The sequence below is a fragment of the Crinia signifera genome, chromosome 4 (genome assembly GCF_055691185.1).
Source record: "Crinia signifera chromosome 4, ASM5569118v1, whole genome shotgun sequence".
In the NCBI taxonomy this organism is placed as follows: Eukaryota; Metazoa; Chordata; class Amphibia; order Anura; family Myobatrachidae; genus Crinia; species Crinia signifera.
Window position 1 is genome coordinate 41,772,659 of NC_139220.1, and position 144,179 is coordinate 41,916,837.

Consider the following 144,179-nt stretch of genomic DNA (forward strand, 5'->3'; position numbering starts at 1 on the left):
AAAACAATCCCAGTTTTTCATTAAGACCTTTCGGTGCTAACATATCAAGTTTCATAATCCATCTGCTCTCCATTCGCAACAGTAACCTGCCTCTATCACCTCCCTGTTTGAGTGGGGGAAGGTGGTCAATTAGTTTAACCCGTAAACTGGCAACAGTGTGGCCAGCTAGTGCCCAAAGTCGGGCTACCGGCTGGTCACTCTTCCCTGTGGCAATAGCCGCATGGATGGCAGTTCTATGATTTGCCATCCATTCACGTCCGTTCACGAATTGTGCTTTCAGTTTTGCCCACATATTGAAATCCACATGGACAATAGATCACATATATTATAAATTTGGTGGTACAAGTTATGACGTGTCCAATATAGAACTTTTTTCCACTGTATAAGTGCACAAAGTGGTCACCTACAAGAAGGGAGCTACATGTCGTGCAACCCACACAGCAGTAGCACCCCTTAGCTTTGGTTAAAAAATGTGTGGGTGCTGAACTTTTCACTAGTTCAGACACATCAAGTTTAACAAGTTGATCATGCAGATTAGATCCACGTGAGTATGCGGGCATCAATTGTGTGTTCTTCAACGCCGTCAACTCACCATCTGTGTTAACAAACGGCCAGATTTTTTTTATACGTTTACCAATAGTGCCATTATTAGAACTGAAGCGGTTAATCCACGGGATAATATTATTTTCAGTTTTTTTAAACAAAGTAACCATTATCTGTTACTGTTTATATATCGCTCAGTTTCATTGCTTTATGATACTTTGTTATACTTTGTCTCTCTGAGTATGACAGCTTAATCTAGCACAATTGAAAAATATCTCGCAGTGTGTTGCTTAAAGATATCCATCCAATTTTGTGCCACTTTCCCTTGTCAGAAGAATTGATTGTGCATATTGAATTTTTATGCACACCACACTAGTGACTTATCCGGAAAAAAAAATTCTGAAAGGTAAACCTGTAAGTACAAACACTCTTGTAGTGTTGTGTACTCTGAATATATTTTTTTATGAAATGTTAAATAAATTAATAAGTAAATTTTGATGATAATAAAAGTCAAGTTTTAGAAAAACTTTTTTTCAAAAGCAGATTACAAAGAATGCCAGAGCAATAACAATGACTATGCAGGCCTCCTATGTCTTAGCATGCTGTAGCCAATGTCATTGTTCGTAGATATACCATCAGGCAACCACTGAACAAGAATATTTGCTTAGGCCAGGCATGTCCAAAATGTGGCCCTCCAGCTGTTGTGAAACTACAATTCCCATCATGCCTTGCCACAGTTTTGCTATTAGGGAATGCTAAAACGATGGCATGGCATGCGGGGATGTGTAGTTTCACAACAGCTGGAGGGCCACAGTTTGGACATGCCTGGCTTAGGAGAATAACAAAGAAAAAACTACGGCTCTACAAGAAGAACATTGCTGTCCTTCTAAAGTTTTGTAAAGGGAACTTGGATGTAGAAATATAATTTTTTTGGTCTTACATGCCAACATAAGAAATTTACACCAACAGCATTATTATAGTTTGGGGCTGTTTTGCTGCGGAATGACTGGATGGCTTCCCGTCATTGAACTGACTTACATTTCTGGATTGTTCTAGAAAACTCTAGCATGGCATGTTATCCCATCTGTAAATGGAAGGTGAGTCTTCCAGCAAGACGAGGATCCTAAACAATGCAGGAATTCTGAATTTTGGAATTACCAAGTTAAAATCCATATTCATTAAGAATGTTGGGGCAGTATAAGAATAGGGTTCATACAAGAAACCCAACCAGGGTTTGCTTCGACCAATGGATGTTGGTGGTCTTTATTGCATGGACCATCTTCCTGAATGCCTACTTATTGGAGCATATTTCATATCAGCAAATACATTTTATGCTGGATTTTCAAATGAGTGTATAGTTATATCCTTTCCTTTCAAGTGTTATTTAATTTATTGGGTTCTCTTTATCTTTTTTCCTGGCTAAAGCTGGCCATACCTCTACAGATTAATTGTCAGATCTGGTTGGTTGGAACAAAATCCTGGTAATGAATGAGAGCAAATGACAGTTGACCATTTGCTTTGAAATGCTGGAAATCTACCAAAAACTGTCATTTAGATTTTACCAGGGTTTTGTTCCAACCAGCCAGATGTGACAATCGATCTGTAGATGTATGGCCAGCTTTAAATGAACACATTGTAAGTGTAATTTATGCAGTAGTTCAGAGAATTCTAAAGCTTCTAAACATGAAACATTGCTGTCCAAAGCAACCAGTGAGATTCTGTCTTTCATTTCCCTCATACCGAAAAATGATAGACAGAATCTGATTGCAATGGTCAACATCACCTCTTTTCCTTGTTTAGAAGATTTAGTAAATTTACTCCTAATGGTTCACAAACTTTCTCGCATGATTATATATATTTTTATCCATGGAGGCAAATTGATAGTTCTCCCAGCAGGTGGCAGTAAGCAACTGACATCTTGGCTAAACGCTCAATAAAAAGTTGAAAATGGCTCAAGGAAAGTTGGATTAACCACCTCCTCCATTCTCTGAAACTATCATCATAATACCACAGGATCTGCAGCAGTCAGCCAAATGAGACATGCTCGTTAAAAGCTGCTGTCTCATGCTCAATAAAGCACTCTTGGAAAAAAAAAATACAACAACATTGATTATACTCAGCTTAGCTCAGTTTCCACAGAGGATACATAAAATTCTCGTGTTCAACAGTAAACACAACCGGACGGTAAGTGAAAACAACAATATAAAAGACACAATTATGATACAATTTTAAATATAATATATATATAGAATACTTTTTGATTGTAGTTGTTTTATTTATTTGAACTATACAGTTGTGTTTTTATATCAGTTAGTTTTTATATCAGTTAGTTTTTATATCAGTTAGTTAGTGATCATTTTTACATCAAATAATGTAAATAACTGGATGAGGTCAGTCGTTTGTAGAAACATTTTCGTTAATGCCAGAATATAGAAGCTGCATAACTGAAGTATATTAATTAATAATGTCCTAAAAGCAATTACGAGATATATTTGAAAGTTCTCTTTCTCGGTTTGTCCTGTCGTAGTTTGCATTAGCAATACATCGTGTATCTTTCTTAAAATGCAACTTGATCATTGTTTGCAGTCTGGATTTCTGTAACCTTGACGCGTGTACTTCTTTATTGCTACAAAATTCACCGGTTAGAATACATTGTGATATTATATGTACATTATAATTATTAAGGATTCATATGCACTGGCTTTGAAGGATGACCTTGTAGTTTGTCCTTTAATAGAGATTTGGGAGCCTGTTAAAGCTTCTCTGCAGCACAGTGTACTGTGGATAGTCCTCAATAATGAGCTTATACTGTAGAACCATAAATAAAAATCAAAACAAAAAAATAATAATTTGGGCTTTTTCATGTGTCCACCATTGTTGACAATTAACCATGTTGACCTTTGACCATATGATGTCGACCTACAAACTATCGACCTACTATATTATCCAGATACCCTCTGTACATTTGTGTTTGTGTGTGAGAACCTAGTTTAAAACATTCATTTTTTTGTTTATTATATTTATCTGTTGTAGATATTTAGGCATTAGTGTATTAGAGTATTTATTCTATAAAGGGTGCAGGGTGTGCAGTGAACACGGCCCCATAGGTCCAGGGGGCCAGTGCTTAACACACTGCACCCATGTTTAATTGCCTTTTCAGAGTCTTGAATCGGTCCTGCAGCATAGGGCCTAATTCAGCATTAGTTGTAGTTTTGCAAAGATTCTGCCCCGGCGGTGGGCGGGGCTACAGTGACGTGATTCATGTCATTTGGTCCCACGGAAAACTGGTGTGGGGTCCCAGGAGACTGCCAGCTTTCAGGGAGGCTTGCCCCCTTTTATAAGGGGCTGGGAGGGGGACCCAAATTCCGGAACCCTCCCAGCCATTGCGGGAGGGTAAGACCCGGGGTTTAGCCCATTTTGAGAACAATATTGTCTTGCCATCAGGTATAAATTAGGCCAATTGCCCTATTATATCTGTTTTCTGCACTTTTAAAACATAAATCCCTATAAAGTTCATTTGGTACTCTTTACCTAGAACGGCGCCAGCGATTGAAATCGCGGTCGTCGGGGGTAAAAATCGCGGTCATCGCGGGCATCGCGGGCATCGCGGGTAAATCGGGATGGCCGCGATGCCCGCGATGACCGCGATCACCGCGATTTTCCCATAGGGAACAATGTTAAAACGGCAGATTGACCGCGATTTTACTGTTAAATGCCTCAATGGACCCGATTTGGGGCCAAATAGGCCAAATTAACCCTTTAATGTCCCCCCAAATTTTTAACGCCACCCCACGATCCACGCCAACCCGAAGCGTGGCGAGCGCAGCGAGCCCGCGAGGGGCGGCGGTACGCGTCCTCCGACCTTTTCATGCCCTACTATCCACTAGGGCGTGGTGTGAGAATATAATAGTGTGGCGAGCGCAGCGAGCCACCGAGCCCGAAGCGTGGCGAGCGCAGCGAGCCCCGCGAGGGGACGCGGATACCTTCACAGGTAGACGCGTCCCCTCGCGGGCTTCACAGGTGTCCGCCTCGCCACGGACACCTGTGAAGCCCGCGAGGGGACGCGCATAACTGTGAAGGTATCCGCGTCCCCTCGCGGGGCTCGCTGCGCTCGCCACGCTTCGGGCTCGGTGGCTCGCTGCGCTCGCCACACTATTATATTCTCACACCACGCCCTAGTGGATAGTAGGGCATGAAAAGGTCGGAGGACGCGTACCGCCGCCCCTCGCGGGCTCGCTGCGCTCGCCACGCTTCGGGTTGGAGTGGATCGTGGGGTGGCGTTAAAAATTTGGGGGGACATTTAAGGGTTAATGGGCTCTGTGGCCCATTTAACATTGATTCCTATGGCCAAATCGGGTGGATTGAGCCATTTAACAGTAAAATCGGGTCCATCGCGCCTTTTAACATTGATTCCTATGGGAAATCGGGAGCATCGCGTCGCGGGCATCGCGGGTACATTTATGGCCGGCCGCGACGCGACCGACACGATTTCCATGTTTAACATTGGTTTCAATGGGAAATCGCGGGCATCGCGTCGGTCGCGTCGCGGCCATACATAAATGTACCCGCGATGCCCGCGACGGGCGCCCTTCTAGGTAAAGAGTACCGTTCATTTTGACAATGCCATTGCACCCTTGAAAAAGGATTTTTTGTTCATTAAATGTGGCAAATGCAAAGGAAAAAAACTTCTAGTCCTTTTCCAGTTGATAAATTGGAAATACTTTAACACATAATGAAGTTGACAACGAGTCTGCTTACTTTGCTAGGAAGTATTTCACCAGGCAGAGAACATTTATTGAGTTCATGACTTATTAAAATTGCAATTTACCAAAAGGTGAATTGGAATCTCTCACAGATGAGGTAATTTAAGTAAAAAAGAACCCAGAATTAAATGTTATTTTCTTTCCATGTGTTAAAGCTCCCTTTCGTTGGGTAAGAATAGTTAATTTAGCTGCGGAAGACCTTGCAGATTCAGGTTAGCTAAGGCTTTGTTCCCTCCAATGTGCATTGGAAATAAAGATAATCACAAGAAACAAAGATTCTGTAGAGAAAAGACAGAGATTAGAAAAGATAAAACAGGCTGGTCTGTCCCTTTTTATTTCATTTAGAGCTGTGTTTGACCCCTGTATCTTCCTGTAATTCCCAGTATGACAGGAGCCTGCCACACTTAAGGGGCCTACACACGTAGAGATTTGCTGAGCATTCTGAGCGATGCTAGATCGCTCAGGAAACAGCGATGTGTCAGCTATGTGTGCTGATTGATCTGTTAGGGCCAGGGCCCTGACTGCTTAACCCCTTCAGTGGTGGGTTTTTTAGGTAGCGCTCCCCACAGGGTGAGTTTTTTAGGGGGAGCGCTCCCTAAAAAAAAAAAAAACACTCTGTCTCCTGGGGCCGGGCAGCGTCGCTGAGCACTATGTCAGCAGCTGCCTGGCCCTGCCCCCGGCAACCCGGCGTGATGTTACAGTGACATCGCAGATAGTCACTCGCACACAGTCGGGGGGGGGGAGGAGGAGGAGTCGCGGCTGAGCAGCCGGAGCTGGGCAGTGCTGAAGTTGAGTTCATCGATCAGCTCAGCGGCGCTATCAGTGTCAAACCTGAGAATTTTCCAGATTTGCCAGTCTGAGCACTGAAACATAGCCCGGAATATTCTCGGATATTACCACTGAAGGGGTTAGTATCCAGCATGCTGGATATTAATCGCCGGCGATAGCAACGCATGGGGCCACACATCGCTATGGCCCCTACACATGGAGAAATGTAGGGACATTTCCTAAGCGACCTAGTGAGATCGCTTTGAAAATGCCCTTAAAACGCTACGTGTGTAGGCACCGTTATATTTTTCTTTTTTATCCTACTTACCCTCCATAATCATAACACCATACTAAATAGTTTATTCATATTTTTTGAGGGATTGTCTCAATTTTCAGACATTTAATGAGAAGGCATGAATGTTGTTGTCCTAGTGGGCCTGTAGACTCCCAAATTCCAGGAGAGTAGGCTTGCATCCTGGGTGCCTGTAACTGCCACATGGCTGGGCAGGGCTGTAACTACAGGTGGGCAAGTGATGACACAACCCATGGTTCAGTGTCTAAGAATAGTACCATCGCTACACAAACCATAACAAAGCTGTCAGGAACATCCTAATCTAGTCCCGGTGGCCCCTCCACCATGGCATAGTTGCGTAATCATGACACTGAGTTGCACTGGATGAGTTCATTTGTGGGTCCCTCTTGTATTAGTGTCAAGCAGCCCAAGGTCCGCACATAGTTGTATCAGTGTCTTTTCTTTAACAAGTACAGAAGATCTTACTGACTGCTCTGGGGCTCATCTACTGTACATTTGGATGTAAGTTAGTTTATGACTCAGATGAAGCAGTTCATGTCCGTGCTTCTAGGTGTCACCTTCACTATCTTCCTAAGATGCTTTTTCAAAAGTAGACGAGTATGGTTCAAATCTTATTGCTAATACCCCTTTTCCTTGGTGTTCTGATTACTAAAAACCTGATTACTGATATAATATAATGTAGTTAAAAAGTAATGGTGAAAATTATATCATCAGCGAGAGATATGACATAATGGTCTAAAATTATAATAGAGAGCATAATGTTTATTTGTGGCAGTGTACAGTGGGTAATATGGAACTATACCTATTATAGAAATTCCATATACAAGGGATAATTATATCAAAAGTTGTATTGAGGTTAGTGGGCCTTTAACAAAATAATGCATTATTTATCAGCATGATTTTTTGGCGTCCTTTGGTATTTACTGAGCAAGCATGTGAAAGGAAAATACATTGTTTACTAGATACAAATAATCTCCGTGAAGCGTTCAGAACAAAAGCTGAGCGGCTACTGAGCTATTGACTGTTTATTTTTAGATTCCGCAGTGATGGGCCGCGAGCTTGACGAGGAGAGAGATGACAGGGGCACCGTCTGTCTAAAATATCTTTTGTTTTTATTCAATTTCCTCTTTTGGGTAAGTTTTTCCTTGAACAAATGTATTCAGATTGTCCAATTCTAGAAGTTTCATTAAAAACGCAGATATAAAAAAACATCTACTTCAACCATCAATGTTAAATATTAAATGTGTTGATGGATTGTAAAAAAAAACAAAATTGATTTGAATACAATTTATTCTTTAAAAATAACAATATAAAAAAATAACAATATATTGAAAATAAATCTGGTTTTCCAACTTTTGTTTATATGATTTTTTTAAAAATTTGAACGTATCCTATTGCAATATTTAATTTATTGTTGACTAGTTCAAGATTCCCTCTGTTCTGTGTAGCCATGATGTCATCAATCCAACGTGTTGATGTATCAAGCGGTGTAAAGAGAAGACATGCACCAGCCGAGAGGTTGCAAATCGTGGTATTCAATTAGCAGCGGCTGCTTATTGGGGATTATTAGGCCTGCAAAGCATAATACCCAATGAAAAGCGGGTATCTGGGGAAAAAGGATGTTGACATCAGGGCAAATAATATGATAGGGTATGGGTAATGAAGGTCGACATACATTAGGGGCTTAGGTCGGCACCTGAATTAGGCTGACAAGTTTAAGGTCGACAGGTTTGAAAGGTCGACACAAGTGTTACGTCGACAGTCAAAAGGTCAACATGAGTTTCACTTTTTTGTCCCAAATGTCTATATAGTCGATATGGACACCATCTAAATGTATCGCGTCCACTAAACTATTACATTCTCCCACCACGCCGTAGTGGATGGCGTGGTATGAAATACTGCCTGTTGGCACATGTCGGCTCAAAAAAAAAATGTGGAAAACTCATGTCAACCTTTTTACTGTTTACTAATGCTTGTTGACCGTGTCAACCGTAGTCATGTCAACCTAGTGACTGTATCCCGTATAACCCACTGTTAATAGGATCCCCCCAAAGCCTCTTTCTTGACACAATTCTGCCCTATACAGAGAGAATGGAATTAACTGCACCATGGCCCTTATTCTGATTGAGTCGGATGGCTCCGAATGCGGACAGAGGGCCGATGGTTGGTGTTTGCGCATGTAAAAAAGCCGCGCACGTCCGAATACGGGGTGACTTCTGTACAGAAAACGATCGGTTGGAACAATCCGAATAGGGGGTGGAGAGGGGCGTGAAGGGATGTTTGGGCTCATTAACATATGCGTACATCCCGCGTTTGATGGGCGTTCCCATGAAAATGCTGGGCGTACATATGGTACTCAAACCGTGACTCACATGTGGGGGGGCGGAATATGACATAGCCGGATGCCAGCTGCCCGCCCATATCCCTGCTTTTGCACAGAGAAATGCTAGAGTGGTCTGGAGCACTCGTGCTGCCTGACCACTCGGTCCAGCATTCGATGGTCGGCGACCATCGAATGATGGGGGAGGTTCCCACAAATGGAGGAGGTGTTCACATGAAAAATCCACTCGCGGTGCTTTCAATTGGCGTCTTGCCGCCTTCGGACAGTGTGATCGATCCGTACGGAAGGCGGGGCTAAGAACACTCGTTTCCTGTCCGAAAATACGCATCCGACCGAATCAACTAGAATAAGGGCCCATGTCTCAATGGAAGCAAAAAAATATATCAAAATTACAAAAATTTGTTGCTAAAAAACATCTTTGTAAATTATGTAGTTGTTGTTTAAAATGATAATGGCCATGATAGGGTTACTCCATACAAAAATTTATAAAAGGAAATACAAATGGTGGACTGCAGTGATAGTTTCCATAGCTACAGATGTTGCTACATAAAGTCAATTTTAATATCTGTCAAATGGCAGCAACAGTGTGTTTCTGGGGTTTCAAAAGGTCATTTTAAGCAATTCTATTTTAAGGAACAGAAGTTATTAGTTAGCTGTAGTAAACAAGCTAATGACTTTAACTCAGTTAATTGTTTGAGAGAAGTTGCTACTGTATATTGGGTATATTGGGCGTGTGTGTCAGAGGTTGATGAATGGTGCCAATAGCTAAGTGATCACAGTAGCTTTGCCAAGGTTAAGGTTTCCGTAAAAATAAAAATTGATTAGGATGTTAGGAGTATGCAGTACTGTATTGCCAGAGCCTGCAGCCCAATCCACTGTAGATGCAGTACCGTTTGCGAACAAATATCTTTGGAGAAAACTGTAAGTGGTGAACAGCGAAACGCGTCAATGACCTGCAATGTTGGCAGACGGTCAATACAATGACTTCTGTGGTAACACCTAACTGGGCTCTTATCCCGGAATTACCAGCAAATTTCCATTGTGCGCAAACAGGACCTTCCTACAATGTGTTGTGATCCATCACTAAAGTTGACCCCATTCTCACAGAACTCCTAATACCTTACCACAGCTGAATTACTTTTAAGGTCCATACACACTGGGTGATTTTGCCGGGCATGTATGGACAGGGATGACCGCTGTCATCGCTGGGGGGGGGGGGGGAAGCCGCTCAGTGCATACACACTGAGTGGCTTTCCCCCAGCCGGCACTGTTCCATTCCATCCTTATGTTAGTTGACTATTATATGTATATGTATGAGTCTAGGGCAGGGCTGGGCAACACCGGCCCTCCAGATGTTAGTGAACTACACATCCCAGGATGCTTTGCATTAGTTTTGCTATGTGGCCATGCTGAAACTGATGCAAGGCATGCTGGGATGTGTAGTTCACTAACATCTGGAGGGCCGGTGTTGCCCAGCCCTGGTCTAGGGAGAAAATTTACTAAAATTGTTGAAGATTGGATGTTGTCCATAGCAACCAATCAAAGGTACTTGTGTACTATCACGGCGCCCATCGCATCGCAGACCATATCGAATGCGATGCGATGAGATATCGCGCGATGTTCCACAATGTCATACAATTTTAAAATTGTATGGCATTGTATATAGCATACAATGCAATACAATGCGATGGGATACGATTATAACTTGTATAAGCACCTTAACGGGTGCTTGCAATGTTAAATGCACCCCCACGCCACCCCCAAGTATAAATGTGAACCCGAAGCGTGGCAAGCGCAGGGGCGGCGGTACGCGTCCTAAGACCTTTTCATACCCCAAGCGTAGCGAGCCACCGAGCCCGAAGTGTGGCGAGCGCAGCAATCCCCGTGAGGGGACGCGCAGAACTTCACAGATATACGCGTGCGCTTGCCACGCTTCCGGCTCGGTGGCTCGCTGCGCTCGCCACACTTTATAAAATCAGCTCCACGCCGACGTGGATAGTTGGGGTATGAAAAGGTCGTAGGACGCGTACCGCCGCCCCTCGCAGCCTCGCTATGCTCGCCACGCTTTGGGTTCACGTTTATACTTGGGGGGTGCCGTGGGGGTGCATTTAACATTGTAAGCATTAGGGTGCTTATACAATTTAACATCGTATATGGGGCAAAATCGCATTGCATTGCATGCCATCAGGTGTATGCCATGCGATGCGATCAAAAATTGTGCTAGTACACAAGTACCCAATCAAATACCATCTATTATCTTCTAGAAAGGTGCTAAGTAAATAGGAAGTAGCACCTGATTGGTTGCTATGGGCAACATCCCATCTTCAATAAAACTTCCATCTTAGTAAATTTACCCCTTAAAATGTTATGTTTGCTGTTTACATGTTTCAATTTAGCATTTACATGACAGACGAGAAAAAATAAAATCAGTATTTTCAAAACAAGATTCAGAGACCTATTTATCCCGGAAATGCGACCAATCCTCCTAAAAAAACTGTTTACGATCACAAAACCTAATGCTCAAGCTTCAGAAAGCATATCTAGTATCTAGAATACATGCAGATAACCGGCAGATGGACTGCTAGCAGAGGCGTAGGGAGGGTGGAACCGGCTGAGCACGAGCTCCGGGTACAGAGACATCAAAGTGCGCCAGAGCAGCCCGCTCTCTCCCCCGCCGCTCCCTGCTCTGCCCGTCTTCGCTGAGCTCTGTCTGCTGCTATTAAGTCTGCCACTGGACCGCTAGCCAATAGGCGCTTGCGGTCCAGCAGCCAATCAGAAGCAGCATTGAAGGCTGCTAGACCACAAGCGCCTATTGGTTAGTGTTCCAGCAGCAGGCTTAAGTGGAAATAGCTGCGGACAGGGGGGGGCAGCTCAGCCAGGCAGAGCAGGGAGTGGGCGGGTTGGGCGGGGGCGGGGGAGGGAGTCCCCCTTGGCAACGAGCAATAAAAGTCCCCCTTGGCAACGAGCAATAAAAGTCCCCCTTGGCAACGAGCAATAATAGTCTCCCTTGGCAACGAGCAATAATATTCCCCCTTGGCAATGAGCAATAATAGTCCCCCTTGGCAACGAGCAAGATTAATCCCCCTTGGCAACAAGCAATATTAGTCCCCCTTGGCAACAAGCAATAATAGTCCCCTTTGGCAACGAGCAATATTAGTCCCCCTTGGCAATGAGCTATATCAGTCCTCCTTGGCAACAAGCAATTTCAGTGCCCCTTGGCATTGATCATGAAGCCCCTGGCATCGAGCATGAAGTTCCTAGCAATAAGCATGTAGGTACAGTAAGTAGCACTTATGTGTCAGACGTGTAATGGGCATTACGTTTTGTTATATAGTATGTAACGGGCATCAGGTGTGGCCTTATGTGTAATTGGTATTACGGCATGTGGCTTTATGTGTAATGGGTATTACAAAGTTCGCTAAAATGTGCAATGGGAATTACGGTGTGTGGTATAATGTTAGGCCATGCCCCCTTTTCGCACCATTTTTGTGGACATGCCCAGGAAATGCCCCCTGCCCACGCATTATGCATCCTGTTGTGTGCGAGTGTAATAGCATTCGCACATCGGCTCTGCCGACACGCATGTGCCATCCCGAAAAATCGGTCCCTACATTGAATTCGCTTGAGACCGAGTAAACCTGAATCAGGCCCTTGATTTTCATCATTTTAAAACATGAAATTTGCATTAGATGTTGTTCTTTGTACTTAAAATAAATGCGTTGGGGGGGGGATTCTGTTTTAACCCCTTGAGTGGTGGGTTTTTCTACCAGGGCAGGTTTTCCGGCCATACCACCGAAGCGGTTAAATTCAGACTCCAGAACTACAGTGCTTTTTGCATTTTAAACAGGATTTTATGGAAGAGAGATAAAAATATATTTAGCATTTTCCAGATACAATTATAGCTGGGAAAGGTGTACTCGCTTATTCCTCTAACATTATTCTAAATCTTCTATTGAGCCACATAATAACAGATCATACCGAACCCCCTCCTCATGTATCATGTTGTGTCTATTAGTCAGATATCTCTGTTTGTTCAGTGAAACATTACTGTGAAACTACCCGGTCAGCTAACACTCCCATGTTTATGTATATTTAATGCGCCTTGTGAAAGATATACCCCCAGGGAATGTGTGAATGCGGTTGATAATAAACTGCACTAACCAACAGCGAGATCGGCGCGTCTGCAGCTCTAAACTCTCATGACGTTCCTGGGGACATTTTGTTTCTAGATTGAGTTATAAAGGTTGGAATTATTATGGTTGAATGACTAATATGTAAAAAATATCTTACGGTGAAATATTAAAAGCATTTGTGGTTAGTAATAAAGAAGCAGGCTCCGGAAATCCAGTCTCTCTATGAAATTGTGTTTTATCTCCAATTCTGACCTAGTTTAACTGGGCTTGAATTCAACTCATTAATTTTTAGTTGAGTAGTTATGCTAATTTGTACTCTGTTTGTGGCAATATTAGCAGTTGATTATAAACAGCCCTACAGTTTTAAATTAATCTTAAGATGTAAGAAATCACTGAACAAGCAGTTCCGTTGTCTCCATAAATGATGATTATCAGGTTCCACCAAAACATTGATTGTAACATTCCTGGTCACCGGGACAAGTCTTAACCCTTTGATTGCCAATGTTGCTGTGAGAGAGAGCCTCAAAATATCCGCAAAACATTTTTTTGGGTGCAATATTTAACATTTTTAGCGAATATTTTGAGGATCTCTCACAAATATGTTGACATTCAAAGGGCTATTTCACACACTCTGGTTTTGACCGGACACTCCGTTAGCCGGTGCTGTGTAAATTTGTGGGTGGAAACTAAAGTGACGTCAGTTTGGTGGCGGAGGAGAGCTAAAACCGCACACCAAATGACCGTGTGTGTGAAAGGCCCCCATCGCCCACAGCACACACTGACCTGTGAGGACACGACGGCCACGGCACTGCAGAGGTAAGATCCGGCTGCTACCCGGCAACCGCGCTGTGACCGTCCCGTGTGAATGGACACAGAGCTGTCCATTACACACTGCAGGGACGGCACGGCTTTTAAGCCATGCAGGATTTTGTCACCTGGCAGGAGCCGAACGGGTTAAGGTGCAATTGATGGGGGGCAATTTTCCTGTTTTGCCCATGACTGGATGGAGTCATTGGCAAAATCTAAAATGTTGGAAATTCTGAATTAACTTATTCTGACATTATTCCCTGTGCTCCACAAAAATGCAATGATAAGCCCCATACACACTAGGCAATAAAGCAGGGTACTTTTGAGCGATATAATTTACTACTGTATATGGCCAGATATGTACACTAAATATCATGCACATACGTTATATGTCTAGCATTGGTACACTGGGGCATTCATTTTATAGCAACATGACCTGAATCAGGCCCATTATTTCTTTTGATGTAAACCCCAAAGACATTGCTCCTTGTATAGTTTATGTTACCATACGGGCTGATGGATAGTTGGTTGTAAAATATAAAAAGTAAAAATTACTGTTAGAGTTGTACATAAATATTATACATTTCCTTCCATATATAGAGACTTAAATGCTCCCATCTACAACCGTAGCATGTATGACTGGTATACGTCAGGCACATGTTATAGACAACCCTCTCATGTTATCAACCATTTATTTTATATGTGAATGCATCTGATATTAGGCACAGTATCAGTTAAACTATTATTCTATACAGCAGAAACAACACCCCATCTCATGTATTGCCTGGGCCTCCAGAAGATTGGGTGGGCCCCCCGCATCCTGGTCAATTCCTAGTTTGAAGGGCAAGGGAAGATGCCACAAATTGTGGATCCATGGAGAGTGGACGGAGCCAATACTGTGTGTGTGTGTGTCTATGAGAATTATGTCTACTTGGCACTGTCTCTTCTTCAATGCACACCATGCCTGAAGAGGGTAGGGCTAATGATGGGTCTCCCAGCCTGCCACCATCAGGTACCGGCCACATCACACCTCTGCTTCTCCCAGAGTTAGCAGATATGGACTACAGGTACTGTAGGACCAACCTTACCTCTAGGTGCCCATAGGTGGTCTCCTAATTTGGCAGTGTGTAGAGCAGTGGTTCCCAAACTGTTTGTCGTGGCACCCAGGGGTGCCTCAGGACACTTGCAGGGGTGCCCTGGGTTGGTGGTCCAAGACCAATTCAAATTATTTAAGGTCAATGTAATAGGCAAAACAAGTGCTGGTGGCCTCCAATCATAGAATATGTGGCCAAATAGAAAATCCTGTAAATCCTGTTCCTTATCCCATAACTGACCCTATGGGCTATTTCACACACTCCGGCTCCTCCCTGGCGGTGAAAACCTGTACGGCCAGGAAGCCGTGCAGCACACAGCAGTTTAGAATGAAGGAGATGGCCACAGCCCGGCAGCCGTCCCTTCCAGTGGTGGGATCCAGCTGCCGACCCGTGTGAATGGACACAATAATGTCCATTAACAACTACTGTGCGGCACGGCTTTTGGCTGTACGGGTTTTTGCCGCCCGGCAGGAGCCGGAGTGTGTGAAATAGCCCTAAGGATGACATATAAACATTAATTATCTTATTTAATATTTTATCTTTATTTCTCAATAAGAAACTTCTGACCTAGGGGGCACTGTGACAAAAATTCTGATACTCTAGCACGGCGTGATTCAAAAAGTTTGGGAACCAATGGTGTAGACGAAGATTGAAACAATGAATGACCTTCCATCAGAGTCCTAGTTGTCACCTTGGAACCCCCACACTGGTGTTTTGTCTGTGTATCTGCTCCTCCGTGTAAGTTAGATGCTGGGAGTGTGGTGCTTTGCTATGATGTTGCACAGAAGAAGCCACCACACCCTCGGATAGACGTGCGGGAGGGGACTTCATGGTGACAAATGAGGGAGGTGGGCATCTAGGACCCTCCCATCGTTCCTGACTTCTGGAATTCCAGTTCATGACTGGCCAGTGATTATGAAGCCGTAATAAGAGGAAAGGTCATACCCTGCCCTTACTCGTGATACAAGTGCATAAAGGTTTGGTGTTGGTAAGTGTAAAAAGTGAGCACCTAAGGCAGCAGGAAAATAGTTAACAGACATATCCACCTGAAGTTGTTCATAGCCTTCCATGAGGGATAACCTAACATTTCAATTAGCTTATACACTTCCTAGCAGTTGTGGAACCAGAGGTGGGGCTGCCGCATGGTTCAAAATTCAAATGGGGAGCCACACTCACTGCCACCAACTGCCATTCCAAACTGACCCACTGGCAGTGGGTGTGGCTTCCCTAATTGAATTTTGAACCCTGCCTCAGCCCATCCTCTGGAGCCACCACTGCTTCCCGGTGTTTAAAATAGTGTGTGCTGTGAGAGACTTTGCACAGGGCCTGATTCCACTTCATCATACTGTACTAAAATTGTAAATAATATAACTGAAAAATGACTGTGCCTTTTCTCTTGCACAGATTGCTGGCGCTGCAGTTATTGCAATAGGCCTATGGACCTTATTGGAGAAAACCAGTTACATCACCTTCCTTGCAAACAGTACTCTTTCAGTATCTGCGTACATTCTGCTGTGTGCTGGAGTTTTAGTCATGGTGACGGGTTTCCTCGGCTGCAGTGCGTTGATCCGAGAACAGAAAACCTGCCTCTTGCTGGTAAGGAACACTTGCCTTTATGGATTGGTCCACAAGGGGAAGATCAAGCAATGGATGATGTGTAGGCGCTAGAAACAAAACCTTATTGTTTAAAGTCGAAAATTCCTAAATAGCTGGCATTTTTTCGAAACTAACAATTTCTTTTTCACAAAATACACAGAATGAACTGAAAGTAATACCACTTTTCCATCTACAAGCCCGGTTGCACCCAGGATTTTGAACTCGGCTTGTGAACCCTTTTCCACTAGAATCCCCACCGGGCATCATGCCGGGCAGGTGATGTCACCGGAGGCGGGCCCTGTGAGCTTATCCCAGCACCGGCTGTTGCATTGCTGTGAACGGGATCCAGGTTGCATCAACCCGGGTTACTCGTTTACACTGCACAGTGAGCCGTATTGAACCCGTGTTCAACCCTGTTCGCTACCCGCGGTTCAAAAGCCGGGTCCCATGACCCAGGTCATTTCAACTGGAAGCGCTTCGACCAGCTTGCAATCCTGGGGTTTTGCGCGCTCCCGTGCAAAACCTGGGATATTTAAGCTAGTGGAAAAGGAGTACTGTATAAGTAGCAAGCCATACATTATTGTGTGCATACATAAATATACCAATAGAAATGTTGTGTTCTCCTGCTTTCTATACAACTCACATTTTAGGACCCTATTATGGTTGATTGGCAGTCATGCTCAGTAACTGGATCATATGGAGCCCAAATAGTGTAGCAGATGCCCACACAATCATGCATATTGGGGGTCATTCTGGTTGGCTCGCTAAGCAGCGGTCACTCGCGGTTCATTTGCTTGGCGTTTGGAGCGATCCGTATGGTAGGCGGGGCTAAGAACACTCGGTGCCCGTCCAAAATACGCATCCGTTTGAGTCAACTAGAATAAGGGCCTAACTGAAGATAATAAATTATACAGTTTACATTAAAAAAAAACACTGGGAAATTCACGTTTGTACAGTCTCACATGGCCAAATATAAACCCTGCCATAACAATAACAGCTAATATTCTGATGTCAATGGACTAACTGTAAATAGGTGTACTGTACATTTTTTTTGTCAGGAGCCAATTAGCTACCAGACCATTTTATTTTTGGATGGAAGGAAATCGGAGTACCCAGGTAAAACCCACACAAGTACAGGGAGAAAATACAACATCCACACATTTAGGGGCATGGTGGGAATCAGCCTGGTGGGAATCAGGGGTGGCCAGCCTTTTGAAGTCAGCAATCTAATAAGTTAGCACACTTGTGCACCACTGGAAAAGGGGCAGCGGCATAGCAAAATGGTGCTTGGCCTCCCTGCACAGGGTGTTGGGTCTGTCTTGCCACAAATAACACATCCCTCACAGGAAAATCACACAGACTTATTATGAATAACAAAAAAAACTCACACCCACAACGTTTATGCCACACTGACCTCTAAAATTTGTATATATATATATATATATATATATATATATATACACAACAGATGCGGGCACTCCAAACGACCTCCAATATAATACAGTATGCAGCTGGTTAATTTCGGTGCCCGCCAATACGCAGTACTGAGACTGCTGAATATAGTGTCCAGGGGGATGGCGGCACTCACGTGTAAATAAGACTCCACACACGGCAGGTAGTCACCAACGTTTCTGGGCAAGGTTGCCCCTTTATCAAGGTGCAGGAAAAAACATTTAAACAGTACAAACAACAAGAATAAATACCTTTGCAGGTCGTTCACGCCGCCCGCCGTCTCCCGCTCCGGCGTCTGAAACGATGACGTCATCGCGCTGGTTGACGCTACGGGGAGCGTGAAGGACATGCCAGTGCACAAGAGTTGCTAAGCAACCAACATCAACAATATGGCCGCCGGCTCCCCGGTGACCAAACACTGTGAATACAACAAAGATTATAATGAGAAACAACATTAAAATGTGAAAAAGGATAATAGCTTTTAAAAAGACATTAAGAAAACATCTAGCGTGTGGCAAATACACTACAAATTCTATGTCCCGTGTAAGGGCTCAAACAATCTTAGTGTCGACATGCGCGTCTTCCCATGTTGTGTCGACTGCTGTGTATCTGCTAATAAAAAGAGCACCTGATTACTGGACTGAAAAACTTAACTAACTAGAGTGTGGCACGGCTGTGGAACACACCCTTTGCCACCTTCAATAACTGGATTACAAGAAACAGGATAGTCCCAAATGTTCGTTGAGCCCCTTAGGGCTCAACGTGTCTAAGGTAAAGATCCACCGGCTCTCCAATTGGAGAAGCCGGAGAGATCTATCCCCTCCTCTTTTAAGTGGGGGAACATGGTCGATGATCCTATAGCGGAGCATCGCCATGTTGTGTCGGGCCTCGGCGAAGTGTCGGGCCACAGGTTGATCGCTGTGGCCCGAAGAGATAGCTGATTTAATTGCAGAACGGTGGGCAGCCGCTCTCTCTTTAAACGACCTTTCGGTCTTGCCCACGTAATGGCGTCCACACGGACAACCAATCATGTATACCACGAATTTTGTATGGCAACTGACTCTATGGTGAATTTTAAACTTTTTGCCAGAAAAGGGGTGAAAGAAACATTCTCCTGGAATCATATAGGAGCACGTCGTGCACCCACTACATCGAAAGCAGCCAGTTTTGGCCTTACCCCAGAATGGTGTACTTGACTTGGGGGGAGGAAAAGGAGACTTTGCTCTTGACTACAAAGTCTCTGATGCTTTTACCTTTCGTATATGAGTGCATGAGTGATTTATTCTTCAGGGAGTGCAACCTGTGGCCCGACACTTCGCCGAGGCCCGACACAACATGGCGATGCTCCGCTATAGGATCATCGACCATGTTCCCCCACTTAAAAGAGGAGGGGATAGATCTCTCCGGCTTCTCCAATTGGAGAGCCGGTGGATCTTTACCTTAGACACGTTGAGCCCTAAGGGGCTCAACGAACATTTGGGACTATCCTGTTTCTTGTAATCCAGTTATTGAAGGTGGCAAAGGGTGTGTTCCACAGCCGTGCCACACTCTAGTTAGTTAAGTTTTTCAGTCCAGTAATCAGGTGCTCTTTTTATTAGCAGATACACAGCAGTCGACACAACATGGGAAGACGCGCATGTCGACACTAAGATTGTTTGAGCCCTTACACGGGACATAGAATTTGTAGTGTATTTGCCACACGCTAGATGTTTTCTTAATGTCTTTTTAAAAGCTATTATCCTTTTTCACATTTTAATGTTGTTTCTCATTATAATCTTTGTTGTATTCACAGTGTTTGGTCACCGGGGAGCCGGCGGCCATATTGTTGATGTTGGTTGCTTAGCAACTCTTGTGCACTGGCGTGTCCTTCACGCTCCCCGTAGCGTCAACCAGCGCGATGACGTCATCGTTTCAGACGCCGGAGCGGGAGACGGCGGGCGGCGTGAACGACCTGCAAAGGTATTTATTCTTGTTGTTTGTACTGTTTAAATGTTTTTTCCTGCACCTTGATAAAGGGGCAACCTTGCCCAGAAACGTTGGTGACTACCTGCCGTGTGTGGAGTCTTATTTACACGTGAGTGCCGCCATCCCCCTGGACACTATATATATATATATATATATATATATATATACAATATTTATTTATTATTAATTGACAGTTTCTTATATAGCGCACACATATTCCGCAGCGCTTCACAGAGAATATTTGAACATTCACATCAGTCCAGGGACCTCCCTCATAATTTCTCAATAAGAAACTTTTGGTCTAGGGGTCTATTTCCAAACTTTGCTTTAGAAACCTCTGCCAGACAAACACATCAAGGCCTGGACTTATGTGACCTTTTCATAAAACTGCTATTGCTTACAATAACATTGTAACTGTGGTGTCTTATATCTTCTAAAATTACAGCATATTTGTAAACTTATATTTCTATAATTTAATCACATAATATTATGTGGCAAGTATTTATAGTGGATAATGCGGGGTGATCTCTGTAAATTGTGTTTGATGATTGTCGTATAAAAGGATGATTTTTAGCACACAACAACAACATCATCACATCAGCAACACATTATCAGTCTTTGTAACATGCTTTTGGTCCTGTCTATTACTCCACCTACATTTTAAATCTTTAAAATCACTGATCTTTTCTTTCTATAAACACCATTGTTTGTGTGTCAATGTGTATTTTTTAACCTCTTATTTTTGCTTTATGTGGCGGTCTCCGTATCCCATATATAACCATTAAAGATAAAAAGGAGCCCCCACATCTTTTAATAATAAAAGGAATTTTGCCAACATATATTGTATCAGTCGTAAGGACTGCATCCAATACAAACCCTTTTTTCTTCTTTCGTTTCCCATGTCATGAACGTTTGGGATAGCACCCCCACTAGTGTGCCAACAAACACACAGTGGACTCTTGCCCATCAATTATAAGGGCATTAATTCCTTATGTGTGCAGAACTCTCCAAAAACCCATTTCCTAACCGGTGTCAGAGAAAATACAGGCGTGTCCAGGTGGGGAAGTCATGTGACGTCAGCTCTGGCCCATTTCTATCGCAGCCGCCAAGTAAGTCCAGGGCTACACATGGGCTACACACAGTGGTAAAGTCATTAGATGGTGAGCTGCTTGCGGATGGATTTGCAGCTAATTACCAATCCAGTTTCTTTTTGTAAGATGTGCGAAGAGTGGGCAACAGCTATCTAGTCTCAGGGTGCTGCCAAATTGTGCTGCATCGATCAGGTCTGAATAACCCCCATAGTCAGGGCCTGCATCCATGCTAAAGAATTTTCAGACTTGCACTGGGCGGGATTTCACTGTGGCAGGTGGCGTATGACTGATCGCTGGGCAGCCATGCGATCAGGTCTGAATTAGGCTCATAGCCTCTATAGAGATCTAACCTTGAAGCTTGAGCATATTTAGGCATAGAAAACTGCTTGGAACATTTGCTCAGTAACTTCCATTCTCACTACTCCACCCATTCTAGGATCACAAGCAAAATAACTCATAGTTGCCTCCCCTCCTGCATTCTGCATGAGACTCCCTGACATAGCAGCAATCTCCCTATCTCCCTCATTAGTCTAACAATCTCCCTCATGTCACCTAGCCCACATTACACTGTTACATGTTTGGGGAAAAAAGGAATGAGAGACAGATACATTTACATTGAATTATCAGCACCATTTCCCAGCACTTTACCAAGTATAGTAGCTCTTACTAACTGCTTTGGTGCTCATCTACATTTGGATATAAGTCATTTTAAAATATACCACTCAGATGTAGCAGTACACACCCACGCTTCTAGGTGCCACATTCACAATCTCTTTTCACAATCTCTCCATATATGGAACTAGACACGCCCTCTAAGTGGAGCATGACACGCCCCCTCAATGGGGTGCTGTGCTACCAACTATAATCTCCCTGAAACTAGTTTTCAAAAGTAGGCAAGTATGAAATAACTTGATGTTCCTTGTTTGTCTAGTTCAAACATGGTCCATGGCAGCATTAACGGTCTGCATATCTTACTATTTAGTATAACACACTGTACCCCCATAATCATACTTGCCTATCCTCCCGGAATGGCCGGGAGACCCCCGAAAATCTGTTCCCTCTCCCGGAAGGGTGAGCAAACTTCCCGCATACCCTCGGCCTTATCCCATATCCTACACCACCAGCAAAATCCCTTGATTTGCAGGTGTACGCAGAGGTGGAGAGGCCATAAACCTGCAAAGTGCAGGATTTTTTTTTGTTTGCAATTGGGTGGGGCTTGATGAAAGTCTCCTCTACGGGCTTCTACCGAAAAGGCGACATTAAGGGGGAAATTTACTAAGAGGATTTAGTAGAAAAAAATCATATTTTCCTACGAAAATACGATTTTTTGGGGTGTATTTGTATTTTTGGCATTTACTATGCCAAAAATACTAATATTCGTATTCATATTGATGGGACATTTGTATTTGTATTTACAAATACGAATGTCTACACCATCGATAGAATACGACACGAATCACCATTCAAAAGAATGGTGACTCCTGATTTACTAAGCAGCCGTATTGAAAATACGGCTGCTAATTAGTGTAAAACTGCCACGAATATACGGCAGGAAAATACACTTTATTTTCCTGTCGTATTTGGCAGAAGCCTGCACGGATCAGTCAGATCCGTGCTGGCTTTAGTGTTAAAAAAAATTGTAAAATAAATACATTTTAACAAAAATCGGCGTGGGGTCCCCCCCACAGCTGTAACCAGCACCAGGCTGACGGAGCCGGGGCCGGTAATTAAAAATCAGGGAACCCGACCAATAGGGGTTCCCCGATTTTTAACAACCAGCCCCAGGCTCCAGGTCCGGGGCTGGTTCCCAAAATACGGGGGACAAAATGACTAGGGGTCCCCCGTATTTTAAGAACCAGCCCCAGGCCAAACCAGCCAGCAGGGTAATGCCACAGCCTGGGGGGAGACTTTTTATACAAGTCCCCCCGGCCAAAGCATTAACCCTCTGACCAGTCAGCCTGGCCAGGGGCCCTGGGGGAGTGCGGACCCCCCAATAAAGGGGTCCCCCCCCCTCCAGGACTTACCTGACCAGGCTGAAGCCTGGTGCTGTCCCCAGTGGCCCTGTGCGGTGGCCACCGGGCTGGTTCAGTGTAAAAAAAATAGATGAAAAACTATTGTTTAAAACTGTGGAACTATGAGTCCCAGCAAGCCTCCCTCGCAAGCTGGCACTTGGAGAACCACAAGTCCCAGCATGCGGGGCATTAAAGGGCCCTCTGGGTCTTGTAGTTCCACAGTTAAAAAAATAGTAAAATAAACACATGTCGGCATTCTTCACCATGTCGATCTTCATGTCGGCGTCGGCGTCCGATCCGGGGTCCGAAGAAATCCATGGGGGACCTGTGGAAGGAAATCCAACTCACCCAGGTCCTCCATGGAAGCTCTGGTCTTGATCCGCCATAGTCCAGGGCTTCTTCCAGCTTCTTCCATCTTCTTCAAGTTGCCGGCAACACCTGGAGCTCCCCGCATCGGACTGAGAGGCGCAGAGATCCTTCATCCTCTGCACCTCTCATCAGAATGATTTCTATCGGCCGCCTAGCGCGGCTTCTGATTGGCCGCTAGGCGGCCAATATAAATCAATCTGATGAGGCGCGCAGAGGATGAAGGATCATCCACAAAGGGCCACCAGGGACAGCACCAGGCTTCAGCCTGGTCAGGTAAGTCCTGGAGGAGGGGGACCCCTTTATTGGGGGCAGGGGCGTAACTAAGTTTTTAGCGCCCCCCCGCCGGATGGTTTTTCGGCGCCCCCCCCCCTCGAACACCCTCCCCCCCCCCCCCCCCGCCACCCCCCCACCTAACCTGACCCCCCCTTCTTACACTTACCTGTCCCCGCAGTCTGCATCTCGCCCGGCTCTCTGCCGGGACCTGCCTGACGTCACGGTCCCGGCCGGCTCCTGCTGCTGCAATGAAAACGGACTCTTAGAAAATGGCTGCCCCCATACTGCAGACAGAAAACTGTCTGCAGTATGGGGGCAGCCATTTTATAATAGTCAGTTTTCATTGCAGCAGGAGCCGACCGGGACCGTGACGTCAGGCAGGTCCCGGCAGTGAGCCGGGCGAGACGAAGACCACAGGTAACTATACCTCCGCAGCCCCCCGGCGGCGCCCCCAATTTCTCTGCGCCCCCCCGCCACCGCGGGGGCTGCGGAGGTATAGTTACGCCACTGATTGGGGGGGTCCCCACTCCCCCAGGACCCCTAGCCAGGCTGACTGGTCAGAGGGTTAAGGATTTGGCCTGGGGCTGGTTCTTAAAATAGGGGGGACCCCTAGTCATTTTGTCCCCCGTATTTTGGGAACCAGCCCCGGACCTGGAACCTGGGGCTGGTTGTTAAAAATCGGGGAACCCCTATTTGTCGGGTTCCCTGATTTTTAATTACTGTCCCCGGCTCTGTCAGCCTGGTGCTGGTTATGGCTGTGGGGGGGGGACCCCACACCGTTTTATTTATTTATTTATTTTTATTTCTATTTTTTTTTACACCTTGCAGCCTGCACGGATCTGATGGGTCCGTGCAGACTGCCTGTAGGAATTTATATTAGCGGCCATATATACGACATCGGAGGGTTACAAAACAGTCGTTTATGATTGCTTTGTAAATCCCCCTCCGGAACACGACTTTGCATACGAGGTATGCAGTCGTATTCATTCGTAGCAAAAATACGAATACAATTATTTGTATTCGTATTCTTAGTAAATTTCCCCCTAAATGTCGGCAAGCCTATAATCAGCGATCTCAGTCTTGCATACAATGAAACGCTAACATATGAACAGAAAGTAGATCAACACTGTACTTTTGTTGATAATCCTTTTTTTTTTTGGTCAATAAAAACTGATTATACAAAAATAGAAAGTAGGGCATACAGAACACCTAATGCAAATTTCATGCAAATATAGTACAGTACAAAACTGCTACTTGTAACCTAACAAACAGCAACTATTATTATTACTATTGAGACAGATTCATTGAGGCAAAAAAGCAAGCAATTTTGGTGTCTGGAACAAACTATGTTGCTATTCAATGGGAAAAAAAATACATTTATATTGTTTCTCTGGAGGGTAAAAATATTTTTACTCTGCAATTTAGATTTCACTTTGAACATGCTCCATCCAAATCTAACTCTCTGCACATATTACATCTGCCCCACCTGCAGTGCAACATGGTTTTGCCCATTTGTGTAGTTTTTTGTTTTGTTAACAAAAATCAATCCTTATTCCAATCCTAGGCACAGATGAAACAGTATATTATTATTAGTTTTGACATTTAGATTGTCAACCATAAATATTAACAAATCCAAATTCACATGCTCAGATGGACACCAACAGGGCCGGCGCAAGGGTGTTCGGCGCCTCCCTGCAAACTATAGATTTGCGCACTACCTCCTACACCTAATAAAGGGACAGGTGCACTGCAAAAAACTGGTGGTGTGTGGTAACAAGAAAGTATCCCCAAATTTAAATGATGTCATACAGAAGATGTGTGCTGAGCAATTGTGCCAAACTTGCCTACCCCCCCCCCTCCCGGCCCCCCAGGAAGGTGGGCAAGTTTCCCGCATTCCCCCCAGAGTCCCCGCTCTTCCCCCCCCCCCCCTGGAGCTGGAGAAAGAAGTGCCATAAATCTCAGCTCTGGGGGAGGGGGCGGGACTAAAATGACGCGAATCGCATCATTTTGCGTCATTTTAGCTTTGATACATCAGCCTTGTCCCCGCCCCCGACTTACACATTTGGTTGTCCTCTCCTGGATTTACCCGGAGAGTGACATTAAAAAGTTGGCAAGAATGAATTGTGCTTAAGTACGTCGCTCGGCCAAAAGCCGGGTTGCCACGTCTGTATGCCCCTTAACTGTACACAATGTAAAATAGGAAAAAACTTCTCTATATTTCATGAAGGCAATGACAATTCTGTAGAGTGCTGCAATTTGGAATTCCTATATGAATATTTTGCATGCAGAGTTAATGGGGGAAACTTGGTAATCTGGATGATCACGGCTGAGCCGCTGTACAATGTGTGCGAAGGGCTTTGGCCATGATTGCCAGTATTTTCGGAATGAAAACTCAGCACATTTACAAAGCTGCCAAGTTATCAGGATCCATATCTGCCGATGGTAAAAAAAAGCATTGGTATATGGCTGCCGAGTTTCCCGACAGACAAATAAAGATGATACAGTCAAATCCCTCAGAGGCTTCTCTGTGTAAAAATGTGAAAATATAGTCCCCAAAGGTCCTTGGAACAAATAATTAGGGTCATCCTGTATTTTGGAAACCAGTCCTGGTTACAAAAATATGGGGGCCAAAAAAAAATAGGGATCCCCGTAGTTTTATAACCAACACCGGGCTCCAACAGCCAGCATGCACACAGCGTCTGTTCACCGAACCACAAGTCCCAGCATGCAGAGCATTTATGGGCCCGCTGGGACTTGTCCACCTGTAAAATGCCCCGCATGCTGGGACTTATGGTTCACCCAGCATCCGGGGGCTGGTTCCAGAATACGGGGGACCCCTACGCTTTTTGTCCACCCTTATTTTTGGATCCAGGTCCGGCTCTATGATCTGTGCATGGTTCTGTCAAATTCGCCTGTCTTTTTTTTATTTGGCGATTTTTGGTAAGGTTTAACAAAAACCGCACCCTATTACATTTGCGAGTTGTAGACTTTATAATGAGAAAACATCTGGATGCGAATTGAAGTGTGACTAAAAATCGCCATTTCAAAATGTGCGAATTTGCTGCAAAAAGTGCGATTTTTTTTTTAACCGCAAATCGCAACCCTATTACATGTGCGATTTTAGGAAAATGTGTGATTTCGTTTTTGGCGATTTAATCACAAAAGTCACAAATTCAGACCCTATTACATTTCGCCCATCTCTTATATATTTAGCCAGATCCGTCACTCAAAAGCAGTGTAGGTAATGGTGGGCGGGGTTCCACGGGTGATTGACAGGCCCATCCACCGTTATCCACAATGCAGAACCTGCATTACAAGTTCTACACATCCTATGTCCTACACAAAGCTCCTGCCCCTTACTCTCCCACCACTCCCCATGTCTGGCCAAATATCACCCAAACCCCGCCCCACGGCTGAACACCACCCCTTCCACCCGAGCACACTGACTGTGACCCAGGAGCTCCGTACACAGGAGGACAGCAGCGTGCACTTTGGCAACCAGGCTGCAGTGGCTCATCTGTACTCTCTCCTCCTGCCAGCTCCTTCTCGCCCCTGGCCAGACATCCACAGTGAGTACTTCTGTACTCAGCGTACAGCCCCTGCTGAAAGTGTCATGGCACCCCCCACATGGGGGGGGGTGCCCGCGATTTTCGGGAGGGGGGTCGCGGGTGGGGGGAGGGGTGCCCGCGATTTTCGGGAGGGGGGGTCGCGGGTGGGGTGCCCGCGAATTTCGGGAGGGGGGGTCGCGGGTGGGGTGCCCGCGATTTTCGGGAGGGGGGGTCGCGGGTGGGGGGAGGGGTGCCCACGAATTTCGGGAGGAGTTGTCGCGGGTGGGGGGAGGGGTGCCCGCGGATTTCAGGAGGGGGGGGCGCGGGTGGGGGGAGGGGTGCCCGCCAATTTCGGGAGGGGGGGTCACGGGTGGGGGGAGGGATGCCCGCGAATCGGGGGGTTGTGTGTGTCACGGGTGGGGGGAGGGGTGCCCGCAAATTTAAGGAGGGGTGTCCGCGAATTGAGGGGGGGTGTCGCGGTGGTGGGAGGGGTGCCCGCAAATTGGGGGGGGGGGTTTGTGTGTGTCACGGGTGGGGGAGGGGTGCCCGCAAATTTCGGAAGGGGGGGTGGGGGGAGGGGTGCCCGTGAATTGGGGTGGGGGTGTCGCGGGTGGGGGGAGGGGTGCCTGCGAATTTCGGGAGGGGGGGTCACAGGTAGGGGGAGGGGTGCCTGCGAATTGGGGGGGTGTGGGGGAGGGGTGCCTGCAAATTTCGGGAGGGGGGGGATCACGGGTGGGGTGAGGGGTGCCCGTGAATTGGGGTGTGTGTGTGTGTCGCTGGTGGGGGAGGGGTACCCGCGAATTTCGGGAGGGGGGGTCTCGGGTGGGAGGAGGGGTGCCCACAAAAGGGATTCTCTCTCTCTGCGATCTATCTCTCCCTGCGATCTCTATCTCAATTACACTAGATCTCATACTCACATATATTCAGGGGCTGGCTGGCAACTTTTAGCCTAGGGGGCAAGTCCAGAGCACTGGCCCATAATCAGCCAAGTAACCGTCGGAAGGAATGCTTTTGCGCGCCGTAGGCGCGCCGAAAAATTAGGGGCGTGGCCTATCATAAGGGGCGTTGCCTGTACCATGATTGTATTGTGTACCTGCAGATTGCACATTTTAGCGAACCTTGTAATACCCATTACACATAAAGCCACATGCCGTAATGCCAATTACACATTATGCTGAACACCATGATGCCAGTTACACATTACGCCCAACACTGCGATGCTAATTACTCAATACACCGCACACTGTGATGCTAATTACACATTATGCTGCACACCTTGATGCCCATTACACCCCATACTGTGATGGCAATTACCCAATGCTCCCCACACCGTAATGTCCATTACGCCCCATACCATGATGCCCATTACACCGCACAATGTGATGTCCACAGTGCCAGATATGCCCCCACAGTGCAAGATATTCCGCCACAGTACCAAATACACATATGCCCCCACAGTGCCAGACACAAATGCCGCCACAGTGCCAGATATTCTGCCACAGTGCCAAATACGCATATTCCTCCACAGTGCCAGATATGCCCCCAGAGTGCCAGAGACACATATGCCCCCAGAGTGCCAGAGACACATATGCCCCCACAGTGCCAGAGACACATATGCCCCCACAGTGCCAGAGACACATATTCCCCCACAGTGCCAAAGACACATATGCCCCCACAGTGCCAGATATGCCCCCACAGTGCCAGAGACACATATGCCCCCACAGTGCCAGAGACACATATGCCCCCTCAGTGCCAGAGACACATATTCCCCCACAGTGCCAAAGACACATATGCCCCCACAGTGCCAGATATGCCCCCACAGTGCCAGAGACACATATGCCCCCACAGTGCCAGAGACACATATGCCCCCACAGTGCCAAATACACATATGCCCCCACAGTGCCAGATACATATGCCCCCACAGTGCCAGATACACATATGTCCCCACAGTGCCAGATACACATATGCCCCCACAGTGCCAGATACACATATGCCCCCACAGTGCCAGATATGCCCCCACAGTGCCAAATACACATATGCCCCACAGTGCCAGATACACATATGCCCCCACAGTGCCAAATACACATATGCCCCCACAGTGCCAGATACACATATGCCCCCACAGTGCCAAATACACATATGCCCCACTGTGCCAGATACACATATGCCCCCACAGTGCCAAATACATATATGCCCCCACAGTGCCAGATATGCCCCCCACAGTGCCAGATACACATATGCCCCCACACAGTGCCAGATATGCCCCCACACAGTGCCAGATATGCCCCCACACAGTGCCAGATATGCCCCCACACAGTGCCAGATATGCCCCCACACAGTGCCAGATATGCCCCCACAGTGACAGAAACAAATATGCTGGGGTGAGGGAGGGGGGGGGGAGAGCGCTTACCCACTCGCTAGCTGCGGGCCGTGCTGCGGCTGGATCAGCTTCTCCAGCCCTCCTGCGCTGGCCGCGGCTTCCAGAACACGGCCGCGGCTACAGGAAAATGGCCGCCGGCCTCCTGCACTGAGAACATGTCCTCAGTGCAGGGGGCCGGCGGCCATTTTCCTGTAGCCGCGGCCGTGTTCTGTAAGCCGCGGCCAGTGCAGGAGGGCTGGAGAAGCTGATCCAGCCGCAGCACGGCCCGCAGCCAGTGGGTGGGTAAGCGGCCCGGGGGGCATATGGCACTCTGCCCCCCGGCCCAGCCCGCCCCTGCATATATTTCTACTTCTAATGGGGCGTAGCCCCTCGCGACGGTGTGAAGAGCGCCCGGAGGGCGCGATGAATCACCTAGTGGATTATATTTATAATAAATAGGTACATGATTGCCAGCATAATAAACAGACATTGTTGAGTTTACAATACTCATTTATAGTGACTGGTACACGTAAAAGATAAATACTATAAATGTCCCATTTTCTATGAGTTGCTAATAATAAGAATCGCAGCGAGTGGAACATGCTCCACTTCTCCACTAGATACAGAACAGCCGGCTGCAGTGAGTACAGTTGCTTAGAGGATAATCAGAGCCCGCGAGGGCTACACCGCGAGGCGTCTTTGGGCTTTCTTTATCCCTGCGGGACTTGTTTGTGTAGGATTAGGAAGCACACACAAGGCATAAGTAGGGCAGAGAGGGAATAAAAGAATTATTAATAACACAACATGTTTTGTATTGTGTGTATATGACTCCAACAGGTAACACAGAGGCAAAACCCAGAGCACAAATAGGCACCCGTGGTATGTGTTCAGCAGCTTAATACATTGCCTTTATTCATAGCAATATAGAGTCCTATAATAGTAGAAAATGAAATGGATTTCCGAACAGATTTGTTAAACTTGTACTGACGCTATGGCAAGAAAACGTTATGGGATCCCCAACTTCCATCTAGATCAGGGTTAGGCAGCCTGCCCCACTTTAGCTGTTGTTGCACTACACTTTCCAGCATTCCCTGACATATGCATTCAAAACAAAACTAGCAGTGCATTCTGAGATGTGTAGTTCCCTGCTATGGACGTGCTGTTTAGCCTTGAACTAGAAGCAGAGTTTCCCAAAATCCGTAGAAGTGACTTAACGAGTGCTTCAGACAATAGGATTTACCCATCTGGACTCCAGCATAGAAATCCATGATGCCTGCACTATAGTGGCAGAGATTGGGAAGACCGGAACCAGAAAATGTATCTAAGGTCAATTAAAAGACAACTTCACTGTAAAATATAAAAAATACATCTAACATGTTGAAATACAGTTATTTCATTAAGTATATTATTTTACCAGGGCAAAACTTGACGGTTATGGATTGTTAGGTCGACCCGAGAAAGGTCGACACTCCTGAGGTCGACACCATAAGGTCTACAGGCAGAAGGTCAAAACGTATTTTATTTTTATTTTTTATTTTTTTAGGTGTCTAGATCTAGACGTCTAGTTCTGGACACTGTCTAAGTGTACGGCAGCCCTTCGAATCTCTCCAGCGGCGTAACTATAGCACCGCAGCCACCACCACCGCGGGGGGCGCTGTGCATGTGGGGGCGCCGGGGGCTGCGGTGCAATAGTTACACCCCCCCCAATCCCCCGCAGACTTGCCTATCTCGCTGGTCCCGTTCCTCTGCTGAGGACCACCACAAAATGGCCACCCCCATATAGCACACAGTTCTCTGAAATTGTCTGCTGTATGGGGGCGGCCATTTTGTGGTGGTCCTCAGCAGAAGAAGAACGGAGCTGCCGGGACCAGCGCGATAGGTAAGACTGCAGGGGGTTGGGGGGGGGGGGCGGGGCGGCGGGGGATTGGGGGTGCTTGGCGGGGCGGCGGCGGGGGGGCATCCCCCCCCTAACGGCGGGGGGGGCGCCCAAAACTTAGTTACGCCACTGAATCTCTCGCTGCACTCGCAAAGCTTTGGACACACTATTCTATTCTCCTTTCATGCCCTAATGGATGGTAGGGCATGATCTACCGCCTGTTCTGGAACCACAGTGGGGGAAAGAATCAAAAAACCAGTGTCGACCTTCTGTATTGTAGATCTTTCTTGTGCCGACCTAACGACCACATCCCAACTTGACATGAGATGTAGTCCCCATGTCAGCAGTCATAATGGTATTGCAAAATTTCATGTACTGTAGGAATGAACAAATACTTCCAAAATGGCGCACGTGTGACCTTGATAAAACATTGTCCCAAACTGAAATGCGATATAGTCACTGTTTGTTCCAAAAGGCCTAAATGGTGAGTTTCAGCTTAAACCATTTTTTTCTCTCCAATTGTAAGTGTTTTATTGTCAGTATTCTTCATGTTTTTTTATTGATGTTTTTATTTTTTTTTAGCTTGATATATACAGTATATGTGCCTGGCTGGGGATGCATGGTCTAAAGGGATGCATGATCTATAGTATTTGTAAAGAAATAAGGGGCTTGCTTCTGGTTCACAAAAGCATGTGCACTGCAGGTGGGGCAGATATAACATGTGCAGAGAGAGTTAGATTTGGGTGGGGTTTGTACTTCAAACTGATATCTATATTGCCGTGTTAAAATAAAGCAGTCAGTATTTTCCCTGCAGAGAAACAAAATAACTCACCCAAATCTAATTCTCTCTGCACATTTTACATCTGCCCCCCTGCAGTGCACATGGTTTTGTCCATCTAAAGCTGTGTACACACGGGGGCGATAGGGGCTGAAATCGCTGGAAATATGATCGCTGGCGACCATATTGACAGTGATGGGAGTGTGCCCCGGCGATAAATCACTGGGTACGCACTCCCGTTTTCAGCCCCGTTCTAATCGCGAGCTTCTTACCTCTGCGGCACCGCCGGCAGAGGTTCCCTTTCATCAGCGACCATCTCTGGTCGCTGATGAAAAGGAGAAACTGAGCAATATATCTCCCCGTGTGTACGGGGCTTAAGAAGGATTTTGTCAGAAAGAGTGAACTAGAATAAGGCCCATAGTTACATAGTAGATAAGGCTGAATAAAGACTTGCGTCCATCGAGTTCAACCTAGGTTTTATTAGTTTATCCCATGTTATATGTAGTGTATTCTGATATTTTTAAAGACATATTATGATTCGTATTTGTACCCCTGGATGTTTTCAACCAATAAATGTTTGTCCAACCTTATTTTAAAAGTATTTATTGTGTCTGCCGACACCACCTCACCAGGAAGAGCTTTCCATAGTTTGACTGCTCTGACCGTAAAGAATTTTTTCCTTATTAGGGAACGAAATCTTCTTTCTTCTAATCTAAACCCTCTTGCCCACGTGTCCTAGAATCCTTCCTTGCAGTAAAAAGGATGCTTGACAGTTCCTTATATTGGCCCCTGATCTATTTGTACGGTACTTATGTATTATCTGGGCTGCCGATTTTTTGATTGTATGCCTTAACTTAAGGCATACAATCAGATGCGATGCGACCATATCGCATGCGATGCGATGCGATGACCCGATTTTTCCATAGGAATCAATGTTAAAATGGACTGAGTCCATTTTAACATGGAATTCAATGGGAAAAAGGGGTCCTTTTCATACCCCTACTATCCAAATGGGCATGGAGTTGGATATAAACCTGTGGCGAGCCCGAAGCGTGGCGAGGGGCCGGTATTCTGTGTCCCCTCGCGGGGCTCGCTACGCTCGCCACGCTTCGGGCTCGCCACAGGTTTATATCCAACTCCATGCCCACTTGGATAGTAGGGGTATGAAAAGGACACCTTTTTCCATTGAATTCCATGTTAAAATGGACTCAGTCCATTTTAACATTGAATCCTATGGAAAAATCGGGTCTATCACATCGCATCGCATCGCATTGCATGCGATATGGTCGGATGCGATGCGATGCGATGGACCCGATTTCAAAATCGGCAGCCCAGTTAGTACATAAGTACCATTTGTACATATTGAGCATGTCCCCCCTTAAACGTCTCTTCTCTAGTGTAAACAGTCCCAATTTCCTCAATCTGTTCTCGTAGCTTAAATTCTTTATTCCCTTAATTAGCTTTGTTGCTTTTCTTTGGATTTTTCCAGTTCTATGATGTCCTTTTTATAGCGTGGTTCCCAGAATTTTACTCCATATTCCAGGTGTGGTCTAACCAATGCCTTGTACAGCGGCATAATTACTTTTGAGTCCCTAGTTTCCATGCCCCTTTTAATACAAGCTAGAATTCTGTTGGCCTTTTTTGTTGCTATGTGACATTGAGCACTACACCCCAGTTTGTTATCTACAGTACATGGACTCCTAGATCCTTTTCAAGTACTGAATTACCCAAAGCCTCCACGCGTAGGTTATAACTAGCACACTGGTTGTGTCTCCCAAGGTGCATGACCTTGCATTTATCCACATTGAACCTCATCTTCCACTTTTTTGCCCACTCATCAAGTTTATTAAGATCATTCTGAAGCGCGGAGACATCCTCGGTTGACCTAATAACTCTACTCAGTTTTGAGTCATCAGCAAAGATGGAAACATTGCTGAATAATTCCAGCCCAATATCGTTAATAAATATGTCAAATAAAATGGGCCCTAGTACAGAACCCTGTGTCACTCTACTTACAGTAGTACTGGTATCATATTTGATACGGCACTGTTCACAACCACTCTTTGTTCTCTATTACACAGCCAGTTCCCTACCCATCTTCAGATTCTTACACCTAATCCCAGGTCCTCCATTTTGTTTATCAATCTCTTGTGTGGCACTGTATCAAAAGCTTTAACAAAATCTAGAAAGACCACATCTACAGCGTTTCCATTATCAAGGTTTTTGCTGACATCCTCATAGAAGCCTAATAAACTAGTTTGGCATGATCTATTTTTCCCGAACCCATGCTGGTTAGTACTGAGTAAACTATGAAGGTCTAAATATTCCTGGATACCATCTCTTAAAAATCCTTCAAATAATTGACCCACTATTGATGTTAAGCTCACAGGTCTGTAATTAGCTGGGTCATCCCTTTTTCCTTTTTTGAATATTGCACTGATTCTGGACTTATATGTTTTGTCCTGTGATCCCCAGTCCTAATGTGTATGTATACACCGGTATTAGATGTATATCATTTAATACTCTATTCCAGTTTATACATGCTATTCAGTGTTTATCCTGTTTTTATTCGAATTAGGAATAAAGTCAATTGTTGATTCTAATTAAACTATTGTGTTTGTGAAATTGAAACTGGGAAGTGAAGCGCAGGGTGTAAACGCCTAACTGTTACTACATGGCACAGAGCTGGGAAAGATATGGGATAGACTCTCCTGCCCAGGGCTGCCATTTGGAATTTCAGGGCCTTGGACTGATTTCCAGTCGTTTTCCCCCCCCTCTCCCTATCTCTCCACCCCCCTCATCTCCCCTCCCTTCACTTACTGCCCGACTCCTGCTCGGAGTCTCTCATCCCCAGCAGGCAGGTCCTGAAGCACAGGCTTCTTTAATGCAGGATGCCAGCGGGCAATTAAAATGCAGCACCGGCTGGTGAGCCAATCAGAGTGGCTGCCAGTACACAAGCTCTGATTGGCTCACCAGCCGGTGCTGCATTTTAATTGCCCGCTGGCATCCTGCATTGAAGAAGCCTGTGCTTCAGGACCTGCACCGAGCGCTGCGCAGTAGCACAGCAGAGGCAGTCAGGTGGGGGGGGGGGGGGGTGTTGCGGTGGGAAAAATGAGCTGATCGGGCCCTTCCGGAGGCTGAAGCCCAGGACAGCTGTACTCACAGCACCCGGTCCTGATTCCTCCAGGTCTTGAGAAGACCAAAGGTGGTCCAGCATTACAGGACCATTACACAAACGTTGCTGTAGAGACCCGGCTTGAACTTGGGTTTGTATATTTCAGGATGGACATCTCATTCTCTCTGTCCAGGTGCCTACATGACAGACAGTCCATGTTGCGTTTCTTGCTGGTACTATTTGTGTGATTTCACAGTTAATTCAGTTAGGAGATGAATCATGAAAAAAGCTGCTACAACAATGAACATTAAAATTAATTGATTTTATAATTACTTAGAAAAAAATATGAGTGACAATAATGTCTCTAAATTGAAGCTCTAATTGTGGAAGATAAAATTCACATTAAAAGGAACATTGATTCCCCAGAAGACGGTGCTAACTTATTGAAAACTTTAATAATTCCCCCTTACTAATCTGAAAGAGTCTTATCAAGGGGCCCGTTCCCCAGACTGTGAACAATCTGTCACTGGAAGGATCTAATAATGTAGCTTCTGTTGTGACAAACTATTCTTCTAGAACTATTACCATATTAAAATAATAAAACACAATAAATGAGTTTTGTAAGATTGTTCTACGCTTTACTTGTTGCTAAGTATAAAACAAACATTGTACTGTTTTATGTTTCTAATGGATAAGACTAAACACTGAAATGGAGAAAATAAAATGAAACTAGTTAAAAAGGCCGTCAAAATGTCAGACACCAAGGATGCAGATTATGGGGGGGGGGGGGGGGGGGATGGGGTGCCGATAGTTATGAGGCTTTCTGTCGCTTGTTGCCCTGCAGTGAATAGATGTTGTGTACTCATTTAAGAAGAGGGACTGGGGTCATGCGAGCACTGGGCATGTCCCCACAGTGGCAAAAATGGGAGGTTCCAAAGCTCATGCACCTTTTTCATAGACCGCAACCCTTTTTTAATGTGCGTGACAGATCGTGAATGTTAGGAGGTATGAGGTCTTTCTTATGTCATCTGAGATCGGCAAAAATACTGTAGGGTTCTATGTTCAATCCTGTGTAATGATGACATTTTTTGTACTAATAAAAAGCGATTTTAGCTTATGATAGTGATGTCAGGTATGGAAATTTGCACATTTGGATGTAAGGAGCTGGGTAGAATGGAACCTACTTTGAGGGTGTTTATATGAGGTTTAGGGGTGGAGAAAGCACATTTAAAGTTGTCAAGTGAATGTAAAAACTGGATCTTCAAAGAACAGGAAGAATTGCAGAGAGCGCAGCGAAGGTTTTACCCATGGATGTTTGCACCAACTGCGTTCCATGATATTGGCCAACAGCCCCTAATCTTAAAGGTATGAGACTTTGCAGACCCTGCTGATTCCAATTGGCTGTAGGCGGTCCAGCACTGCATGCGCAGAAATAAATGTGTATATTCACCAACTGCAATTCAAACGCCTGGTTCACTAGTCTACCTGTTATCATTATCTGGTCACTTGTACCAGCATGTACTTTGTGCTGTAAAACAGGAGCATTTACACTTACAAACAGCTCTTCATGGAGTGCAGTTCCCTCTAACATGGAACTTCATCTATATGGAAACACAATGATACATAGAACCCAGGGCCTTATTCTAATTCACTCTTAGAGGCAAATTCCTTCTCAAATGGACAAAACCATGTGCACTGCAGGTTGGGCAGATATAACATGTGCAGAGGGTTAGATTTGGGTGGGGTTTTTCTTCAAAGTGAGATCTATATTGCAGTGTAAAAATAAAGCAGTCAGTATTTACCCTGCACAGAAACAAAATAACTCACCCAAATCTAATTCTATCTGCACCTGTTACATCTGCCCCCTGCAGTGCACATGGTTTTGTCCATCTGAGAAGGAATTTGCCTCAAAGAGTGAACTAGAATAAGGCCCCCAGTTATACCCAGCTGCACTTTACAAGAGTAGAGGTCCTGTGTGCAGGGTTAGAGCAGGGGTTGAAAATTATCCTGAGCTGGGGTCAATCACTACAGAAGATAAATATATTGATTGAATGCAGGGTACTGTAAGATGATGGAGACAATTTATATACATACTTGCCTACTTTTGAAAACTAGTTTCAGGGAGATTATAGTTGTCAATAGAATTTTGAACAGCGCCCCCTTGAGGGAGCGTGTCATGCTCCACCCAAAGGTTGTGTCTAGTTCCATATATGGAGAGATTGTGAAAAGAGGATGTGAACGTGGCACCTACAAGCGCATACCTCCCAACATGACCCTCTCCAGGAAGGACACATTACTCTGTTTCTGGGCTTCCCTCTTAATTTATGATTGCCATAACCTGTGTTTGGATACCATTCTTATTACTTAAACTGTTCAAAACAGGTGATGGTAATCATACATTCAGAGGGAAGTCCAGAAACAAAGCATTGTGTCCCTCCTGGAGAGGGTTATGTTGGGTGATATAGAAGGATGGCTGTGCAATTTAAAATTACTTATATCCAAATGTAGATGAGCCCCAAAGCAGTTAGTGTATTCTCATTAGATTTAACCACGCCAGCCTGGACTTTCCATCACATGATCACATTACGCGCCTACTGAGCAGATGCTGGCATGTGATCCTGCAGCAGCCGCCAGTTTCATATTGATCCTCCTGCCCACTGCTGGTTTCAATGATAAGGCAGCCAGGGAAGGTAGCTCCACCCGGTTCCTGCAGAGAGATGCAACTGCGCCACTGCCGGCCCCAGTGTGTCCCCATAAGGCAGGGGTTCCCAATCTTTTTGTAATCACGGCACCCTAGAGTATCAGAATTTTTCCAAGGCACCCCAAAAAATATATATTAAATTAAGTAGATTGTCAGTTATGTGGTAAAGGGCAGGATTTGTTTCTGATTGTACACATTTTATGATTGGCAGCCACCAGCACTGGTTATGTCCAGAAATAATTTATCATAAATAATTTGAATTGGTCCTGGACGACCAACCCGAGGCACCCCTGCAAGTGTCCCGAGGCACCCCAGGGAGCCTAGGCGCACAGTTTGGGAACCACTGCCATAAGGTATATATATCTATATATAGAGAGAGAGAGAGAGAGAGAGAGAGAGAGAGATACAAAAAAGAAATGGGATTCAGCGCCAAGATAGGTAAAACAGTGGGACAGAGTCAAAATAAAAGAAACACCCCCTAAATTTTGGGGCGTCAGCACGAGTCCAATATGAAAACGGTGGTGGACCGTCTAAGCACTGTATAATCGATGGTTAGGATATTTTGGAACTCGGCAACGTGTGTTTTAAGTATATGAGTAATAAGACTATGCATATAAACAGATAAGGACATTTTTTTCATCCAATGAGGGGGTTACAGAGAGTGCACATAAAAACACAGCATAAAAAGTAAGAGTGATGAATTATTATTTTTTTTTTTTTTTTAAATCACAATAAATGTATAAGAACAAATTTCATATATGGGATAAAAATGTTAGAAAAGAGAACGCTTAGCTTTTATGTAGGGAGTGAGGCAGGTCTCAGAAGCTGCCCAACATGTTTCATCACATATGACTTCCTCAGGGGGTGGGGACAAACTGGCATGAACTTACCTCACTTCCTGTTGTTTAATTAATCAATGACTACTTATATACACATATAAATGAAAAAAAAAATAGTAAGATCCCTTTAAAAACCATAATGGGGAGTTTGTACTAAAGTAAGACCATTATTGACGTCTATAGCATAAGAGAAGGAATATACAAATACAGTATTGCTGAAATTGCATAATTAGTTTTGAAGACGTGGCCCCTTCGTCAGAACATGAAAATCAGTATATACTGATTTTCATGTCCTGACACCAGGGTTAAGTCCCCGAAATGTTGACCTGACCTTTATGGAATAAATCTGGTCCCTATCTTCACCTGCACTGTCGGAACTCTATACCACACCCTCTGACTGCCCGTGCTTTCTCTCCTCTCTCTCTCTCTCTCTCTCTCTCTCTCTCTCTCTCTCTCTATATATATATACTAAATGCCATTGAATACATTTTAAATAGGTGTTTTTGATCTAATTCAATCATAAGAAAGCAATAGCCTCTGAGCATATTTTGGCAATAAACTATTAGCCATTTAAGTGGTTAATACAAGTTATAACGGCACGTTACCATCTATTTTTCAGTGTGGGTACAGTTCCCTTTTTAGATTTCAGTACAGAATTTAATTCCATGATTACCCATGCACGTAGCGCGCTAAATATACCAATCGCGGCTCTTTCATCTCGGCAGGTGTCTCGGCGATAAGCCGACTCTTTTCTTCTGTGAAGGTGAGTCCCACTGTTAAAGTCTGATCCCACTCGTTTTCTTCTAAGAATTAATGTCTCCTTATGAGATGTCAAATGCACATATTTCTGCTGAGCACACAGCCCTACAGCCCACAGAAATCAAATCTGTTCGCTTTCCATTATTAGTACAGACGGATTCATCCGTATGCTGTATCTGTGATTCAGACTATATTTCTGCTGGCTAAAATCTATTCATGGTTTGCCATGAGCGGGTGCTGACTCCCACACAGACCCCACTGCCGCTTGTTCCCCCAAGTAGCTGCTGGGGCTGCCTTACAGTAGTTACGCCACTAGTTATGCTGTGGGGCTTTTTCGGCTTTTCTTTACAAAAAATTTGGAAACCTGGGTGGACTGCACAACTCAGAGTCTATTTCTTAACCCCACCTCTGGGACGAATTGGAGCGATAGGTGCGTTCTATGCCAACCTAACCTTCAGTGTCACAGTTGGTCCCTATACTTAAGGTGGAATGGCAAAACATACCTCCTACACTTTTAGAGGAACTTGTGAACAGTTTGGCAAGAAGGGTGTATGCAGTCATGGTGGACCATGACATAAAGTACTGACTGCAGTAAAATCTCATTGCTCTATTTGCTGTCAGTGTTCCATCACTTTTTTCTACAATGAGTGTAGAATTAAATACACAATCTGTGGGCCAGATTTACTAAGCTTGAAAAGTCATAAGATGGAGAGTGATAAGTGATAAACCACCAGCCAATCAGCTTCTAAGTGCCATGTTACAGGCTATGTAACATGAAAAATGAAAGGTAAGAGCTGATTGGCTGGTAGTTTATCACTCTCCACTTTATCAGTGTTTGCAGCTTAATACATCTCACCCTGTACCTCCACAACTTGTGTTTTCCCTTTTCATTTATTGTCTTCTTTCTTGCAATAGAGAAAAAAATGAAAATGTCACAATGAGACTACAGTAAATAGTGGCAACTTGCTATAATATAGCTACAAACCCAGGGGCGATTTAAAAGAGGAGGAGGCCCATGTGCAGCTTCCTCCATCAGGGCTCCTTCCTCTCTCCTGGCCACAACGTCGCACTGCACAGAGCGGTAGAGTCTGAGCACTAGAGCGCTCAGACTCTGCAGCACATTGCTGCAAAAATGGTGCGGCGGCCATTTTTCCGGTGATTCAGGCAGCGCTGTTGCCATCATAGCTTCAATCCGAAGTATTAAAAATTGGGTGCAGTATGTGCGGTATGGGCCCGTGTGCACTGCGCACATTGCACCCATTCTAAATATGCCACCGTACAAACCTAATGAAGTACTTTCAGCTGGAGATAGCGGCTGGATAATGCTGATGTCTGTCATAATCATTATGTTGTATGCTTGCAGCAGCGCAATGTACAAGTTCCCACATAACTACGGTACATCACCAGCATGGAAGGCACTGTAGCATATGGTACTGGGGTTTCTGTGTGGCATAATGTGAACTGGGGGCTCTACAGTACATTTAACAAATTTAAGGTACTACAAAGTATACTTATTAATATCAACGCCAGCATATCCTAGTGACAATTAATTATAGGCTCCCAAAAATTCGGAGGCACTCCTGGCAACCTGGAAGATTGGTCAAGTCTCCTGGAGCTGGGTGGGTTCAGCTAACACCACGGGTGATGACTCGTTTTGCCCTCAATCGTATCATCATAGCCATGCCCCCATTGTCCAATGACAGTAATCTTAGCATTGAAAAGCAGGCAGCATAAGGATGTGATCCTGTAGCCACGCCCCCTACACACCTCTTGCTATACCACACCCCCACACCACCCCTTATGTTAAGTCCCACCCGCAGCTAACCCCTTAGCCTTTTGTGGTCAGCGAATCAGTACTGTCTCATCAAAATGGGGATACAGTAGTTGGGATTGGGGTGATCTGACGTTCCAATACAGCAAATGATCCCAGTATTGTCCTAGTGTGTCCCCCTCCTAAGAAAGCGAGTATGTATTTCTTACTCATTAAATATAATGTAACCTAACAAAAAATATCCTGTACAAAGTAAAAACACCTCAACAGTATGAATTGAAGCTATTTATGCTGCATTGAAATATTTCTTTACTTTTCTTGCTTGTATTCTGAACAATTCTAATAGTACTGTAAGTACACAACACAGCAGGGATTTGTGCAATTATTTGTTATTTCAAAGGGACAGGAGAACTAGTTCTGTTTAATGTTTTAGCTGTTTTGAAAATGTTATCTATTATGTATAATGTGATGGAAAGAACTTATTATGTAATTATGTATGTCAGAATCTGGGGAGTAACAATTATTTTGTTTGCCGCTGTTCTGCAACTGTCATTATTTTAAAGATGTACCAGTTTTGTTTATGTTCCATTTCAATGTTGTGTTACAAATAGTGCTTCTGTTCGACATACTGTTGCCGATTTTGTGGCTACAACGATGATTTTGTGTTACGATAAAATGATTTCTTTCATTTCCGGTCCACATTTTATTGAGTTCCCAAAATCAATTTCTTAATATTCTTACTTTGCAAACGGGAGATTACAGCACATAGATATTCTGTACTAGTAAACCCACTCGAAGCAAATGCTTCGAAAGCTAGTCCGCTGCCTTGTGATTGCCTCTGTGTTTGTGCATGTGTGAGAGAGAAAGAGATGTAGTTTCACTCACTGCCAACAGATGGCAGTGTTTCATAGACACACAGACAGACACTAGACATATACAGTATATAGATGACTAGTTACCAGCATGACAAAATGGCGAAGCGACATAGCAGTAATTTCAGCGCCGGTGGCAGTGTACGGCTGAAGGGAGCAACGCATGAATTTGTTAGTCTTTATTTATACAGGATAATTATTACTGGTAAATATTTAAATGTTTTTTTTATTTACAGAGTGAGGTCCAATTTGATATGTATAAATTAAATTATTATTATTATTGTACGTAAATTTGAAAGTTCCGCATTGCTATGCACTGGCATTGAAGTGCCGCTTGTTAATCAAAATACTAAATAAAATGCTGCACGTGGCATCGCTGATTTGCACCATCTGTCACACTGCCTGGCAACACTACATTACCATTTAGAAAATGATCTGTCTAATATGAATATGTCAAATGTTAAACTGATCTGGTAATTATCAACAGATCTTATCCTAGAATCACATTTACATATTTGGAAGATTTAAAATAATTGGACTGATTTGCACCTTGACAAAACTGTAAAGTACTGAAGGTGGGGCAGAGATATAAGTTGGAAGGGGCATGTCCATTGGGACCAGCATTAGGTTGGGGTTAGCATTAGTGGGCAGTAACCATGGGTGTCTTAAGAGAGGAGGAGGTCCATGTGCAGCCTCACCAGCGGGGCTCCCTCCTCTCTGCCAGGAGCGATGCCAGTGTGATGTTGTCAGACTGCGTGCAGGTGTGTGACCGTTACCTGATGTTCCTGTTCTCCTCTCGGCACTGCTTGGTGGCTACCTGACTGCTTCACTCGCCTGCAATTCAGAGGGCGGAGGGACAAAGGCACCACGGGAAGACAATACCCCAACACAACCACACAGAATGGTCACCACACGTGAGGACGGTGATCAAAAGGATTTATTTTAGTAGCAAAAGGACCGTGGATCACCGCTATGAAATAATTAAACAATACAATAATGACAATTAACAGTTTACGAATGAGGACAGTTTCCCTTCTATGATATTGTGTGCGATGGGGCCACTGTGGCACAGGTAGGCCACACTTCACACAATACGCTGCAACAAATGCAATGCACTGTTATTCACAATGAATTCAGGTAAAGATGGAAGAATAAAGATACTCCGTCAAGAAGATATCGTGCGCAATGGGGCCACAGGTAACCTCTGTGGACCGCAACTCGCACGGTATACTGCGTCACCAATGTCATAAGACTACAGTGCAAACAATTCCAACCCTCAATCAAAAGATTTGTAATGACATTTAAATGACTGACAATAATATGCAGCATATTAAACCATATATCACTAACAATAATTGTCCAGTGGCGAAAGAGTAAGTCCCTGAACTGCGCAGTTCTATTGTTGGTCCTAGGTACCTTTTGGCCTAGGTGCACCGTAAATTGAAGTAACAGCTAATACAAGGAGTTGTAATCCAAGGCAAGTTATGTCCTGAGCTCTGGCACAATGCCAACACTGGGGTTACTTCTCAAAAGGTTTCCAATAACTGAAAGGGTGATGGTAAAGGCAGTCACTGCAAGGTGGACTGTGCCTCAGGCTAAAAATGGCGTTGTGCTGGGTTAACTTGTGGCGTGAAATGGAGGACAGTGTCAGTGTGGAGTGGTAGTATGGTACCTGCACACCGGGTGCTGTTGCTGACTCCTGTCAGTCACGTCTCCCTGCAGGCCGGTCTGCCTGCTGTCAATCACTGCTGCTGTGTGAATGGCGTCTCTACACGAGTGTGGGCTGCAGGCTCTCTCCCTCTCTCCCAACCATCAATCACCACTGGGAAGCTGCTGCAGAAGTCTCTCTCTGGCTGCTCTGTCCTGCCTCTGCTCCACTCTTCACCACCCTCCTCAGCACGCCCAGCGTAACGTGCTGCTTACTCCTTACTCCCAGGCACACTTCTCCTGACTGCCTTCCTGGTTCCTCTCACTGCTCACAGCAAACTGGTTACACTCCAATCTGCCCAGCAACAGGCAGGGCTCAACTTCCTGCTTTCTCCCAGCACCTTGCTGGGTCCTAACGTTCCTCCTGTGTAGACTGCAGGGTGGTTGCCTAGCAACATAGTACAGGGAGCTAACACCTGAAGCACAAGTTGTAACAGTTCCTGGGAGCAGCATGGGCTGCAGTTATGTACAAACATAGTTAGTGCTGGCCACCAGTAAGTCTGTGGCATAAAGACAAGGGTACCCCCAATTCTGGGATGCCACATGCTTCCCTGCTGGAAGAATGCCCGTCCGCGGGCATGGCGGCTGAAGTAACAAATGTCCTGTTACAGTCTCTCATTTAGAAACAAAGCATTCCAAGATAACATTACCTATAAACTGTAAAACATTTCTACATTTCTGCCTTACATCCATACATTAAAGCATTTACAATTACATTCAGGGCGGGTTACCTAAGCCTGGTAAAAGCCTGTCAACTATGGGGCCTGGGTTGTGCAGAGGCATGTCCCCCCGGGTTCCCTGCTCCTCCGCCTCAGGCAAGTCTTCTCTCCCCTTCAACAGTATTCTTCGACTGCACCTTAAATCACTGCATGCGGTCGGCATTGAGCACGTGCTTCCTCTCTCTGCCTTTTCTTGGACCTGTTGATGGCCTGTTGCATCAAGAATAGGAATTTTTCACTCGAAATCGTTGTATACTCATACTCGCTACCGGGCCTCTCTTCTTTAGGCTGGGCTTCGGCCTTCTCAGCTTCCTTTAGGTTCTCTGTAGGGACATTGGGTTTAGACAGTGGCATAATGGGTTCTGAGCCCTTCGGTTCCATGCGGTCCATCCTCTCTTCCGCTGCCACGTGATGCACGGTTTCACTGCCCTTTCCTCGGTCTGTTGCTTCAACATCTGTCAGTCGAGGATTGGCTTCTCCGTTATCTGCATCTTCCATTCCCTGTGTAGCAGCACGCTTCTGCTCTGGAGAAAATTGTGGCCTAACCACACCTTCCATGCACTGCTGCTCTGTTTCACTCTGAGTCATCACGACTGGTCTCTGGCTCGTTTCCAGCCATTCCCTCTTCCTGGGGACTTTAGGTTCTGGTGGTCTGGGCATCTGCTCAGGTTGCGGAGAATTCATGTTAGGCCTGTCTGTCTCGCCAAGACCTTCCTGTAGTCTTCTTTCCCTTTGGTTCTGCTGACCATATGGCCGGTGGCTGTGTGGGTCATCACAGTGATGCGTGAAGCGCTGGCGTTCACTCTGACCTGTGTCTCTGTCGCCTCTTACCGCAGCACCACCGGGGCCTGTCACGTTAATGGCCTTGATGCCTCTCCTTCCACTTGCCATTTCAAATTCGACCCACTCTCCATTTGCTAGGGTCCGGAAGCATTCATTCCGATGGGTCTCCTGGATGGCCGTATAGTGGACATATACGGTTCTCCCATTATCTGTTCTTCGGATAATTCCATAGCCACGTGCTACGTTAAACCACATCACTTGGCCTGTTAACTTTCTCGTTCTGATTCGCCAATCCACAGCGTCGGATGGCACATTCACTCGGACTTGGTTCTGCCCTATTGTTTTGGGGGCTTCTCTTGAAAGTCTGTCTCTTGCCTCGGGATCCTCTTGTCTGGAGGTGGGGTTTGGGCAGTACCTCACAATGTGCCCACTCTCGTGGCACCTTCTGCAAATTGGTCGGCCTTGTAGATCATACTTGTTGGTGGATTGTCGGTTCGATTCTCGGGTCACCTCCCGCCACGGACGGTTCCTTGTGTCACGATCTTGACGCCATTTTCTGCGTCGGTTTCTTTCTTGATTTCTGTCCAAGTCTTCTAGCTTTTGCGACATGCACGTCACATTACGCGTTAATTCGGACATCTGGCGGGTCAGCACTTCGAGTGGGCTCGGTTCTGCGGGGGCTTGTGCCTGTTGGGTAACTGCTCTGTTCGGGTATAGGGCGTCTGTGATTTGCCCTTTTGGGGCCTGGTAGCAGGCTTCCCCTTCTATTGAGTCCTCATCTTCATCCCGACCACTCTGGTTCATGCCCAGGATTTGTAGGACAGTCTCCTTAAATTTGGCGAAGGAGCTGTCAGGTTGTTGTCGCCTCCACATGCGCAATTGGGACTTGACCGCCTCCTCCCACGCTCCTTCAATGAAGAGGTTGGTTAATGTTTCATCCACCTGTTCCTTTGGTGTCTTTTCCCTCAGCTGTATGGCCTTCATGGCTTCCTGTAAGCTTAGCGCATATTCCCGCAGAGGTTCATTCGGTCGCTGTTTTCTTGAGTACAGGCGGCTCTTCAAATCTGCTATTGTCTTTGATTCGAAGATCTCCCGCAGCTTTTCAAAGATTTGCTCTGCCGTTTCTTTTTCATCGGCGGTGCCAGGAGCACTGGAGCACTCAGATTCCAATGTACATGCATAGATCGCTGGAAAAATGTCTGCCTTCGGGCCCCTGTTCACCGTGCACACTGCTCTCACTATAGATATGCCACTGGCAGCAGGGCAGGATTAAGGGGTGGGGCTCAAAGGGTTAGTACTACTGGGACCCCTCTATCCAGGGGACCCTGTGGTTGGCATGTATTTTTTATTTTTTTTCAATTTAGATAAAGGTCTTGTGCATGGGATTGGGGTAGTGCTGCAGCTTCCCATACCTGCCAATGTGAAAATTATTAATGGTGCTGAGCATCGGGAGCCCAGGGACACTGACTGCACAGTGCAGTGCATTACTGGGAGTTGACTAAGTCCCATGAGACTGCACAAGAGGTCAGAGGCTGAGAGGCTTGTGCTGAGCTGATGCCAGCGGATGTCAGCTGACCGCCCGCTTCCCGCACAGGATGCCCGCAGACCTAACACACCACAGAGGTGTCTTAGGTCTGTGAGTGCTGTAGAAATCATTTGATGGTCGGCAACGAGACCATCAAATGCATGCGGGGAGGAATGATTTCCTCCCCGCATGCAACCTGCAAATGGATGTTTATGCTAAACATCCATTTGCACGCGTGCAGGGGAACTGGACATGTGAGGGGGCGGCGTTCATACGGGCGGAGTTTAATCAATGCGCAAAACTGCTAATTTTGCAGATTAGCATTCAGACCAAAATAAGGTCCTCAATCTCCACTGTTTTTTATTAGCTAATTTAGTGAGTACAGAGCCCCTGCTTATATTTAAACCATAGCCTCCATCTTAGTAAACAATTTTACAGTGGGACAATTTTTATAAAATGTATTAAAACATAAAGTAAAACATAAAATCAGACACCGTGTCCATGGATTTGTCCTTTCAAGATGGATAGAAAACCGACGCGTTTCATCATATGGGCGCGAAAGGTTGGACAATCCCAAAAATTAGAGGCAAACCAGGTGGAGAGGGACTCCATCAGACTGGGACAAGCAAGCATCTCACACACATGTGTGTCCCAGTCACTCGGCGGCTGGGTGGCGGAAACCTTGCCCGTCTCCGCTTCAGGGAGACGGGCAGGGTTAGTGGGGGTGCGGGGAGGCGGCGGGTTCTGGCGGGGGCGGACAGGGAGGCAGACGTCAGCAGGGAGCACCGCCAAAACAGGATGCGTGAGCGTCTCGTGTGCGCACGCCCCCTTCCAATGGATGGCAGGGCCTGGTGGCTGGCGAGGGCTGACGATTCTATCACAAAGCTGAGGCCGGCTCCATCTGTATATAGATAGATAGATAGAGATAGAGAGAGAGAGAGAGAGAGAGAGAGAGAGAGAGAGAGAATATATAAATTTGTGTTCATTTCATAAAAAGTTCATAATCATTATGAACTAAAAAGACTTTTTATGAAAATAAAGAACAAGGACTTTGTAGATCGTTCAACATAACATTGGACTGAAACCTAAGCTCAGCAAACTGCTTACACGTTTTCACCTTTACTTTCATGTGTTCTTTTTCTCTTCCAGTATCTGTCAATTCTGATTTCAGTGTATGCGGCAGAACTTGCAGCGGGTGGTCTGGCATACATGTACTATGACACAGTAAGCATTATTATATATAAACATGAAAAAGGCTCCTGGTTATTATCCAGCAAGAAATCCAAGTTTCGCCATGACGGAACTGATCAGGAACAAAATGAAGGAATGACTGCACCTAATAAATAACGTGCTTCCCAACATTTCATAGGGCGATACAGAAATATATAGATATTCTCTCTATAGAGACGTTTCCCCGAGGCTATGGATGCCCAGTAGATATCTGAGTTCTATGAGAACTGTGGGGTAGATGTATGAAGCGGTAAAAGGAGGAGAAGTAATAAAGTGCCTGGTACTTTATCACCGGCCAATCAGCTCCTGACTTTTAAGTTACAGGCTGGATTTAAAAACAGTTGATTGGCCGGTGATAAAGTACCAGGCACGTTATCACGTCTCCTCCATTATCACTACATCTACCCTGTGTCCTGATCAAAAGGATTCAAATCTGAAAAAGTTGGATCCTCAGCGCTTGTGTCCTGATAGGGAACAAGAAACAATTTAACCAAAGTTAAAACTGAGTGCGGGTGTCAGAGTTGCTCTCTCATAGCTGCTGCTTTTTAAGGGAGTGGTCAGCCCCTTGAAAATACAGAAAGAGAAAAGGGGGGTAGAGCAGTGCTTTCAATGAATAACAACCATGTGAATCATTAAATTACATTTAATACACAATACAAATTACACAATAAAAGATACACATTAAAATTTTAAGGATATTGATAATGTATGGACCAATATGGTCTTTGGACCAAAAGGATGATGATAACCTGCACTGATCCTGGTAGTAGTAGTCCCAATAATGGAGTCCAAATGGCAAGCAATTATCCGGGTGTCGCTGGAGGGATCGGTCTGTAAGGTGGTGATAGGAGCAATCTTAAACCGGACGGCACCTGGGTGACTGTACGTTTTTTAACAGTGGCAGCAGCCGGATGCAGCAGTGTGACATTTACACCCCAAAGAGGCGGAACCGACAGTGCAGCAACTTGTTTCGGGGATCAGACCAGAATCTTTGCGGATTATACACTGTCCCTGAGTGATGTCACAGGATTCCATTATGACCACGCCCCCTTTGGCTTAGGCCATGACCCTTTGTATAAGGGGCTCTACAAAGTTTGCACTGGGTGTTAACAGACCAGGTGGCCTTCTGCATGGTATACAAACATTACTGCATCAGGGGACAAGACACTGAGATGGCAGAACCTGAGGGTTTAGCAGCAGCTGTAGGGAGTAAGGAGTAGAATACAGTCTGTAAATATAATCTGGGACACCAGTATGGAACATCGGCTCCATATCGTTCATCCCTGATATCAAATCACAAATAGCATCTACATTATTGTATAGATCCTTATGTTATATGCAGTAAGGTACAACAACTCATGTTTTCTATAAAGGAATCATTCTATCATTATCCACAAATAATGGGGGTGATTCGGGAAGCAGCATACATTCGCTGCTTACTGAGCGGTTAGACGCGGCCCGCCGGGCGAGCTCCCTTCCACAAGCAAACAGCCACACTTGAATGCGAATCGATGTGCTCATACAGCCAATCCCATGCGAGTGTACAGGGGAAAATTCATTTCATCGTCGGTGACCATTGGATGATTGTTCCACCGGTTCCAAATACAAATTCATCTAGGCTGACTTATATTTACGAACGCCTGGATGAAGATGGGGTTGGGCGGTTGACGTCACAGGATGTCACCCTCCTGCCCTGAGCAGGCTTTGGCACGCCTGCATTCACATGGGAACGCCCAGCGTTTTTCTTGGCGCACCCACCATTTTTGGGGGGGAACGCCCAGGAAACGCTGGGTGTCCCCATGGTCCCGCCCCCTGTCCACACCGCTGCGTGCGAAGGCCTCGGCCAGGGTTATGCGTGCCAAGGCGTTCACACTGCAGGTCTGCATATGTGTATTTTCGTCGATGCATATGTGCAGATCTGCAACATCGGTCCCTGGACCAAATCCGGTCCCTGCCAATCTGAATCACCCCCATTGTCTGCACTGCAGTATATGAAACATATTTAACATTCCCTTTTCCTATTAGATAAGTGAAGAACTTAAAGAAAGTCTTAACGAGACAATTACAAATAATTATGCTCAGGCCGGGATGGAAGATACAACATTGGCCATTGATCATCTACAACAAGACGTAAGTAGCTTCATGTCATTATGATACATGGAGTGCAATGTTACTTTAACTTAAAGGGCCACAAAGGCAACGCATAACGCGATTACATGCAGCCTAGCAAACAAGCCTGAATAAGGCCCAATATCCCCTGAGTTCCCTTGTTACAAGCTATATATTTCAAAAACAAATGAATAAAGACATGGAACAGATGTATGAAGCTTCAAAAAGTGATATCATGGAGAGTAATAAACAACCAGCCAATCAGCTCCTACCTGTCATGTTACAGGCTGGTTTTGAAAAATGACAGGTCGGAGCTGATTGGTTGGTTGTTTATCACTCTCCACTTTGTCAGATTCTGAAACTTGATACATCTGGACCATAAACCTATTTGACCACGTCATGTGCTCCACATTCCCATCATGTTACTGTTGCACTTTCTGTAACCCCCTCTATGGACAGGGTCAATCCCTTGAGAGAGATAAAGTGGAGAAAATGCCCAGACAGCTGCTAACTGCCATTTTATAATCTGTGCTAGATAAATGGTAACTGAAAAGTAATAGGTGGCTATGGACAACCTTTCCACTTTATCTCCCTCAAAGGTCTGATACATCTCCCCCTAAAATGTACAGTAACTTAAAAGTGGGACAGTAATAACATGTCAGCAGCTCATAGAGTAAACCCTGGGCTTCATTATTATCTATAACCCCTGTGTGATTCCAGTGTCAGCAGGTCGTAGTAAATTGAAGGCAGCAATGGACTGGCCTTCTAAAAGATGCTTGGCATTCTATTGCATGCGCACTACTAGTGGGCGTGGTCACTATGAAGGGGGCATGGCACAGGTCACGAGGGCCTGGCCTTGCGGCTCAGCCTGTTTGTCGGTTGACCAAGCCCCACCACTGCACAAAGGCCAATAGAATCATGGGTCTCTGAGCAGCTGACCAGTGTCCCTAAAGATGGCTCTGTGTACAAGAGACCAGTAATCATAATGCTCATACTGTATTTTATGCCTGTAGATCTTAAAGCAGAGGCAAATCTCTGTGAGGCAATGGAATCGTATGCTGCCGGGCTCCTGCTCCCAAGGGGGCACCTCCCCTCCCCTGCAAGTTTAAATCCATCAGTTGAAAGCCATTGATATCGCTTCTGTGGCTGAGTTCTGTTAGATATATATCTATGATGAACTTACGCCATGTCTTAAAGCCAGACAATATTGCAACCACCATTCAGTCAGATGTGACCGCTACTGACACAATTCCATACCAGTTATATGCACTGTAGATTAACGGCACATGACTACTGCTGAGCTGGTACAAGTCAGCTTCTAACTTTATTGATTTAAAGACAAATTGTCTCTTCAATCACTATTGACCTTTATCCGTCTCTCAGTTTAGGTGCTGTGGCAGCAAAAGCTATGAGGACTGGAGTTACAGCTTATATATTAATACATCTGCTGCAGGTGGCAGAAAGGTCCCAGACAGTTGCTGTAAAACAATGACTTTAAACTGCGGAATACGGGACCACCCCTCTAATATATACAAAGAAGAGGTGAGTACATTTTAAAAAAAAGTTTAGTTTTATTTGACTTCGAATTAGTACCTTCACAGTCTGCACGCAGGTGGAGCCATCCCTATTGTAGCACTTGGTCTACATTTTCCCATTTTATCTTCTTCACTATTCATTGGCAAACATCATTGTGTGAATTGGGAGGTTAACTTTTCAGATAATCATTATACATCTGAAGATTGATATGGATAATATACATTATACCCTGTGAAACTGACCAATGCCATACATATGAACCAACTATTGATTCACCTGAATTCATTCAATTGGTGACTCAATACATGTTGGGATGGTTTTAAGGTTACACTTTGATTGTACACAATTTTACAGATTAGTATCAAACATTGAATAACAGTAAAGGCCCGTACACACTGGGCGATTTTGAGCTGAAAGCCGCTCAAAACAGTTTGAGCTCTCAGCAGAGGCGTAACTACTTTTCTTGCGTCCCCCCACCGGACATTTCGGGCGACCCCCCCCCCCCCCGAAATATTAACCCCCTCCTTACCCGTCCCTATTGCCGCTGGCGCTTCTGCCTCTAACCCGACACGCAGATCTGTGTCGGGTGACGGGCGGTCCCCGGCTCCGGCTGCAGTGCTAATATAATAACAGACACTCGGAAAATGGCTGCCCCCATACAGCATTATGGGGGCAGCCATTTTCCGAGTGTCTCTTATTATATTAGCACTGCAGCCGGAGCCGGGGACCGCCCGTCACCCGACACAGATCTGCGTGTCGGGTTAGAGGCAGCGGCGCCGGCGGCAATGGGGTAAGGAGGGGGAGGGCAGGAGTCGGGAGCCGGGACCAGGTGGTAACTATAGTCCCGCAGACCCCCCAGGCGCCCACACCTGCCTAGCGCCTCCCCGCCGTACGGCCCGGTGATGAGCGGTGAGCTTGTATTACCAGCAGATGAGCGGCTTTGTGGATGGCTTTGTATAGCGCTGCGCTATGCAAAGCCGTCCACCCTCCCCCCCCCCTGAAAGCGGCAGGCACCGGTCATCACTGTCCATACACGCTGGGCATAATCGATAATCACCCAGTGTGTGTATGGACCTTAAGTGTGTCTCTTGTGAAATTCCATGAAGTGCAGAGTTGTGAGCTGGTCAGTGCTGCAAAATAGCGTTTATTGCAGGTAGGGATGGACATCGCTTCACTTTTTTTCTCAATCATCGATGTTTTTGAAACATTGGTAGTGGTTTTTCCATTTGATTGTGGCATTTTCAATGTTTGCTGCCATCGAAAGATAAACATTTGATGGTGTTCCACATGTGCAAACTGTTTTTCCTTGCATGGGGGAGTGATGTTTTGTTTCTGCAGATGCACATAACCATTTACGCCCATGTACAAGCTCTGTTGGCGAATGGACGCGGCGACTTGCATAGTTCGCACGGAGCAGTGCGGGGGTCAATGAGCCTGGGTCTTGCCCATGGAGACGCTGGGCGTCCCCATTGGGATGCGGACAGGAGGAGGTGTCCTGGGGGTGGGCGGTTGATGTCATATGACAACAGCTGCCCGCCCTGTTTTCTGAATGGCCGCAAATATAAGACTTATATTTGCGTGGCCTGAAAAAAAGAATTTGATGGTTGGCGAACATCGAATGATTTCAGGCCTGCACGCAAGGCTGTGAATGGATGTTTATGCAAATGCCTTCATCAACAAAAAAAATACAATGGTGGGAGCTCAGACATTATTTGATGGTGGCCTTCCGATGTCCATCCGTTATTGCAGGATGAATAAAGCCTGACCTAATGTAATGGCCCTATCTGATATTGCTGGGTGTAGATTTATCAAAGCTTGGACTTACGGTAGATGTAAAATACCAACCAACCAGCTCCTGTCATATTACAGCAGTGGTTCCCAGACTCAGGGGGTGATTTACTAAGATGGGAATCTATTTCAGATTGGATGTTGCTTTGGGCAACCAATAAGATTATATTATCTTCCAGAAAGTGTTAAATAAATAAGAAGTAGATTCTGATTGGTTGCCCATAGCAAAATCCCACCTTAAACGGAACTCCCATCTTAGGAAATAAATCCCTCAGTCCTCACGGACCCTTAACAGGTCACATTTTCCTGGTCACCCAGCAGGACCAGTAGTACGGTATATCAAAAGCAAAAACCATCATATTTGAATAATTAAGAGGTGACCTTAAAACGGGAAATGGGAATCTGTGTTACAGGCTATGTTTAAAAATAACAGTTTGGAGCTGAGTTGAGTTTTCTCTCTCCCCAACTTTGATAAATCTTCCCCAAGAGTGATATTTATCCATTTTTTTCTGTTGCTATACTGGTGAAGAACTGGAAGCAGTGTGGCGGTGCAATGCATAATGCTATCACACTGCGTCCTAGGGGCGGATTGGGATTGAAATCAGGCGGGTTTCAACTCCACAGCCCGGGGGGGGGGGGGTGCTGACACTACAGCCAGGATGGGGGGTGGCGTGCGGACACTACTCACCACCGCCGCGCTTCCATCGTCATCCAGCGGCCACAGCTGCTCACACAGTGCAGCATAGCATAATATATGCATATATGCGGCAGCCATGTTTGTTTTGGGCAATGCTGCCGTTTGTGGCCAGGCTGGGCTGCAGCTTGGAACCAAGGTAGGGAAATCTGGTCCGGCCCACCGGGAAATGGCCCGGTTTCCCGGTGGGCCAATCCGCCTCTGCCAATGTCTGTGTGCCGCAATCGACTAACAAATGCATCAACAGGGGCCGATGGAAGAATTTGTGAAACAGTAGCCTTTAGGCTACTATAGGCTAATGCCATCTGGAGATTGCGTTATCTATCATGGCCAAGCTTGAAAAATCTGACTGCAATTGTGCTTGGAAATGGAGGGGCTGTCACTGGCAAACGCAGGCGTTTTAGAGGGGGTTTTCATGTGTAATCCAAAATCTCCCACTTTGCAGGACATTGGAGTAAGTACACGAGTCTTGGGGAGCAGTAACAGCCCCGAATATTGGTCTTTTTATGCACTGGATACTGCATACCCTCCAACATTTGAAGGGCAGAAATCGGTACACATTCGGAAAGGGGGTGTGGCCTCCCCTTTCTGAATGTGTACTGGATATATATATATATATATCCAGTTGGACTTGTTCTGGCACGAGTGCAGGATATTATTACAGATATATATATATTAGTACTACTACTACTACATATTAAATAAGTATATCAAATATACTTAATTAATATGCCAGCAGCCCACTACTAAGCTTGCATGTCACTGTGACTTTGTTAGACGGTCAGTCTCAGGTGGCTTAGTGGGCTGCTGGCATATTAAATCAGCATATATTTAATATACTTTTTTTTTTTAAAGTATATTAAATATAATAAACTGATTTAATATGCCAGCAGCCCACTTATAAAAACTAAGCCACCAGGTCACTGTCAGACACTGCAGAAAGGTGGAACATGGCCAGGCTGGATACATTAGACGTTTAATACTGTGTGACTTACAGCGTCTTGCTGCAGATGAGACTCCTCTCTCAGGCTTTGCTTTGCAGGCAGCGGCTGGCTCCGGAACCGGTCCCTCCTGGAGAGATCCCCCCTCATGTGCGCCCTGGCCGGCCACCGCACACTGTCTGGCCTTACATGATCGCAGTGAGGCAGGGCAGACAGAGTAACTCTCTCATCCGTCCCCTGACGAGTGCACTGACTGTGAGTAGGGTGCGCCGCTGGTGGCACGCGACGTCATGACGTCATGCAATGCCCGCCGGCACCGCAAAGCACTCTTGGGAACGGAACCTCAGAAGGGGAGAGCCGGGCACCGCACAGGCTGCTGAGCCGAGCGGTACAGTCTGGAGGAGGAATCTGAATACTTTTTCAAGGACACTGCAAAAAAACGGTACATTCGGTACAAAATGATTTTGCCGGTACAGACTGTTAAAAAACTGTACTGTACCGGCAAAATTGGTATAGTTGGAGGGTATGATACTGTATGAAATAGAGTAATAATATTTAACAGTAGAGGTGGTCTATATTATAGGCTGTTTCAAACATTTAAATAAGATTATGGTCAGGAAATGTTTAAACATATAATATATAAATACACAAACATAATAGAACCAGTACTGCACTTTCTAACCTCACAATCTCCCACTTCATGGTAAGGCTCCTGTCTCTTCCTCCTGGCAGCTGCTCTCTGGTCCAGTGCACTGATTGAGGGCTCAGATCCACACATACAGTAAATGTGGTAGAAGAAGCTTGAACACTGGGCATGTGCAGCACCTCTGCTCTGTCCCTTACACTGCATGATGTGGTGACAGCAGATCTACTGATCATATTATATACCAGTGCTATTGTTGTCATAAGTTAAGATACTTGCCAAGAGGAGGGGGGTTTCCGGGCAACCATAACCCCCCCTGCGTTTGCCTATGGGAAAGATATCAGAGATATCTGCTGTAATCTCTCCAACCAGGGGATCCTAAATATTTGCAGATATTTTCAGGGGATATCCATCAAAAATGGAATGACAAATAGGCCCCAAAGGGCCTAAAAGTTTAAAAGCTTCAAAAGTGATCAAATGCAGAGTGATAAACAACCAACCAATCAGCTCCTGCCTGACATTTTTCAAACCCAGCCGGTGACATGGTAGGTAGGAGCTGATTGGCTGGCTGTTTATCACTCTCCATTTCATCACTATTGAAGCTTAGTGCATCTGGCCCCTGTTCCCCCAGGTCCAAATTCATCCCCAGTCCCGGCCATGCGGATTTGCGCATGTTCAAATCCCAGGAGCGAATACCTTCAGCGAGTTTCACACTCGCCGAGGAGTTTGCTCATTGATGGGCGGGCAGGGGGCGGCCCAGTATTCTATGGGCATTCCCACAAAAACAATGGAAGTACCCCTGCTATCAAAGGCTTGTCAATGCCTGCTTGGGGTGGGCGGCTGACATCACATGACGTCAGGACTCGCCCCCATTTTGGCAATCTCTATCCAGGATAAAAGTAAGTATAGACTTTCTTTTATCCACGAACAGAGGAAAAATCATTCAATTATGAGAGACCATCAAATGATTTTTCCTCTGTGTGCGGGGGGGGGGGTGCATTTGGCGGGGTGGTGTTTACACGTTCACTAGCGAATATATTGAGGCCCTGAGTGACATGACAATGAGAAATAAGATTACATTTGGAAATCTCTGTGTTTCCCGGTTTTGATCATTTTTGTTGTTATTTCATTCTTGTGATATCATTCTTTTTATTTCCCCCCCAGGGAGGATGTATTGCTACACTGGAGAAGTTTCTACAGACGCACCTCTTGCTTATTGGGGCAGTGTCTATAGGCATTGCATGTTTTCAGGTTGGTCTCCATAACACTACTTACTGTATTATCTCATTATTGGGTGTGGCTGGCATACATGCGTACAGTTCAGGATGCGATCATACAGAATGACGACATGGTCTCAAAGTGAACATTTACCTTAGCGACATTCACATTGTGACTTTGTGCATGTTGACGGTGAGATTGCCGACAGTTTTACTTTATCCTAAGGACAGCCTAACTTTGGGGGTAATTCAGACCTTATCGCACGGCCGCAAATTCTCCGTGGCCAGGGTTCAGGTAGACACTGTCCTGTCGGAGGAAAAGCCTGCTCTGCGAATTAATGTGTACGCGGTGTCACCGAATTAATGTGTACGCTGTCGCAAGTGTTCCCCGTCAGAAGCGCGTAAATATACATACATACAATATACATGTAGCAATTTCAGCACTTCAGCATTTGGATCTGATTCAAGCCTCTAACTCTCTCTGCACATGTTACATGTGCCCATTACAGGACGAATTAGCACTTGCGGTCCAGTCTGAATTCGGCCCTCCATTTGCAGAACTTGCACAGTATACTTTGCTGCGGGAAATCCAAGTAATTACAACCATCTTTCTACTGGAACATCTGAACTATGAATTCTAACAGACTATGGAACGCTGTAAATTTTAATAGATATTTTAATAAAATGTTTGCTTAACCTATTACTTTTCAGTGGTGGTTAAAAAAAACTCAGGGAGATTAATTTTGCAAGCAAAGGTTTGGGCTAAACAATGATGTCTTCGGGAGGGGGTGCCGGATGGGGTCCCAACAGTCGGGATCCCGACAGTCATTAGCCCGACGTCGGCTATTCTCCCTATTCTCCCTCGTGGGGGTACACGACCCCCACAGAGGGAGAGTAGAATAGGTGGCGAGCGTAGCGAGCCACTGTGCCCGCAGCGTGACGAGCACAGCAAACCCGCAAGGGGCTTCGTTATGCTCCCCCGCTGTTTGAGTCCGGGCAGTCAAGATACAGACGTCGGGCTAATGACTGTCGGGATCCCGACCGTCGGGCTCCTATACCACACCCTCAGGAGGGATGCAGCCAATATAACTACAATCAAAATCCAGACGGTCAAAATACTGACAACCATTGACCAACGGTCAAAATCCTGATGGTCAAAATACAGACAAGGTCAAAATACTGACATTTAAAATGCAGACATGTCAAAAAGTCAGAATGAGTTTTTCATGATTTTTTCATTGAAAACGACTTGTTCATACTTTACCATCCCAGTGGACATGGAGGGGGAATATAATAGTGTGCCAAGCGCAGCTCGCCATGCGAGGGGACACAGTACACTCATACAGGGTTCATGTCGCTCTCTGTCAATATACAGACCAAAAAAATATGAAAAATTGTGTATACTTTTTGACCTGTTTATATTTTAAATGTCGGTATTTTGACCATGTCGGTATTTTGACCATGTCGGTATTTTGATTCTTATATAGCTACAGATGGAGCTGCTCTCATTAGAGCTGCTCCTGGCGAATCTATCGCCATCCACCACCATTTGCCAGCCAGCAGAAGGGGGCTGCCCCCTCCCCGCCACTCCCCCGCCGCTGCCCGCACCCCACCTAACCCTGCCCATCTCCCTGAAGCGGATATGGGCAGGGTTACCACCATCCGTCGAGTGAAGGGGACGCGCATCATATGCAGTGCCTCTCCGCCAGCAATCTGGCGATTTCCTGGGCTGGCTGAGAGGCGCTACATCTGTAGTAATGATCGTCAGTGTACAGGTGGTAAAATAAAATGCGAAATGATTTTGTTTTGCCGATTTGATTTATATTGGGAAAGACGTTTCAGCTTATTTCAGCCTTTGCAGAGGGATATGAAACCTGGGGGCCGATTCAGGATCTCTCGCAGTGATCCGAATTCGGCTCTGCCCCAATGGTCAGGGTTGGCGCATACGCATTTCAGCAAACTCCCGACAGTGAACGGCCTAGGCGTGTTACACACTCACCGGGCCATTCGCAGTGGGGAGGGAGGGCCGGGGGCAGACCATGGGAAGGATTAGTATTTTATGGGCTTCCCCATGAAAACGTTGGGGTTTCCCATGGGTATGCAGGCGGGCCGATGCCTGCTGGGGGCTGCCGGCTGACATCACATGACATCAGCCGCCTGCCCTGGTCTTCGTCTCAGTGCTCGCAAATAAAAGTCAGTTGAGACTGAAGGTAGGACAAATCATTCTACGGTCAACAACAATTGAATGATTCTCCTGCTAGCGGCTGATGTGAGGGGATGTGTTCTCATACACATCCCCTCGCATGGTTCAGAGGAGATGGGGTGGGGTGTGTATTTGGCTAGGTAGCGTCTTGATGTTCGCAGCTTACTTAGCCAACCTGAATGAGGGCCCTCGTGTCAAACCAGTAAAAGTGGGATACGGTCACTAGGTCTACAAGCATTAGGTCGACACCACTAGGTTGACATGCAGGAAGGTCAACATGCATGCATGTCGACATGACTGAAGGTCGACATGGGTTAGGTCGACAATCATTAGGTAGACATGGGAAAGGTCAACAGTCAAAAGTCGACATGGTGTTTTTCACTTTTTGCGCCAACATGTGTCGACAGGTGGTTGCTCAAAGCATGTTGACTGTGTCGACATTCGGGACAAAAAAAGTGAAAAACTCCATGTCAACCTTTGACTGTTGACCCTCCCCATGTCGACCTAATGACCCTGTCAACCTAACCCATGTCGACCTTCCGGCATGTCAACCTTAATGCATGTCGACCTAAAGCTTGTCGACCTAGTTGCTGTCTATCCAATGATCCATACCCGTAAAAGTGGTTTACTTCTGTCTGCAATGAGCACACACACTGAATTCATATCAAATGTATGATGTCACTACAAAACCCGACATCATCTCTTGTAGAACATTTCCTAAACCTGGGGCCAATGACATCACTGATTGCTCCCCTAAGGAAGGCAGACATTACAAAAGAGTGGAACCTACTATAGTGTTTTTCTATTATTATTTCTGTTGTTGCTATTATTTTTATCCATTCCTACATTTATTGCTTAACAAAAATACTTAAATAGCCTGAGTCAGAGGTGGATGGTATACAGTAGCCCCTACTGCGCAATTATGCGAATGCGGCAAGCGTCTCCTGGTGTAAATAAACACCTTGTGCAGCATTCGCATAATTGTGCAAGTTGCTACTGTATGGTCATCGATTACTCAGGATATTTTAGTATTTTGCATCCAAGGATGAAGCCAATGGCTATTTTTTGCAAACCACAATCACACACACACACACACACACACACCTCCCCCAATAGACAGGCAATGGCTTAGGGCCTGGGCATGTCCAAACTGTGGCCCCAAGCTGTTGTGAACTACACATCCCAGCATGCATTAGCATTCCCTAATAGCAAAACTCTGGCAAGGCACGATGGGACTTGTAGTTTCACAACAGCTGGAGGGCCGAAGTTTGGACATGCCTAGATTAGACACTTGGGGTGACATTCTATGCTTTGCGCTAAATGCGCATGTTTTTTTCGCGCACCACATCGCCGCAAATCGCCTTTTTTCAATTCGCACTTTTCAGTCAAAATGCGCATATTTAATGTGATGCGCATTGGAGGCTGAAAAGTGCGAAGAGGGGCGATTTTCGGCGAAGTGGTGCGCTGTCTTTAGTCCTGAAAATGTGCGATTTTCATGTCTGAAAATCGCACGTTTGCAGGACAGCGCAAAGTAACCAAAAAAAAAAAACGAGCGCGGGGTCCCCCGCCCGAGCATAACCAGCCCCGGGCTCACTGAGCCGGTGCTGGTGACATAAAATCAGGGTCCCCGACAAATAGGGGTCCCCTTGATTTCATGAAACCAGCACCAGGCTCAAGGTCCGGCGCTGGTTCCCAAAATACGGGGGACAAAATGACTAGGGGTCCCCCGTATTTTAAGAACCAGCACCGGACACAACCAGCCAGCAGGGTAATGCCACAGCCGGGGGACACTTATTATATAAGCTCCCACGGCCAAAGCATTAACCCCCTGGCTGGTCAGCATGGGCAGGGGTCCTGGGGAAGTGGGGACCCCCCCCAAATGAAGGGGTCCCCCCCCTCCAGGACTTACCAGCCCATGCTGATAGTCCGGGGCTGTCCCCAATGCCCCTGGGCGGTGGGCATCGGGCTGATGGCTTGTGTAAAAAAAAGAATTAAAACTATTGTTTTATACTGGCGAACTATGAGTCCCAGCAAGCCTACCCCGCATGCTGGGACTTGGAGAACCACAAGTCCCAGCATGCGGGGCATAAAAGGGCCCGCTCGCACTTGTAGTTCAGCAGTACAAAAAATAGTTAACAAAAACACACTGACACACTGTAAAATAAAAGTTTAATACACACAAAACACACACAAACTGATACTTACCTACCTTGAGCCCGTAGGTCGGTCCCTGGGTCGTCTCTGCACAGAATGATTTCTTGGCCAATCAGGAGCTGAGAAAGTCGGCTCCTGATTGGCCAAGAAATCATTCTGTGCAGAGACGCCGAGGAGGAAACATCTCTGCGCCTGTCAAAGTCCTGCGAGCCGGGTACCAGATGGGAGCAGCGCTGTCACCGGAGAGGATTCCGAGGTCGTCGCCGGGGACCAGGTGAGTTGGATTTGCTTCCTTAGGTACCCCTGGGGACTACCTCGGATCCCGGACCCCGGATTCTGCAGCCCAGGAGCCCCGAAACCCCAGGACCAGCCCCGGAACCAGGACCAAGGCCCCGGAACCGGACTCTTCTGCCCTGGAGCCCCGGAGGACGGACCCAGGGACCGACCTACGGGCTCAAGGTAGGTAAGTATCAGTGTGTGTGTGTTTTGTGTGTATTAAACTTTTATTTTACAGTGTGTCAGTGTGTTTTTGTTAACTATTTTTTGTACTGCTGAACTACAAGTGCCAGCGGGCCCTTTAATGCCCCGCATGCTGGGACTTGTGGTTCTCCAAGTCCCAGCATGCGGGGTAGGCTTGCTGGGACTCATAGTTCGCCAGTATAAAACAATAGTTTTAATTTTTTTTTTTACACAAGCCATCAGCCCGATGCCCACCGCCCAGGGGCATCGGGGACAGCCCCGGACTATCAGCATGGGCTGGTAAGTCCTGGAGGGGGGGGACCCCTTCATTTGGGGGGGGTCCCCACTTCCCCAGGACCCCTGCCCATGCTGACCAGCCAGGGGGTTAATGCTTTGGCCGCGGGAGCTTATATAATAAGTGTACCCCGGCTGTGGCATTACCCTGCTGGCTGGTTGTGTCCGGTGCTGGTTCTTAAAATACGGGGGACCCCTAGTCATTTTGTCCCCCGTATTTTGGGAACCAGCGCCGGACCTTGAGCCTGGTGCTGGTTTCATGAAATCAAGGGGACCCCTATTTGTCGGGGACCCTGATTTTATGTCACCAGCACCGGCTCAGTGAGCCCGGGGCTGGTTATGCTCGGGCGGGGGACCCCGCGCTCGTTTTTTTTTTTTTTAACCCTTTGTTTTATTTTTTACAGCAGAACCCTGCACAGAACATTGCGATCTGTGCAGGATTCTGGCTAATTCGCCAAACAGACCCTGGTCTGAAATAAGTGCGATAATTAGGCACCTAAAAAATGCGATGTGCAAATGCGCATTGCATTAAATAAGCGACTTCTATATTTTTGTATTGGAAAACATCTGGATGCGATAAAAATGCGAATTAATTTTGCACTTTTACTCAGCATACCTTAACGCACATAATATGCGATTTCAGTCCCTTAAAGCATCACATTAAATTGGCGATTTTAAGGAAATATGCGATATCGCCATTTTCTGCTCTAATTAACGTAAAAAAAGCCAAATCGCAGTCCATAGAATGTCACCCTTGCAGTCTGAGATATGCACATATACAATGCGGCATCTCACTCTGAAACAGGCCCAAAGATCTGGGTATTTTTGGTACTTTGTAAAGAAGATACTCTTGTCCATTAGATAGTATTAAAAAAATGACACTTGCTTAAAACAATAGATTTAGTTGTTAACAAAAGCTACATAATTATACTATTATATGGTTTATTTATCACTTGCGGTCACCCATCTCCACCTTTTTAGATGTTAAAAGCTTTTAGCAGTTCTCCGTTAACATGAGATTGATATTACAGCTACAGCATAATAGCCAAGAGAAATTAATGGCAATAGCTCCACACAGTGGTCAAATTGAAGCACTACAACCGGACATTTGAAAGAATAAATTGTATTTTGCCACAATTCTGCTTTTGTATTAGATGAAATGGTTTATTTGAAGTATTAAAGAATTATTAGAATTCCTTATTACTGTACTGTATTGAGTGCCATTGTTGCTGTGAGAGATCCTCAAAATATCGGGTAAAAAGGCCAGCATCGCTCACAGCGACTGTTCTTTTTTGGGGTAAAATATTTAACTAAACGTCTGTGAGCGACGCTGGCATATTTAGAGGATATTTTGAGGATATTTGAGGATATATATATGCAAAATGTTCTCAATTTTTACAGATGTGTTTTATTACCGTTGCGCCAAATTGCCCATCTCGTTGCGCCAGGTCATGTGTGACTCAGCTTCACCAAGCATCTTTTTCGCTCACAATGTGCATATTAAAAGCCCATAGAAGTGACAGTAGCACATTGCTGGTGGACTCTGATCAGTGGGGTGTGCAAGCAAGCAGCTGCGCTTTTCTTCAAGACAATTGCGCAATTTACCCTTCCTGCCATCTCTGCCAGGAGTCCAATGAAACTGTTAATTTCGCCTGACCCCCTCACTGTTCTCTGCACTGGAGTAACGCTGTCTGCGGTGGGATTGGGTTATTTGAAATATTTTCTAAACCTAACAAATATAATTTTTTCCTTTTTCTCTGACAGCTGACTGGGGTAACGATGAGCGCCTGTTTCCTGATTATTCTCTATAAGGAAGAAAAAGAGAATTTGCGTAATACTGTATAAATAGACATGCACTGTTTTATTATCATGTATTAAAGTGCAGTACACCCATAGCCTATACACAGGGCTGCCATCAGAAGTTGTAAGGACCAGGACTGTCAAAATAAGCAACCTCCCGCCCCTTCTTCTAAAAATTTTGGTGTGCCTGGTAAGACCACTGGTGTCTTCATCACTAGCCGCACTTTACCAATCATTGCTTCAAAGGAAATGGGAACTTTGTTTATGACAGATTATACTTTATATACTTTTCCAGTCCTGAGCCCCCTTTCTGTCCAGATCCAGGACTGGAGTCCCCGCAGTCCCCCCCCCCCCCCCCCCCCCCCGATGGTGGCCCTGCCTACACACAGTGGACTTAATACAGATTCCATTAACTATGAACCAGTAGTGGAACTTGTGAGTGGTTGGCCCAGGTGCAAAAATATAATTCGGGCCCCCCTCCTCCACTTTAACCCAAGTTCGCAATATAAAACACAGCAGTGGGTGACAGTGAGGGTGTGGTATAAGGGTCCGACAGTCGGGATCCTGACAGTCATTATCCCGACGTCAAGGTCCCGACTGGCCGGACCCAGACAGCATGGTGAGCGTAACTAAGCCCCTTGCGGGATCGCTGCGCTCCCCATGCTGCGGGCACGGTGGCTCCCTACGCGAGCCACCTATTCTATTCTCCCTCTATGGGGGTCATGGACCCCCATGAGGGAAAATAGCCGACGGCCATCGGGGACCCGACTGTCTGTGTTTTAACAGTCGGGATCCCGATGTCGGGTGAATGCCTGTCGGGATCCCGACTGTCGGGACCCTGTCCGACACCTGACAGTGATGGGCCATTTAGTTCCACTTCTGCTATAAACCTACATTAACATTATGTTATCATTACATGATTATTGGTTATTAGTGGCTGCCCGGTGGCGGTAGCTGCTACTGATGATGTTATGCCGACTCCAGAGGTCACCGGGTAGTGGCACTTGCGCAGTGGGATGAGCTCTGACAGTACCTCTGCCACTGTAAGAGGTGCAGTACTGCTGAGGAACTGCACAGAATAACGTAATGGGTGTGAGTGCTTGTATGTCCATCGCAGCACTGGGCTCAGCAGGGCACTGCAGGAGGACCATGTGTTTGCCCTTTTTGCAGAGAGATTATGGGAATACGGATACAGGTGGAGCATATTTAGGGGTTTCCTTTAGACTTTAGGGGATACTTGGACCATTTTCACTTAGCAAATTATTTTGCACCAGCTATAAACCTGAAGAGATCACAGATCACCCTATACTTTATTTTAGTGCAACTTTTCCACTGGTCCACTTATCCATTTGTTACTGCAACACCTACTGTAATACTCCTTTCCCACTGGCCTATTCTCCCAGGTTGGCTCTGGGAATGACCTGGGACTAGCGCTGGTTTGAAAGGGTCCAGGATTGAGTCCCAGGATTTCAACCCTGCTAGCTACCAGGGTTGCTCGCGGGACCTTCCCGAGATACAGGGCAGTGTGAAAGCTACTCACCTGGCTTCCCGGCTTGCCTGTCACTGGCTGGATGGGAAGCCGCCGGGTGATTACTGGGGATGGAGCTGCCGGTTCCCTCCCCCCTCCCTCTGCAGCCTGCCACTGGGGGAAGCCACCAGGTGACTGCTGGGTACGGTGCTGCCGGGTGACGCCCTCCCCCCCCCTTCCCGCTGGTCCCTGAGACATGGTTTCAGGTACTGCGACATGGAGCGGGTGAGCGGGGCTTCTCTCCCCCCACACCTGAAAATGCACCTGGGAATGTATTCCTGGGTACGTCCCTGCATTTTCTGGAGTGAAAGGAGTATTAGTCAGTAAAGGCCTGATTCAGAGCAGCAGCAGGTACAATACAAACATGGATGGAGATTGAAAGATTACCTTCCCCAGTCCCTTCTGCTCGGAACTGATCTGTCTCCCAGTAGTGTCATGGCAGTAATATGGGCATGTAGGCTGCAGCTTTGGTGGTGGGCGTACAAGGTGGTAACAGGTTTCCGCAGCCAAACACATCATTAGAATCAGGGCGTGAATGAAGTCCACTGTGTGTAGGACATATTCAATAGTGGTGTGGATTGTTTGGTCAACAGTGTCTAGGACCACTATTGGTTGACAGGCAAAAGGTTGAACCCTCAAAAAAAAATTCTAAATGTCAACACAAGCAAAAGTTCGACATGAAAATGTCAATATGGGAACAGGTCGACATGCCTTTTCCCATTTTTATGGTGTCAAGGTCGATATGGACAGGTATTAGTGTGCCGCCATAATTTGGGCACGATGCCCACGCTATTGTATTCTCCATCTATGTCCACTGGGATGGTAAAGTATGAACACGTCGATTCGAAGGAAATATCTTGAAAAACTCATGTCGAACATTTTCTGTCAACCTTTTGTACGATGACCTTTTGCTTGTGTCAACCGTTTGGCCATTTCGACATTTTACATGTGTTGACCTTTTGACTGTCGACGTAATAACACATAGCTTTTATAGCTGCATGTTTTATGATTAAAGTCGCTGTGTTTTTATTTCTGTTTCCTATGTACAGTATTTATGGAATGGCGACAGTCAGATATGAGCGAGAGCACCTATATGGGTATGCCGTCATTAGCTACACCCATATTAGGTCAACACATAAAATATGTTGACATGGCTAAGGTTGACAGGGTTAGGTTTACACAAGCATTAGGTCGACAATGGCTAGGTCGACAGTCAAAAGGTTTTTCACTTTTTTTTAACTGACAGAAGGGGGGGGGGCAGGGTACACTTCGACAGTGTCCAGTATGTCGACATCCGAAACAACAATTTTTAAAAAAACTCATGTCGACCTTTTGTTCATTGTCGACCTAATGCTTGTGTCAACCTTGAAACCCTGTCGACCTTAGTCATGTTGACGTATTTCATGTTTCAACCTAAGCTATGTTGACCTTCTGTGGGATCGACCCAATGCATGTCGCATTAATATGGGTCAACCCAATGACCCATACACCCTATACAGAGGCAGAACTCTGGGAGGCAATGGAGTCATCTGCCGCTGGGCTCCTGCTCCCAAGGGGGCACCTTGTCTCCCATGCGAGTTTGAATCTGTTCATTCAAAGCCATTGATATCACTTCTGTGGCTGACTCCCCCTCCTAGCAGGACCATAGACTTCTCACACTCTTATATTTAACATAATATACATAACATATATACATACATACATACATACACACACACACACACATGCATACATAAATTATATAAGGTGGTGTATGTATGTGGGGGGCACCAATATCTATTCTGCCTCCGGGAAACTGGGAGGAACTTACGGCACTGCCTGCACAGCTCACCAGTCTACACACCACCAATCTTTTGTTTTATGTGTCTCATTTGTCTCTCTTTGGGGGAGGAATAAAGTGGTTAGAGATATAGCGACAGCCAATCAGATGCTAGCTGCTGTTTTACAGGCTGTGTTTAAAGAGGAAAAAAGTCAGGAGACACTTTGGGGGGGGGGGGGGGGGGGCATTCAGTGTGGGATTCATTGTGGGATTCCAGTGTCGGAATCCCGGCAAGCTCACCTGCCGCTCGACTGGCGGAATTCAATGTTCCGCCTGTCAAGTGTCGAAAATTATGCGCGTCAGCAAAACGGTCATGAATTGATGCGAAACGGTCGTGAATTCGACAATCCACGGGCGTTTCCAACAAAGCAGATCCCACTGGTTTTAAAGTTGGATCTTATTTGTCAAAATCCTCCTTCAATGCTGTTGGAAACGACAGCATAGAACAGGCTGGCGCTATTTCCCCTGTCCGACGTTGAATATCACCCTTTATCTCTCTCCACTTTATCACTCTCCAAGCACTAATAAATCTCTTCTTCTGTGTTGTACTGTAATAGTAATGTCTGTTATATTTGTAAAGGGGTGTATGTGCATCACTGCTGTATATAATACACATGCTCTGTATTGTACATAAAACAAAATGACAATTGCATTTGTTTAAATCAATTAAGCTACAGCAAGTACTGTACAGGATGTCACAGAACACAGGACAAGAAAGTTACCTGTAACTGCAGCACAAAGTACTGTAACATTTTGTTTAACCAGAACGGTCACATTCAAAATGAATAAATAAATATCACCCCATGAATTGTGAATGTATGAATCTATTACTGATTGTGTACAGTATGACCATGAAACGGTTGCTCAGGTAACTGCATAGAGATGGGGATTTCACCTTTAGCAACCAAATTCTGCTGCTGTTTTTGTTGCAGAGTTTAAAGCAAATATGTTGCTCACCCGTACATTTATCTTGTGCAATAGTGGCCCATATTCAGATCTGATCGCAGTACAGGTGGGGGCAGATGTAACATGTATAGAGAGAGATAGATTTGGGGGAGTTATTTTGTTTCTGTGCAGGGTAAATACAGATGGAGCGCCTCTGATCCTTGGCCGGGGATCGCCAGCATGCCTGCGCTGGCAATCACCGGTGCAGAGGCACTCCATCTGACTTGGACACGCGTGCGTCTCGCACGTGCATCCCAGATTCAGGATGTGCCGCGGCAGCATCCTGCCCGTCTCCTCTTCAGGGAGATGGGCAGGGGTAGGGGGGCAGTGGGGTGGCGAGGGGCACCGGGGGAGGCGGCGGAAGTGGCGGATGGTGCCAGCCCCTGCAAAGATGGAGCCTGCACCAACTGTACTGGCTGCATGATTTTTAAATTTCAGTTTCAACACCCCCACCCCCCCAAATCTAACTCTCTCTCTGAACATGTTACATCTGCCCCACCTGCAGTGCACATGTTTTGCCCATTTTGAGAGCAAATCAGATCTGCAATCAGATCTGAATAAGGGCCTATGGGAGGAATTCAATTAGCTGCGAGTTCCTAGTGCAAAGATCTGTGATACCTCAACATGCAACTCGCAGGTACAGTATGCTACCAATACTGTACCTGCGCAATTCACAAGTCCCGGGAACTGGAGAAGTGTTGTACATTAGTTCTGCAATGTGCTACCTATATGACGAGCATTAATAAGTGGGGAAATCATCCTGAACCCCAATAGTGTGAAAGCCGTTAGGAAGTAGTGGCTATAAAGTATTGGAGACAATTATGTGGCTTTAAACAGTTGACTTTTGCAACATTCAGAAATAGCCAAGGAGCGTATTTCAGCAGCTACGGATGGTGTAATGGTTAGCATTACTGCCTCACAGCACTGAGGTCAATGGTCCGATTCCCTGTGTGGAGTTTGTATATTCTCCCCTTGCTTGTGTGGGTTTCCTCTGGGCACTCCGGTTTCCTCCCACAATCCAAAAATATACTGGTAGGTTATTTGGCTCCCAACAAACATTAGCCCTAGTGTGTGCATGTACATGTGGCGAGGGTAGACTAGATGGGCCCAGTGGTTCTTATCTACAATCACATTATATGATTTATGAAGTGTCTGGGCCAGTGATGGAGAACCTTGGCCCTCCAGCTGTTGATGAACAACACATCCAAGCATGCCCTACAAAAGTTTTAGCATGGCCAAATAGCAAAACTGTTGAAGGGCATGCTGGGATGTGTAGTTCAACAACAGCTGGAGTGTAATGGTTCTCCATTACTGGTCTAGGTTATCTTAGACCACAAATGGTTCTCTTTAGGGAATTAGCAGAAAATTTTCCAAAAGCTTTAAAAAAAACCCTTGCAGTTCTCACTTGGAAGTTCATAAACCCAAATGACCATCAATCCAGTGCCTCACCATATATGTACCACATCATTTAACCCATTTTTTTTACTTTTTTGAAAATATTACATATTTTTATTGGCCATATTTTCTTATCTGAAAATCTTTAAATGCATTTTTATTCATCGGAAGGGGTATCACATGGGTACTGCAATGTATCATGTCATTTTTGCATTTCATCTCAGGAACATAACCAGATTCAAACACTTAATTTCCTGTGAAGATCTGCCAAAAGTCATACATGCATCTCGATTAGATCATAGCAATGCCCTCTACCTTGGTCTCCCAGCAAAAGAACTGCACCGATTACAGCTGGTACAAAACACAGTTGCCCGCACATTACTGCGATCAAGGACTTTTAGCAGTGCTTAGAATCTCCTGCAATTAATCTGGGGGGGGGGGGGGGGTTGAGCTTTAAGCCATGCGGCTCCAACTCCACAAAGTGCGAGAGGCCCCCACTCTAGAATCCTTCAAAAACAAACTCAAGGCATTCCTGTTTACTCTAGCATTTCTGTAATGCTCTTAAGTATCGTTTCTGAAAAGCTTTTCTGTAATTCATTGTTCCTGTACATTTATTCTATCTGCTAAGTACTTTGAGTCCAATTGGATAAAGAGCGCTATATAAATAAAATAATTATTATTAGTATAATTATTAAAACAAGGATTGTTCCATATTTTTTAATTGCTCTGGAGGTGTGAACTAAAATTTGCGTTGAAATCCACACTAATGTTTCGAGGCTTCTAAATGAATTGCAAAATGTTGCATCCATGCATTTTACCTGCGATAAAAAAAGTCACACAAATACAGTAAATAAATCTGCTACAGCAGTGGTTCCCAAACTGTGTGCCATGGCACCCTGGGGTGCCTTGGGGGACTTGCAAGGGTACCCTGGGTTGATGGTTCAGGACCAATTCAAGTTTTTTATGTCCATTATAATAGTCAAATTGTGGACAGACAGATGGTAATCCTGTCCATTACCACATAACTGAACCTAAGGATAAGATATAAACACAATTTATTTAAATTAATATTTGTTTCGGACTTTCTCAATAAGAAACCTTTAGCCATGGGGTGCCGTGATTCAAAAACTTTGGGAATCCCTGTGCTACAGCATTAGGAAATACCGTAAGAATGTGTATCTACTTTTACATCTTGCTGTACAGATTTGGGCCACTAGAGGTCTACACTGTGCACATGCCTGGCTGTAGGATCAGTATTACAGACATGTTCTAGACTCCTGTAGCAAAGACAGAGAGTTCTACAAATCTTGACATCCTGCATGGAAAACGCTCAGTAAGAAAACACAAACACCGGACTTCTCTTTGTTCACCAGTAATACTTATTGCACATAACCTAACATCCAGCAAATTAACGTTGTACATGGTCAATCCCTGAACCATCTCATCATGTAGAACCTATTTAATGTAACGGGTGACATTTTTCACTCTAATGAGAGGAATAGCAACTGGCCCCAATGTGTCAAGCAGACAGGTACAGTAAAAGAGTAAAACATCCATTAGATTAATTGTTATGTACAAGATAGAACAGGGTCGTCAAGTGGCAAGCAATTATACTGGAACCAGAGGAACACAGAATTTATTATCTGAGATAACGGTGTGCCCTCTATATCACTGCTCACAGAAACTATTGCTTTCATTGTCCTAAGGAGAAGAGATATTGTAGACTGTTTAATTGGACAGTATCTATCAATTTTCATAAGCTAGACCTCATTGAATGCTCATTAGCATGACATATTTCTTTTTTAACCTGCTCTCAAGCACGAAATTACCCTAATTTCACACAGCAAGAAAATCTACACTTAATATGTCAGTTCACAAGGTGCGTTCAGTGACAGTATTGTATACCTTCTACAAAGCTGGTTCCAATGTTTATTTGACAACAAGAACATTGGGCTTGATTCAGAGGGGATTGCAGAAGCCAAATCTTTCTCAAATGGACAAAACCATGTGCACTGCAGGTGGGGCAGATGTAACAAGCGCAGAGAGAGTTATATTTGGGTAGGGTGTGTTCAAACCGAAATTCTAAATTGCAGTGTAAGAATAAAGCAGCCAGTATTTACCCTGCACAGAAACAAAATACCTCAGCCAAATCTAACGCTCTGTTACATCTGCCCCACCTGCGGTGCGCATGGTTTGCCCAATATGTTGGATCGATTCCATGTCACCAATCCCTCTAGAACAGTGGTCACCAACTTGTTGTTCGCGAGCCACTGGTAGCTTGCCGCAACAATCCGGGTAGCTCGACCCCCTATTCCTCTGACTGCCACCCCCCCATACTTCTCCTGCACCCACCCGTACTGCACCTCCACCCGCCCGTGCTGCACCTCCATCAAGCTGCATATTATACTATATAACCACCTGGCAAGGATTATTGACCCCCTGGCAAGAAGCATTGCCCCCTGGCAGGGGCTGGCTGGCAACTTTTAGCCCAGAGGGCAACACAAGCAAGTGGCCCACCACCACACACACATTATACAGTATATATATAAATTAGCATTCAGAGCCTTAAGTTCACATTTAATTCATATCCAGAATAGCTCAACATACCGTAGCCTGTCTTACATCTCCTTAGGCTGTGTCTAAGACCCTCCTTCTCCATGTGTGCATATTCAAAGGATCCCGCCTCCTTCTTCATGCAGCCTGCGCGCCAGCCAGTCACTAAGCTCAGTAAGCCGCAGGCTGCATGTGCATATACAGATGGTCAGCTGTTGCTCGGCATTATCAGACTCCCAGTCCTGTAGTCTCTGTGGCCGCTGAGGCATCGGCGGCTGCCAAATCTATTACTGTGGGTGCATTGCAGCGCAGTGTATCAGATCAGGGATAGAGATCTGATCTGTGGCAGTGAACCCTTACTGATGTGTGGGGGAGCCGAGGTATGAAGCTACGGGTGCATAAGTCACAGCAAGCACAGTGCTGCGGCATCAGAATTTTAAAAGTGGTGCCTGTGCTCAAGGCCTGGCAACCAATCAGGAGCAGCCGCTGCAGCTGCTCCTGATTGGCTGCTGGTCCATGAGTTCCAGATAGTTCCGAATCTATATTTAAATGCTGCCATCAGTGCTGCTACACCGCTGACAGCCGTGCCCGAGCATCCTAACCAAAAAAGAACAATCGGCTCGGCCAGGCCAGGTAGTAAATTGAGCGGCTGGGTAGCATGCTCAGGCCAGGCCCAGAATGCTCAAATGCTTACCGGCCTGGGAGGCATGTGGCACCCTACCCCCCCGGCCCAGCCTGCCACTGCCCCCTGGCAACAAGCATTAACACCTGGCAATAAACATTGCACCTCTGGCAACAAGCATTGCACCCCAGGCAATTAGAATTTATGAAAAGCTTTACTGTGGGGTATAATGTGTTGAGGGCGTTGCAGTGTGCAACATATTGTGTCAGGAGCATTATGGTGGGTGGTATAATGTGTAAGGGGCATTTTTAGGTTATTGCCCAGGTTTTTTATTTTTTTTATTTTTAATAGCTCTTCAGGATATTTAATTTGTCTCAGGTAGCTCAAGCCTAATTAAGGTTGAAGACCACTGCCCTAGAACGTACTGTCATGAAGGTTGTTCTAAATAAATGGCAATGTAAAATGCTGGGAACCTGATTCTCCAAGACTAGAGGTGGAGTGAATACATCAGCCTTAGTAATGACCAAACGCCTAGATCGCAACATTTGGTTGTTAGCAAGACTACCAGTGTGTATGCACGCTCTTAGAGAACCTATTCTGCAAGTTACTGTAGAAACTTTCCAGAAGAATTGAAGAATTACTCTCCTCTATTGCAGTAGAGAATCAGGTTCCCAGCATTTTACACTGGGGGATATTTAACCTGCAAGGGGCAGCTCTGAGATCTCATATGCGCACTCTGGCTGAACGTGGCAGAGCTGCAATTTTAACACAAAGAGATGTCAGTTCTAAAGATTAATTGGTCCTAATTGCGTTCTAGATTTCAGCATGTGTTGACATTACATCTCGCAACTAAATATATCAACTGATTATTCTTTTCTTTCTCCCTGTTGGTTAATGAAAGCAACACAATAAAGAAATGATGTGTATTTTCTTCTTTGTATTAAGTGATGGATCTGGGAGCACGTCTACTAATGAAGAGTTACTGCGTTCACTACTTTTAAACTTGAACTTTTTTTTGTGGTCTGCTGTTTTACGGGGAAACTAGGTCAACACCATTATGGTTGACATACATTGGGTCGACCACTAAAGGTCAACAGGCCAAAAGGAGAAAAGGTTGGCATGGGTTGTTAACATTTTTTTTTGAGCCGACATGTGCCGACAGACGGTATTTCATGCCCTATCATCCACTAGAACACTGTTTTTCAGCCACAGTGCCGTGGTACACTAGTGTGTCTTGAGCTGTTCGCAAGTGGTGACCCCAGATCTAGAGATGCCCAAACCAGCCAGTCAATGTATTTTAATTTTGTTACCTGTGGGGACCAGTGTGATTGTTTTTTATATAGGGGCCAATAGTTTTTTTTTTTTTTTTCCTGTGGGGGCCAATGTGTTTTGCCCTGTGGGGATCTCATGGTGTGCCTTGGCAATTTTAAAATCTTAGTTAGTGTGCCGCAAGGTAAAAAGGTTGAAAATCAATGCACTAGAGCATGGTGGGAGAATAAAACTGTGCCCAAAGCATGGCAAGCGAAGCGCCCCATGTGTGGGTACGCAGTGCACTGATTCGGTGTCCATGTCATCCTTTTGACTGTCGTTCTACCCAATGTCGACTTAATGCTTGTGTCGACCCAAGAGAATGTCCAGTGTTTTCATAGGGACACCCATCAAGCGATAACCCCCCTGCCACCATCTGTCCCCAGCCCACCCTGATCCCTGAGAATGGCTCAGCAAATATGCAAGTAACTGAAGCCGTATGCAAAGGGGACCTCCACATGCGCATAAAAGACCACGCACAGTCCCACAACCATCCGGACAGGGCCAGACTTGCAGCAATGCAAGGTTAGAATCAAGGGTACTTGTTTAGTTTCACAGCGGCAGCATCTCAGTTGCAGCAGCGCCTGTGTCCCCTTGCGGGGCTCGCTTCGCTCGCCAATGCTACGGGCTCGGTGGCTCGCTACACTTGCCACACTATCTAAAATCGGTACTTGTTTCCTAGAACGGCCACAATCGCGGGCATCGTGTACTTTAAAGTTAAGGTACACGATGCCCGCAATGGACCCGATTTCCTTTAAAATCAGGTCAATTTTACCGTCAAAGGCAAAATCAGGGGCATCGCGTCGGTCGCGGCCATTAACATAGCCCCCGACGCGACCGACGCGATGCCCGCGATTTTGCCATAGGCTTCAATGTTAAAATATTTTTTAACATTGAAATCGGGAGCATCGCGTCGGTCTTGTGCCATTATAATGGCACAAGATGAGATGGACTTGATTAAGTCCATCTCACATAGGAAACAATGTGAAATGGGCCAATATGACCCATTTCACATTGTATATGGCCCCGTCGTCATCCCACGATTGCCGCAAACCTGAAGCGTGGCGAGCGCAGCGAGCCCGCGAGGGGCGGCGGTGCGCGTCCTCCGACCTTTTCATACCCCTACTATCCACGTCGGCGTGGAGTTGAGAATATAAAGTGTGGCGAGCGCAGCGAGCCACCGAGCCCGAAGCGTGGCGAGCGCAGCAAGCCCCGCGAGGGGACGCGTATACCTGTGAAGTTATACGCGTCCCCTCGCCACGCTTCGGGCTCGGTTGCTCGGAAACAAGTACCCTAAAATCAACTCCATGCCAACGTGTATAGTGGGGGTACGAACTATTCACGTTGGCATGAACTTTATTTTAGAAAGTTTGCCGAGCGCCGAACCCGGAAGTAGCGGGTGGCCATGCTGCCACCGTGAAACTAAACCGAATCAAGCCCTTGGTTACAATTCCACACATTAGTCCTGTGCGCGCAATGTGGTTGTAGTTGCGTCCAAAGTGCCATCAGCTCAGCATTGTGCCATTATTCTTCTCTTTTAGATGAAAGCAGAAGAGTATATTGAACCAATCATTCTCCCAGTTAGGCAGTTGGACAGATCCATTGGCATCCAGCCTCCCCGTACTCCAGAGACGTATAAAACGGTTGGGTAAAGTGAAACTCCCCGCTGAGATTTAATACTTAAATACAGTTGCATAGCATCATAAATCGTTTATAAGGTAAAGAAACAATGTTCTTTAATAAGTAATTTTCCATGTGGCAAGAAGCTGTCTATTTATTTTTTTCACTTCTGAGTCATTATTTTGTTCCACACAAATTACTTTTATTTTATAGTTGACTTTTCTATTTCCACCGTGAAGCTTTCAGCCTGGATAAGGTTGAGGGCAGTAAATTACTTTAACACTTGATTGTTACCAGCTATCATTATTTTCTTACCATAGGATTGATGTCACTATACGAGTGTAACAGCCGGCTCGTAACTTTGTAACTTTTCCTCTGCACAAGAAAATACAATGTTTAGAAATAGAAAGAGAGAAATATATCTGTAAATATGAATGCGTTGCATTTATTATTTCCCTTAAATTGAATAGTAGTGCACATTGAGGCCACATAGCCAGGAGAAGTTTAGGTGCCGTTAAAAAAAAATGAAAAATGTTTGTAAAAACAAATTCATTTTTCAAATGCATTATTACTTAGAAGGCCAATAGTGTAGATCTGGAAAAAAATATAATTCAATAGTATTTACAGTATACATGCATTTCACAGACGGACCTTTTGGAGCGATATTGTTTTATAACAGCATGTAGTGTGTTTGCTCAATATTGTTAACGATGCACACTCCAGTGCATCATTTATGAACTCCCCCCCCCCCCCCCCCCATGGTCTGTACTGGAAGGTACATTTTGGCTAGTGATATATCTGTCGTCCACTGGAACGGGCGATATTTCTCCTAGTGTGTACAAGCTTAAGAGTTATCAGTGTCTCAAGAAAAGTTGTGTTTTAGAGATAGTGTAGTTTCACTTTTTGTAATGCATGTTCAGCGGGGACATGGTGACATCATTGTAATGTATGTTTCTGTAATGCATGTTCAGCGGGGACACAGTGACATCACTGTAATGTATGTTTCTGTAATGCATGTTCAGCGGGGACGCAGTGACATTACTGTAATGTATGTTTCTGTAGTGCATGTTCAGCGGGGACGCAGTGACATCACTGTAATGTATGTTTCTGTAGTGCAGGTTCAGCGGGCACGCAGTGACATCACTGTAATGTATGTTTCTGTAGTGCATGTTCAGCGGGGACATGGTGACATCACTGTAATGTATGTTTCTGTAGTGCAGGTTCAGCGGGCACGCAGTGACATCACTGTAATGTATGTTTCTGTAGTGCATGTTCAGCGGGGATGCAGTGACATCACTGTAAGGTATGTTTCTGTAGTGCATGTTCAGCGGGGACATGGTGACATCACTGTAATGTATGTTTCTGTAATGCATGTTCAGCGGGGACGCAGTGACATCACTGTAATGTATGTTTCTGTAATGCATGTTCAGCAGGGACTCAGTGACATCACTGTAATGTATGTTTCTGTAATACATGTTCAGTGGGGAAGCAGTGACATCACTAATGTATGCTTCTGTAATGCATGTTCAGCAGGGACGCAGTGACATCACTGTAATGTATGTTTCTGTAGTGCAGGTTCAGCGGGCACGCAGTGACATCACTAATGTTTGCTTCTGTAATGCATGTTCAGCAGGGACGCAGTGACATTACTGTAATGTATGTTTCTGTAATGCATGTTCATCAGGACGCAGTGACATCACTGTAATGTATGTTTCTGTAATGCATGTTCAGTGGGGACACAGTGACATCACTAATATATGGGTCTGTAATGTATTTTCAGCAGGGACACAGTGACATCACTGTAATGTATGTTTCTGTAATGCATGTTCAGCAGGGACGCAGTGACATCACTGCAATGTATGCTTCTGTAATGTATGTTTAGCGGGGACGCAGTGACATCACTAATGTATGTTTCTGTAATGCATGTTCATCAGGACGCAGTGACATCACTAATGTATGTTTCTGTAATGCATGTTCATCAGGGACTCAGTGACATCACTGTAATGTATGTTTCTGTAATACATGTTCAGTGGGGAAGCAGTGACATCACTAATGTATTCTTCTGTAATGCATGTTCAGCAGGGACGCAGTGACATCACTGTAATGTATGTTTCTGTAGTGCAGGTTCAGCGGGCACGCAGTGACATCACTAATGTATGCTTCTGTAATGCATGTTCAGCAGGGACGCAGTGACATTACTGTAATGTATGTTTCTGTAATGCATGTTCAGCAGGGACGCAGTGACATCACTGCAATGTATGCTTCTGTAATGTATGTTTAGCGGGGACGCAGTGACATCACTAATGTATGTTTCTGTAATGCATGTTCATCAGGACGCAGTGACATCACTAATGTATGTTTCTGTAATGCATGTTCATCAGGACTCAATGACATCACTAATGTATGTTTCTGTAATGCATGTTCATCAGGACTCAGTGACATCACTAATGTATGCTTCTGTAATGCATGTTCAGCAGGGACGCAGTGACGTCACTAATGTATGCTTCTGTAATGCATGTTCAGCAGGGACGCAGTGACATCACTAATGTATGCTTCTGTAATGCATGTTCAGCGGGGACGCAGTGACATCACTAATGTATGCTTCTGTAATGTATGTTCAGCAGGGACGCAGTGACGTCACTTGTCACGGACCCACCGGTCGCCTGCTCCGATACGTCAATCTGAGCAGCGCCGGCCGTGACTGGGGTTCACTCAGGACACTCGGGTCCTTTCCTTGAGGTACACTGCCACCAGCCAAAACCTGATTTTAGCGCCTGAAACTGCGCAAGGGGCGGCTTGGCTCGCCCCTGACCACACAATACAAGATAACAATGGTAACGCTTTCCAGCCTTTCTCTTCTGAGGCTAATGAGTCTTAAGAACACAGAACCAGGACTGAGAATATGTATTATTTATTCCTAGAAAACTACAGAGCTTTAGAAAACAGTTACAAGATTTTACAGAGATTTTAAAAGTACACACGAGTTTTAAATGCAAATTTCAGAAATAAAATAAAAGGAAAAAAGACAGAACCGTATCCTACAATCCTGAAGTGGGGGGGTCCTCCACAAGAAATCTCTCGTCGCCTACAGCCTGCTTGCTCGACCCCCAGGTAGTGACACTGACTATCCCAAGGTACAGAGGTTTTATCTGCAGCCTCCCTCATCCCTCCCACCCTTGGGATTTTTAACCATTCCCTTGCTGAGCCTAGTGAAGGTCCCTAGATCTTTCCCATAAAGAATTTGTCCCTGCTTTGAAGTAGATCTTATACATTCCTCAAGTGATAAGAGGTCATTTAGTGCAGGGCCAGAGCCACTTTGGCCGGTTGGCTGGACACTATTGCTCTCCCCCCCAATCTGGTTTATGAGGGGTCTCAGATCTTATCTTACATCCTAACTCCAGAGGAGTCCACAGATGGCTACACTCCCTGGGTCACCAATAGTCCACACACATAATACATGACATGTTCTGATCTCCCACATAATAATCACAGGCGGCATGATTTTACCAAACATACCAGACATACATTGATTGCACAGATAATCATAACAGGAGGCATACGTTAATTTGATCGATCACCTGCTCTGATCGTTACACCTCCCCCTTTTAAAATGGCGCACAGAGGCGGTGACCCACGTCACCGTCTCATCAGTGCGCTATTAACTACATCACCTGGACAGGTAGCAGTGGTCTCTGTGCTGAGACAGACTGCCACTGATTCTGCGGGATCTGTACTAACACTTCACTAAACTTGACGTCTGTCATGGCACCACCTGACGCCATAGCCGTGGCTAGGGTGGGCAATGGGCATAGTCCCTGTCCCTCTCGCAGGAGGTGGCAAACTAAAAGCACACAGGTGTCCTCGAACCCATAGTCTGTGAGCACACTGATATAGTGGGAGCTGTGTCCATCCCGGCTGATATTGACACAGCCCACCACAGCTGTGCGTCGTACTCCTGGACACGGATTCTCCCCTGCAGCTGGCAGTTTGGCCTTACTCACTGAGATCAGTACCAGACCATTCCTCCACACCCCAAACGGCCATCCCCCTGGGACTCGCAACTCGGCACGTTTAACTATACCACAGGTGTGGGGCATTCTCCCAGCACTATATACAGATTTAAACATGTCTTCCCAGCACCTCTCCTGAGCTGACTGACCCCCCCTCCCCTTCACTGGGGGGAAGGTCCACTCACTCAACACCTTACACCTCATCCTTTTGTGAGGAGATTCGCCCTCTGTGTCTGTGTGTGTGAATTGTGAAGGGGGGCACGTTTCTGCAAGGGGGAATACCAGCAGGTCCTTGTCCCCTGTCTTGGGAACATCCCAGCTCCGCTTTTCTGAGGTTAATATAGCTGAGTTTACCTGTGCTTCACGGGCCCTCCCAACCTTCTGGTTACACACAGCAGCTTCCCTACTAGCCACTGGCTCTATTCCTAAAACAACCCTTTCACTGTACCCAGGGGTATCTTTCCCACTTCCCAGGTATGGGGCAGCCTGTGCAGGGTTGATTCTCAGTTCTGCGTGGAAAGCCAAGCTTTCCATGGCAGTCCAGGACACCTTCCTGAGCCTGACCTTCCCTCCCAGACCCGCAGGTTCTGTGGCTGGGGTGGTGCCACTGAGGTTCTCAGGAGAGGCATCCGTTATCCAGTGATGCTGGAAAAATGCACTCTCTGGAGGTTTCTCAGTGTCTGGAGGGAATCCCTGCTGTGTTCCTGTATCTGTTCTTGTGTGGCTACAGTAAGGAGGGGGGTTTGGGGGGAAAGCTGCAGTAAGGGACACTCTCTCCCTATCTGACAGGTCTACAGTGCACACAGGACCCACCGGGTCACTTATTAGACCTGGTACCACATTTCCCACAGTAGCGCAAGACATCACATTATCAACAGTAACATCAATATCATAACCTGGGGAGACATCCTGCAATACCTGCAAATTAGCCTGTGCATCTTCCACAACACATGGGGCCCATCCTGCTGGCTTACAATTGCACCGTGGCAAAAACGCTATATCTGGGTCCCATTGTCTCTGAGCAGGAATGGGGTTATCTGAGCATGTTGTCACCAGTAGCTTATTGGCAGGTACATGCGCTGCCTGCAACCAACTCAGATCTGTCCCATTTGTGCAGTTAGAGTTCCCTGGCACCCTGTCACAACCAGACATCACTGGAGGAACAGGGTTAACGTCTAGCACAGCAACCTTAATGACATCACCAGCAGCACTCCTACCACTGGTGAGTGAGGGTGTCTCATTCCCAACTAGATTAGGGCATTCATTTAACCCCACAAACTGGCAAGGATTACCCACTATACCTGTCTCTAACTCACCCTCCACCTCCACCGAAGGTACGGTACTATCACAGATCATCCCAGGGGCTTCACACAAAATAACAACATTGCAATGTTCAGCATGGTTACATACTACCTGAGATGCATCATATGGTTCAGAAGGGTTAGCGACAGTGGGGACAACAAAATGAAGTGGAGTGATTAAAAGTCCCACATCAGTAGTCCCACACCCATTTGTGTGCATACAGTCAGAAAGTCCCATTCCTCTTTCCGACATGGTCTCTTCCCTGCATACTTTCACTATGCAGTCAGAATACTCACTGGGCTCTTCTGGTGCTGTAGGGGATTGGTACTCTGCAGTCACCCTGACTGCCACACATCCTACAGTCTCCCTGGTGCTAGCAGAGATGTCAGCTCTCTGAGCATCGGCTGTAGTGTCCAGGGCCAGCTCGTTACTCCCAACCAAGCTGACACTCACTTGGCTTCCTCTGTCTGCTTCCAAGACAGGGAACTGTGCATGACACGGTCCGGTGAAATTCGCGTCAGCGGCGATTTGGGACCTCTGTCCCTTGTTAGGCTCCCCATGATTGATAACAGAGTCCACATCATGATCCAACACATTATTTACTTCCGCAGACAGTAAAAGTTCAGTACGAAGCCCATCTCCTGCTAACTCAGTAGCCACGGCAGATAAAGTCTCACGTAAAGGTTCGCCATCCTGATGCCCTGTATCATCCTCCACTGGTTCACCAACAGCGATCAGCCCCCTGAGCCTCACCAGTTCCAACTGGTACTCACGCTGGGCCTGACGCTCTGCAGCCTCAGCCTCTCGTACGGCTTTGCGCTTCTCAGCCTCTCGTATGGCTTTGCACTCAGCAGCCTCCCTGTCCACAGTGGCTTTGCGCTCCGCAGCCTCTCTGTCGACAATGGCTTGGCAGAACTGCACCACCTGCAAAGCGAATACGGGGTTCACATTCTTAATTTGCCTGATAACAGCTAGAAGGTCGCTCGGCAGTGTAGACTTGCTGGGTCCAGCAGAACGGTTTAACCCTGGCGCGGCATCGTTTGTACTGTCCAGTGCTGACTGAGCCCCTGGGGTAGGATTGTCCATGGACTGGTTTCCTCCAGCAGCTAGAGTCCGATCGGCATCCACTAGTGCCTGAATCATACATTTTCTACTCTGGCCAGACCAAGGGATATTCCTCCGAACACACACGACCGCCAGGTCATCTCTCCTCATCTGCTGGTAATCAGCCATCCTGAGTCTCACACTTGTCAAATAAAATGATAGGAAAGAAAAACAAGAGAAGGGAGGGGAACAGAAATTGCACTCACTGTGTGACTTTTAAAACTATAGTAAAGCTCTGAGTTCTGATTCTGGTGATGTGGGTATTTCTCACAAAATTCTACCCACACTCACTTAAGTTCTTAAAGAGAAAAATGAATTCTCCACCCCACCGCTTGCCACCAAATGTCACGGACCCACCGGTCGCCTGCTCCGATACGTCAATCTGAGCAGCGCCGGCCGTGACTGGGGTTCACTCAGGACACTCGGGTCCTTTCCTTGAGGTACACTGCCACCAGCCAAAACCTGATTTTAGCGCCTGAAACTGCGCAAGGGGCGGCTTGGCTCGCCCCTGACCACACAATACAAGATAACAATGGTAACGCTTTCCAGCCTTTCTCTTCTGAGGCTAATGAGTCTTAAGAACACAGAACCAGGACTGAGAATATGTATTATTTATTCCTAGAAAACTACAGAGCTTTAGAAAACAGTTACAAGATTTTACAGAGATTTTAAAAGTACACACGAGTTTTAAATGCAAATTTCAGAAATAAAATAAAAGGAAAAAAGACAGAACCGTATCCTACAATCCTGAAGTGGGGGGGTCCTCCACAAGAAATCTCTCGTCGCCTACAGCCTGCTTGCTCGACCCCCAGGTAGTGACACTGACTATCCCAAGGTACAGAGGTTTTATCTGCAGCCTCCCTCATCCCTCCCACCCTTGGGATTTTTAACCATTCCCTTGCTGAGCCTAGTGAAGGTCCCTAGATCTTTCCCATAAAGAATTTGTCCCTGCTTTGAAGTAGATCTTATACATTCCTCAAGTGATAAGAGGTCATTTAGTGCAGGGCCAGAGCCACTTTGGCCGGTTGGCTGGACACTATTGCTCTCCCCCCCAATCTGGTTTATGAGGGGTCTCAGATCTTATCTTACATCCTAACTCCAGAGGAGTCCACAGATGGCTACACTCCCTGGGTCACCAATAGTCCACACACATAATACATGACATGTTCTGATCTCCCACATAATAATCACAGGCGGCATGATTTTACCAAACATACCAGACATACATTGATTGCACAGATAATCATAACAGGAGGCATACGTTAATTTGATCGATCACCTGCTCTGATCGTTACATCACTAATGTATGCTTCTGTAATGCATGTTCAGCGGGGACGTGTTGATGTAACTGAATGATATTGATAATGGTATTGGTCAGTGTGTATGTTCAATATTACTCACCTGCAGCCGATATCGTTAATGATATCTGAGGTGCTGCGGGTTGTCTAGTGTGTATGGGGCTTAACATTACAGAAGGTAAAACTAACCTATCTCAAAACACAATTTGTCTTGAGACACTGATAACTTTTAAGCTTGGTACACACTACTAGATATATCATTGTAATATTTCCATAATATCTCTAATACCCCAAAAAGCACAAATATTACAAACTGCACTCAGTCACTCTATTAGACCCAAATTCTCTACAAGTATGCCCAGTACACCATTACTTTGCAATTACAATTACATTGCACTCCCCAATCAGGTACAGAGGGTAACAGCTAAAATCCCTAATTGAGTGTGGTTCAGCTCTACATCTACCTCTGAGAAGGCACTAAGGGCCTTATTCTGATTCAATCACTTCCCCACACGTTCATACGGGGAGCAATGTGCGCATTTATGTGCTTGTGCAGATGCAGGGTTCAAGTGGGCATGGCAAACTGCTAGTTTGCCAACCCGTTCACACCTAGCAGTGTGGGAGGGGGGGTGGCAGCGGCTGGCTGCGCTCATGGGAATGCCTAGCGTTTCATGGGCGTTCCCATGCTAATGCGGGCGTCATGTGGATGTGGGGGGTGGGCAGGTGACGTCAGCTGCCCGCCCTCTTCCCATACAGGCAACTCGCAAAGCTAAGACACCAGAGAGCAACTTAGATTTGCGTGTACCTTCCAAATCATTCAGTGGTCGCCGACCATCAAATGATTTGACCCCTGCACCCAAGGCTGTGAATGGATGTTTGCGGGGAAACTCACCGAGCGAAAGGGGGGGGGGGGGGGCGAGTGGCCGTGCAAACAGAGTTTCATCCACATGTGTAAAGTGTTCCTTGCCAGAGGAAGTTACATGTTCAATGCCAGGGGGTTATGTGCTCGTTGCCATGGGGTTACATATTCATTGCCAGGGTGGGGGTTACATGCTTGTTGCTAGGGGGATTACATGCTCATTGCTAGGTGGTTACATGCTCGTTGCCATGGGGGGGTTACATGAGGAAGGTCGACAGTCAAAAATTCGACATGGGGTTTTTCACATTTTTTTTTGTCCCTAATGTCGACATGGACACTGAAACCTAGCACCTTGTGCGCTCGCCATGCTTCACTCGGCACACTATTTTATTCTCCTGCCATGCCCTAGTGGATGGTAGGGCATGAAATACCACCTGTCGGCACATGTCGGTTAAAAAAAAAAAAAATGTGAACAACCCCATTTCGACATTTTGACTCTTGACCTTCCCCATGTCGACCTAATGACCCTGTCGACCACCCTGCATGTCGACCTTCGGTCATTTCGACCTTCATGCATGTAGACCTATTGATTTCGACCTAATGCTTGTCAACCCAATGCTTGTAGACCTAGTGACCGTATCCCATTGCTCATTGCCAGGGGATGTTCTAGGCTTGTGGCCAGTCATTGCTGAGCCACAGCATGCCAGCGCTCCTGGAGTCCGCACTTACGGGTAGCGCTGGGTGCTTTGCGCTCCTCTGACAAATGCTAGAGATGCCCTCTCTCCTCCTCGGCTCCTGGAGCTTGAGCTCCACCAGTGCCACCTTAACTACGTCTCTGAATGTGTATGCATTTGCTCATAATTTCACCCCCACCGGGTCCAGTCACAAATACATATAGGCAGTGACTGTACAATGGGGTTTTTTTGTCAGAAAAGAGGCTGACAAGGAAAGAAAAAAACGCTTTTTGGGCGCACTCCTTTATAAATGAATTTGATGAATGGTTTAAGACATAACTTTTATTAAAGACTTTTTTTTTTTAAATGGGTGGCACAGGTATTTATATCATTGAATTAAAAATGTAGTGTGATCCTTAAACTGGTTTTGTTAAGGAATATTCATGGATTTATCACACATTAATTTATCATTTGAGCACTGTTTTATCAAAGGTACAATTACCAGTGATCATAGACAGTGAAATGATTCAATTCCCCTGGGTGTGTGTAATAATATGCTTAGTAACACCATATAATGTACCTCAAATGGTTTACTGGGGAAGAAAGGTGACACAGCCTCTAAATTGGATAAATAATAATCTTTGGTACTTGTTTCCTAGAACGGCGCCCACGATATTGATCTTAGGCATCGCAAGGAAAAAAATCACTTCGGTCGCATCGCATGCGGCCAAAAAAATCGCATGCGATGCGACCGACGCGATTACCGCGATTTTACATAGGGAACAATGTTAAATGGCCCAATTGACCCGATTTCACATAGGGAACAATGTTAAATGGCCCACAGACCCCAAATAGCCACCCTGAAGTGTGAAATGGCCCCCCCAATTGTTAACGCCACCCCACGATCAACGTTAACCAGAAGCGTGGCGAGCGTAGCGAGCCCGCGAGGGGCGGCGGTACGCGTCCTCCGACCTTTTCATACCCACACAATCCACGTCGGCGTGGAGTTGAGAATAGAAAGTGTGACGAGCGCAGCGAGCCACCGAGCCCGAAGCGTGGCGAGCGCACGCGGATACCTTCACAGCTATACGCGTCCCCTCGCGGGCTTCACAGGTATAGAAACATAGAAACATAGAATTTGACGGCAGATAAGAACCACTTGGCCCATCTAGTCTTCCCCTTTTTTTAAACATGTTACCTCAAACCATATTTGATCCTTATTTTTTTGTAAGGATATCAATATGCTTATCCCAAGCATGTTTAAATTGTACTACTGTATTTGCGTCTACCACCTCTGTTGGGAGGCTATTCCACTTATCTACTACTCTTTCTGTGAAAAAATTCTTCCTCACATTTCCCCTGAATCCTCCTCCGCGTCCCCTCGCCACTTTCTTTTCTCAACTCCACGCCGACGTGGATAGTGGGGGTATGAACAGGTCGATCGATCAGCTGCGGGTACTTGCCCTCCAGGCAGACATTTGCCAGCCAGGAACATTGCAGCTAAAATACCCAGTTGCACAATAAGGAAGACCAATACAGTTATACCACAGTTCCAGTAAGGTCTGGCTTTCTGTTTCTTATGACCATATTGGCAGCTTATTTGTTGTATTAAATAAATCAGTTACATAAAATCAGTTACATAAAAATTTCATTTTAAATGGTTCTGGGATACAATGCTCTAGCTTGTGAGGGCTCCGCAGAGCACCTGGTGTATACAGGAGAACCAGAATATACAAAGTGTGGTTATCATAAGAATGAAGGTACACTGACACTGAGGAGATAAGGAAAGTTACAGCATACAGATGTTATAGGACTCCTGAACAAATGATACATTATTACAAATAATTCTAGCATGTACGTTAATATTGCATTTTTAAACACAAAAGAATAAACCTATACAGGATATGTATTTATTAGGGAAAAAAATACATTTATTGGATACAATGTATAATAAAATAGTAACTGTGAATATTAAAATACTAATATTCTGCATCTGGAAACTGAAAAATGCCACCCAAACACTCAGTAAAATATTATATTATGTGTGTGTGTCACAGCACGGCCACGTGTTCCAGTCTCGCTGGGCTGGAAAGTTACATTAGGCATGAACATTATTTCCTGAGTGTATAGAATATCCTGCGTGGATAACTCACTGTGCAGTTTATTTTATGCCTAATTGTAATTGTTTAGAATAAGTCTGTGGGGGGGATTTATTTCTGTGAGAATTCTATGGGACACATGAAATGTTGCTATGGGCCACCAATCAGAATCAACTTCTTATATATTTAGCACCTAGAACAGCGTTTTTCAACCAGTATGCCTTGAGATTTTCGCAAGTGTGCCCCCAGATCTAGAGATGTCCACAGCAGTTTACAGCCACCACCACCAGCTCAACTGTGTGTTCATGTGGGGGCCAATGTATTTTATTTTTGTTGATTCTGAGAACTTTTTTTGCCCCTGAGGGTTTTTTTTTTATATGGGGGCCAATGAGTTGTTGTTTTTTTCCTCTGGGGGGCCAATGTTATTTTCCCTGTTGGGGTCTGATGGTGTGCCTCTGTGATTTTAATATCTTGTTTGGTGTGCCACAAGCAAACACAAACAAACCGTTCTTCCCATCTCCGCCAGTCTAGGGCTTTCACTAATCTGCTCAGACTGGAAGTGGTCATTGATGATGTCAGAGGCCCTAAAAATGCCTGGGCACCATTGGTGGTTTTTACCTATGGGCTGCAGGGCTGCAGCCCCCCAGTTAAAATCTGCCACTGTCTCTGCCTAAAGTGAAGCTAGATGCAGTCTGTGAGACTGCTTTGGCTTCAATGTGACTGGCAGTGACTTCCTATTGGAAGTCCAACCTGCCAGTCACTCAAGGCAGTCCCATTGGGAGGTGTTCCCTCCGGGATGCCTCTCTGTGCGCAAATGTGCGGCAGCCCTCAAAATGAGTTCTGCCCATGCGCAGTACCGCAGACCATACTGCGCATGCGCCGGACCCAGGAACCTGATTAAGCCTCCGGGGGCTGCTGCAAAGGCAAGCCCATGGAGGCTTGGGCCAGTGCATGAGCAGTATGTATGAAGTTACTGCGCATGCGCTGGCCCTGTGCAGGGGACTGGTGGACGGAACTGGAACGTGCTGAGAGCACAGCGGAGGCAGCGGAGGGGGGGGGCGCATTGAGGCAGCCTCCCGCCTCCAAAAGAGTAAGTGCCGCCACTGCTGGGCACACCTGCATTTTCACAAATACACTCACCTAAACGCGAGCTTCTTGTCAACCAAACTGCAACTTCTCTGCGACATTTATTATTTATTTACAGTTTCTTATATAGCGCAGCAGATTCCGTTGCGCTTTACAATCTATGTGTATAAATATTTTTTCCACTATTTAGGCCTAACAACATTAAACAGAAGCATTGAAGAAGTGACAGAGACCGAGATTTATGTCTAGCTCAGAGATGACAGCACCCAGTTCTTGTGTTTTGTTCAAGTGTAGGAGATGATTATGTGCGTAAAATACCTATAAGCCAAAATCAAAATACATTTTTTGGATTAAAATGAAACTTTAGGTTTCCATCCAAAATGTAACCTAGCGTTAGGAGAAGTTAATTCAGATGCCTTGATTTAGCATAGTACAGTACAGTAGTTGATAATGATTTTGGAGGTATAAGAAAATGGTACTTGTTTCCTAGAACGGCCACAATCTTGTCCATCGTGTACCTTAAAGTTAAGGTACACGATGGACGCGACGGACCCGATTTCCTTTGAAATCAGGTCCATTTTGCCGGCAAAAGCAAAATTTAGGACCATTGCGTTGGTCGCGTGCATTAACATGGCTCGCGACGCGACCGACGTGATTTTGCCATAGGCTTCAATGTTAAAATATTATTCATACCCCTACTATCCACGTCGGCGTGGAGTTGAGAATATAAAGTGTGGCAAGCGCAGCGAGCCACTGAGCCCGAAGCGTGGCGAGCGCAGCGAGCCCCGCGAGGGGACACGTATACCTGTGAAGTTATACGCGTCCCCTCGCGGGGCTCGCTGCGCTCGCCACGCTTCAGGTTCGGTGGCTCGCCTCGCTCGCCACACTTTATATTCTCAACTCCACGCCGATGTGGATAGTAGGGGTATGAAAAGGTCGGAGGACGCGTACCGGCTTCGGGTTGGCGCAGTGGCGTCACTAGGCGGGTGCGGGGGGTGCGGCCCGCACCGGGTGTCACCAGTCAGTGGGGTGACACCAAAATCAGCCGTGCTGCTTTTTGCACCCGCCTAGAGACGCCACTGCCAACGGGAGACCCGGTCCCTGCATCTGCGGATTAAGCACGGACGTCCGCCCACCCGCCCGTAGGTAGCTGACAGCCGGGCAGACTGTATGTGCGCTGCCCGGCTGTACTAGTATCCGGCAGGAGTTTCTGTATTTTCACAGATCTCCTGCTGGACCGCGGGGCAGCCAATCAGGAGCGGCTATCAATGCCGCCGCTTCTAATTGGCTGCCCGCCGGTCCAGCGGGAGATATGAAAATACAGATTCTCCTGCCGGAGACTACAGCCGGGCAGCGCACATACAGTCTGCCCGGCTGTCACCAATTAAAGACGCAGCAGCACACAGGTACTGCGGGCGGACGGGTGATTCGGGGGGGGGGGGGGTAGTAAGCTTCCTCCCTCAAGCACAGCAGCCCGTCCCCCATCTGCACGTAATAGTAGTCATCCGCAGGTAGTCCCCCCTGTCCACCCAGCGTGTCGGTACCCCTCAGCCAGGCGATCCCATAGACCTCGCATGTCCCCCAACCATTCCTGTGCACTACATGTTTTTGCCCTCACAACCAGCATGTGCCTGCCAACCACTGACCCTTCCTCACCTGAAAATGACAGCCTGCTCCCGCTATCTGTCACCTGCACATGCTTGCTGACCCACCCCCACAGGTGACAGCCTGCCCCTCCTCTCTGACCTACACTTACCTGCCCCCCCTCTGACCTGCACTTACCTGCCCCCCCTCTGACCTACACTTACCTGCCCCCCCTCTGACCTGCACTTACCTACCGACCCTCTGTCCTGCACTTACCTGCCCCTTCTGACCTTCACTTACCTGCCCCCCCTCTGACCTGCATTTACCTGCCGACCCTCTCTGACCTGCACTTACCTCCCTTCTGACCTTCACTTTCCTGCTCCCCCTATCTGACCTGCACATGCCTGCCAACAGCCCACCAAAACCTTTCCTAAGTGTGTGCTTGCAACCGGGCCCCTGCAAGTGACAGCCTGCTTTCTCCTGCGTATGCCTGACACCATGTCCCTGATTACTTCTCTCTCTCCCCCTTCTCACCCTGAGACCCTGTCTCTCTTTCTCATTCTCTCTTTTTCCAGGAAACCCTCTCACTCCCTTACCCCTGTATTTCCTCTACCCAATGCCCTATTTGTCTCCGACTCTCCTGTCCCCTAAGATCATCATAGTGACATCCGAATGGGGGGGCCCTAATAAAATTTTTGCTATGGGGCCCACAGAGATCTAGTTACACCTCTGCTCGCAGCTAATCCCATAGTCCTTCACAGGGATCACTGGCCCACAGTGTTGCCTCAACCAGAACCTACTAGCAACAGCCACGTAGCAGTTTCAGGGACTGGAGCAGCTGTGGGAGAACATAAAAAGATCAACGGTTGGCGTGGCCTCAATACCCACACGCCACAGCCTGCTGGGCAGGGAGCAGGTGCTTGCAGCCGCTTACAGGGTAAGGGCGAGCGATGAACTCAGTGACATTGAGACATGTGCGAGTAAGAGTTGTCGGAGTGAGGGAGGAGAGATGTGTAAATATACAGTGTGTGTGCAGACAGGGCAGCTTAGCCGGGCAGAGCAGGGAGCAGGCGGGGGAGAGCGGGGTGCGGGCTGCAGTTCCCCTTGGCAACAAGCTTTTTGGTCCCTCTTGGCAACAAGCTATTAGTCCCTCTTGGCGACAAGCTATTTAGTCCCCCGTGGCAACAAGATTTTTTAGTCCCCCTTGGCAAGGAGCAATTTTAGTCCCCCTTGGCAACGAGCTGTTTCAGTCCCCCTTGGCAGCGAGCTAGTTCAGTCCCCCTTGGCAACAAGCTATTTTAGTCCCCCTTGGCAATGAGCAATTTTAGTCCCCCATGGCAACGAGCTACAGTAATTCCGTCCCCCTTGACAATGAGCAATTTCAGTCCCCCTTGGCATTGAGCATGAAGCCCCTAGCATTGAGCATGAAGTTCCTAGCAATGAGGATGTAGGTAAGTGGCAATTATGTGTCAAATGTGTAATAGGCATTACGGTTTGTTATTTAGTATGTAATGGGCATTATGGTTTGTTATATATTATGTAATGGGCATCATCTGAGGCCTTATGTGTAATTGGAATTATGGCATGTGGCTTTATGTGTAAAGGGTATTACAAAGTTCTCTAAAAATGTGCAATCTGCAGGTACACAATACAATCATGGTACAGGCACACAAACATCCCATCTCTAGCTTCTAGAAAGTTGTGGGGGACGGGGTGACACCATTAGTTACTACACCGGGTGACACCAACCCTAGTGACGCCACTGGGTTGGCGTCAATCCTGGGGTGCCGTTGAGGGTGTAAAATTTGGGGTCTGGGGACTACTTTACATTGAATTCAATGTAAAATAGGGTCCCAGGGGCCGTATTCACATTTGATTCAATGTAAAAATCGGGTCGATCGCGTCGGTCGCGTCGCATGCGATGCGACCGATGCAATTTTTCTGACCCGATCACCCCGATACAAATCGGTTTGGCCGTGCTAGGAAACAAGTACCAAGAAAATTTCCATAAGCCCCAGACCATTTGTTTTGACAGAAAAGTGAAATTTTCAAAATAGACCAATTTTCTCCTATAAATTTATTTACCCATCAAGACGTGTCCCAGAGTTGGCAGAAGTTGATTTAGATTCCTTGTTTTAGCACAATAACCTATTATTGTATTGGCAAAATATAAAAATTTCTAAAAGCCTCGGCCCTCTGTTTTGGCTCAAAATTTCAATTTCAACACTGACCCAATTTCTGCTTTAAACGTGCGGTACCCATCCAAAATTATTCCAGTTTACAGAAGGTGATTATGAAGAATATTTATAGCTGTCCCAGACCCTCTGTTTTTGATTAAAATGAACATTTCCAAATTTTCTTTAAACTTTAGCTGTATGATGGTGGAAGAACTGGTTTGTTGACACCCAATTGTTATTCAGGGTCTGACATTCTGACTGTTAAAGTGCCCGGACTGTACATCTATACAACCTCTGTTTTTGAGGCTCTCATCTGTTTGGTAGGTGTCCAGTTTTTCTGTAGTATTTAAGGTAGTTATTCATAGTCATTGCGATAAGCCGCCATAACGCTGCCTAAACTGTTTGAAGGAATATCTTAGAACTAAAGGGGCCCATACACCAGTGGAGGCGATCCGCTGAGTCGCTGAAAGCTGCAATCTGCAGACTGGATGCTCTGATTGGTGGCCATCGATAATAATTGATCTGTCTGAGTATCGGGGAAATTCCATGATTGTTAATCGTGGGAAATTAAACATGTAAAAAATACTTTTACAAATGTTCAATATCCCGGATCCCCCAACAAGAAAATTCGGGGGATTACTCCAATACATCAATGGCACATTTTTTATCTGCTACAACCCTTAATAAATGCAATATGAATATTGTTTTTAGTATATTTTTTCGCTATAAATCATTTCCTTTATTTGCTTTATCTGTTATTTTTTACCAAAAGACAAAAATAAATACTGTACAGTATCTCCAACTGTACCACTGCAATTACCCCATTTCATTACAGTAGTTATAATAATAGAATTTTTTTTTCAATTTATACTCTAAATTTACCTACCGCTAACTGTACTAAGGCGTATCGCAGTGGTGTCACTTGAACCTATTGCATTGATGTGCTAAAGCAGTGGTTCCCAACCTGGGGTAGGTATACTCCTGTGGGTATGCTCCAGACCAGTTGGAGGTACTTGAAAATAATATTGGTAATAATGGAAGAAGAGAAAGAAGTCTCCCGATGGTGGAAGAAGTCTCCCATTGCTGTGGAGATGAACCACAATGCATCACTTCTGGTTCTTTCTGTAGCATCATCAGCTTCTCTATCGACCAGCAATCCACTGGGAGCTACCCAGCTGCCCTCAGACATCAGCATCCATCTGCCCCACGCTGACATGGGTGGAGGAAGCAGCCACATTAATCCTACAGGCGTTAGAGGGAACTCCAGAGATAGTGCACAGCCAGCTGTTAGACACATAGGAACCCGATTCCTGACTGCAAACTACTCTTCCGCTACTCCTTAATATAAGGACACACATACCACTCATAAGTACTGTGGATATTTCAATTGAAAGGGGGGTACTCATAAATGTAAGCCTAATCAAGGGGTACGGGAGAGGAAAAGGGTTGGGAAAAACTGTGCTAAAGTATATCTCAGTCTGTAAAAGCTGCTGTACCTCCTCTTTACGTGGGTAAAGGCCCCCATATATTAGGATGACTTGTCCTAAGGGTAATTCAGCCCCGATTTCCCCGTATCAGCTTCCCTGGAGAGCTCACTAAGATTTGGCACTTGATGTGTCATTTTTTTTCATGTGAAAAATAGAATGCGATTTATCACATGTAAGCCCGGAGAGCTTCAGGTGGGCGGCTGCAGAAATGAAAAATCCGTTACACAATGTATATAGGGCCTGATTCATACCCTCTGGGTGAATTAGCAGTGCCGTGCGATCACCGTGTGAATAGTTAACCACCAACCCGCCAGAGTGTAATCCTGCCCTTTGCAAGCCTGCAAACGGGTAGCAAATATGTTGCAGCCCGGCTAATGGGCTCATATCCATCCGCAAGCTAATCCTCACTGAATGATTTTCCCAGTGTGCGCATGCTCTGAGTCGCCCAGGACTTACTAAGCAGCTGCAAATGAATCAGCCTCACCAAGGCCGGAGCTGATTTTACACACCCTTCCTTAAAACACCTGGGCATGCCTGGGGTTTTCCTGATACTCCCAGAAATGGTCAGGGTGCTGCCCAGAAATGACGGCTTCCTGTCAATCAACTTGTGAACGGCTTTCAGAAAGGGAACGTGTCTATTACAAATAAAGCCACGCTCATCTAGCGTCCGTCATATTGTATATATATATATATATATATATATATATATATATATATATATATATATATATATATATATATATATATATATATATATACACAACACACATATACACACACAAACTGTATGTCTGCATATATGTATAAGATTAAAATTATGCTGAAGGATTTACCTGCACAGGCGGCAGCATTGGGTAGTTGGAGAGAGGAGGAGGGACAGAGCCAGGCAGAAACACAGCAGCTGCAGCAGCTTTGTAGACACAGCTAGGAAACATGGATGCTGTACTTCCTTTTTTTAATCTGTATTTACTGCGCTTAGCTGGTGTTTGAAAAGGGGGAGGTTCCATTTTTGAAGGGGTGGGGCTTAAACGTGGGCTGTGGCGGGGGCTGCATTAAATGAAAAAAATCTGGTGTGCCAGGGGGGTTTCTGGGTACTCAGAATGCCCCCACCCCTGTGTGCGCCACTGCATATATCTACAGCTGCACCAGCTCATTTAAATATTCTTGCAAGGCTAAATTTCCTTGTTGCGTTTACTTGTTATAGTAAGTTATCACTCTCTTTCTCTGCTTCGGTAGTGACAGAACTATTGTAATCTGTGAGTACAGTCACACGTTAAAGAAACACGATATCCCAGCAGATTGTAGCTGTTTTGATCACACATTACAAACTTTTTTTGCCGTGAGAATAAAGTCAACTCTATCTAAATATATAAAATATCAAGGGCACTAAAAATGTTTCAACGCATATCTGAAAATTAATTTACTGTAACTGCTTATTTTCTATAAGAACAATCTGTTATTGAACAAACTTATATGGGGGAAAGTGATCTTGGACTGCGTTTCCTAATTACACACATGAAGAGGTGCTACCGTGCTCCCCGCACCCCCAGAGGAATCAGCAGGTCTCCTGGATCTCCATCACTTCCTAGTGATGTAGGCATGTTAAAAAGAACTATACGGAGATTTGCATCTCCATATGGAGGGGCGGGGCTAAATGACAAGGAACTGCATCATTTAGCCCCACTCCTTCCTTGCGTACATGCAAATCAAGGCATTTTCCCCATGGAGGAGGCAGGCGCTAATGATGAGACAGCCCAGCCACACCCCCTGGAATATAGGTAAGAATGATTTTTTTTTTGTACTAAGCTTAGTACATCTGGCTCTAAGTGAGTTATGATTGCAGCTATTATAAGAATGGTTGCGTGGTAGAGACCCAAGTTTAAGAGGTGTAGCCAGCTAGCACAGATGGACTTGGCCAATAGAGCGGCCAGGGCCCTTGTATTGATGTAGGGGACAGGAGTCAATTCTACCGGCTTTGATTGACAGGAGAGCTAATCTCATTGTAGTTCTCATAAAAACAAAGCACAAAAACAAAGTTAATCCATGTTCCTGTTCCACCAAGTTACTGAACTCTAGAGGAGGGGGTATAGCTAAAATGGGTGCAAGGGTGCACATAGGCCTCTGAATCCAGGGAGGAACACACCGCCCACCATGCACCCATTTCATAAATACCTCTTTGGAGTCCCACATCGGTGGCAGCAGAGCAAGACAAGTCACTGGGAAATAGTGCTGTGGCCATTTTCTTAAAGCTTTACTAATGCATAATGGTAAAATCACCGGGAAAATGGACGCTCCACCATCTTCCCAAATTCCTTTGCATGTTCACTAGATTCTGGCTAAGCATTAGGGTCTCCTAGTGCCTAGACCAGTGATTTTAAACCTTTTTACCTTGTGGCACACTAAATAAGATTTTAAAATTGCCAAGGCACACCATGAGATCCCCACAGGGCAAAACACTTTGGCCCCCACAGGAAATAAATCTATTGGTTCCCATATAAAAAACCATCCCACTGGTCCCCACAGGTAACAAAAACAAAATACATTGTCCCTTTACATGAAAGGAAGAGACCAGTGAATAACAGTTGAACTGGTGGTGGCTGTAAACTGGTTTGGGCATCTCTGGATCTGGGAGCACACTTGAGAACAGTGCAAGGCACACTAGTGTGCCATGGCACAGTGGGGCAGATGTATTAAGCCTTAACAAGAGATAAATGCAAGGGTGATTAAGAGAGACAAATGTCCAGCCAATAAGCTCCTTACTGACTTGTAACCTGTAACATGGCAGTTAGGAGGTGATTGGCTGAACGTTAATCTCTCTTTATCACCCTTGCATTTATATCTTGTTAAGGCTTTTACATCTGCCCCAGTGGTGGAAAAACACTGGCCTAGAAACTACTGCTGTCCTGGATAGAGAGGAGACTACACACGTACCCCTTCTTGACTTACCATACCCATACACCTGGGACAGTCCCATAGGCGTGCGCAGCACATTTTATTAGGGGGTGCACCGTCAAAGGGGTGTGCCTAGCACCACATATTGGGCATGTATAACACCGCCTATTGGGTGTGTCTAACAGCGCCAATCAGGCGTGTCTACCATCATCTATTGGTACTCGCTACAATATAAAATGGCTCTCAGTGTAATAATACATGCAAATAAAGTAAAAAAACATATATGGATGATATGTAGTGATATGACAATGGTCTGGTACAAGTAACAATGCAAAACACACATAATTGATTGATGGGCGCTTCTTTCAATGGAATACAGTTCTAAAAAGCAAAAGTCTTTGGTAAAAGGTATTGTTGGTAGGGAGGTGTTCATAAGGGTGGGCACAGCATTAGGGGGTGCCTGTGCACCCATAAGACTCAATGTGCGCACACCTATGGACATTCCATTTCTGAATGGTTGTATATGTCTCAACTTACGAAGAAGTTACTGTAGGTGGGGCAGGAAATTACCCCCTGATGCTTTCATTAGTTTGGCTAAAGTCCATAACACACAAAGAAATAGGAATTCACGGTTATACAAGTCTATTGAATCTGCATCAACATCTGATGCCCACAAACAACACACTTCATCTGCTGTATCCAAAACTGCATTCACCAGCTCACTGCCTGCACAATGTAACTTTCTGATTAGATTTCTCACTACATCCCTTTATTTATTTTCCTTGAACCCTCGCCAGTCTTTCACCAACTTTTTTTTTAAATCCAATAATATTTAACAAACTGTCTTTCTTTCATGGCATTATCCTCACAATTACTACATCCATCATATAATGGCTAACCAGATGAATCTCAGCTCTACTCATTTTCCACAACTTCCAACTTTCCTTGATTTTGGACCCACATAACTTGCGCAATTCTTAGCAACAGCCATTGACTGCTGGGACTTGGGTCCCAGGCCCAGACAGAGAAGGGGGCCCACTGTGTGCATTGTACTGAACCAAGAGCTAGTTGCAATAGATGCACTGGTGGCCTCACACACAGCAGCTTACGCATGTGTAGCCACAACTAAGCAGATACAGGAGCATGGACAGTCTGTGGAGCCAGTGGTACTGTTAGGGCAGCTCTGTCAGTGTGTTCGGCTCTGGGCCGGTCAGTGTAGTAATGTGAAGGGCAGGTGTGTATTGCCAGTGGACATCATCGAGAGTTTTCATTGGAGGAGCCGTTGGGGGCACTAAAATCATTTTTGTGTGTGTGTTTTTTTATTGCATTTTTTATTAAAAATCATTCTCCGTCCAGTACTGATCCTGAGCCAGCCTAGTCCACTATTGGAAGAGCCCCAACTTCAGTCCTCACAGCTCAGTCTATTGCTTACACTACGTTCCTGTGAGATTGATGCCATGGGCTGGTCGGCGCAGTGGTAGATTTATAATGGGTGCAGTGTGCGCTGTGCACAAGGGAACTGCACCGCATATGCTGCACCTATTCTTTTAATACTTACCCTCTGGAATCCAGCAACGGCGGTCCTTCTGGCTTATTTCTTTGTTATGCACTTTTTGCACCCTTCACTACACTTTTTGGTTTGTGTGCATGTGTCACTTGTTTTGTGGGGGTTATAATGTAACCATTTTGGTTTCTCCAGAACCTAGTTGCTGAGGTTCTCTCTTTTGTGGAGAACTGAAAATTTTGTTCCACAAACTGGAGGGAAAAGTTAACTCTAAGCCAGGGAATGTCCAAACTGTGGCCCTCCAGCTGTTGTGAAACTACACGTCCCAGCATGCATTGCCATAGTTTTAGCATTCCCAAATAGCAAAACTGTGGCAAGGCATTATGGGACATGTAGTTTCACAACAGCTGGTGGGCCATAGAGTGGACATGCCTGCACTTAGCCATGAGGTGATCCTGAGCACTAAGGGGCATTTTGGGTCCGGGGCTCTAAGATTCAATGGGTCCCTCTGAGCTCCGGCAAGGGGGAACCCAAAGACCTTTTTGCCCTCAGTAGCCCGTTTAGCCCTTAGGGCATGGGGAATAATGGAGCCCTTCTACTTTTGGAGAGGGTCCAGAGTCCCATTCTTCCAAAGACAATTGTCTCCTCAGTAGGACATTTGGCTCTGAGGCGATGGGGAGTAACAGGGTCCTTCTCCTTTGGAAAGGGTCCAAAGTTCATACTACCAATATGGTTTTTGCACTGTTCACTGGTTAATGAAGCCAGGCACCATATTGTGTTGGTGAGGGCTTGGGTCTTTGACCATCCCCAAGAAGGAGAAGGGTTCCATTACTCCCACCCCCTCAGAGCCAGAATACCCAAGCTCAGGGGTACCATTTGTATTCCTAACCCACCTAGTGTTTGTGATGGCTCACTGGCCGAGTAGGACAGTGTGCATGCTATCTATCTCCCTTCTTGTCTTTTCATAAATTATCCTCGAGTGAGAAGACGGAGGACATCAAGGGACAGTGATTTATACGGGGGAGTAATCATTTTTTATTTCTCTTTTTAGTTAAGCGCCCATATTCTTTGAATTGAGATATCTTCTCTCTTTGCCCAAGTCTATATAGGGATACTAGGTGGTACCCTAATCTCAATTTGAATACAGGCTGCTCCACCTGCGCAGACAGTCTTTACCCACCTTTTTTGTCTGATGCATGCTATTGTATTGGGGTGATAGAATACAGTAGGTACCTCAATATCAAATCAAATAAATACATAGCAGCAGCAAAAACAACAAAAAAAATAAATTAAAAGTATTATCCATAAGCAGTTATTTTAAAAAACTTTTTTATACAGATTTCTCTACAACTCCATCACCTCTGTTGTTATTACTGTGTGCATTAAGAGCGCTACTTAAAAGTTAAACCATTCATTCTCGGAAAGCTAAAACTTACACGGCCTCCACCTTGAACGTAAGATCAAAGACTTCTTTCCAGAAGCACATCAAACATTCCAGGGATTTACTCTGCTCCATCTTAAACAAACATAACAATTTAGCACCACCTACATGATTAAACTGGTGCATAGCCCACATCTGCCTGTGTCACGTACAGTGCAACTTAATTTTAAACTCTGTAATCATAGATGCTCTGTGCTAATGCTTTAACTAATAAATGAGATGGACTTTGAAAGAAAAAAAGCTTTTAAAATGTTCTCTGAATTCAGGAGACAGTTTAAATTTAAACCGTTTGGCATTACTGCATATATAAATACTATCCAAACCTTTGTATTATGGAGTAGAACAAAATCCGTGAAATACTGTAACTTTAATATGTGCACAAATCAATCTATTCGATAATTAGGCGAGTTGCCTAGCATGTGGGCATTCTTTTCCTTCAGTTACGCCAACTTGGTATATGGCATGGCCTCCTACTCGCAGTAGACCAAACAAGATTTTAAAATTGCCAAGGCACACCATCAAACCCCCACAGGGAAAAACACATTGGCCCACGCAGGAAAAAAACCAACTCTTTGGAACCCATATGAAAAAAAAAGCAATCACACTGGTCCCCACAGGTAACTAAAATAAAATACATTGGCCCTCACATGAAAACAAGATACCAGTGAATAGCATCTGAACTGGTGGTGGTGGCTGTAGTGTAAACTAGTGTGGACATCTCTAGCTCAGGGGGCACACCTGAGAACAGCATAAGACCAACCATTACTCCCCCTGTGCCTGCTCTCCACCTCTTCCATGGGGCAGTCAAAAACAAGTCTGCACTGATGTGTATCTTTCCACTTTGTGGCTAATTAGCGCAACTTATGCCACTCATATTGGTGAAGTTCAACACAACATTAGGCTGTATATGTTTTGAAAGCTTTTTTGCAGCGTAAAACATGAATGAAATGATTTTTTTTTTTTTTATATTGGTATTTCGAACAACTTTATTAAACAATTCCCCACTCCCATTGTTTTCCCATGGAATGCAGCAGTGCCCAGCATAGGCATTTTAAGACAGCAGGATGACATGTGCAAAGTTTTCATCGACACCATTCCCTTTGAAAGTAACATGCATACAAAATAGCATTGTGCCAGAGGTTTTCTTTTCTTCTGTACATGCACAAACACCAGCAGCCTCTGCAGAAATATGGTGTAAATATGAGGCTGGCGCCATGTTTCCAAAGACATAAGGGCACTGTTTGTGCCAGAAACCTGGGCTGAGGAGATTTTGTACCTTTTCCATCGGTTCTGTCCCGAGATAGAGACTGATTAATAGAAACAGAACTGGAGTTGGATGAAGAAGCCGGTTCCACATCTCCGTAAAAGGGACAGCGCTTCTGGGTTTATTTATTTGTATTGGTATAGATCAGGCCTGTCCAAACTGTGGCCCTCCAGCTGTTGTGAAACTACATATCCCAGAAATGATTTGCCATAGTTTTAGCAGTCCCTAATAGCAAAACTGTGGCAAGGCATGATGGGACTTTTAGTTTCACAACAGCTGAAGAGCCATAGTTTGGACATGCCTGGTATAGAATAAATACAATGGCTGCACCTGATCTAGGAGACTGTATGCACCACCCATCCTCAGCCATTACCAATATGCCACTGGTGCAGAGGCATAACTCTGGGAGGCAATGGAGTCATCTGCAGCCGGGCTCCTGCTCCCAAGGGGGCACCTCTCCTCTCCTGCAAGTTTGAATCAGTTAATTGAATGCCATCAATATCGCTTCTGTGGCTGACTCCCCCTCCTAACATCATTTTTGCAAGTGTCACACCGTGTATTAGAACCCATGACTTGTCTTACTGTAGACAGACACCTTACTGATTGAGATTTGGGGGGGGGGGGCACCAATATTTATCTTGCCTCTGGGCATCTGGGACGAACTTACACCACGGCACTGGTGCCCATTATATTTTCTGACTCTGGCCCCTTAATTTCAATGAACAAAAATATCACCACAGAACATTAAAGTTTACCCAAAATTGCCTAACCTCCGGGAGGCTCACAAAAATCTGGTGCCCATCCCAAGCAGATAATAATCACCCATAATGACAATAAAAACCCTCCACACAACCCCATGCATGATATTAATTCACTCCTCCCCCCAGATCACTAATTTCACCCTGCAACACTTCCATATACACGGAAATTGACCAGATTTGGGGGGGGGGGAGACAAAAGGCAGTTAGGATAGATAGAAGATCCCTGACCCGCGACACGGCTTACATGTGAGAAAGGTAAGACGTCCTGGGAGAATGGCATCCTGTAGAGAATAACCCCCACGGCATGAAAGCAGCGTGTTAATCAGCGCCATAACCAATAACCATTGATTGCACAGATGAGTTACACTCCCCCACAAACCCACAAACGGCATAGTAATTTGAATGAATATCGTATTAAATATTTCTACAAGTATACAGCATTTGTTTCACAATCAAGATCAGATGTGATGCTTTCAATATGCTCAGAAATGTCCACGATAAACACTAAACAAAGATGATAAAAGGAAATATGTGAGGCTAGAACCCAGCAGTACTGAAATCATTATAAACGATATTCTAATTAGCAAACTGAAATGCAAACAAAGATATTCTCTGATTGTTCCAAACAAGCAAACACTCCTCCTGCCCGCACATGTAAATGAACCAGAACAACAGAACTGCTAGCCCTCGTTACTGTAAAGCTTGATGGCAATTGGCTCAGGGACCATCTGCATAATGACTCCAGATTACAGATGCTGATAATACCAAGGATTTCTTAGCATCAGTTTCAGTAGCTCTCTCAGGCACCAACATCATGGAAATAAGTCACTCATAAAAGTCTCCCTTTCGCTATTAATGTATAGATTAAACATAAACGCTTATATAATAAACCTCTCTATACAACATAATGACTACATAAGACAAAGACACATAAAAAAACATAAATTGATATAAATGTATTGTGGCAAAATCAATTTGGAGTGCTACAAATGGAATAATAAATTAAATATATGTGTAACCATATATTCAGGCACAATTAAAATATAAACCTAGTACAGTATATACACCCAAATGGTCTCTGGGACTAAGTAAAAACCGGACCCGGACAAGACCCAGGAATGCCAGGAGGTGTCCCGTCCTGGGGGTGTCTTGTCCGGGGGGATGCCTGTGATATCTTTCACCAAGGACATGGTGGAGTGGAGATTACAGCCTCCCCATGTGGTTTGGACCATTCTGGTTTTTGCTACATGCCCGGACCATACAGGGAGGCTTTATTCTCTCCCTCCTCCTCTCCCTGGTGACAGGGAGAGGAGGAGGGAGAGAAGTCGAGTCGTATGATGTTGAATCGTATTATTTTGGTGTATTTGTTTTACAACTTGTACTAGAATACGCCTAGTATACATTCATATTTTGAAATACGACTTAATAGTCAATTTCAAAATTACATTGGAGTAATGCAAAATTCAAGGCATATACTTTCGAGGGTGTATTCATTTGTACGAATACCACCGGTTGTTACAGTCGTAAAATACAAAATACTAACACTATTTCACATTAGTAAATTACAAAAATACGAATATGACTAAATACGAATATGCTAATACCTACCGTATTTTCCTTAGTAACTTCCCCCCCAATAATCTGATTGGTTGCTATGGGCAACAACCCATCTCCAATAGAACTCTCATCTTAGTAAATGTACCCTTAAATTTCCACTAGACATTCATAAACAGGTCCCAATGTGGAATACAGTGGTGATACCATTTCCCCGGATGTCATGCTCCACCCGAAGGGCGTGTCTAGTTCCATATATGGAGAGATTGTGAAAAGAGATTGTGAACGTGGCACCTAGAAGTGTTGCTGTGTACTGCTACATCTGAGGGGAATCTTTTATAATGACATATCCAAATGTAGATGAGCCCCAAAGCAGTTAGTAAGAGATACTATACTTGATAAAGAACAGACACTGATATGTGTCAGGGATTATTCATCTATTGTGTTTTACAAATGGTTCCATATAAATGGCCACAAGAGATGCATGTGTACATAGGGATCATTGTGTTTTATCACCAATGCTGGGAAATGGTGCTGATAATTCAATGTAAATGTATCTATCTCTCATTCCCTTTTTTTCCCAAAAATGCAATAGCTATATAATGTGAGCTAGGTGAAATGAGGGAGATTGCTAGACTAATGAGGGAGAGAGGGAGATTGCTGTTATTTCAGGGAGTCTCCTGCAGAATGCAGGAGGGGAGGCAACTATGTTTCCTACTGTGCCTGATTCTTTATCCATAACAACACAGAGCTACTGTACTAAACAGTTCACTTTAGAAAATAAACATAAGAATGAATAGAAAAAGTATTTACTGTAAACCATAAAATATAATGGTGTAAGCTATGGGCAAAGTGAATGCACTATATTAAATCCATCATAAAGATTTGCATTTTATTTCTCTTCCCATTTCTTACAATTTCTATTGAAACTATCCAGCAAGAATGTTTAAAGCTGCCCCTAATCCTTTTGCTGAGATACAGAATTCTCTGCTTAGACCTGGATGATATGTCACAACAGGTTTCACAGATTATGCAGCATTCCTGCTCAGTGCTTCACCATTTGCTGTAATATGGAAAAATCTATTCCATAACTGTATGTTGCATATTTGCTACACTGGGCTGCATACCTCCCAACTGTTCCGCTTTCCGCGGGAACGGCCTGAGTTTTTGGGGACGTTCCCGCGTCCCGCCCGGGGACGCCAGTGTCCCACGGTAGAGGGGGCAGTTGGGGGAATAGACACTGCACCTATTCAGCGATGCAGAGGGGCAAAAAATGGGTGCGAAATCTGAGGGCACGAAATCCCTTGACGCCATTTTCCCTTTTCCATAGGCCCCGTCACCCTTTTTGGGTGCTCATTAGCGAGACACAGATGTTGAGAGGTATGGGGCTGTATATTAGGTTACACAACACATTTGTTGGCAAGCTGCTCAATCAGATTGTGATGTCACTCAGGTGCCAAAAGGGAGGGGTAATTCTGGTTAGGAAAAAAACATTTTGTATCCCAATTGTACACTGAGTGAGAAATATCTACATAATAATCAGATAATACAGAGATGTTGGTTGCATATATCTGCAGATATAGGGCTAAGCCCCCAGGCCATACGTCAAGGCGTCTCTGTGTGACTGGGGGTCCCTAATATTGGGTATGGGTCTGGGTGTGGGCCCCAACATGCCGGCACAGGCTGACTACTCCAGGGCAGCACACAAATGAAAGTTAGTAAGGGTTAATAAGAAGCACATAAGTGCTATGTAAGGGAGTGAAGGTGTGATTAAAATAATACATACAATGTGATAGGGAAAAACATAAGTGTTAATAAAGTGTTAGTGTGTGCTACCCTGGAGCAGACCAGCCATACCAACAAAGGGGGCACCACACTCCCAAACCCATCTCATAAACAATAACATATACTGTATGTCTGGGTCTAATAGCCCAGTGTAAGGCCACATGATAATGGCGTATAACATCTGAGAGCCAGCTTACCTGGAGATACCGCTGGCTTCTCCAATGGCACTCAGGTGTCAGCAATCCTTCCTAATGCTGACCCATCTATGCCTCTCTCAACTACACAACACATTTGTTGGTAAGCTGCTCAATCAGATTGTGATGTCACTCGGGTGCCAAAAGGGAGGGGTAATTCTGGTTAGGAAATAAACATTTTGTATCCCAATTGCACACTGAGTGAGAAATAACTAGATAATAATCAGATAATACAGAGATCTTGGTTGCATATACTGTATCTGCAGATATAGGGCTAAGCACTTATGTGCTTCTTATTAACCCTTACTATCTTTCATTTGTGTGCTGCCCTGGAATAGTCAGCCTGTGCCGGCATGTTGGGGGCCCACACCCCAGACCCATACCCAATATTAGGGACCCTCAGTGACACAGAGATGTCTTGACGTATAGCCTGGGGGCTTATGCAGCCCACACACGCATCGATTTTAGAACGCGTTTTGTACTTTTAAAGTACAAAACGCATCGTGCGTACAATTATCGGGGTGTATTAGTGCGGCGTGTGCGACGCGATGCTGTGCTATGCGCGTTCCCGGGGGCCGATTTTAGATGTCCAAAAAAGTATGTGCAGCAGGTACTTTTTTGGACATTATCGCATAGCATCGGGCTCAGCATTATACAGGCATACGAGCCGATGCTACACGACGGGTTTTTTTTTTTTTTTGGGAAATAATTACATACAAATTGTTATCAACAACTTTATTGCAGGTTTAAAACATGTGAACTGGAACAAAATAAAGGTCCGAAAAAGCCAGTGAAAAAATGTGCTTAAATCGCACAGCATCGCATCGCAGACAGCAAAATAACCATCACATCGGGTCATGCTTAATACTGGCAGAAAAATTGTAAAGAACCATTGTACAGCCAAAAAAGCATAGCACTGAAATCGGTGCGTGTGTGGGCACCATTAGCCCTATATCTGCAGATATATGCAACCAAGATCTCTGTAGTATCTGATTATTATCTAGTTATTTCTCAGTCAGTTTGCAATTGGGATACAAAATGTTTATTTCCTAGCCAGAATTACCCCTCCCTTTTGGCACCTGAGTGACATCACAATCTGATTGAGCAGCTTGCCAACAAATGTGTTGTGTAGTTGAGAGAGGCATAGATGGGTCAGCATTAGGAGGGATTGCTGACTCCTGAGTGCCATTTGGTATGGGCCAAAATTCACATCAGGACACAGGGTATGAGCCAAATTTCGCATCAGGACACAGGGTATTAGCCAAAATTCACATGAGGACCCAGGACCCTGTTCCCCCCTCCCCCCCAACACCCCATCTCATCCCACCATAACCTTGAAACACAATAAAAAAAAAACTATAAAGCACCTAAAAAAAATCCTCAGTCTTACTTTTTGTAGATTCTGCCCGCCCCTGCCGCTGCATCACCTGTGCACCGGCGCAATGCACTCTTGGGTATGCTGAAGCCAGGCAAGGCTTCAGAAGAAAATTTGAGGTAACGGGGGCTTCACACATCAGAAAATGATTGCAATCTACCAGTGGAAGGTCTGCAATCGACCGGTAGATCGTGATCGACCTTTCGGCCACCCCTGGTGTATGGGTTCTACATGCCTTAAATTATTTTTGTATTTATTTTGGATATGAGGGTGTGGCAAATAGCAATGACAATGTAGCCCTGAATTAAGGGGTATACTGTAAAGGTAAGTAGTTAATTATAGAAATGATTAAGTCAAATAATGGGCCCCATACATCAGCAATCACAATTTATGGATTTCCAGATACAGGGATTTTTTGGCCAGATAAATGGATTTTACAATCTATCTGACTTTGCCCACACATTACAGATTTATTTCAGTGATCGGCAGATTTTTCCATCTAAAGATTGCATCTTCATATCTGGAAATTGCCCAATCGATTGCTGTTCATAATGTAAATAGATGAAGAAGACGAATTGGGAATGCCCACACATATAAAAAAGATCTGCAGATAATACCAGATTATTAAACATGATTAAAAACCTGATTAAGCAATCGATTGGCGATTTTGATTGCGATTGCCAAAAGGGGGAGCCCACACATCTAAAATTAATTGTGGCAATCATCTCCATATCTAAAAATTGTCACAATTAATTGCTGATGTATGGGGCCCTTAAGTTTTTCAAAACAAAGAGCAATCAATAAGGGGTACAATGTCGAGGCAGGGAGCCCAGCAAGAAGTGTCCAGGTTACGGGGTGCCTGAGGTGATTATAGCATACCTCCCAACATGTGAGGGACAGGAAGCGGGTACAAATTGATTGTGGTGTGGCCTATTGGCAAGGGGGTGTTGCCTATACTTGTGGTTCTCTTGCAAGACCACAACCCATTTTCTCAGCTGTGGGAGCATGGCCAGTGGCTCTGTCGCTGGCCCCTAGCCCCTCTGACTCTCAACTGCCCCCAACCATACCGCGGGACACTGCCGGCCCTGGGCGGGATGGTCCTGTGAAAATAGGGACAGTTGTGAGGTAAGGTTATATGAAAGCAGTTCTTAGAACCAGAGATGGCTGATAGATTGTTCTCCTTCTGTTTTTAATCCTGTATAACTCCGGCATGGGATGCGGTCATTTGGTCGAATGCATTATGGTCGAATGTCATTACATCGAATCCATTAGGTCGAATTGCTAAAAGGTCGACATGATTCTAGGTCGACATGGGAAAAGGTCGAAATGATTCTAGGTCGAAAGGTCATTAGTTCGACAGGTCATTAGGTCGACAAGGTCATTAGTTCGACATTGTCTAGGTCGACATTCACAAAGTCGACATGGGGTTTTTCACTGTTTTTTGAGCCGACATGTGCTGACAGGCGGTATTTCATGCCCTGCCATCCACTAGGGCGTGGTGGGAGAATAAAATAGTGTGCCGAGCGTAGCGAGGCACCGTGCCCGACGCATTGCGAGCGCAGCGAGCGATGCGAGGGGATGCAGTGCACTTTAAACTGTGTCCATGTCGACTGTGTTGACATTCAGGTAAAAAAAACAGTGAAAAACCCCATGTCGACTTTGTGAATGTCGACCTAGACAATGTCGAACTAATGACCTTGTCGACCTAATGACCTGTCGAACTAATGACCTTTCGACCTAGAATCATTTCGACCTTTTCCCATGTCGACCTAGAATCATGTCGACCTTTTAGCAATTCGACCTAATGGATTCGATGTAATGACATTCGACCATAATGCATTCGACCAAACGATCATAGGAAGAATTCAATTCTCAGTGATGTGTTGCTGTAGTGTTTACATGCACACATCCCCAAGAGTAATAGTGGTACAACATCTATGGGGTGCAACGTGGGTGGTGGCGCAACTGTTCTTTAGGTGTTCCAACTGCAATATGTAGGATGGAGCTGAGAATTATAACATGCCCCCCCCCCTTCCTCCTCTCCTCCCCACCAATTCATGAACTTAGTGTCCGATTCGGCGACCATCGAATGATTTCTCCAGTGCATGCAGATCAGGGACACCTCTATAGTGTCTCTGATCTGCAAGCGCCCTGTGTGGGAAGCAGACAGGCAGCTGACATCTGCTGACGTCAGCTGCCCACCCCCGTGTCAATTTGCGATCACATTAATTCGCAAGGCAGGCTTTTATTCCAGCAGGGCGGGGTCTTAACGCTGGTGTGCGAATTCGCAGCCATTCATAAAGGAAAGGGGAGAAGAAAAGAATCTCGGGTGGGGTGCACTCTAGGTCCCCTAAATAAAGTTATTCTGATAAAGTTTATTTATTAATTTTATCCTTATTTATATTTTATATTTTTATGGATTTTTTTCTGCTGTGCACGAATTAAATTAATGGTACTTGTGTACTAGCACGGCGCCCATCGCATCGCAGACCATAAGGCATGCGATGGTATGTGAAGCGATGCGATTGGCACCCGATGGTATACAATTTAAAATTGTATACCATTGTATATGGCATACAATGCCATACAATACGATGCGATGCGTGAACCCGAAGCGTGGCGAGCGCAGCGAGCCCGTAAGTGGCAGCGGTACGCGTCCTCCGACCTTTTCATACCCCACTATCCACGTCGGCGTGGAGTTGATTTCATATAGAGCCCCGCTTCACTGAGCCTGAAGCGTGGCGAGCGCAGCGAGCCCCGCGAGTGGGCTTATACAATTTTAAATCGCATCGGTGTGCATCGGGTGTATGGCATGCGATGCGTCGTACGACTTAATATCGCAGGCGCCGTGATATGAAAAAAATCTCTAGTTCAATCAGGTCTGGATCTTAGTACGTATTGTGATAGAAATGTGTATTTCAAAGAAGAGAAAGAAAAAGTTCTATTTTGTTTACTTTTTTTCCTTATCTACTGTACTATTAAAGTGATTGTGACATTAAAAAGAATGGCTAGATGAAGAACACTGTATGTTTAAGTGAAAAAACCATAAGGCTCTGCAACGTAAGGTTCCGCCATCTGTTGCAACAGAGAAGTGAGAATTAAAAAACAGACGGTTCTGTTTTCTCTTTTCACAGGTGAACAAATTACTGTAGAGACAACGTAGAAGTTCTCACATTAAAAATACATACAGCTATTGCTGCGGATGTACAGAATACAGATAGATAGCGTATGCATCAAAATGTGCATAAAAAGAAAAGACTGAAAACAAAAATCTCTTCTACAGTAAATGAGCATTAACATATGTCATAAGCAGCAGTATTGGCCAACCTTCAGGAACAGAGGCAATTCTTAATAAGACTTCACTATGGGCCTGATTCACGCCGGTCGCCACCCACTGCCCCAACGAACACAAGCGGCTGAAGTGGACAGAAAATCGTCAGAGACTCTGCAACCATCTTCTAGCAACCCCAGCAGCAGATTTAGGCTAAATGTCCCCTCGTGCCCCCAAACCCTGGTGTTGGCAGTCCTGGCTGTCCACATTGGCTGCGCACCTGTTTAGTGTGTCCATTACACAGCGAGGAGAAATACCACGTTGTGCGTCCAGTGACAGTGAGTGAGACCGAGCCCCTGCTGTGTAGCTTAGTCTGACAGGACAGCGCCATTACAGAGCAGCGCGTCCTGGTCCCAACAGCTAAATCCGCTGGAGGGAGAAACCAGAGCTGTCAATCACTGCCGGAAGTTCCCTGCTAGATAGCGTCACAGCACAAGAGCCGTTGTCACCCTCACAGACCACAGCTATTAAGCGGTGATAAGGGAGGTGAAGTGATAAAGTGCCTGGTACTTTATCACCAGCCAATCAGCTCCTGACTGTTAAGTTACAGGCTGGGTTTGAAAAAGGACAGTCCTCATCACAGGACAGTAGAGAGCCTGACTGTGCCTAGGTACATTTCAGGGGTGTGGTCTCATTGTGGAAGGTGTGGCCATGCAAATATACCAGAAAAAAATAGCAATTAAAGCACCTCCCTGGCCACACTGCAGCCCAGCACACAGCAGTATGTGTGGTGTTGAGAAGAGTTGCTGAAGCTGGTGCTGCTAGGTAATGGGAGGTCCCACTGGGCCCCACTGTCAGATCTAGGCCCAGGTATTTACTACCCCCCCCCCCCCCCCCTCCAGATTCTTGGCACCACTGTCTCCCCGCAGCCTAAGCCTCCTAAGTCTAACACCCTTCTTGTAGTGCCTAAACCTAACATTGTGCCCTCCACCCCTGAGGTCTATTCATAACCCGCCCCAGCATACTGTACTTACATTTGTGATGCCAGCTGACAGCATTCCAGTGCTGGCTTTCCATTGGTGTCGGCATTCCAGCCCCATTATTTCTACTGCCAGCTTCCCATCACCGTCATGTTAACGTCATCCCTTGGAAATATGTTTCTGGCAACTTTGCCGAAGATCGTGGACGTAACTGTCTCTGCACCGATAAATTCTATCACCACCTACTGTATGTTGTTCACACATACCGCTTCTTAATTTTTAATTCTAAATCAAGCCCATTGTAAGAAAATATGAATTACACACATAGGGCGGGATGTATTAAAATACATCGCCGCCCTTCGCCCCCCCCCCCCGCCGCGATGCTGCCGCATATGTACTAACATATGCGGCTGGCATCGCGGTGCGGTGATGGAGGCCCCCCTTGATACCTGTACTCTGGTGTGCGGGGGGTCTCCGTCACCTCCCTGCCGCCACTCACTCCCCTCACGCCGGGGACAGCTATGCATGCTGTCCCCGGTGCTTCCTCATCCCCCCTGCAGCCGGAAGGATGTCCGGCTGCTTCACTAGGGGGAGGCAGGGCTTACCTTCCGGGGTCCAGGAGGACCCTTCAGGAAGGTAAGCCAGAGGGGGGGTCGGCGAGGCGGCGGGTTTGCGTCGGCATCGGCGGGCGGCGAAAAGAAGCCCATAGGCTTCTATAGGGTATCGCCACCCAAAGGTGGCTATACCCTTCAGTGCGGTATCATTTTTGATACGTTGGAAAATGCGGTAAAACCGGGGTTTTACCGCATTTTCCATTTGATACATCTCGCCCATACCCTGTGTTATCTTTTTATCTGTATGGATGGGGTGAATTTCATTTCAGGAGATGCCCGGAATTGGATTGCCAGAAGCGCCACAGCACTATGGGGCTTTGCGGGAAGGAATTTAAAAGTAAAATCTTTCTCTAATGGACAAAACCATGCTGCACTGCAGGTGGGGCAGATGTAATGTGAAGAGAGATTTACATTAGGGTGGGGTCTGATCAAACTGAAATCTAAACTGCAGTGTAAAAATAAAGCAGATAGTATTTACCCTGCACAGAAACAAAATAACTCACCCAAACCTGAAGCCCCATACACATCGTTGACGAGGACGAGGGAGGGGGTCAGTAATGATATTGAGTGTACACATTATGCGAGATAGTAAAAGACATTGCTCAGAAGAGCCTTTCTGAGCGATATATTTTATTATGTTGTCTAGTGTATGGGACCGTGGACGTAACTGTCTCTGCACATGTTACATCTGCCCCACCTGCAGTGCACATGGTTTTTCCTTTTAGAGTAAGATTTTGCTTTTGAGGTGCTCTATTTATTTATTTTTTATTTATTACCAGTTTTTTATATAGCGCACACATATTCTGCAGAGCTTTACAGAGAATATTTGAACATTCACATCAGTCCCTGCCCCAGTGGATCTTACAATCTATATTCCCTACCACATGTACAGGCACACACACAGACATTGTAGGGTTAATTTTGTTGGGAGACTATTAACCTACCAGTATATTTATGGATTGTGGGAGGAAACCGGAGTACCTGGAGGAAACCCACGCAAGCACGGGGAGAATATACAAACTCAGCACAGTTAGAGCCATGGTGGGAATCGTACCCATGACCTCAGCGCTGCGAGGCAGTAATGCTAACCATTACACCGTCCGTACTGCCCCACAGGCATTGCCAGCAATTGGAAAAACTCTGCCTATTTTTGATGAAATCTGTTTTAAAAGTGTGTCCATCAGCAGAGGTCAGCGTACTAATGCAATACATGGAACATTTATTTCTGTATATAATAAAGTGCTGATATACAGTACATTAGCACTGTACATTATTACTAGAAGTTGCTTATTGCTAACAGTGGAAACTGCAAGGTCCAGTCACTCTGGTCTGCAGCTGTGTTCATATTTCATTTCCCAGAGCTAATTAATAATTAATGTTTTTTCCCGCTGGTTGTGATTATTTTCTTCTTACTCTACTGTGAAGTGTTTTTCTGTCACCTTCTGATACATCCCTCCGGCCTCCATGTTGTCACCAAAATTACTCAGTTCCTGGCTGTGAAAATGTTTCCTCTCACCAGACACAGCGATTTAACTACAGCTTTCTAAATTGGGTCCCACGTACAGCGAACATGACAGGCTTGGACTTATATAAAGAACAGAACACATTTATAAGAAAGTGTCGATGTAAACACCGCAGAGGAAACGTTATTCACTTAAGAGAACATAAAAAGTCGATTTAACAAGTACAGCATGGAATGAGGAGCTGCGGTTCTTGGAATGAAGGAAATTAAATTCTTGTGTCAGTTGCGGTACTTGAGGAAAATAGCAAATAATAATACATTGAATTTTAATAGGACTGAGTTTGCCCACACACACGCGCACACACACACAGCTCATATACAAGAGAGAAAAGAGCCTATCGGGATAAGGTCTGATATGTTTGTTACCTTGTCAACATGCATCATTTGGTAAAGAAGGCTCAATGCCTTTTTTTCCTGAGGATCTTTTAGAGCAGGGCCGAATTATGGTCTGTGGCCCCCCCCCCCCAAACCCCCTCCCCCTGGAGGCAGGTAGTACCTAGGCACCCCCCACGGAGGCAGGTGGTACCTGGGCCCAACACCCCCCCCCCCCCCTCAATAAAGAGAGTGTCTGACTGCAACACCCCATGTGATGGCTTTGAATCCCAGGTATGCCAGCATCTTGAAATGTAAAGGATGGTGGGACCAGGGGTGCCGAATTATGTTTTTGCTGGAGGGTGCTCAAGGAGGTGTGGCCTCATGAAAAGGGGCATGTCATTTGGGTAGGGGGTGTGGTACTGCAATATGCTGACCTGAACGGTCCTGAATCACAATTTACACACAATAAGCAATAGCTAATACTGCACACTGTATATACAACACATAATAGTGATTAATACTGCCCACTGTAAGCACACATACTACACAAAAAGGGCAGTGTGTATACAAAAAGAATTAGGCAGCACACTCCTCCTGGCATACTGCCTCGCATATCACAGGCAGCAGGTTGGCAGTGCAGGTGCAGCGGATGCATATCAGCAAGTAAATGTAGCCTGGCTGTGGGACTTGGGAGGTTATGGGCCCGTTGGTGCTCATAATTTATTGTGGGTGCTTGGGCCCCTGAGCACCTATGGGTGGGACTGAATAACAAAGAGCTCTGAAGTTAAGTTCATGAATGATGCATAGGTATTAGTTAGTGAAGGGGGGGGGGGGGGGGGGGGAGAGAAGACAGGGGCAGTCAAGAGATGCCAGGATCAGAGAGGAGGTAAACTACAAGTGACACTAAATAAATCAGATCATTAACAGAGCCCTCTAACCTGCAGTGGCACAGTCTGCACTACCCTAGTTATGGCCCTGCCCACTAGTGCCTAAACCATAACTTCTCCCTGCAGTCTAATCCTAACTTGCCCTAGCATCCTAAACATAATGTTGACATTTGACATAATGACATTTTAAATCCAGGTTGAGTATCCCTTATCCAAACTGCTTGGGACCAGAAGTATTTCCACAGTAGTGCCAGTTACCTATCATGTCCCCAGTAGTACCAGTTACAGATGTCCTAGTAGTGCCAGTTACATATCATGTCCCCAGTAGTACCAGTTACAGATGTCCCAGTAGTGCCAGTTACATATCATGTCCCCAGTAGTGCCAGTTACAGATGTCCCAGCAGTGCTTAAAGCAAAAAAAAAGGTACTCTTTACCTAGAACGGCGCCCATCGCGGGCATCGCATGTACATCGCATGCCATTATAATGGCATGCGATGCGACCGATGCGATGCCCGCGATTTTACATAGAAATGCATGTTAAAATGTAAATCGCGTCGGTCGCATCGCATGCTGCCAAAAAATTGCATGCGATGTGACCGACGCGATTACCGCGATTTTACATAGGGAACTATGTTAAATGGCCCAATTGACCCGATTTTACATAGGGAACAATGTTAAATGGCCCACAGACCACAAATAGCCACCCTGAAGTGTGAAATGGCCCCCCCTTCACAGGTATCCGCGTCCCCTCGCGGGCTTCACAGGTATCCGCGTCCGCTCGCCACGCTTCGGGCTCGGTGGCTCGCTGCGCTCACCACACTTTCTATTCTCAACTCCACGCCGACGTGGATAGTGGGGGTATGAAAAGGTCGGAGGATGCGTACCGCCGCCCCTCGCGGGCTCGCTGCGCTCGCCACGCTTCGGGTTGACGTTGATCGTGGGGTGGCGTTAACAATTGGGGGGGCCATTTCACACTTCAGGGTGGCTATTTGGGGTCTGTGGCCCATTTAACATTGTTCCCTATGTAAAATCGGGTCAATTGGGCAATTTAACATTGTTCCCTATGTAAAATAATCGCGTCGGTCGCATCGCATGCGATTTTTTGGTCGTATGCGATGCGACCAACGCGGTTTTTTACCTTGCGATGCCTAAGATCAAAATCGTGGGCGCCGTTCTAGGTAAAGAGTACCAAAAAAAAAGTACAGTCTGGAAACTATGGTTTCCCGGAATAATTTGGATTATGGATATTTGGATAAGGGATACTCAGCCTGTATAGATATCGAGAACATTCTGAAGATGTCAACATTGTTACATCCAATCTTTTGACTGGATCCCATTGTGCTGTGGTCGAACCACTAAAACAGGGGTGGGGAACCTTTTTTGTGCCTAGGGCCGTTTGTATGGGGGAAAAATCCTTCAGGGGCCATATGTAAAAATGTCTCTTACAAATTGTCCTGCTGCAGCCGTCCCACGCTCCGGCGGCTGCCGCTGAATAGGACTGACAGTCTCCGGCTGCTGTTGATTAATAGGAATCTCGCGAGAACTACCGACCTCTCGCGAGAATTCCCCTGTACTTGACTCCCGGCAAAGCCGCCGGGCGGGTGGGGGGCCACTCAGACCGGCTACGGGGGCTGCATAGGGGGGCCAGGCCTGAGGTTCCCCACCCCTGCACTAGAAGTACACAAGGAGTCCATGCATTCCCACAGGCCCTTGGGTCCAAGGGGTCTATGCTGTACACTTTGCAGCCATAGACAATGCTGGTGCTGGTGCCATCTTCTCAGAGACCTGCACATGTGCAATAGAACTATCACTGGCAAAATTTTGACCCAGAGATCCATTGCCAGACTTTAAGCATACATTGGAAGGGTCTTGCACAGAGCCTCCGCATGGCCCCCTCCTCTCTTAATTTTGCAGCCTATCATTTCCCCATTCTGGCTTTTCAGTAAAGTACACCGCATTCAGAACTGCATTTGTGTAAAGTACAAAATCACTTTGGGCCTAATTCAGGTTGCCTCGCAAAAGCAAAATCTCTCACTAATGGGCAAAACCATGTGCACTGCAGGTGGGGCAGGTGTAACACGTGCAGAGAGAGTTAGATTTGTGTGAATTATTTTGTTTCTGTGCAGGGTAAATACTGGCTGCTTTATTCTTACACTGCAATATAGATATCGGTTTGAAGTACACCCCTCACCCAAATCTAAATCTCTCTGCACATGTTACATCTGCCCTCCACTATCCTGAATCACCCCCCTTTATGCGCTAAACTATCTTGCGCGGTATTTACTCTGCAGTGAGCAAAGGCAATATTTCCATTGCAGCATAGAGCACATTCCCTTTATGTGATCTGCGATCCCGTGTGTTTGAAGTCTACAATTTAACAGCTGTTTAGTAAAAACTCTGCAAGAACCATAATTTATTTATTCAGACTTTTAAAATACTGCAGCAGCCGCCGCCGCCGCAAGTCTCTAGAACACGACAGTGTAAACACATCCAGCACCCTGTGTAGCAGTATTAATAATTCACAGTTTCCAAATGTTTGTACATGAGCGATGACAGTACAGTGTCAATGTTTTGTTTCAACAGAATGCATGCAGCAGTCATAATGCTCCAAAATAAACTACAATCCGACCCATAACGGGGCCCCAGATTTTCCCCAAATTCAGTTTGTATTTGAAATGTCTGGTAAGAGCAGCCATGATAAACAAATAATACTTTTTTAGAACAGAGGGCTTGATTCAGTCTCATTCGCTCAGCTGCGTATACTTGCAGCCTAGCAAACAGTTCAGTGCCACCCCGCCGAATGCCTCTGACCTTTATTACCATTGGAGATTTCGAAGAGGGGACGGGTGCTGATGTCATGTGATGTCAGTCTATCGCCCAGTGCAGGCATGGGCCATAAAACGTTGGGCGTTCCCATGCTCCCACCTCCTGCTCACCCCCGCCGGCCACTCTGTCGCTCCCGGGGTTTGCGGGTTTGGAGCAGGGGGGGGGGGGGGGGGGCGCCGATGGGACTTGAAAGGGATGGGACATGGGCGGGCTGTCTAATGAAACATCGCTTTTGGAGGCGTGTCCAGCACGAATGTGTCCTCAGGGGACCGCACCCTGTTTCCCAGTAGTGTCTTCCAGGACCACACTACTATCTGCACTCACCCCGATAGCTACCTGCTCTCATGGTCTCTTCCTGTGATCACAGACAGCAACGGCTGTTTTCGCTTTGAAGCGGCAGATGTGAGATGCCAGCAGTGGAAGACTGTATGTTCAAGACTGCGTCGGAGTAATTGGCATGCTTTCACAATTACACGGGTGAGCTCACATCTGCAAATGTCTACCTCCCAACTTTGTTGAGGCAAGGAGCGGACATGCCGCACCAAAGGGGCGGGGCTGCAGTAGAAGGAGTGGGGACTCCGTCAAATGGGGGCATGCTCTCCCAGCACGCCCTTCCTGTTCTGAATAATAGAGTGCTCATACCATCTATTCACTGATCACCGACTTCTATGCCGAGCAGAGCAGCGGGGATAATCAGCCCCCCAAATGTAACCCCCGCGCCACCACACACACGCGAGGAAGGGACATCGGTAATGTCCCACTGTAAACGGAACATTTGGGAGGTATGATTTATGTACATCTCTGAATCAGGCCCATAGTGAGTATTGGTAATGACAGGCACTAATTGGTTACTTTCGGTATCTTCTCCAAATTACCTCTCTTCAAGTCTTGATGCATCTCCCCCAACAGAGTTAAAGAACTATTCTTCTTTTTACAGTTCCCAAACATTCTCAGTGATTTCATTGTATATTCCACAATTGTGCCTTACTACTGTATGCTGTCCCGTGAGGCTCTAAATCTCTCTATGTACTGCTCTTTAATATGATACAGACAGACATTGGTTGAGCCTGATGGTAAACAATGCTAGGATTCTTGTTTCTGGTTAATAAACAACACTATTATAAAGTTAGGATATATTATCATCGGCAAATTTATCCAGAGTGTATAAATCATAACTATTAGTGCTCCAGCAAAGCCTGTGACAGGTTTGATAACAGATTTAATGCTGCAAGTTTAGTTCGAAGAATCAGAAACACAAGAGGCAGTGTAATCGGATAAGCAGAAGGGAAACAATTAGATGTGCACACACAAATGCAGCAAGTCTGGGGAGCAGTGAACAGGAACTAGAAATCCCAATGAAGCAGGGAGATTTGAATATTGTTTAAATTTAAGACACCTTAGGGGTATTAGACCTTTGTGCATTTTAATAACACAAATCCTGTCTTTTATATAGAAAATATTCTCAAGTTATTATTAACATGATCTCATAATGTAAATAAGTCAATGCATGTGAACTTATTGACAGTGGTTAAGGGGGGGGGGGGGATTTGACAAAAAGTTTGCAGTGAAGTTTGTTCAAAACACATTGCTACATTCTATTGCAGATTTCTACTGCTAAAAGGGACAATGTAGGTATGCTACAGTGGTACATAGTTGCCTACACTCCTGCATTCTGCAAGAGACTCCCTGAAATAGCAGCAAGCTCATACCTCCCAACTTTTGAAGTTGGGAGGTCGGGACGTTCGCGCGACGAAGACGAAGCCGCGCGCGCTCCCGAAAAGGGGGCGTGGCCTCGCGAAAAGGGGGTGTGGCCTCACTGGGTGACGCAAAATCCGGCCACGCCCCCGTTTTCGCCGCTCGTCGTAATAATGGGGCAGATGTATGAAGGGTCGTTATGGGGGAGAAGGGGTATCAGCGCACGTTATGTGCACTGATACCGCTTCTCCCCCATGTATGAAGGAGGTGAGATGCGGCCCTGTCCATATCGGCGCTGCTATCAAAATGATAGCAGGCCGAATGTATGAACGGTCAGCATCGCTGACCGTTCCGCACGAAGCCTGCTTTGGCTTCGCCAGCATCAGGCTGGCGAAGCCCTATCTAAACAGCAGGGACAGCACTGTCCCTGCTGTTAGGTCTGGGCTGCGCTGGGGATCTCGCGTGAACAGCGAGATCCCGCGCATGCCCAGTGCGGCCGGCCGGGGGACAGGAGATAGCGCATCAGTATTAACTGATGCGCTATCTCCAGAAAGGGACATCGCCGAAGGGGGGAGTTAACGCTCCCCCGCTTCGGCAGACAAGATGTTAATACATCTTGTCGATGTCCCTTCCTGCTTCGCCTCGCTATTGAGGCGAAGCAGGAAGTATCATAGCGGCGCGATAAGCGCTGCTATGATACATCTGCCCCATTATCGTGGTTTATATCTCCCAACGGTCTCGGGAAGCCGGGACTGCGGTAAGCAGTACCGGGACGACGGGACATCGGCCGTAAATCGTGAATGTCCCGCCGAATCCGGGACGGTTGGGAGGTATGGCAAGCTCCCTCTCTTCCTCATTAGTCTAGCAATCTCCCTTATTTTACCTAGCCCACATTACACTGTTACATTTTGGGGGGGAAAAGAAGTGAGAGACAGATACATTTACATTGAATCATCAGCACCATTTCCCAGCATTTTAGCAAGTATAGTATCTCTTACTAACTGCTTTGGGGCTCATCTACATTTGGATATGTCATTTAAAAAGGCCAACATTCACACCCTTGAAGCTCATGTATCATCCTGTTACACAAAAGATGAAAGTGATGGGTCACATGGGAAGGTGTTGCAAATTAAGGATTTACCACGTGCTCAGAAATCCAGGAAAGCTCACACCTTCCCTGTGCACTCTGCTTCCTGTTGCGCCACATCTATCCACATGTTACCATGATCAGCGCTGTACACTGCTGTCCATGCTGAAGCTAAGCACCTGCTTCTCACTGCTGATCACCACAGCTTTAGATGTGAGCTAAAGGGGAGATATCAGTGTTAGGAAGGCTGTTATATATTTACTAAAGTACCAGTAATAGCCCAGCAATAGCCAATACAAATTTATAGTGAACAATCTCAGACCCAGTAAAGATGGGTACACACTAGACCAGGGCTGGCCAAACAGGTCCTTGAGATCTACCAACAGGTCACATTTTCCAGACCACCTAGCTGGTGCACAGCTGTAAGACATTACTTGGTCCATCTAACTCCATGCAAGGAGTATGGAGCTTGGGGAGCAGTGTTTCCAACTACCAGGTGTAGTGAAATGCGTCAGGGATTGCTGCTACCACCCCCTACCTACTCAGATTCCTGGATTGCAGTCCGAACCAGCCCCACAGGACTTTTACTGCTTGTATTTCTTTGAGGCATCATCAAAATCACCTAACACTGCTCCCCAAGCTCCATACTCCTTACTTGGAGTTAGAACCACCACATTGCTTTCTTCATTTCCAGTAGATTCCCGTGATTTTTGCCAAACTTGGGCCTACCACATGGACATCTAAGTGGACATGGACTCCTTGCCATTTCATTGCTGGGGCGGTAATCATTTCTAGTTTAGACCTGTTACATACTTATGGGCCTACATATGGGCCTACATAAAGCGGCAATCATTTACTCTGCAAAGTTTGATTTTGAAGTGCAAATGATTGCCGCTTTAAAAAAACCTGGAGATTTCTTACCAAATCTGTTACTTTCTGAATATCTCACCCTATTACATTTCACCCATTGAGTCAGTGCATTTCAAAGACTAGTGAAAAACTGTATTAAATCATCAAGGCAGAAAGCGTGCAGAAAAAGTTTTTCTGCACTTCACTTACCGTATTTATCGGCGTATAACACGCACTTTTTCCCCCCTGAAAATAGGGGGCAAATGATGTATGCGTGTTATACGCCGATATAATGTTAAGAAGCCATGTTTTTACCATATACACCGCCGATAGCAGCGTGGATCAGTAGCAGCGTGTGGAGTGTGAGCCTGTGAGGCAATCAGTAGGCAACGGCAAGCCGCGCCTTCCTCACGTCTAATTCTCGCGGCCGTCAGAGCGTAACCACGGCAACGCTCTGCACTGCGAGAGTTCGCTGTCTGAGGTAGGAGAACTTGTACCCGTCAGGTACAAGTTTACTGTATGTGCTGAAAATATTCTAAATTATTTCTATAATATATATATATATTTAACAAAGTGCTAGTGTATTACATAGATGTTGTGCAGCAGTGTGCACAGATTTAAAGGAGACCAGAATGGCAAAATAAATCTGCTGGGGGGGGGGGGCAAAGAAATACTGACGTTTGGGAAATGCCTCACTACTTATGATTGGCGTTGTACAGAATGTAAATTTACACCCGTTGCAACAGTTGCTTTTACTGTCCTTTTACATTATTTACCTTATAAGTGGTAATAATATTAATAAAAAAAAAGTTCTGAGCTACCCTTATTTTTTTCCTGAAATTTCCCTCTTAAAATGAAGATGCGTGTTATACGCCTGTGCGTGTTATACGCCGATAAATACGGGTATGTTGTATTTATGCTGTCAGCTGTCCTGAGGAAGGAGCTACAGCTCCAAAACTGTTGACAACTAGCACTGACTTTTTCTGCACGTTTTCTGCCTTGATGATTTAATACAGTTTTCCACTATTTTTTGAGAGTGCCGCCTCCTGTTTTCATTCATTTGAAAATCTTCTCTATAGTAATCCATGTGGAACGCACCTCACCATTGATTAATTGGATGGCTCCAAGTACCGGTCTACACGAAATATATATATATATATATGTATATATATATATATATATATATATATATATAGTAGCGTGGAACGGCGGCACTCAATAGGACTTTTAATAAACTTAATCGGGCGTGAAACACCATTCAGTTATCAACGTTTCAGTTTATTTAAAACTTTCGTCAGGATACAAAGGGTACAGTGTATGGACATGTATTTATAGTAACCAAATAAGGTTCACCTCGTGTCAAACAAACCCCTGTGGATAGGGATGACGCCGGCGCCGCTCCGGCAGTGGGTCTGGTGTCAATCTCCAAACAAAAAATTAACATAAATTACAGTCAGCAGGGGGAGGGAACAATGGAACAGTGCTCTGTGTCAACAACTGTGTAGAAAACATATACTGTTATACTTTGCCGTATTCTAAAATGGAAGATTTTACCATAAGTGGTTAAATCAACAATAATAAAGCAATAATAAAGCTTGTGCTATTGTGGAAGAATCATACATTAGATGCAGGTTACGGAGTAGTTTGGGGGGGAGGGCAGTATGTAATGTGCGCGGGGGGGTGGCGGCGGTGGTATGTAATGTGTTCCCGAGGGGGGGTGTCGGTGGTATGTAATGAGGTATGGGGGGCAGGGTTGTCTCACCTCTCACCTGCTGCGGCTTCCTTTTTCTGCTGGCCGGGCGGAGGGGGAACTGGAGCTGGGATCCTGGGAGGTGCTATGCGCGTATGCACAGAAGCCCTCACGGCAGCCATTTTGGATTTGGGCAAAGTGCAGCCGGCCCCTTTTTAATGAATTTTGGGCTGGCCCACCAGGAAATGGCCCAGTTTCCCTGTGGATCAATCCGCCGCTGGAGTCAGAGCAATGTGTCACCTTAGTCAAGGACCAATTACATCCTGGCCATGGCTTGTTTAACCTGCTGCCATCAGGCAAACGCTACAGGGCTATTCCCACCAGGTCCACCAGAAGCCTAAAAAGTTTCTTCCCGCAAGTGGTTCACCTGTTGACACGTGAACTCATGAACACCTTACTGTCTAGTCGCGCCATAACCCATTGCACATAATCTAACAAGGTGTCCCCTCAGAATAACTTTCTATATGACTGTACATGTTCCCCCACTTGTTTATTGCTTATACTGTATGCTGTTTACTTGTTACCCACCTGGCTGCTGCACAGCAAACCGAAAACAAATACCTAGTACACGCAAGTATACCCGGCCAATAAAGCTGATTCTGATTCTTAGCAGAAGTGGTTTGAAGATACGGGGCTTCATATGGTGGAACACCACACACTCTTCTTTTCTGTGTGTCGCTTCCTCAGTATGGCAGCGTGCGTCGACTAACTCATCTAGGTTGGCGCAGTGTGGTGCGCATGCTGAACCTGGGTTCTGAGATGGGATTCTTGTGTTCCCTCCTAGGTGGCAGGATTAATCAAGATCAAAGGAAGCAGTGCAACGAGGCCGTTCGTTGATTGAGTTTTGAGTTTGTGGATGCACCTAGCTTCAAGTTGCAGGAGCTTTTTTCCCCCGATCTCATCCCCTGGGGTCAATTTATATATAAATTCACTAGAAGTGCAGTAGCAATGTGAAATTGAGCAAACCCTGTGCAGATCACTTAAACCCATGTTGGGAACCAGCACACCCCCCCCCCCCCCCCAACCCACACCCAGACTATAACTTCTGGGAGTTATACGGCTAAGCCAATCTACTAACTCTAGACCCACGAGTCGCAAACAGTTGCTTAAAAAACACAACATACTACAAATAGTGGTATGTTGAACTAGTAAGAACTACAAATACGGCCAATGCTGGGTATGACAGCATATGACTGACATCGGCCGTATTATTGGGAATATATGAGTCGTAAATAGGACAGATTTACTAATCTACCGTATTTATGGGATTCGAATTGCCCGATGGCATACTGAAGGTGGTTGTATGCATTTGGCTCCTGATTGCCGAATTGCGTACAAATTTACAGCCATATATGGCCACAAATAACCATGAATAGGCGGATCCGTAGCCATTCAACCTTAGTAAATTTCCCCCGATATATCGCTGGGTGTGACCACTACAGACTCTTCCAAGTTAAACAGACTAATGCAAGACTGTGCATGGAACAGCGGTTTAAAGGTCCTTAGTGGTACATGTGCTTCACAATATAAACTGTAGCATACAAATCTTGGCAGTTTAATCATTGTCAGTCTTTAGTAAAGGTTAATGTGAAACTGTACAACAGATGACATATGACTTGTGCCAGAACAGTGGTAGCAATATACAGTATATACAACAATGACTGTTGCCATACATTTATATATAAAAAAGTCACACATGGTATTTAAGCACAGCCAAGAACTATGTAAAGCACCTTTGTCTCCATAATCCTAGCAGCATATATGGCATTACATGCGATGATCTTCTATGTTTCACAATGAAAGAGGAGTGTCTGCTGTATGTCATAACTTGGACAGTGCAGAGAGCCTGTCACTTTGGCTTGCTATTCCTATACATGCAGCACTTTGATTAATTGCCTTTACATCCCATATAGACATACAGCCATGCTCTGTCCCATTTCGGCACTGAATGCTTCAAGCTGCAGGCTGTTTAGTTACTACAGTATATTGCTCATGATGATGGCTGCAGATGGACAGTTAAATCATCTTTTACTAGAATTATCTGAACTGACTTGAAAATGTTTTAGTTACGTTGAACCTATTTTGAAAAGGTTTCTAAGGCCAATGACAAACTTTCAATGAAAAATTAGTTTTTTTTCATTTAAGATATCAAATATTAAATAGTGGCGTAAGTTTGTCCCAGTTGCACGGAGGCAAGATAAATATTGATGCCCACCAGCACACACCACCTTTTCTCTTATATATTTAGCCAGATCTGTCACTCATCCCCTGTGTAGGCAACGTTCCCGCCCAGCAGGATACACAAACCCGCCCCCCCCCAGGTAAAAGTGTTCTATGTGTATAACGTTCTACACATTCCACCCCCTTGACATCACCTCCCCCCGCCCAGCCAGGGCTACAGTACACGCCCACCATTACGCCACAGCCACCGTCCACCATTACTCCCGCACCCCCCCCTGCCAGCAACCCCCCTCCCCCCATTCGCGGGACCCCCAAGACCCCCCCGACCCCCCTCCCACGATTCGCGGGACCCCCGCGGCCCCCCCGCGATTCACCGCGCCCCTCCCGTGCTTCGCTGCGCCCCCTCCCGCGATTTGCAAACCCCCGCCCCCTCCTGCGATTCACAGCACCCCCCCTCCTGCGATTTGCGCCCCCCCTCCCGCGATTCGCGCCCCCCCCGGAATTTGCGGACCCCCTCCCGCGATTCACGGCACCCCTCACAACCCCTCCTGCAATTTGCAGACCCCCTCCCGTGATTCACGGAGCCCCACAGCATCTCCGGTGCCCCCTCCCGCGATTCGCGACCACCCGTGACACCCCTCCCCGCGATTCACACACCCCTCCCATGATTCACGGCACCCCCCGCACCCACCCTCCCACAATTCGCGGCCCCTACGACCTCCCCCTCCCACAATTCATGACCCCTCATGCCCCCCTCCCGCGATTCGTTGGAGCCCTACGACCCCCCGTCCAGCGATTCACGGCACCCCCCTCCCGTGATATGTGGACCCAAGCCCCCTCCTGCGATTCACGGCACCCCCCACGAACCCCCTCCCACGATTTGCGGCCCCGTGCGACCCCCCCTCCCGCGATTCGTGGCACCCCCGCGATTCACGGCACCGCTGCGCCCACCTCCCGTGCTTCACTGCGCCCCCCTCCCGTGATTTGCAAACCCCGCCCCCTCCCAAAATTCACAGCACGCCCGCACCCGCCCACCCACGATTCATGACCCCCCCGCGCCCCCCTCCCACGATTCGCAGACCCCCGCGCCCCTCCACCCTTCATTCACGGACCCCCACAACCCCCTCCCGCAATTCACTGACCCCCACAACCCCCCTCCCGCAATTTGCAGACACCCCCTTCCAGCGATTCAATCCCGCCCACTGCAAGAAGTGTCCCCACGGTCCTCTGCACCAGTGCCACAACTTTTATCAATGGTTTGCCCACATACCACTATTATACAGCCTCCTGCTCTCATACACCCCCTTACTCCCTCCCAGTGCAAGGAGACGCTCGCCCACTGCAGGGAGATGCATACTGTCCCCCACCCTCCTCCAGTTCTAGGGATGCCCATCGACCATCAATGATTTCAAATCATCAATGGTTTATGGCCGATGTTGAATACTTTTGCCATCGATGTGGGAGGACCAGATGGTTTCCCTACATCAATGGCAAAGGAGAACCAATCAAGTTTCAAAAATTTTTAAGGTGCCGTGACACGGAGCATAGCTCCACCCCCCCCCCCACACCCCCACACCCGGAAGTCCTGCCACCGAGTTCTGGTTGACCCACGGCCTATTCAGTCAGATATATTGGATGACCATCGATAGCTACAACAATCGATGGTTATCCAAGTAATATGTTACTACTATCGATGGCATGGTGCAAAATCGCCATCAATGCCAACCATCGATGGCGTCTGCAACAATGCCCATCCCTACTCTGCAACAGCCAAAAACCTTTACTACCCCTCATACCCACACACCTCTATCACTGCCCTGCCTCCTGTTCTCCTGCCCCTAACTTCCGCCAGTGGGAAGCCGCTCACCCTGTGTTGCCCACATTCCCCTATCATGCTTTACCACCCAGCCTCCTGCTCCCATGCACCCTAACTCCCACCTAGTAGATGGAGACACTGACTCAGGGCCACCATCCTGTACTCCTGTGCTGCCACGCTGGACCCTCACCCACTGGCAGAAGCTGCACATTGTCCCCCACCCTCCTCTTTAGTCCCCCTTATGCCCACACACCCCTATCACTACCCAGCCCCCTGTTTTCCTGTGTCGTGACCTCCGCCAGTGGGGAGCCGCTAACTCAAAAACACCCTACTATACCACACACACACACCTTAACAACACGCACACACCCCCCACACCCACAAATGTCACTGTACCCTCCACACTATCAATGTACATCTTACTCTGTAACCGCTTTTTAATTAAACAAAACAATACACTCCCCCTTCCAAATCATATGCTCTCTATTTAACACATTTCACCTATAACTCAAGTTGCAATACAGGCATCTTTCATACAATTCTAACAATATTTCTCACAATACAAATGTTCACAAATTAAGGGGGCGCAGCCCCTTACGACGGTGTGAAGAGCGCCCGTAGGGCGCGATGAATCACCAAGTATAAATATATGTATGTATATGTATGTATGTATGCATGCCTAATTCAGGGTGTGACGCTTGCAAAAATGATGTTTAGAATAAAGAGCGCTACATGTATTGTCCTGCTAGGAGGGGGGATCAGTTACAGTGATGTGATGGCTTTCAATTAACTGATTCAAACTCACAGGGAGGAGAGGTGCCCCCTTGGGTGCAGTTGCCCTACGGGAGATGACTCCATTGCCTCCCAGAGTTAAGCTTCTGCAGATGATGCCCAGCTGTTTGCATCCCTGGCAGTGCGGCTCCGTTCAGTGTGATGTGATGCCGTGAAACTACACAAGTACCAAATCAAGTCACACACTTTGTTTACAGACACTTATGCCATATGGATTCATACAAATAAATGTCTATGAAGGGATCCTTATGTTTCCCACTTTGGGCCAGATTCTCTAAGCTTCAAAAGTGATAAAATGGAGAGTAATACACAGCCAGCCAATCAGCTCCTTTCTGACATTTTTCAAACACAGTCTGTGACATGGCAGGTAGGAGCTGATTGGCTGGCTGTTTATCACTCTCCATTTTATCACTTTTGAAGCTTAGTAAATCTGGCCCCAAATCCCTTTATTGGGCAACACTTCCTTTCCCCCTTCGGTCAACAACCCTTGGTTTGACTTTTGGAGAAAAAGAAGATTAGATACATCAAACAAAGGAGGTTATTCTGATCGTAGCGGCCAAACGTGCGTACGTTCGCTATTAACGTACGCTATCCGTACGCGGCCGTTGGGGTTAAGTCCACCCACAAATCAGCCGCATACGTACGAGCAGAAACAACGTCGAAGGGGAGTGGCGTACAATTGAGCGTACGCCAACGTACACGGACGGACCAGCCCTTACACTCCGACAACTGGCGTACAATTGAGCGTACGCCACCGTTACGGACGTCTCTCGTCCGTCTTCCCACCGACTTCTTGCGGCTATCTGAGCGTACGCCAGCTTGCACGGATGGGTCCCTATTGTTTTCAATAGAAAACTCAGCTTATGTCACCGCTCGTGAGAGTGAGCGTACGTCCGTGTACGCTGGCATACCCTTCACATATATGGACCTGCAAATCTTGCCTTTCAACTATAATTATGAAAATTAATTAATTGATTGAATTAATTAATGTGCAAAATAGTGGGCATGGGCTTAAAACATTGCTGAAACATCCTTTGTAGGTGTTAGATGTGGTTTATGTTATTGTATCATAAATACAAAACCTATGTTTGTATTAGAGTGAACACGTTGACACATGTCGACTTGTGTAGATTGAGTGTGCTACTGTGTAAAGTCTATGAAAGCACGTAGTGAATGTGTATAACTGTTTAACAAATACCTACCTTAGCATATATAAGCAGGTCTTAAAAAGATTCTTACCTTAAATTAAACAAACCTTTAAATGTAGAGAAGTATAGAAAGATAAGCATCCAATGTGTTTGAGTGCTGTGTGTGGCTTGCAGGTAGTGAAATCATGGTTTGGACTTAATAGACTGCAGCATTGGTTATTACATTCAGGTGTATGTGTTTGAGTAGTAATCAGCGTAAATTAGCAAACCCAGGCGCACGCTGGCATGCGGTATCTGTAGGGGTGGTCTGAGGTGGCGGTTGGCGGCCGCCTGTTTTGTGTCCGAAATGAACGGTGCTTTAGTCGATCGTGCGGTAGTAGCACCGTTCATTTTTGGTGCACACCCCCGTGTACGCCCATGTTTACGCCCATTTTCCCTCATTATTTCGGCCGCTCCCCTCAACACGCCCCTATGCCGGCCCCAATGCCCGTAATCTCGCGTACAGGTTTTTTCGCACGGAGAGACCCGTCCGTAAGCGTTGTGGAGTGTTCGCGCCTGCGCATAAGCGAATGTACGCATGCGCAGATCATGAAAAACCCCGGAACGTACGCGTACGGCCCGGCCGCACCAACCAGAATAAGGCCCAAAGTCTTGCTCAACATTTCTCATTGTGACCCATGCATAAATGTATTTATTTTCAATTGAGTACCTGACTACTATACATGCCCCAGGTCCATTAAATAACTCCCCTATTATCTTATCTCAAATGACTTCTATAGATATGCTGTTGAACTATATATTACTTTGTCCGTACAAATTGCAATATTTATACAAAATGTTATTGAAAACATGTTATATGGGTCATGCTCAATGTGATTTACTGCTCAGTAAATGGAAAAATGACTTCCCTTCTCTGAATTACATAGACGATATTGCTAGTCTACATACAAATTCATTTAAACCGTTACCTTCAATATACATTACAGTATCTACAGGAAGTCTACATACTGTATGTACTCTACACAAGGCCTATATTACTCCTTATCAGTGAAGACATACTGTATGGTAGCGGATGAACAAGGTTACGGTCTCAAATGTGATATGACCAAAGCAGATTTTCCTCACTGTATCTGGAACTGCTATAAGCTGAAAAGATTTGTAGTAAAGTACTCAAGGTGCCCATACACGGCAGGGACGGGCAGTGAGGTAAATGACTCAAGAGACCCTGGCAAGTACCAGAGCCAGATATGCACACAATATGAGCCATGGGGCACATGCCAGCATTATACACATGGGCAGCAGTATATACTGCTGGAAATTCACTGAGTTTTGTAAAGAGATGTGCAGAAAAGGTAGCCAGGTGAGGCACTGCCTCACCTGCCATAGACTTTTTACTCCAGAGTTTTGACTATAAAAATGATTAGCATAATAAAAATAAGATTTTTTTATATATTCTTTGTATTTTTGCCATACTTTATAAATTCAAACAGCCAGCATTTATGCTAGTATGACAGGAAAGTCTGTGCTTAACCTGACTCACCCCACCGCATTCCACTGAACACAAATATTGTATACAATTTGGACTAGATCGCATCACATTGCATAGGTTTTGCAATGCAATGAGATGAGATCTAGTACAAAAAGTATGTGCAGCACATACTTTTTGAGCTGTGCGATGAGATGTGTGACGGGAGTGTGCACCTTCACTTTTATCTCTAATATGTTTAATACTACCTTCTTGTTTGAACTTTATTGAAATATAAAAATATTCCAAAATACGGAATAATCTGTTATCCAAAATTCTTCTGGTCCTGAGCATTTTGGTTAAGGGATACTCAACCTATAAGATAATTAACGGTGATAGAGTACCTGTTTATTCTTAGATATTTGTCACAGATACAACATACTCTGGGAAGTATTATATTTACGTCAAAATACTGTAATGTTGAATTATCATATCACAATTATTTCTCTTTCATTTTTATGTTTTTTCATTCTATTTGCTAGATATAAAGTGTACAAAATATTATAACAAGCCTTTATAATACTGTTTAATATTAACTGGACAAGGTGACCACGGTGTCGTATATATGAGTTAATGAGAACAATCCAAAATATATAAATATAAAAATATTTATTACAAACACTAAGAGAAAGGTAAAAATCAGTTTAAAAAAAAGAGGCAGAAAAATACAAAAAAATTAAGAAAAAAATTCAAATAAATATCCATCAAAAAAGGGGTCAATAGATAATACAATTTCTATGTGGTAAAACGCTAGAGAGAGCATAAAAATGTCAGCATAATTGTAAAGGTAAAAATGGCTTAGCTGATAGTGAAGTGAGGTAGGTGTCAGTACCTGAAGTTTCTGTTGGCCCGGTCGTGGATCAGGATCAGTTGAGGCTCGGAAGGTTGCAGGACGTATGTAGGTCCTTCTCATGCGAAGACTTGGAAGGAGTCTGGAACAAGTGTTTGAAGCAGGTTGCACCGAAGCAGGGTGCTGAAGGTGCACAGGTGACTAGAAGCAGGTTGCACCGCAACAGGTCGCTGGGGGTGCACAGGTGACTCGAAGCCGGTTGCACCGGAGCAGGGAAGTGAAGGTGCACAGGAGAATCGAAGCAGGTTGCACCAGAGCAGGGCAGTGAAGGTGCACAGATGACTTGAAACAGGTTGCACAGCAGCAGGATGCTGGAGGTGCACAGGTGACTTGAAGCAGGTTTTGCACCGCAGCAAGACGCTGGAGGTGCACAGGTGGCTTGAAGCAGGGTTTGCACCGCAGCAAGACGCTGGGGGTGCACAGGTGGCTTGAAGCAGGGTTTGCACCGCAGCAAGACGCTGGGGATGCACAGGTGGCTTGAAGCAGGGTTTGCATCGCAGCAAGACGCTGAAGGTGCACAGGTGGCTTGCAGCAGGTTGCACCGCAGCAGGACGCTGGAGGTGCACAGGTGGCTTGCAGCAGGTTGCACCGCAGCAGGACGCTGGAGGTGCACAGGTGGCTTGCAGCAGGTTGCACCGCAGCAGGACGCTGGAGGTGCACAGGTGGCTTGCAGCAGGTTGCACCGCAGCAGGACACTGGAGGTGCACAGGTGATGTCAAGAGCACAGGATGCTGAACTTCACTACAAAGTGACAAGCGAAGCACTGGCACCGGCTTGTTCCCCACAGGTGTCTTTTATCCCCTTAGGGGAGTTCTGATAGGCTGCAGAGTTGGGGCCGGCATTCCTATTAGGCTTCAACAATATGGCGTCTTTCTGAAGACGCTGCAGGCTATGCAGCATACTCCCTGCTGCTGCCTGTGTCCGTGCGCCCTCTGCAGGCGGCCGGAGGTACTGCAGCCTCTGTCCTGCCTTTCCTCCTGACAGAGCTGCGGCAAGATGGCTGCCGCCTGAGCGCCCCACGCCGACCGGACCCGGACAGACGGGGTGGGCACCGCCTCTTCTATACAGCGGCGGCTGCCCAGATCCCCTTGCCACACTGCCCAGCCGTCGGGAGCCAGATGCCCGGAGCAGGTCCCGCCTTACCACCCGCACAGGTAAGCGGTGTGGATGGGGCATGACAGTAGGTGTCAGAAGTGGCCAAACATGTTTCATTGTTAAGACTTCCTCAGGGGCAGTCCTTTATAATTGTTGATGTATAATTTTGACATAAATGTTTTTGTGTCTACATATTTTTCGTTTATTGTCAAGTAGTTCTTGTACATATCAAGTAGTGGTGGTTTTTACCTATGGGCTGCAGCGCCCCTCCCCCCCCCCCCCAGGTAAAATCCGCCACTGTAGTGAAGACAGATGTAGTCTGTGAGACTGCACTGGCTTCACTGTGACTGGCAGTAACTTCCTATTGGAAGTCTGACCTGCCAGTCACTCAAGGCATCCCATCGGGAGGTGTTCCCTCCTTCTGGTATGCCTCTCTCTGAGCAAATGCGCGGCAGCCCTCAAAATGGTTTCTGCGCATGCGCCGGAACCCGGGAACCCGATCAAGCCTCTGGGGGCCCCGTGTAGGGGACAGGGGACTTCCGGGGACGGTGGCGGTGGCTGGGGACGGCGACGGCAGTGGCAGTGGAGGGGCCCGCATTGCGGCAGCCCCCTCCTTTATAATGTAAGAGCCGCCACTGATATCAAGCACTCTTTATCTTTGTATACTTCCGGAAAAAGTCAATAAAAAGTATTTTTTTTTTTATTTTAAAAAGCATATAGAGCTGCATATCTGTGTTTAGAATTCTTTATTACAAAAAAATGTATTTTTACCATTTCCGACGTTATACAATAATTAAATTGAAATGTATTATTATTCTGCAATAAATCTGTTATAAGTTCAGCATTTCGTGATAGTTGTTCACCTTTAAGTTCTGTTTCAAGCTAGCGGAATAGATTTCTGAAACACACAAAATACAAATTTCTTAAGTGTAGCTTTAATTATAGTTATTTATGTCCCAGAGGAATTTACAAGTTATTATATGATATGTACATGCAAAAAGCAGTTCGGTCATTTTGCTAGATACTGAAGGCAGGCTAGCGCCTCTGAAAATATCCAATTACAGCAGGGATGGGGAACCTTTGGCCCTCCAGCTGTTGTTGTACTACACATCCCATCATGTTCTGCAGTTTTGTTAGTTGGCCATTCTACAATTGTTGCAGGGCATGCTGGGATGTGTAGTTCAACCACAGCTGGAGGGCCAAAGATTCCCAATCCCTGGATTACAGTCTCTAAAATATATAATTTCCTCTAATGCTACATGCCAAGGAGCATATCATTGTATGTATGTGGCCTTTATCAAGTAATCCATTATTTATGTACTGTGGGCCTTATTCAAACCTGTTCTCTAAGCTGCGTATATTCGCTGGCTTGCGAGCAGGTAAACGCTGCCCCGCCGAACGCACAGCCCCCACAATCCTTGCACTACCCTTACACATTTGCTCATATGCGGCCCGGCAGAGAAAAATCATTCGATGGTCCCTCACCATCGAATGATTTGCAGAAGGTGCTCGCTGTAGGGGTTTGCACATGCACTTTATCGTGCATGCACAGACCCCCACCATCAGGAACGGGACCGAACAGATCTGAATTGTCCCCAGTATATGAGACATAAGTCGAGAATGTCTTATGCTCTACATGGAACTCTTGGCTCATATAAGAGATCATATACTCATATACTCTGACCTCTGCTCTTCTGCTTTCCTCTTCATCCTCACATCTCATCTGAGTACAATATAAAACGGATTGCAGTTGTTTTACGGGGACCACCTTCTAGGTCACTCAGGACTTAAGCAGCTTAAATAAATATTACTTTTCCACTGGTGAATTTTACAAGACACTTCAGCCCGTGCTGCGCCTCTACAAAAAAATAAAAAAAAAATAAAGTTTCTATAAATTCGAGAAAAAAAACAAACAACAACAAAAAAAAGTCAACATCTGCAAATGTCTTCTCTAACATCAGACGGCGGGAAATGATACCTAGAATATGACAATCGCCTGCTTGGCTGAGTATTATGGCAAAGAAAAATGAATATTTCAACGTTATGTAAAATGCAATTATTACAGCTGAATACTGTAGAACATTTACATTAATTGGAAAATCTAAATTGTTCTTGTAATGTGACACGCCGCCGGCGGGGGTAGATAAATACCTTGAGTCGCTGGATACTCTAGGTTCCACACCGATTCTTCGCCGTGTCGGCTGCAGAGAACACGCCACCCCAGGAACTCAAGCAAGGCGCCCAGCAGGTACAACCGCTTATGTTTTATTTAGTGCGAACAGGACACAAATAAATAATGCATATTCAAACGACAGTAAGAGTGCTTAACAATTTACCGATCTAGTAATTAATTCTATCCGCCTTGCGGATTTACGCCCCTAGGGGGTCTATAACCTCTAGGACAATTCTCACGTTAACCTCCAGTATAATGGGGAGTGGGTAAACTGATCCTGCCAACCGCCAACTGGGTCCTTACAGCAGGCAACAGCACTCTCACTTGCTATGCAGTTAACAATAAATGGCCCTCGGCATCTGATACACACATCTACTGAGTACCTGACATACCATACAGAAACAATGCAAATAGTAACAGGTCATAGAACGTCGGATAGACACGATAGAACATAGTGTTGGGTGGATACTCTTCTTGGTGCGCACCCTAATGAAACGTTCCTGATTAGGTAAGGTGGACACAGTATCTTTAATCCTGGGAAGGATTGACTTCCAGCAATAGTCACTTAGGCCACAAGGTGGCAATATTTCCTATGTTAGGCCAATGTACCAACAGGACTTCACAACTCGCATGACTTCCTAACTGGGACCCTCTGAAGTGAAAGGGGTAATTCCCCTGCTGAAATGAGGCCAGGATGAATCCCTCCGGTGCTGCAGGTACAACGGGGTTGATTAATTCACTAGCTAGATGCCCCTAGGCGTCCGGTATTACGGGGCTTTGTGTGGTGCAGGCTGTATGCCCACCAGTACTTTACTGTCAGTCCCAGAGGCTAGGGGTGTCCGGGATGGGGTGAGCAGGAGTTGCCCGGGTATAGTGTGCTGCGTTGGTGGCACTGGTGTCTCTTCTTGCAGGAGGGCTGCTAGTGTGGGCGCTGCTACTGCAGCGTTGCCGCACTCAGCCGCGCGCTCCTGCTCTGATGGGCTCCTTGCTGGGACTCTCCCCACTGCCCTCACACTCCATGGCGCCTTCTTCGTGCTGCTGCGGCGCTTCCTCCTGCTGCTGCGGCGTCTGGCCGGACTGCAAGCTCCGTCCTGGGTTCCCACTCCACTTGTCTCTGCCGCACTCTTCTCCTCTCGTCGGGCGCCACGCTGTTTCACTCCTGCCGGTCACGATCCCCGCTCACGCGCCTCTCCTCCTCCGGCACCTCTGACCTCTTCCTCCGCCTCTCTCCCTTCTCCCCATTGGTTCCTCTGCTTCTGTCCCTCAAACCGAGGGTTCCTTTTCGCGCCCTCCACGGCCTCTACTGTTAACCCCTTAGGTGCTGCCTTGGGGTTTTCTCTAGTGCTGCGGTTGCCTAGCAACCCAGCATACACTGTCCCTGCTCCTGGGGGCATCCCAGGTCGGGGTGCCACATATCCACCCACTTAAAGGATGCTCGTCCTCGGGCATCGGACTAGGTAACAGAAATGTTCCGGAGGAAATTCTCTTGGGTTTGGCCCAAATATACACTGTCCTCGGGAGAGGGCCACATACATAAATCACATTTACAGTTATTTACACAAAATGTATATTACACAACATTGGGACATTACGTACGGCGTATCTATGGCCCTTATTCAGATCGGTGCGGATATTCCCGCATTCTTACGGAGCGGTCCGCACGCCACGGTGTTTTGCCGCATGCGGCCATCGTCCGTAGAAACGCCCACGTGTACTCCGCATTCGGACGGACTCACTCGTTAAGAACAGGGCGTGTTTACGGACGACATACAAAGCATGCGTGTGCGGGAGAAACACTCCGATTCGGCACGGTATCACAGAGTATTACAGAGTATGCTCGGGAATACCGCATCCGAACGGGAGCCAAGCGGTGCTACCGCACGTAAGCGGAGTATTTACGCCAAAAAACCCACTATGAACTATCTTCTGCAAAACATCACATGACCCACTTATTCAATTACCTAGCCTCATAAAAAACAGCTTATTTGGAATTGGAATCAATTAGATTCCAATATATCCTTACAAGCATGCCTAACACATGCATAGCCCACATTAACCCTTACAGCAATGTAAGTGCAATGGTTTCTATTACACCCTGTGTCAAACATTATAAACAATCTACACATATACTATGTAAAGTGCAAATAAAACCGACAACTGTGAACTTGCATAAACATTTTATTAACATATACATTTAGCAAAAGTGAAAAACAAATAAATTAAAATTTAAAGCAGCTGGTCTTTCAAGTCCTGCAGGTCAGCTTGCAGGAGCCGGAGATGGTGCTCAACTCTCATGAGGGCCCCACGCACCCCCTCATCTGCCGGTGTGGTGTCATCTGTGGGCATGTCAAAGGGGCCAAAATTAGTCATGTTATTCATGCATACATTTCACATACTACGACATAAATTGCACAAATGCTAGGTGACATGTGTGTATATATATATATATATATACAGATATATATCTATCTATGTAGACAGATAGAGACACACATAGATAAATATATATGACACATACATATATACATACATGCAAACTTATTTGCTACATAGTGTATTTTTGGCCCTCCACCCTTAACTCTGCAGAAGACATAACAGTCATATTGTTTCTTCGCAGTCACAACCCACCCATGACTAACCAATGACAAGCAGGTCATGGCCTCCGTCAATAAGAACTTGTCACAATCTGCTCACTCTAAGTTCAGTGATGGTTGGTGGCATGGGAGTTATGCAAATGTCAGGAATGCACAATACACATCCTCAAAATCATAATTCTGTCTAAACCAAACTACAATTCTGTGAGGGACAAAAATAAATCAGAACTACAGGGGGGGTTTAGGTAGAGGAGGCTCCTGGGACACTGCCAACTTGTGACTCCATTCCAAGGTAGGCCGGCCCATACTCCATTTCTAGCATACATCCTACAGTTGATAAATAACATTGACCAACAATATAGATTCCACTATTTGATGGGTCATAATCAACGCTTGCAGCAGGTGAATTTAATCCACAAATGAACCACTCATCCCTTTACTCCAGGATCCTGTTTAACTACAACGGTTATGTGGCATTCAAAATGGAGCTCCAACCCATCCCACAAACCGGTGTAATTCAGAGGTGTCCTGGATGAAAGGGATGCCTTGGACACCCCATCTAACCCGTACCTGTATCTGTAGCTACCCACTTTGGGGTCTATATGAATAGTATGGGCCCAAAATTTTGTTATCAACACTGACACATAACAAATACCTGTACAATAACTTCATGAATGATGCATTATGTTAACATACCAATCTCCTGAGATTCCGGGGCCTGGCACGCCTCCTCCCCATCGTCATCCGACTCCTCCGGGGCAACCGTGGCCTCCTCAGACCCCTCCTCCTCCGCCTCCGCCTCCGCCACCGCCTCCTCCTCCTCCTCCTCCTCCTCCTCCTCCTCCTCCTCCTCCTCCTCCTCCTCCTCCTCCTCCTCTTCCTCCTCCTCCTCCTCCTCCTCCTCCTCCTCCTCCTCCTCCTCCTCCTCCTCCTCCTCAACCCACACCTCCTCCTCCGCAACCAACACCTCCTCCTCCGCAACCAACACCTCCTCCTCCGCAACCAACACCTCCTCCTCCGCAACCAACACCTCCTCCTCCGCAACCAACTCGGCTTCAACATCCTCCTCCTCCTCCACCACCATCTCCTCCTCCTCCACTTCCTCCTCCTCCACCATTGCCGGCACCTCCTCCTCCTGGTCTTGGCCCTCCTCCTGTGCCAGGGCTGCCTCCGCCTCTTCCCGGGCCTGTTGTGCTTGGGCTCGTGCTGTGTGTTAGAAAAAAACATCATGGTCAATGTGGGGTCATTGGGGCACATGTAGTAATCCATAACAAGACATATATGGAAGGGTGATAATGATGGCAAACTATGCAGGAAAGTAGCTCCTTACTGTTAATGGATTCAAAATAGTGACATTTAAATTAGTATGTGATTGGTAGTAATTTGTTCACACATTACAACCCAGCCATTTATCACTGTGTAACACATATTAGATCTGGCACATTGTATGCATCAGAATCCTCAATGCTATGGCATTACATATAAAAGCCACATGACTGCATGTTAACCAGGAAGAAGCACACATAACAGTCTATGGACTTTTAAACCCATGGACACCCACTTATCATGAGACACATTTTATTGTTTATATATGCTATGTTGTAAGTGCGAAATTTCATAGCTAAAATACTCACATTCCGCAATTTCGCCCCTTAGTTGTGTCAGCAGCTGGGGCTGGCGCCTGCGGAGGTCGGACCACCGCCTCTCCAGCTGCCCGAGGGACCTACGCACCCGAGTGCGGGCGTAAATCCGGCGCCCTGCCGCAGCGTAAGCCCTCCGCTTATGGCGGTTGGTTATGAAGGGCCCCGCACGGCCCAGCCTTGTCTCCATGACGGAGACAAGAACTCGCAGCTCCTCATGCGTGAAGGGTTCTGCCCTCCGTGTCTCCGCCATGTTGACAATGGCATCTATCAACCAATCAGGTGGTGGCATTGGTTGATCACAGTTATTTGTGTTAATAACTTTATTGTTCATTTTTACATTAACAGCGTCTCTGCGCCAACACAAATGGTGACAAATTCGCATGCCTTCAAAACCGTAGTGTTGATGTATGGCAATGAACAAATCTGATATATATAAAACACAGTGTGTATGCACTTAGCAAATCCAATGACGCCTCGCTCCGCCAAGCAACGCGTGCTATAGCTTAGCAACGCATAGCTGTAGTTAGCATTATTTACTCTATGCATCTATGTGTATGCGTACATTTATGTGTAAAAGACACATACACACACTTGCAGGTATCCTGAGACCACCATTATCCAACAGCCCTGCCTGCCTGCCTGCCTGTCTGCCTGCCTGTCTGCTCCTTGAAATGTAGAAACATGTGAATAAATTCTAATATCATATATATAGATATATATATATATATATATATATATATATATGCAAACAAATCAGACATCAACACATGATAAAATCCCAAACACATTACAGAAGAAATCAATGTACTCACCAGTCATCAGGGATAGTATCAACTACAAAAATGAAGATAGAACAAACACATAAGATCCCTTGTCCAAGGTCTAATAATTAGCACCTATATAGAACTTCCCCCAAAACTCTTCACATATGCTAAATATCTCCTATTTCTTTGCCATTAGGAGGGCAGGCTGGCTAATGTTGGTTTTGTAACACTGACAACTAACACACCGGACTTATTTGAAGGGGTGATTGTGACTAAAATGGGTGTGTTATGTCAACTCAATAACATGTACCTGAAGTATCTTTGCGCCACAGAGTCCCGCAGCTGGTATCCCCTCCGGCATTCAGGGGCGCGGGATGGCCGCATGGGCGGATCTTGCGGCTCAGATGGTACCTCCCACTCCTCAAAGGGTATCTCACGCCGCACAGCAATGTTATGCAAAAATACACACAGGCCCACGATCCTCGACACCATTTCAGGCGCATATTGCAAGTCACCACCAGTGCGGTGGAGCACTCTAAATCGACCTTTTAAAAGGCCAATTGAGCGCTCCACCACTTGCCTGGTGGCAACATGCGCCACATTGAATGCCTCCTGTGGGCCCGGTGCTGGGTAGCTGTACGGCGTAAGTAGCCAGGGCGTACATGGGTAACCGGAGTCACCCAGAACCCACGCATCACGGCCTTCCAGCTCTTGTAGTCTTTGCCATATCCCGGTTTGTCGGATGACATGAGAGTCATGGGCACTTCCGGGAAACTTCGAGTTGAAGGCGAGAATTTCCATGGATGGGCCACATACCACCATCACGTTCAGTGAGTGGAACAATTTGCGGTTCCTATATATCTTCTCACTTCGAGATGGAGGCACAAATGGTACATGGGTGCCATCCACAGCCCCTATCACATTAGGGAAGCCAGCAATTTGTTGGAAGGCGTGCTGGCTTCTGCGCAGGGTCTCGGGGGCAAATGTCATGGCCATGAAGTGCCCCTTGCGCCTGAACATGGCCGACGTCACACGCCTCAGGATTCGGCAGAAGGCCGGCTGAGATATTCCAGCAAGTACTGCCACTACTTGTTGGAACGATCCTGAGGCGCAGAAATGCAACACCGCCAGCAGCTGTGTGTGAGGCGGAATTGCTGTCGTGATCCCGTGTAGAGGTTCCAAATCGCTCTGAATTAGGTTGAGCAGATCCAGAATTACATTTGGGGGTAACCGGTACCTAGTAAGTACCTCATCATCGGGCATAGCAAACAGAGTCACCCGTGTGCGATAGATTCTAGCACGTCCTGGCCTCCTTGGGCGACGAGTGGGGAGAGCCGCAAGTGCCCTTACCCTCCTCTCCATGTAGCGCAGAATAGCTTCTGCAACCTATAAAGAAATGAACATAAATACTGATGCACCTATGCACATAATGGCCATATCCCACTACAAATTGATTTGTAGCCTTCAATACGTACAATAGATGGGCGCCCCGTGTAATCCCGCAGATCCATTTGACTCTCTAATGATGACACAATAATATGAACTCAATACACACCGTCCAAAACACACAGATAAAGGTGTCAGCATTTTTTGCCAACATCATGTACTATGAGACATTTCATCTATTGCTGGGACATGTTGTCCTGCAATAGATGAACCCACACAGGTTTAAGACCTGTGAGTGAAATAGTGAACATGTGACATGTTGCAATAATGATACACACACTTTGCTGGCCCAACAATCTGTAGGCAGTGAGGCAATGGTGCATACCTTCATACACTTACATAGTGAATGGATATCATATCTACAAGGAGCATGGAAGAGCTTACCTTAGACCCTGACAAGTGGTGATCTGGAGACAACTGATTCTACCAGCAACTCACTATTTATAGGGCTCTCACATGTGTTGTCTATAACAGTAGAGATGAGTATTGCCTGACTTGTGGCGTGGATTCTCTAAGGGAATGGGCTACTTTTAGCTTGCAATGAAACGCCATCATACGACAGTAGTCATGAATCAAATGTCATGTCATGCTAGCAAATAGCATGTGTATTGTGCAATAGTCCCAGGTGTATCCGAAGATTCTATGCAATGTTATCATTGGTGACCAGTATTTCATTTAGAACTTTCGCCAGGTTTTCCACAATGGAATTTCCGCCACCGTATGCGGCGCGAAAGAACAGCGACGTACGCTCACGCACGGAACGCAGCTGCCGCTGATGTCCGCCAAACAGGATACTCAAACAGTATAAAAAGGGGTATTACAGGGTGACAATGTTGTTGCTAACATGTCTGGCTCCCAACCAGAGTTAGACCCAGAGCTCCAGCAACTTTTTGCCAAGCTGGACTCCAGCACCACCTATGTGCCACTGCACATGCAGGCAGTGGGTAATGAGGAGCCTGCTGGCCCTTCTACAGCAGGCCAAGCTGCACATGACCATTCGACAGCAGAGCAACCAACACCTGGCCCTTCTGCAGCAGCCCAACCTGCAGCTGGCTCATCTGCAGCATCAGCAGATTTGTTTGGAACACAACAGGGGACTTCACAAGGTAGTACCATGGCCAGCACTTCAAGTGCAGCGACTGGTGCCAGGGGGCGTGGCCAGGGACGTAGCAAGGGGCGAGCCAGTGCAACAGCCGAACCACCAAAAAAAAACAAGGCATATGAAGCACAGGAGCTGGCCATCCTGGTTCCCCGAGCACGTGATTGGATAGAGTGCCCATCCGAGAAGCTGACACACACACGCCGATGGAAGATTTGGGAACAGATAACGGCAGAGATTAATGCAGTTGCGCCACAAGTTCGTGAGACGGACCATGTGAAGAAGAGGCAAGTTGTTTTGTCATACATGTGCCCAGTAATAGCCAAGTAATGATTTAATTGATGCTTATATGCATTTTGCAAATGGCACATGAGGTTGTTACGATACACATACATTATTGCCATGTTATTTCCTTGAGAGTCAGAGTAGGGTGATTGTGAATGTGTATTGTAACGGTTGATATCATAGTTGCATGTAATATTATATATGGGACATTAATCACATGTTGTAAGATGTAGCACATAGCAATGGCTGCAACAGCTAACATTGGGAGTGACATGTATTAATATGTCAACTTACATTGCAGGTGGCAGGACTTCAAAACCAACCTGAAGAGGAAGATGACCAAGCGGTGGGACCACAGCCAGACATCTGGGGCCGGCCCCATGCCATCAGGGCTAGAGCTCACCCCCCTGGAGGAGATGGCGGAGAGCTGTATCTCAGTTGAGGAGATCAGGGGGGTGAGCACGATGGATAGCGAGGCCCCAGCTGAAGTGTTTGCGTCTTTTCTGGAAGGTAAATATTGGTCATGCCATAAACTTGTGCAAGTAATTATCGTAGAATGTCTCCTAATTGTGTTTATCTTTTCCCACAGACACCCCACCGCTTGGTGAGGACTCTGCTCAGGAGGTGGAGGAGTCCGTGCCACCTGGCCCCAGAGGTAGGCCTGTGCAGCAGCAGGCATCGGGCCAAGCCGATTTGGCCGCCTTGGCCGAGGTGCTTGGGGACATCAACCAGCAGGGAGACTTGGCATCAGAACGGGTGCGTAGGACCGAGGAGATCCTGGCGAGCTTGGTCAGCACCCAGCAGTCCATGGCTGCGAGCATGCAGGCCATGGCTGCAAGTGCTCAGGTGCTGGCCGAGCAAGCCACCCGCCAAAATGATCTCCTCCTCCACCATAATGAGCTTATGGTGGAGCTGGTTACCAGCAACAGGGTCCTAATGGCATCCGTTTCTGGTGCATTACCAGCGGAAACACTCCCTGCTGGCAGGAGGGGTAGACCAGCCAACCCCTCCACATCATCTGCTCCACCTGCCCCAGCATCTGGGCGTCCCCGAAGAGCTGCTGCACAGGCCAAGGAGCCTACCAAGGCCAAACGTGGTCGGAAATGAACTTGTGGCCGCATTAATCTCTACCGTTATGTGTTCCCAAATCTTCCATTGTGCTGTGTGTGTCAGCTTCTTGTGTCCAATCACGTGCTGAGGGGAACCAGCTGAGCCCTTGCTTCATATGTCCTTTGTGGTTCCCCTGTTGCCCTCTTGTGCCTGGCATTACTGTCAGCTGTACTTGAAGTGATGGCCATGGTACTATCTGGTGAAGTCCCCGGTTGTGTTCCAAATGAGTCTGCTGATGGTGCATATCAGCCAGCTGCAGGTTGTCCTGCTGCAGAAGGGCCAGGTGTAGGGTGCCCTGCTGGAGAATGGTCAGGTGCAGCTTGCCCTGCTGTCGAAGGGCCAGCAGCCTCCTCATTTCCCACTGGCTACATGTGCAGTGGCACATAGGAGGTGCTGGAGTCCATCTGTGTGCTATTATATTTGTGTTTTATTATTATTTATTTTGCTGCATTCCTGGCATGTTGTTTATAGTTTTGATGTTTAATTTTATGGTCATTGCATGACAGTGGCATTGAGTGTGACATGAATATAAATAAATGTGTTTACTTTACCCAAAATGTGTGGTTTCATGAGTACATGTCGAATACACATGTGTATTGCTAGTATTAATATTCTGTCATGTCAATTGTTAGCAGTTTTTAAGTGTCTGAGAAGTACAGCATATGTGGGGGATTACTAAGGTTTCCTTGAAGCAGCAATGGTTTCAATTAAAGCACTGACAAGCGTCCTATTAGTGAGTAATGAGTAAAGGAGTAGATTGTATTGGGTTCAGGTGTTAATGGTTGTAGTCATTAGGCGTACGTTCGCCTACCGCATGAACGAGTGGTGTCCGCAAAGCAATAGTACACTTGTGGACACCGCACATTTCAGCCCTTTTTGCTCGCGTGCATTCGGAGTGGTTTCCGAATGTACGCCCCCCAACATAAGTGTACTCCCCCGTGTCCGCCCATGTTTCCGCCCCGTTTTGCCCACTTTGAAACTACGCCCATGTGTCATTCCGCATGACGCCCATAATACGCCCCTATTTCCCGACTGATTGCGGTGACCAGTTTTGGACGGTCTTTGTCCGAACTGGTACCGAGTCAAGGCGTGGCACATGCGCGTAGCGTTCTACACGCATGCGCAGACGCCGTAAAGACGCAATCCGTAAGAACGCGGTAAAGTCCGCATCAATCAGAATAAGGGCCAAAATCCTGTACCGCAGGGGTAACACGCCTCGCGTGCTCCTAACTGAACGCCTCGCTCCAGTCCCCGGGGGTGCGATCTCAACGGGCTCCGGGGCAGGTTCATCGATCCTCAGACTGGTATGCGGCGGTACATCCGGAGAGAACGGCATGGACCATCCCACGTTCCGCATCAACTCCATCGGGTCTTGGGACCATCTTGCGACGGGATAATCGTTGTCCAGGCTTTCTTTGCTGCTTGACTTGGGAAGAACTGGGGTCTGATTCGGATACGGTTTGATCCAGTTGCGAAGGATCCGCTGTGAGTGGGCACCCTCCCACTTCGCATCAAATTTACTTTTGTGACGATTGTTTCTTTTGAACACCGGGGTACCAACAGGTATGCGGTCAGCATGGGCATTCTGGTCAAGGTGAATCTTCTGACGGTCTCTACTTTGCGCCAACTTTTGGTCGCCCAATGCTCTTGTGTTAGTCGATCTGGGCTGTTGCTTTTGCAC

General features: G+C 46.1%; 1 protein-coding gene across 1 annotated transcript; it reads left to right on the top strand.

Annotated features, from left to right (window-relative positions):
• Nucleotides 1-2,552: 2,552 nt before the first annotated feature.
• Nucleotides 2,553-64,283, top strand: LOC146073992 (tetraspanin-11-like). The gene is made up of 8 exons (XM_083181641.1): nucleotides 2,553-2,727; nucleotides 7,423-7,520; nucleotides 16,167-16,358; nucleotides 48,022-48,096; nucleotides 50,128-50,232; nucleotides 51,595-51,753; nucleotides 56,978-57,064; nucleotides 63,905-64,283. The coding sequence occupies exons 2-8, from the start codon at nucleotides 7,434-7,436 to the stop codon at nucleotides 63,983-63,985; spliced, it is 786 nt and encodes a 261-aa protein (XP_083037767.1). The 5' UTR covers nucleotides 2,553-2,727; nucleotides 7,423-7,433; the 3' UTR covers nucleotides 63,986-64,283.
• The last annotated feature ends 79,896 nt before the right edge of the window (nucleotides 64,284-144,179 follow it).

Coding starts and splice junctions, on each gene's coding strand:
- LOC146073992 (XM_083181641.1), top strand. CDS start 7,434: ATGGGCCGCGAGCTTGACGAGGAGAGAGATGACAGGGGCACCGTCTGT. Junction 16,359..48,021: donor AGAAAACCTGCCTCTTGCTG/GTAAGGAACACT, acceptor TTTCTCTTCCAG/TATCTGTCAATTCTGATTTC. Junction 51,754..56,977: donor CTAATATATACAAAGAAGAG/GTGAGTACATTT, acceptor TTTCCCCCCCAG/GGAGGATGTATTGCTACACT.